Source organism: Pyrus communis, chromosome 1 (assembly GCF_963583255.1).
Source record: "Pyrus communis chromosome 1, drPyrComm1.1, whole genome shotgun sequence".
Lineage (NCBI taxonomy): Eukaryota > Viridiplantae > Streptophyta > Magnoliopsida > Rosales > Rosaceae > Pyrus > Pyrus communis.
The window spans coordinates 4,301,836-4,436,477 of NC_084803.1; the positions used below are offsets into that span (position 1 = coordinate 4,301,836).

Consider the following 134,642-nt stretch of genomic DNA (forward strand, 5'->3'; position numbering starts at 1 on the left):
AAAAAGAGCAAGGCGGATCGTGTTCATATGTCATGCTTCAATTCCTCGTGATTCATGCTGCCACTATTTTATTGTTGTGCAGGAGAAAGTAGGGTATCGGCGGAGAAATTATTGTGAATATTCCTTACACATACCGAATTAAATTCTCGAATTTTTAGTCAAAATGTTATTTGAAATTGTTATAACTCATTATTTTGATTAATGAAATTCAAAATTGATAAAAGTATTTCCTGAAATCAATCATCCTCAGTTTTACAAAGATTTCTCGCTGAATGACTAAAATAATTAATGGTAGACAATCTTAAAGACCATTTTTATCGATTTTAAATCTCAAAGATAAAAATGAAGAGTTATACCAATCTCATAGGCTATTTTAGCTAAAAAAACCTTAAATTCTCCAATGCTATGTAATTGGATGTGCATTTACACGTACTTATTTTTGCATTCTACTTTATAGTTGCTGGACCTCGAAACTTTACCAAAATGGCCCTTGGGATTATATCTAAGGGAGTTTTAACAAAAAGTCCGCGGCACTATTTATTTTAACGAAAAATCATATTTTTACAGTAAAAAATCAATCATGCTACTATTCACTTGACTCTTTATTTTGTGTTTATCATTAAAACTCAAAGTTTTCAAACCATTTACATTAGTTTTCCTTATATCTAATGGGTTTCGATCAAACATACCAAATAGTTCACTTTACAAGTACCACTGAGTAGGCCACTAGGCCCAACGTAAGGGCCCACTGACGAAACGCAAGGAAAGGATGAAAGGGTTCAGACGGTGTCTGCCGCCCTTGTAACTGTACTAAAACGCACGTCAACATATCTCAAAACGGCCCCCTTCCTAGCTTCTTCCACATGCAAACCCACGGTCACACGCTTCCAAACACCCCACCACTTTTTTCATCACATTTTCTATTTTCTTGCGCTGCACATCACTAGCAGTTCGCACCTCCAAATTCTTCAAGCTCCCCAATTGGTTGTAGAGTTTTCTCTCGAACTCACGTCAATAACGATATACATTTGTGATGAATTCGACAATTAACGTTATCGTAATTTACTGTGATACTGTTAGCGTATCATCTCAGTTTTTGTAAACTTAATCTGCTTACGAAGAAAAAAAAACTTTAAGCTTTTGACACGATAATATAAGTTTATATTGCAGATAGACTTGCCAGATCTAGTATAATCAGTAATCACATACGTCGGCAAAAATCACATGTCGCATGTTTTTTTTTTTTTTTTTTTTTTAAGAAGCATTTTGTTAACCGGGAGAATCTTGGGGATGCTTCTAAATTAATTTAATATTTTTCTTTTGAAAAATATGGAAGTCATGTTTTGTATATCTGGGTATGGTTGATTAAGTAGAAATTTAGACTTAAGCGCTCGTTTACCGGCTGCTCGCTAAACGAAACGACATCGTAGGTAAGCAGTGACTTCACCTTCCCAGTTCTCTACCCATCCACTACTCTTAGCACTTATCTTTGCATGCCCACCTACCTCTATTCTTTTTTTCGTTTTTTCTGCTTTGTTTTTACTTGTCGTTTCAACAAGTGGTTAACCGCATGATGTTCTTATAAAAATTAAATATAATTAATAATTCTTAAATAGTTGCAAAACGGCATCTACTTCGTGGGTGTCCCTGTATATGTATGGTAGCACAGCAACATCCAAATTGTAAAACATGATTTCAATGCCATTTGTCATCGTCCCTAGCCACGTAAAAATACGTGTAGAACACCAAGCACAATGTAAGATTACTAATTTCATTTGTATTAAAATATAAACTCGTTATTTATTTATATCGCAATAGACGGATTGATTATACCACGTGACGTGATTATGCTTAATAATTTCTTCCTAACTCATGGGTACGTGTTCTTCATCTTCTTCTGTGATGTCGAACCCTAAATCTCAGGTCTAGTTCTTCTTAGCCAAAAAGCAACTTATTAATGATTTTATTTTAATTATAATTAAGAGGAAACGTAGATAAACTCAAAAGGTAGGCCATGCCTCTCCGTTGAGTGTCCTTATTTCTTAATGCTGTTGCCAAAAGGCAGCAACCGGCCTGCCCTTTGAGTAGGAGGCCATATGGCAGCTCCTTGTCCCTCATAACTTAGGTGGAGTGTGAGCTTCGAGTCTCATACGCGTCCACGTAAATTTCTTAGGGGTTAAGGCATTCATTTCTTCCAAGTAACAAATACTCACACTTTTCTTAAAATTATAACATTTGTGACTAACTGTTGACGTAATTTACACTGCATCTCGAGTACAAATTATTTTCGCTCTCAGTCTAGCTTAGTGCAATATTTATTATGACATAGAAAAACGATAATTAACCCATGAGGTTAAATATTGTTCGTGGGGGGAAATGGGTAAAAAATTGTAAAGAAAAATATCTTAGTGATGAACCGACGATAGAAGCAAAAACAAGTGACTAGGTCAGCAGATATAAATAGTCGGCATAGCCACGTTTCAAGGATCCAGATGCTTCGCATATGTTCTTGTTACTTTCCAGCAAGCACGAGAGGCGACCATCCAAGAAAAGCCATCTAAATGGAGGAGTCAAATTCAAACAGATAAGAGAGTAACAAAACAATTTGTACAGCATTTTATTTAGTTCCTCGAATTTTTTTTTTATTTTTATTTACCGGATTTCAATTTCTTTGATGAATATTAGTACTGAACTCTCAGCTTTTCGAATAATCAAAAGGTCTTTCCAGAAAGGTGACCCAAAAATGATGAGATAATTATATTCCTGGTCAAACAAAAATTTGTAATAAGAACGACTGAGAATGGTGGTGAGTGTTGAGTATACGACAATATATGGGTCCTATGATGCATTTAAATTACCATATTCGGATTGGTTAAAACTTAAAAAGGATGTTGTGGCTGCAAAAACGTGTACATTAATTTAGAAAGTAGGGTATGGAATACAGATTCACTATTTTGTATTTTAGAATAGAGACCTATAAAGTTGAAACACACAAACAATAGAGTAACTAAATATAAAACGAGACGGAACTCCGTAAAAAAAGTTATTAATTACAAGATTCTTACAATTGCGATGAGCTATCTTAACAACGTATACGTAACACGTTAGCATTTTTTTTTTTTTTTTAAGGGAATGTTAAAGGGATGTAGTTAAAAAGAGTCGATTTATGAACTTACCGTCACCTCATATTTATTTGGGTAAAGTAAGAGAAATTACATCGTATGATCATGCCACGCTATCTAGTCATCCTTACTTTTAAGATCATAAAAAAACTTACAACCTATGCTTATTTCATGTATTCAGGCACCCTTCGCTCATTTATGATCCATCTTGATGAGTCTTGACCATACAACTACGTGATACAAGCGTCCAAATCAAGAAACCTCTCGTAAAGTGAACCAAAATAATGTGGTAGTAGTACAACATTTTAAGCAAATTTAGATAGCATTTATCCTTACGTTTAGCAGTTAACAAAATTTCATTTGTGTGATTGTGGAATGCTCATTAGGTCATTGAGAAATTTAATGCTAACATGATGAGATACCAATCAAAGTTTTTATGGCATTTGTGATAGGAAGGAATTATGCTTCACAAATTACAGGCTAATTAAAGTAACGTGATATAAGATTTTCTATGGTAATCAGATTCCAAAGCCCAATTAAAGACAAAGATTTCCCCAACCTTTGCAAATGGCGTGCCTAAAATTAGGCTTTGCACAAAAGACCCCACCCCCACAGTCTCTGTGCACCACTAGTTAAGCACAGTTAAACCTCCACCACACTAACGAAACACCACATGTGATTAGGCCCTTAGTCACCCCCTAACTAAGCAATGACGGTGGTGTTTTGATTGAGATTTTAAGATGCCAACTTCCAACCGGATAAACTCTCCGAAATTATCTAGTAATACAGTGTGTGAAGGGATCGAAAGCACCAGGGAAAAGTCGCTGTGCTTCCTTGAATGTGGGGATCAATACGACGTCGGCTTCTTCTGATTGGAAATTGGAAATTGGAAATTAGATTAGACTGACCGCATTTTGTTTATTTTTAATTTTAAAGTGCATTGATATTTTTACACTTAGAGGAGGTGGAGTTCGGCTAAACCACACAATGGGCAATCTAATTTGGTATCGAATTCACCATTCACGATATTCGAACCTAAAACCTCTCACTTTCAAATGAAGAGGAATATCATCAGACCCGTAGTACTGACCGCGTTTATTATCTTTTCCAATCTTATAACAGATTTTAAAATATCCAAACCTATATGATGGAAATTAAATTGTGTATAAAATTACATGCATAGTATTATGATCTGCTGACCTAAATTATATTTTTTTATCTGTAAATTTTATAAATTAAATTATGTACACTATAATCCAAGCAACTTAATGTGCAAAACTAAGACGAACAAAACCCGCAACAACATACTTAAATCTCTCAAAATACTATATGTAATCGTAGTAACACATGATAATTAGTACAACAGAAACCCTAAAACCACACGGAAAACCGGACCGCGTTTGTTTAGAAATTAGAAGATTTAGAAAGTGTCCGCCCTCTCCAGACCCTTGACTTTGAAACCGTCTTTGGTGTTTGAGCCCCAAGTCTTTTCTTTTTTTGGTGAAAGAGCCCCAAGTCTTTTGTAGTTAAAAAGTTAACCAAAAAAAAAAACTGTCCAGTGTGGGCCCACGCACCCAGAGGGTACCACTTGAACTGTTTGACCGACTTCAGTCCTCCTTGGCCACCAAGAAAACTCAACTCAACCTCCCCCCACCCAAATCTGAACGTGGTAAAGTTCCTCAAGTCTCTCTCTAATTTTCCGGGAAAAAAAAATGGGACATATGATATTTATTTAAATACGGACACTTGGTGTCACGCAACTTCCTCTTCCCCTCTCTCCCCCGTCCCTTTATATAGCCCCCCACCCCTACTTCCCACTCTCACTTCCAACTCTCAACTCTTTCAGCTCTCATTTCTCTCGCTCCTCCCATTCTCTCTCTAAAGTTTTTATCAGCAATCATCAGATGGCTCTGCAAGCTCTCAACTCGCCAACAGCCGCCGGACCCTCTCCTTTCCCATTTGAGAACGAGGCCTCCAGCCTCGGCTATGCCGAGCCGTGGACCAAACGCAAGCGTTCCAAGCGTCCACGCCTCGACACCCCTCACTCCGAGGAGGAGTATCTTGCCATCTGCCTCATCATGCTTGCCCGCGGAAACAGAGGTGGAGACCTCGCCTCTACTACCGCCACCGCCGCCACAGACACTAAAGAAACAAACTCCGCCGCCTCACACCAGATCATCACTCAATCCCCTTCTATGGAGCCCTCCACGTCAGCAGCGCCGCCGGTTAAGCTGAGCTACAAGTGCTCTGTTTGCGACAAGGTCTTCTCTTCTTACCAGGCGCTCGGAGGCCACAAGGCCAGCCACCGGAAAGGCTCTGCAGCCGGATCGGCCATCGAAGGCCCGTCCACGTCATCAACCACAACAACCTCTGCCGCCGCCGCCACTGCCACAGCTTCCGGTAGGTCCCACGAGTGCTCCATCTGCCACAAGTCTTTCCCCACCGGTCAAGCCTTGGGCGGCCACAAGCGCTGCCACTACGATGGCGGCGCCGCCGGATCCACAGCCACCACCACCGCTACCACGAGCGTTATAACTTCCTCTGAGGGAGTCGGGTCAACTTCTCACGCGGTCAGCCACGGCCACCCGCGAGAGACGTTTGACCTGAACCTGCCGGCGTTGCCCGAGTTCTCCCGCGACTTCTTCGTCTCCGGCGAGGACGAAGTGGAGAGCCCCCACCCGACGAAGAAGCCCAGGCTTCTACTGATGATGAAGCCCAAAATCGAGATTTCACAGGACCAACAAAATTAGGACGACGATTCCGGTCGACTCTGCGAATCAGCTTCTGTAGACATTAAATTAGGAATTAAATATTGGAATTAATATCCGGCGTGTAATTTCAGTTTTTTCTTTGATTTGTTTTACGGGTTTGGATTATTTTGTTATTGTATAAACATGCTGTTGAAGTAATTGGAATATTCAATTAATTCTTTTTCCAAAATTAATCAGCGATGCACATATGTTATTTAATTTATTAATTTTATGGCGTGTTATTTACGTTGTTGGATGAGTGGCGCAACCGAGTCAAAACCGGGTCGGCGTGAGTTGTGGGTGGTGGCGGAAAGGTAGAGTAGGGCGCTTGCGCTTGTGCATGTTGGTTTTGTATTTGAAGAGAAATGGCTGAGTGCGTGTTTTTGTGACGGTTTTCAAATGTGAAATATTCTGCACACATCTCACACTCTCTCGTAGTGCTCACTATCCAGCTACAGCACATGAGGTTCACGCACAAATGCACGTGCACGTCGGTTATTTATCGTTTTCTTCCAGAACAAGTTAAGGATTGCCTTATGAGTTTATGACATTCTTCCGATTTGATTTGTGTCGATTCACCCCTCAACTTAAACACTTGCTGATTTACTCTCATTACCAAATTTACTTTATTTTTGCCATTTCTTTTTTATTACCAATGCTTTTAGAGTGGATGAAATTAATTCTCAATTCGTAAGAAGATCTGCCGAATTTTGAGCTAGGGGCATGTTTTGACATATTAAATGACTCAAAATAAAATAGAACGTTCATGAGCAAATTCGAAAAAAGGTACAATATCGATCGACATTTACCAAAAAGATTTCTTTTCTTCAATGTTTTATCTAAAAGTGACTCGAACATGAGACTGAACCGTTTCATTTTTCTAATTGATAGGTATGTTAAGGTGGCGAGTGGCGAGTGGAGACTGAGGGGGAAGAGATCAACAAAGGAAAAAACTGTGGGTTGGATAAGAAGAAGGATAGAAGTTGGGGGCTTCGGATGTGGTGTTCCCGTGTGGAACTCGTGGAATAGATTTGGATGCCAGGTGGATCTTAGGACCTTACCCAGAGAAGCTTCTCTGCTTATTATATTTTTTTTCTCCCAATTTTTCAGATAATATAGAGTGACCAGTTACGGTAAAAGTCAGCAAAAATGCCACGAACCACCGCCATACCTACAGACCTTTGAGGCCGTTTAACATGTGTTAAAAATAATAAATCAACGTTGTTTTCTTTTTTTTTTGGTAATTAAAAAAAATATTTATAAATGGTAGAATGTTTCTTGTTGCAAGTGCAAATAGCAAGTGACCAAGTTGGCCACATTCATCTCTATATATTATTTATTTATTTATTTATTATGTGTATTTAGTTAGTTCCCAACTTCCCCTCTGCTGTGGCGCGATGTGGCCGCCTTATATTTACGGGTATGCCTTTGCCTAGATGCAACCAGGGCGCATCTGACTTTTTCTACGTTCAAGGCTACCAAAAGTCCTAATCCATTTGTCAACGAGTTGCCATTTCCTTGCCATGAGATATGCTTTTACATTAATATAAAAAAACATGCACATTGGTTTACAGTTAAGCGATACGTTGCTTCAATATGTAAACTAAATACAGTGAATGCATAAAAAAAGTGCAAGTTATAACTGTTTGACAGGGGTTGCATTTGTAGAGCGGTAATCTTTTATTGTCGATGAGTAGGATACGTTCCAATTCAACCATTGCTAGAGGAATGGCGCATTACGTTTTCTCAAATTCTCTCTTCCCGAAAGGGGGGAAGCATGTACAATGAATGTATCTAGATAAAGTACCGCTTGCGTAGAGCACTGGCCAAATTAAGCCAAAACTTTTTCAACCCGACTTAAATTATAGGTTACTTGAGGAACTGACCAAGGCAGATAACCGTAGCCTTGAATTGAACATGTTCTCTGCTCAACTAGGGGAAGGACCGGAAGGTGAAGAATCAAGAGTATGGGTTACATACGACAAGTAGCATTTGCGTGTAGGAGAAGAACGTATATTTAAGGAATAATGTTGTAATTATATATAATAACGTATGGCATATGCCAGTATTAAGGAATAATATACGAAGCTCCCGGTCAACTTGCTAGTCGTTAGTGAGTGTATAAAATACTACAACCGGTGGAATAAACTGTAAACCGCGTGGGATGGCAATCTTGCCAAGAGTCCACTCCCAAAGTCTTGTCAATGGCTTAGAACCGAGGGCAACTGTACACATTTGTATATCTTCCTTTTCACACTATAAATTATGCCCGGAAAGCGGTCCGATCTGATTTAGTTTACGTCTCAAACCACGACCGAACTAATATTAACACCGGCGTTTAGTTTCTTTTCCGATTTGGCCTAAAACTACAATTGTCTCGAGTAAAAGCCAAAACTTACTGTTTGGACTGTTTTAATTTGGTCGGTTTGACATCACAGGGTTTTTGGTCCACGCCGGCTCAGTTGGCACTAAAATACATATTTGGTAAGTTTTCTAACTTGTGATAGCGGGGACTGCACCGAATTATATAAAATAAAATAAAAAAGGTTAAACACTGATCTATCAACATACTCAGCAGAGGCCCCACTCCACTTGTAAAAAGCCCCAAACTCGTGTGGGTGTGATCTCTTGGTCATGCGGTGTAGAGTTCAACATCAAGAGAACATGGCCACTTCATCACGCGAGAGGGGGGGTGAATTAATAAACCGGTAGCTAACTAGTGAGCTAATTGCTAGCCCAATGATTTATTAGTTGGTCGGCTAACCTACTCGGCAACTACAGCTTCGTAGACCCCCTTTTGATGCTCTTCAATCGCAAATGGGCTTAGGATATTTAACATTGCAATTACTAGCCTACCTAATCAATAATGCTTTCAACCGTGGTGGCTGTGGAGTGGAGCTCACTAATTGTCAATGTTTCATAAACTCCAATAGTACGTATAACATACTTTTAAAATAAGACGTTACACACGACGATAAGTTGAAAAATTAATAATACTTAGTTTGTCTTTTTGAAAATAGGCATTTTTACATACCGATCAATCACAGTTTTACACGTAAAAATGAAAGAAGTCAAACAATGTATACGGTGTTGAATGTAAGTCCCATCCCATACGAGAAAATAAAAATAAGTATACAAGTCTATGTTTCCATTTCTACTACAACTAAAAACTTTTGTAATAAAATTCAATATCTAGTAATATGCGTTTAAGTCAGAACAATATAAGTGTAATCAGGAGTGGGTCAATGCCCCTATCTAAATATTTGACACACTACACTATATACTGCCCTCCCATTATTGTGAATCGAATTTTAAAAAAAAAATTCTTAAATATAAATACGGTATCGTTAAACTAACTGGTCATACATGTCAAAAGTCAGTATTTTGGTTTGGCCGCTTGATGGCTTTGATTTTTATCTTCAATACGTATTCAGATCTGGGCCGATGACCTAATTTATGACGTGTCATGGTATTAGATTCATGGGTCGTGCATGTTTATGGCAATTAAAAATCTTCTTGTTGTGATGAGGTGCTGGGTCAAATTTAGGAAAGAAAATTAGCGCAGTTCCTCCACCTAAACATGTATGTTCAAATCGCCACACAATCCATTCTTCCAAGAAGCTTCTTCGGGTCAAGTTCATTGTATTGTTTGATGACTGTAAGGGTAAACTTTTGATGTTGGACTGCGTTCTTGTTTGGTAGGCCGACCACAGCAGTATCCCAACACCATTGTATGCGGAAGTAGATATATCGTTACATTGAAAAACTATTATGTATCGTCGAAATAATTATCTCTGATACATAGTCATACGATGTTAGAGATAGAGATATGAAAAGTCCCACATGTGATAAAGAAACGCAACTGTTTTCTCAGCTAGACCAAATATACAATCATGATGACGGTATTTTAATCTAATAATACTATCTATATAAAAAAATTAGAACACATAATATTACATTATTAATTTAAGATATTTTCACAAACTCCGTACCCTATATTACGTAACCTCTCTCCCGAGCAGGACCACTTACGGAAGTGGGTTGTCACCATTTCAGCAGAGGTGGGAAAGTTCCATTGTTGCCCACATTGGATTTTTCATCTGTGAGATGACACATGGCTTCTGTATCCACCACCAAAAACGCTTGCCCACTTCTCAATTACCTCCAACAATTGAAATCCATATTTTCAATTTTTATCTTACTTTATTCTCTCTTTGGGCTGACGTGGATTTTACCATGCAAGACTAATTTTAAGCATATCCGATGTGATTTAGTTTGAATTTTGAAATTCAAACTCATTTAACGATTATAAATAAGATAGTAAATATGCACCATACAAAATAGTGGTGAACAAAAATGCTCAATCGCTGATAAGGTGAGTTTTGGGGGCACTTGATTTCTTCGCTCGAGCTATAAATTTAGAGAGTTTTAACAAAAAGCTCATGGTACTGTTCACTTTGACAAAAAATCATATTTTTACACTAAAAAGTCAATCATGATACTATTCATTTTACCATTTATTTTATCTTTATTAAAACTCAAAGTTTTCAAACCTTTTTTATTAATTTTCTTATAAATTTATTGCCGCGTGGTTTTCTTTGGGAATAGCTTTTTATGGAGGCCATTATTGTACCATATATAGCTTGACGTTTGTTAAAACTTTAAAGTGCTTTAAATTTTGGTAGATACAAGAAGATGCTTATAAAGAGATTTTTCAGTGTAACAGTCACACGAGATGATATATCATGTGTCATTACATAAATATTAAATAGTGGGATATGTGTGTCAAAAAGTTGATAACTTAAAAAATATAATTTTCCACTACTTACATAAAAACACGTGGATGTACCACCCGCATTCCCGTCACAATTAAAATTTTCTCGATGCTTATATGTGTCTTTAGTTTTCGTTTCTTGTTTATGATCATGAAACTTTTCAAACACAGTGCTTTTTTAAGATGCAATTTTTGTTTGTGATATTCATGTTGAGTTTTACATGAAATTTTTGTTTGGCCATTTGAGGGATGAGCTTAGCCTCATAATGGACTATCAAATAATGTGATTCAAATTCGTCTTTGGTGCGAATCAAATCTAAGATCTCTCATTTACAAGTGAAGATGAATATCACTAGACTGTAGTACTAAATAGTTTGTTTGGTCAATTTTATACTATTACTAAAACATCTTTTTTCAAGTATTATTAGGATTATGATTTTTATTCAAAGACAAAAACCCAGGATTATGATTGTCTAGCCCAATCCAACCCAACAGTTGGATTGGACCGCTGGTCAACTTATTTCACACATCTTAGACAAGTCAAATGGACCGACCCATTTGATTGAGATTGATCAAAGAAGTTATAAGCCCAGCCCTTTGATATTTTAGGGGTGGTCCGGGTGGATCATGGTCTATGCAGCTAAAACCCTGCAAGGCCCTGCAGGTATATTTCCGGCTAACCGATGATTTCATACGTGCTTCCTTGTTGGGGCAAAAAAAATTCGTGTCTTCTAATCTTCGAACAAGTAATCTTGCAATCACGTCCAGAAACTATGGACATAATTTTTGCTTGCCAACAATGAGGGAATGAAAGAGTATTTGCAAAAACACTATGACATTTGAGTTAGTGATTGTTTGAGATGATTGTAATAGTATTTAGAATAATCTCGTACCTTTTTTTTTTTTTTTCTCTCTCTCTCTCTCTCTCTCTCTCTCTCTCTCTCTCTCTCTCTCTCTCTCTCTCTCTCTCTCTCTCTCTAGGTTAGTCAACTGACCTTCAAAAGGCATTGAAGTTTTACATCATGTCATGTGACCAAAATGAATAAAAAAACTAAATAAAAGATTTCAAAATTTTTACATCAGAAAAAAATTGATTAATTATAAAAGTTCAGAAGTAATTGGCTAAACTAAAGTTCATAAGACCAACTTTAATGGTGGGCTAAAAGCCAAATTACCCCCCAAATTTTCCCCCCAAACCCACTCCAACCCAAGGGGAAATTTTGGGCTAAATGCTAAACCAATGCCAAATTCCCCCCAAAATTTAGCCCAGAAATCGGAGTGGACTCCACTCAATATTTATCAGAATTTAAATTTTTTTAGATTAAAATGTTCATAAAATTAATTTACGATAGTCTACATATTTATTTAAAAAAAAATTTTAATTTAACAAAAAAAAAGCCTAAATTCATTCTTTAATAATCCCCGGCTAAAATTTTAGGCTAGAATGGTTGAAGCAGAAAAGCTGTTTCTGGGCTAAAAACTAAATTTTCCAGGAAAAAAAATTTGGCTTTTAGCCCAACCATTGGAGATGGTCTAAAAGAAATTATCAACTCTTACAAATTAAGAGGAGAAATCAACGAGTACATTCATAAGTAAATTACCAATTAAATTTATTTTTATAAATAAATTAGTCACGAGGCAAAAATTGAGGGAGTAAAATATAGGAGAGTGAGTCATTGACAGTCCACTCATTGGAACTCGGAGTTCGTCTCTCTCTCTCTCTCTCTCTCTCTGCCTTCAAAGCTGCGCCGAGTCGGCAGTTCGGCACTCATCCCAACACTTGACGAACAACCTCAACAAGAATTAAAAAGCGAGTGCAATGCTAATCCAACGGCTCACGCCCTCTCAAACGCCCGGATCCAACGGTCAGAGCGTTACATATTGTCGCGGAAACACGGAGCCGCTCTGTCTCGCCCGGAGTTTGGAAAATATTCCCTCGACAAGACCCTTGTGGGCCCCCGGCCCCAAGTACACCGTCATAAACCACATACAAACTGTTAGTAATGAGTTCACACGAAAACAACTTATCAGTTTGCTATTATGCAACGTTGTAGTTAAATAATATAAAATGAATTTACACATAACATACTTTAATAGATTAGGATGTCAAGTGTCGGAGAAATCCTCTTTTTGTACACATATTTTATTCTTTTGTATTTTCGATTACCAAGGAAATGAGGTGAACTTAACTTCACAATTAGCTACCAATAAAGTGGTTAAAATTCATCTTTAACGAGAATCGAACTTAAAACCTATAATTTACGAGTAAAGAAGAATGCTAAATCGTATTACTAAGTAATTATTCTAATTCTTTGTTTAAAACACAATATATACTAAAAAGTAAGAAATAGATTAAACCTGAACAAAGATAATAATTTATATCCAACTTGTTACATAGAAAATAAAATAAAATCAGATACTACCTTTTATTTCACTTTCCTTTTCTATTTATTCAGTTCAAAGATGGAGCAAGTATTGGATAAAAACTTGGAAAAAAAGTGTATGCGGATAACATTTCCTGAACTCCGAAACTCGACCACAGTTTCCTCTCTCTCTCTCTGGTCCCTTGTTTCTGCTTCTCTAAATACCAAAACCAAGCTTCAAGTCTCACACTCTCGCTTTCTCCCCTCAACAAACCAAACAACTTTGAACTGAGAAGAGAGAGAGAGAGAGAGAGAGAGACAGAGACACAAGGATTTGATCACTAACCTTTGATTTAATCAAAATTTTGGAGGGGAGGCTTATCGGACAGTGGAGATGAGCTGCAACGGGTGCCGAGTACTCCGGAAGGGATGCAGCGCGACATGCGTACTCAGGCCGTGCCTGCACTGGATCGACTCTCCCCAAGCCCAAGGCAACGCCACCCTGTTCCTCGCCAAGTTCTTCGGCCGCAGCGATCTCCTCTCCTTCGTCTCCACCGTACCGGAAACCCAACGCCCCGGTAAACAAAAAATAAAAATAATCAATAAATTACACAATATTTTCGTAATTTTACACGATTAATTTCAACATGAATTAATCCTTATCCTTCCTTTTTCTCGATCAGCTCTGTTTCAGTCTCTGCTGTTCGAAGCGTGTGGCCGCACGGTGAACCCGGTGAACGGAGCGGTGGGGCTTCTGTCGAGCGGGAACTGGCAAGTGTGCCAGTCGGCCGTCGAGACGGTACTCTCCGGAGGCGTTTTGAGGCCGTTACCAGCGTTTACTGCGCCGAGCCTCGACGAGTCTTCGGACACGTTCAGCAGAGGCACATGCACCCCACAAAACCGCTGCTATCAGTCCGTACCGTCAGTGTCGGCGTACTATGGTGCGGGGCCAATCCAACCGTTCGAGGTGGCGGGGTTCTCTCTGAAGCCGAATCTCGCGGCGGGAGAGAGAGGAAGAGGGAGGGGAATGAGGAGCTACATAAGTGCCGCGATGGATCAGCGGCTGAGAGATACGGTGTCGTTTGATTCGGAAGAGTCGGCAATGACTACGACAACGACGAGGAGCTTTAAAAGCGGCGGCGATCTGAAGGATTGCAAGCTTCTGAACCTTTTCGTTTAAGATAATCTAAGAGAGAGAGAGAGATTTTGTTTAACTAATGAAGAATTAGTAGTAATTAGAAGTGATCAGTGAATAATGTACTCTGAGAGGAAATATGATAATCGGAGCCTATCAGTTTTGCGTTGGATATTCCGGTGAAGTTATTTCTTCTTATTTTTCTAATTTAATTTTCAGTTATTTCAATTATTTGTCTTATATTTTCGGGGTAAAGAGTTTTTGGGATGTTTTTGGGATGTGCTATTTATACATCATTTTTTATTTTTCACATCTTTTATTAATTTATATATTTTAATTTTCTTTAATAAATTCAATTCAACTGTCTCAAATTAAGAGAGTATGTATGATATAAAAAATTGATTTGGATCCTCTCCTAAGCCCAAGGAGAGAATCCTCCTATCCAAGACACGTAGGTCGTTGGATTTTCATCCAACGAATATAATTATTATAATTTTAAAAAGATATCTTGTTTGTAGCTGTTGAATAAAAATTCAACGACCCACGTGTCTTGATCAGGAGGATCCTCTCCTTAGGCTCAGGAGAGGATCCAAATCTGTAAAAAATGATATGTGAATAGGACACCTCTCTAATGGTAATGGTGGCGTGTCGTGATTGCCGTCTGGCGACGCAGGTTTCCATGGGATTGTCCTGGGCCTGGCCGTACATCTTCACCTTTGGAGCATGTGAGAATTACACAACCCCTGGCATTAGAAAAGGAATCCTCCGATTCCTTCCGCAAATTCTTATCAATCAATTAATTCAAGTTTTTAAAATTTAATTTAACGGTTAAAAATAAAGAATTTTTTTAAAAGTTATAATAATTTTAGCTGTTGGCTTAAATTTCAAAGTCCTGTTAATTGACAGTATTTGGTGGAAGAGATTTGGAGGATCTCTTTCCCTGGCATTATTACCCGTCTGATTAACTCATGCTGATGAGGACAAGTGGAAAGTTATCTTGATTTTCACATGAAGAAGACTTAACACTTTGTTGTTAGAGAAAGACTTATATGTACTCGTAATACGTCATTTTACATCGTAAATGACTATTTGAAACATACTTTTAATTTTTCACATGACATTGTATATTTAACTGATTATAAAACATAGGATGAACTGTCGATTTAGTCCCTGAATTATCACTTAAGTGAAAATTAGGTCTCTGAATTATTTTTTCAGAAAAATAGGCCCCTCAACTCATTACAAACAGCCAATTTCATCACTGCTGTTAGATTTCAAGTTTTTCCATCTAATTTTCTATTAACTTAGGTCATATGACTTGTGCATGACATAATTTGAAGGATAAAATCATCATTTCATCGCTTATGAAACACAACCAGGAGAAACATCCATCTCCTCACTTTTCCCGTTCAAATTTTCCCAAAATTTGAAATTTATAAAGCCTAATTTGCAACTTTTTAAGCTGGGAATATCATACAAACATTAAGGGCTTTCAATTTGACCATCCCAAAGCAAATTTCATGAAAATAATTTCAACTCTCAACAACAAATTTCATTAAAATAATTCCATACTATATTTTCTCTATTTTCGATCCAAAAATAAAGTCTAAGGCACCAATTCCACATAACAAAACAAGGTTAGGCAAGCAAAGCAAGTCATGAACTGCCTTTCTTAAGTCCTAGGCAGTGTTTACTTTGTCATTATCTGCCTTTTACAAAACAAGTCATTAATTATCTTTTACAAAACACAACATCTGAACATTCATGGTCTCCAAGTCCTCGCTCTTTTTGCTGCAGATTTGTACCTTCTTGGTTCTCCAGTTGGAACCGATTGGCCTTGTACCACTTGTTCACTTTCTCTCATTTCAAAATCAAACTGATTGCAAGTATACTACAAAAAAACCATACCCTTCCCCTTGTCCTTCTAGCTCTACCTTTTCCCTGCATGTAAGAATTTATTGTTTCCATTAGTTGAATATATCAATGGAAGAAATGCATGGGTTACAATATTAAATACTTACTTGTCCATTGTTGCTGCCTTCTCCTTGTTTTAGAGGACATTTGGAAAAAACCAGCGCATTCAAGTATGAAAACAATAGGACCACACAAACACCAATTTAATTCATTAGGACCACCTAATTCGACATAAGTAAAAAAACCAAATTTGATAGCATTAAAATCCCTAAAACCTAGTACAACGATGGAATCTATGCAAACACAGAAAGAGACAACATAACTTGATTTTTTATTGAACCAAATTAAGTACTCGATAAAAATTCATCTGATGAACAAAATTAAGTACACTTATTGTAACGTGGAGGCTCCCCACCATCTCTGAGTTGGAAAGAGATCTTTTTGTTCAACCAACGTTGAAAATTCGTCAAGATTTGTCTCTGTTTGAGAATTTTTTGAGCAAAAGTTTCAAAACCGCCTTAAAGTGCAATGCACCTAGATCATCAACCAATAGGCGCAAGAACAGCCGAGGAGCGAAGCAGGCGCTGTCTCTTTTCTCTCTTGAAAGAGTCCTGGTTACCTTAAAGACCAACACCATTGTATGGCCATAGAAAATGATGATTTTACCCTTATACATATGTCATGTGCAAATCACATGACCTAATTTAACAGAAAATTGAATGGAAAAACTTGAAATCTAACAGCAAGGATGAAATTGGCTGTTTGTAATGAGTTTAGAAAGCTATTTTTATGAAAAAACAATTCAAAAACCTAATTTTCACTTGAGTAATAATTCAAAGACTAAATCGGTAGTTTAGAAACCTATTTTTCTGAAACCATAAGTGGCGTATTGATGTTCTTGAACATGTAACAGAGGGCGATACTTTATGAGTAAACATGGGGAGATTACAATTATCCACCTGGAATACATGTGGCAGCGACAAGTACATATGAAACAAAGAAAAATAATGGGGGCAAAATGCTTACGTAAGGAATGACAACATATGATTTGAATTTATTAATTTGTATGCACGCGTATAATTTAATGGGATCTTTTGATATGAATCTAAAGTAACTAAAAATTGGACTTATTTTAAAAGTCAAAAGTCATTAAAAATTGAACTTATTTCAAAATGTGATCTATAAAATTGGACCTATTTCAAAATTTCCCTAATTTTTTAATTGATGTCAAACGTGCTTCCGACTTGTGAGTTTTACTAAATCAGTTAATTAGTGATCATTCGTTTCTAATTACTATTAGCATGTTGTTCGAGATAACACACAGATTTGGGAAATGCAAAAGGCCCTACGATTTGCCTAATCTGGTGCTTGTTTATAATTAAAGCATTCAACTGCCCACCTGTCCCCAGCACCAGGATTAATAAAAAGTCTTACATTCATCATAATAATTGATATGCATCTACCTGATTTTCTCTTTTTCTTGATATGCATCAAATTGGTTTTTGTGTTTTAGGCGGTGAGAAAAAATGCATTCTTTATAATAAGTTGGTTTTTTTAAGCGAAACAATAGCACTATATTAATTATTGGACAAGTGAACTGGTATTATGGCAGTTCAAAAATTCAATTGTGGTCTCTTCATATATATTTTTTTCTAAATATAAAAAACTTACAAGTTCACAATTAATTTTTTAGAGTGTAAAAAACAATACAATCCTTTTAAAAGAACAGTTCGTATGTGATTTGGAGGTTTTTCAAAACAAAATAAATGACCAGTTTAAATATAAAGTCAACTTGGCCAGTTCATGGGTTACAACGTACATTAATTGAATGTTGAGATGAAAGACACTACAACAAACAAAAGACGAGAGTGAGTCATAATCTCTTTTTTATAATAAGTTGTTAACGCATGTCAATGAGTCATAACTTGGTATTGAACTTGCTATATATATATATATATATATATATATAAATATAAATCAACTTTGCATTTGTGTGATGAATTGTTATTGGCATTCCAAAAATTTCATTCTATACTCTAAACTTTCTATATTTGGAAAGAAAAATACAATTGTGAGGAGTGTAGAATGAAAATTTTGAAGTGTCAATAACACTTCTCTTTGTGTGAGTCAAATTCTAAATCTCTATAACTGAGTAGAGAGAATATATTGCTAAGCCAACCATTCATATGTATATACTTCAACTTCATTGAACCATTCTCATCTCAAGTACAAGAGCTGAAGGGGATTTTATTTTTTATTGCAACCAGCACCATCCTAATAGCAATATTGTCCAATAATTGCTTATTTCCTATATTAAATTACAAGGAAGAAGATTCGAACACTTGACATCGAGTGTAAGGTGAATACTCTTAAACAGTCGAGTTACAAACCACTAGCGTGACGAATTGATGACAAGAGAGATTCAACCCATGTGAAGGATAAGGTTTACATGAGAAAAATACACCATTATTGTAGTGTCTTGTGTCACCGGTACAACGACATCTATAAATTTATTTCGGCTTAGGGTTATATATTAACACTAGACATGTCCTAGACATGTCATCAAAATTGTTGCGTAGGGAAGAGGGTGGAGGTATTGTGTGTGAGCGTGGCGAAGCAGGCATATATATAAATGGGATTTTAATCCAAGCATATATGAATATGGGGAGGGCCGCAACCGAAAGGAGAATCAAATCAATGGATGGATTATAGAAAGCTAGAAATGGTGCGGTGCACGTCAGCCTCCATCCACGGATACACTCCTCCTCCGTTGCAAGTGGCTTCCACGGCGTCACCAGCTTTATTTTAAAACCTAGGAAAAGGACACACATACGTAACACTGTTCGTTCCAAAAGACAACAACTTTGCTCCAATCCATTCGCTTCGCCGCGTATCACAAGATGCTGTGGGTCCCCTGCCCACACTCTCTCATTGTTTCTTTTTTTAAATTTTTTTATTTATTGTTGATATAATAGAGGTCTAGAATTTTACGTTAGCTATTGATACTCACTTGTTTAAAATATCGTACATAAATCACTCAGTACTATGATCCGGTGATATTCATCTTCGTTTAGAAGTAAGAAGTCTTAAGTTTGAAACTGGTAATATTCCTTACAATGGACTAGCAATACTATGGTTCAAATTTGTCTGGTGAGAATCGAGAGCTCTCACTTACAAGTGAAGAGGAATACCACTAGGATCTAGTACTAAGTGGCTACCCAAATCAGTAATTTAAACCCAATTTCATAAAACAAATTCCCCAAAATCAAGTGTATATAACGTAAACTTCCAGCCTAATAGAAGAATTATATTTCCTCCTAAGTAAATAATTTTCCTTCCACTCATATGGGTAAACGACAAAAGCAACTAACAACAATGTATGAATCCTTCAAAACTCAAAGTCCTGCCTGCATTGATTGTTTATTTGCATGAATCATATTTTTATCTCATAATTTGAATCTGAATTTCTACAACGCCGGAATCGGCAAGATTATTATTATTTGTCAAAATCGTCTGAATTTCTAAAACTCAAGGGTTCGGAGAAATGTATAAACTCCACGCCCCTAAAATCGTCAGAATCTAGCAATTTATTTCAAAAACTATACAATGGCAAGTATTGTAATTCGTGTCAAAATTTTGGACATGTGAATAACTGAGATGGAGGTGTTGTCTACTTAGGCCTCACATATGATGGTGTAATACTAGTAGACTTCATTCAAAACAGGCTTATGAAATTAGACTCATATAGAAAGACTCCAACATAAATAGGCTGATCAGGAGGCGGACCATATTTTGCGTGATCAGTTACACGCTGTATCTGATCACGCAAAACAAGTTACCGCTCTTGAAAGTTTTCATACCATAGATTGGAACTCACAGCTTCCTTCAAATAGTAGGAAGCCCATGGTAATCTGGGTAGATAGCAATTACAAGCAATTGTAGTTTTCTATCAACGCCACCCGCTAATAGACATATAAACTTGCAAAAGCTATTAAATTAAACAAAAATTAAAAGCATCACTGCACATATTTACACATATTTTCCTCTTCACTTATGGATAAAGCAAAGGTGTGTACATAAATTAATTTGATATTGACAAGACAAATTTCCTGCTATATATGCACGTAAGCATCTCAATTCCGCGTAGTACCTTAAACACAGCAACCGGCATAATTTAAGCACTTTCCTGCTTTCATAAGTCACCCATTTTAATCTTCTCTCTCTTGTTTTCGCTTCGGCTTCACGGATTCGAAGGTCAGATTTGTGCAAAAGGAAAAAGAATCTGATGTCGATGTTAGCTGTTTAGGCAGTCATAATACGATTTAGCGTTACACTTTCGTGAGGCTGTCAGGTACGCGTTTCCGTTGTAAAATATGTGTCCTGAGGCTACATTCCTCCACCTGATAATTAAAAAAAGAAACTTTCACGGATAAGATAAACTATGAGAAAGAGAGGACAAGAATGTTAAAAGCTATTGGAGAATAGAAATCAGCACCACTCAAATTGTACCCTTTAATGGTTAATTACACTTCTGCATCCCAAAATTACGCAAAATTTCAGGGTCATTGTATTTCTAGAAAGTAAACTGGGGTAGGAGTTTCAATAATGAATTAGGTTTCATGATTAGCTTGGGAACGGAAGTAAGATTTCGAGGTCGTAGAAGCACAAGGAATAATGCTCACAATCCGCACTATATTCTTCTATGTGATAATTTATCTCAAGTGGATATAAATGAGGACAGGAGGAATCTGAAAGGACAATGCCAATGTGCAAAATTATAAACCATACATAACTACCAGCACCGGTAATGTCAAACATTAGTGTCACATCTATCATTTTGCCTTTTCACAAAATCAACAGTACAGATTACGCAGAAGAATTTGTTCAGGCTTAACTTGTGCAAGGGTCAGGTTTATCACATAGTAACACACTGGGAAGATATTCACGTAAATTACCACTAAACTGTTGTCTAATTACTATCCATTAGATGATTTTGATATTAAAACAGAAACCAAATACGAAATTTACCTGCATGGCTGCAACTGTTGACAATAGATCTCTGCACTGACCAAGCAAAGCATGCTCCTTCGCAGTTACATTTGCAAGTTCAGCCACGAAAAAGTTCACATCCCCAACCTATTAATTACACGTGGTTTCAGACCAATGGAAAAACAAAACGTCAAACAGGAAGTTCAATAGTTTGTCAGCTAGGGCCAAATGCATTATTATTGGACATAATTACTGGTCGTTCACGCATTTTAAGGGAGGTAGGTCTAAATGCATTACGAGTAAAACATCACGGAAATCACCCCATGTTTATAAGATCTGCCCACCACTGGTACTGTAAGTGAAAACCTATGGAACCCCTTTGTTATACCCACTAGATTTGATATTGTCACGTGTCGTTCATATTCTACTCAAAAAGGCATCACCCGCAGCAGAAATTCTAAATTAAACTACATCGTTTGTATCTACATAGCAAGTCAACCATCACACTCTAGAACTCACATGTATTACGAAATAACCCATATTTGCATTCCCGGATAGGACTTTAAGTGCACAGACTTTTAGAAGGCATGAACTATGAATAAAAGTGCTAGTTATAGATTAGATGCAAAAACAAAAACAGAAGGCAAGGATTCCAATGATCAAAAAAAAAAAAAAAGGCACCTTCGATAACAATAAGCATATTGATGATGCCATCGCTTGCATCACATCAACTGCTGAAGAAATAGCATCCTTCACGTTGTAGACATCGGCCTGTAGCAATGAAGAGTCAACAAATGATAAATTGTTAGGCAATGAGCTGTCACTGTATATAAGGAACTAGCTAAAGAAGAAGTATAGGAGAGGTGCATACCCTTGCTACACCAACAACTGGAAGGCGGAGTGTGCTAGCTTTCAAAGCTTCGATGGCCCCTGACAAAGAATCAGAGTAATCCTGATCCATAAGTGACAACTCTTCCAGATATGTCATCTGCACTCATCAAGCAATAAAGGATTAAACTCAACACTCATTAAAATACAATGCCAAAATCTCTTTCTGCAAAAGCAATGCATACATTGAGGAGTACCAAATGGCCATGAAGACAGAATTCTTTCCTCTAAACAATAAGTAATTTTCAGATTTTTCAGTGCAAGCTATATCTGTGAGCGTGTGTGTAAGTGAAAAATGAGCAACAAGTGACCTTTAGGAGCAGAACTCACATGCAATGAACTGACAATCATGAATAACCAGGCCAAAGATTGATAAGAAATGAAGGCAGAATGTAGTCAGAGGTCTTACTTGCCCCTTTAGGATGGAAGTTAGCTTCAAATGTTGCCTCAGCAGATGTAACTCGATCCGTTTTTGTCTTACAGATTCACGAAGTCTTGAACTCGTTACCCATGCATTATAGAGGCTTCTCTGATGGAAGGAATTTGAGACAACTAAAGTTAGAGTTAAGAATTAAGTGGTCAAAATGGGTTACATTAACACGTATAACAAGGCAAAGAGAAGCAGTTAAACCTGAATTCATGCATCCTTCACTAATTCAGTATTTATTTGTAATACTTTAGATTCCTTTTTTAACCCAAGAAGTTTTAATAAGTGGTAACTATCCACATCCATCTACAATTCACTTTTCATCCCAAGTTAGAAAAAAAAAAAATTAAAAATTACAGAATAATATTCCTGCACAACAACGAATTCTGTTTTGATAGTCAAAACAGGAAAATAATCTCCAAGAAGAGTCCCAAATAAAGCCTATTGATAGCATACGCCAATAATAATTCAAGAGAGCCTTTTTCCACCAAAGCTGCATGTCAAACTTCAATCATCAAGCTTTTGTGCCAACAAGCTATAAAGTTAACCACCTTGAAGGTTCTCATTTATAATACACAAGTACGCATCACATGACAACTCCCATCAAATGACTTGAAATAACCCATTTTTCCTTTCTCGCAACTTACAACTTAGAACCCCTGTTTTCTGTCATTCATCCTCCCCAAGCATGTTTTAGATCAGAACACACAAAACAGAATACCTTAGATTACCTCAACTTTGACTGCAAACACAAGTCTCGTTTGAATTTACACATGAATATCCAACTTTAAACATTTGTGGGGAAAATAACAGTATCGTATGAACAAAACTAAAAGGGAGGCCATAGCATAATATTAAGAGACTAGAAACTTAATCACAACTTAAATTTACATGTAAATTCTACAACCAAGAGATGTAAAGGTGATCAATTAAGAAAAAGAAACCCAAAAGCAGTCAAAGATTCCCCTATAAAACAAAGGTCCCATAAACAAGAAAATAGTTAACAAAACAAATCTATTCGTTATTGGAACCAAGCAAATAAGCCACACATTCAGGATAAAGTCCAGAAGCTATACCTCTGCATTGGACCTCTGTGCAGCTAGGGCGGCATTAGCTCTAGCATTTACAAAACGCCACTGCAAGAGCCGGTTATGTAATAGCCTCACCACATGTGCATCAACTATCCGGTTCTCTCCAACCTTCCCTCTTCGAACATCAGCAGCAAAACTTAAAACTGAAGGCATGTTGCTCAAACTACTACTTGGAGTAGCTACCATTCCATTCCTCACCCGAGAAGGGCTCACTCCCCTCATAGGTGAAGATGGCACCAAAGACCTGCTGAGCTTACTTGGGGAAGCAGGTCGAGCAGCTCCACGAATAGGGGATAACTGCCCCCTGCTATTCACAACACCTCGAGGAGATGACACTGGACTATCCATAGATAACCTGTTGCTCTCAATCTGTTTAGGAGAACCCATATTTTTGGTTGCATTACCCTTATTAGACTCTGATTGGCGGCGCAATCTATTGTTAGTCTCTTGCCAAAACCTCGCAGGGACCACTATCCCTCTAGGCCGTGGCCCTTGTTCAACACCGCCGTAGCCATTTGCGCCACCACCACCGACATTACCAAGCTCGTGTGGTCCTGAATTAGTACTGCCGGAAGACACACTATCAGAATCGGAACAAGCCACAGGCTCAGATTGTGTAGTAGCTGAACTGCCGTCATCAACTGGCTCAGTAGCTTTCACTGAACCTAAATTGCAAGAATTCGACCTCAATCTCCCATCAACATCATCCACCATCGAGTTTTGTAATGCCCTAACCACATTGGCCCCAGATCCACTCACCCTCTTCCTCTCATCCGTGCAATCCAAGCTCCTACTCATACTATTTGGTTGCCGCAACCTCGCAGGCCACAGCTGCTGCTCTGTCGGCTTTGAATTCTCACTCTGATCCGCTCTAAACGGCGTCGTGACCTTCCTCCTCTCCGGCGTGCCTTTCCTTGTATTCGGAGACGGCGCCGGCTTCGCTTTACTAACCTGGAGGGAGTAGGACTCGCCCTGAAACGACACCGATAAGCTCCTCGTCGAAGTGAACAGTAGCTTTTGAGCCGCGGACATGCCGCCGCCGCCTGCACCACCATTCCCGATCCTCAAATCCAAAGAATTAGGGCGAGGAGTGACAACTCGCCTCCTCTCCACCGATTGCGAGCGCTTCACAGACTGCGACAACGGCGTCGCCGCCGTCGAACCGCCAGTTCTGGACGGCAACGGCGACGGACACCGCCTTGAATTTGAACAGGTTGAGGAAGAAGAAGAGGAGGAGGAGGACATGTACCGAGAAGTGACCTCCCGAGCTTTGAGGCGGCGAGGAACAGCAACGCCATTGTCGGATTCAGAAGGCAGAAGAGGCGGCCTTACGGTGCCGTTTTGAGGACGACCTCCTCCTTGGGACGCGGCTTTGGGGTTCAATGTCGTCGACACAGCAGGTACCATCGCAGAAACTCAAAATCCCATTCAAATCTCATCCTCCAAAAACCCTAACCCCTCGCAGATTAACGAAATTCCAGGGACCTAAAAGCAAAACCTCCGACTATCCCTGCGAGTCCAACAGCTCTCAGATAAAAATTTTAAAAATCGCAAAAAATGAAAAATAAATTAGGAAAACAAAGAGAGAGGGGAGAGTCAGAGGGAGGTTATGGGGAGGGGCGGCCTTCTACAAAAGTGCTTTTTTGGGGAGTGATCGGATAATTTGTAATGTGGAAGATTATACGATGATATATGACCGTTACGATTAAATCGGCAAGAGAAGAAGTTGATTAGGCGATATTTGGGAGCGTAACTGTCGTACTAGGCAGCAGGCGCACCCGTGTTTGGGTTGTGGGCTCAATTTCAATTCACTTTTAAATAAATATTTTTCTATTTTGTTTTTTTCTTCGCTTTTTTTTTTTATTGGAATGCGATATCTAAACATCTTATTTTATTTCTTATACATTTTTTAATTTTTGGCCGTTGAATTAGATGAATTGAAGAAGATCAACAGACAAAAATTATCAAAATATGTGTCAGAAGTTAAATGAGGTGTGTGGATAGCACACTCCTTTTTATTTAATGTTCTTTCGGGCGCACGCTGGTTTTAGGCAATGGGATCTTTTTTAATTGTTAATCTGAACTTTAAAATAGTAGGTTAGGACTTGACTCAGAAGTTGTTAGAGTAACATTGTCACGTATTGTTATTAATTTAATAATATTATTATTTATATACTTTTTTTTATCTTTTATGTGCTCTTGTTAATTTTTTGTTATTAATTTTCTTCAATTCATTCAATCCGATGGTCAAAAGTTGAGAATAGTGTGTGAGAAGTAAAAATGGGTGTGTGGATAACATTATTCTTAATTTAATTATTTTTGCAATATTATTTTTAGATGTGCAACACCTACATATTTTTTGGTAAGTGTAAAAGTATATTTTTAAAGTATCAATAACAGTTCTTAAAAACATACTAATATAACATATAAAATGGTAGTATCATATATCTCTATGACCGCCAAACTCAAAATATGTTGGATTTAAGTATGAAATTATGCGCACTTGGATCATCAAAGATTAGTTTTTTTTCATGTTCGTTCTTTGTTCCACAATATTTTATTGATTGTATAAGCGAGTTTAACTGTATGGTAATTTTAAGAGTCGAAAGATAGTTAATGCGATTTAAGCTTAAGAATTTATTTAAGGAGTTACATGTGGCGGCGAGTTGTGAGCTTAAGATTGCACGCCATGAGGTTGTGTGTAATTTGCGTCACCAAGAACAAAAGAGAGATACGAATGTGGAGAAGGAATATGAATCTTCGAAGAGACGTTATGCTGTTCCTTTCTTCAACACCGGTATGAAAAATTAGGTGTTTAGTTGACCAACCCATTAGAAATTCTGGATTCTATCAATTTTCTTGTCAATTACAAAATAATAATATATTTAGTAATTAATTAAATGAAGACATCGTTATTTTCAAAAAATAAAAATAAAAAAATTTGTCAAACCTATAAATTTGGCGATGAACTTTCGTATTATTTATGGCTGATGTTAATGTGAGAAAATAATTTATGACCATAAGAAAATTAATGATTTGATTTAATTTGACATCTTCTTTTCTCCCTTCTTTGTTAAAACGAATTAATTTCCCAATACTTAGCCACTCATTGAAGTTTTATTGGTTTCTAGGTGGATGTTACCTACGCTTGCTCCATTTTTTCTATTTTGCACTTCAAACTTTTTATAATGAGTAAAAAAAATTACACTTGTAAAGAGTGGAATGAGATTTTTGGAGTGATAATAACAGTTATATATATATATATATGTATATATATATATTAGAATTGATATTACTAATCTAAATTAAACTTTTGATAGAGGTAGAGTTTTAATCCGGAAGTTTTGAACTCAAATTATAGTGAATTGAAATAGAAAAAAGTTTTATCCACTAGAATGATTCACCTTTTGCTCGGTTAAATATAATGAAATTATGAAGAAGAAGGTTACCAATATGTAGTAATTGGTTTTCTAGTATGATTATTGGGTGGCTTAGCTAACTTTGAATCATTCAAAAGGGAAAAGGAGAATCACATTCCTTCATGCTTAGTAACTCCACTTTCTTTTTAAGTTAATCTTTCTCTTTTCTTTATGTCAATCTTAAGTAATTCTAAATCTTACCTTTTTAATGCAATGATATTAAAGCAAACCGACTCCCTTTCTTATTAGAATCTTAACTATTCCTCGATTGTACCCGCACCTGTATCTATCGTTTAGTGACGTGATTATCAATCATTATTCTTAAAGACTAATGTTAGGCAGATCAATTTTTTAGATCATATTTGCAAATCATGTAATGTGTCACGAATAAAAATTAAGAACGTTAATTAACACTTAAATAATAATCTAATTATTAACAACCACGTCATATAGTTTACAAAATATAGTTTAAATAGATGGTCTCCCTAGCATTATTCTTTAGGATAACATATGACGAAATCATTCATATGTTAATGATACAAGGGAGTTAAGCATAAAGACTTCGACTTTTAAAACAAACAAGTCTGCTGCAACCAACTTTTTATATAATCTCCAGGATGTTACTTGATTAATTAACAAAGTTAATATGCTATTTTCGGTTATTTAAATTATTAAAACCTTAATTTACACAGCCAAGGCATACTTAAAAAGGAAGAGGGAGGTATCTTACAAGACCTACCTTGCTTTTTCTCCCAGAATTGCATCTTATTTAAACTTGGACTTCACTGCCACTTTTATACCTAATTTAGAAGTTACTGCATTTCACTGGTGTAAATTCCAGTAACTGCTATTTTCAATTGACCTCTCTCCTTTGTCCAAGGAACTAGATCTATCACCCTTTCCTTTTTCCTCCTTTTATAATCCCTTCTCCAACACTCTATGTATGTGTTTGGATTTTTTTGTAAAAGAGACCAAATGTTGAGACCACACATATATGCAATATATATACATATGTGAGGCATGCATAAAAACATGATTAAGGATTAAGGACCACTTTTCGTGGTTGTATTCCAAGCTAATAACGTATTTGAGTGAAATAGTCAAAACATGTGAAAATTCGTAATTTATAAGAGAGATGTCATCGTGATATCACAACGGTTGATAAGTTTTCTTCCAAATTCATATAATTTTCCTTTAATGTCTTTTACGTTTGATAGGATGTTTCGTGCAGTTTTAAGTGTAGAGAGAAACTAAAAATGCAAAACAAAATAAATGTACAGGTAGAATGATGAGCAAGTAGTTGTGGGAAGCCATGCATTTATTTAGAGAGGAGAGGAAATAAATACTTGCCTAAATTCGATGAAGAAACAAAAGCTAAATCGGGTGCCCTCCATTCCATGTTGTTTTGTTGCTTAAGGACCATCCATGATTACTATTTTGTTGCCTAATCCACATCAAATCACTATTCTTTAAGGCCATCCCCACTTTCTCAACATAAAGAGGGCTAAACACTACATGATTTATGGTTATCGTCGACCATCTTTGAGAAGAAAAAAAGGCATCTTTTCTAGGCTGCTCCGTCCCCTCTGCCTCTATCTTTCCTCCACTTTGCTTTTTGTGCCTATGCCTTTTGAGGGTCCCACTTCTCTCCAAGCGAGTTGCACAAACAGATAAGAGAGACTTACATGCACCCGAGTGTATATTTTGTTGTTTTATATAACACTAATAACGTGATATGATCACATGATGGTTGTGTAGAAGCAATTTAGACAAATTAATTACATTCAAGAGATTCGCTAAACATGACATCGAAAGGTAAGTGATACATTGATAAAACCTCACTCGAGCACCAAATTTTGGGAGAAAATCATCATTTGGAAAATCAAAATGATTAACTAATTCGAGACTGAACCCCTAAGCTCTAAATGACAACCTAAAACAATTAATCATGTTATTAAATGAGATCAAAGTTGAAGAAAGTTGAATAGAAGTAAAATGTTCTAAACGCATTTGCCTTTAACTTTAAGAATGCGCAAAGCCGAACAGATAAAAAAAGAGCCACAATTATTCATTTTTTGGACTTCTACTCTTTTTTTTTTTTTGGAGTAAGCGCGATATTCAATGGACTTCTATTCAGGCTGGAATATATTTCAAGATTGGTCTACTAGTTAATTGCATGTTTGTAGTGCTTGGTTGGAATCTGTTGTGACCAAATAAAATGCATTTGAGTTTGAGTTCAGTTCTTTATTTGTTGTGTCAAAATATGAGATGGACAAAACTAGATATAATGGATTATGAATATATAATAAAGAGAAAGATCTAATCTATCCTTATACATGAATTACAAGTATTATCTTTCAAGTCTTTACCAATCTAATTTTATTCCTAAAGTTCAATTTCATTCAGTCCACCAAACGGATTCACTATATTGTTATGTGGATTTGGTTAAAGGACGAACCATATATGACAGGTCACATTATCCACGTGTGTTGATATTGTAAAGTGGCATTATATGGACTACAATCTGGCACCTGCTGGAGCCTCTATCATAACGTAAAAAGAGGATTTAGGACAAAAGATGGTGGTGCATTTGTTATTTAATTTCATATTTGCAAGATTGTTTTTTATTTATATCATCAATGTGGACAGTGATTGAATAACTTTTATCAAGTATCTAAAAATGATTAAGGGGTGCAAATTTATGACGGATTGATGCCAATTTTTTCATTATCAGCATGATGACATGACACAACCGTTTCTCGTTTTTGAACTTACATGGAACAAATTCATTGTCACGTAACGTTTTAATCTAGTAATACATTACGATGCATAGAGAAACTTGCACTTGACAATGTATTATTCAACACATGAAGATGAATTCATTATATATAAGTCCTTCTCGATTAAAGGAATCTGTCACAAACAACTAGCAACTAACGTACAAAAAACCTACTAATCTTGACCCACAATTCAGTCGCACAAAGGAAAAACAAAGAAACAATTTAGAAGGAACAAATTCCTCATTTAAAGAGACCTAACATCAATGGTTAACCAAACACTGCCATTATTTTGGAGATGCACCTACCATATGATACCGTACATACAAATTTATGCAACATAACATCAGAAACCTACCATAGGCGGATTAACGAAGTACGATATCGTCGATGAACGACAGTTTTCGGAGATCGAAAGCAAAATGACTTGGGAACTACTACTTAATCCACATCATATAATTGATTAAAGTAATTAAATGTGATTAGGTTAGGTAAACCTTCCTTCCAAAACATGAGTTACATACACACAAAGTGATAATTTTTCATGGTCCCCTTAGCTTTAATCAAGAGGATGCTTCTATCTTTAATCTTTCAACTCCCAAAGCCATAAAAAAAAAAAAAAAAAAAAAAAAAAAAAGTGTGGCAGCAGGGACAGAAATGGCTGAGGATTATTTTGCCTAACTGTTATTATTATGACCTCAATATTTTTGCAACGTGCCTGCCAATTTAACACACACATAATTCTCACCCAAATTATGTTTAAATTTTCAGCCTAATTCTTATCATTAGATAATTAATGACCCTAATTATCATTACAAGGACTAATCATTCTGTTAATTCAATCAGGGAAAAGTGAAGGTAGGAAGAAAAAATGAGTTCAACCCCACAGAAAAAAAAGAGAAAAGTACAGACGGACCCTCAAAAAGCTTGAGAGAAAAGGTCGGGGGCCCCTATGTGTATTCTATTTTCAATTAAGAGAATTTTCCTTGCAACCTTTGTCTATTTGTTTGTGCTCATTACGTGATCAGAACGATAATTACAGAATATGTATCATTTAAGATAAAATTTGACAAGAAAGATAAATAAAACGAAGTATACAACTGTTTACAACGATAAATACAACGAAATATACAACTGGATAAAAGGCTATACCTAAGAATCTCCGGTTTTGCTAACCGTAAATTAAAATGATATTATCATAATGTCAACCCTTTTACAAGAATACCTTGATCTTGAGTTCTTAAATAACTATCACACTTTACTCAACCAGCCCCACTCATATTATACAAAATTGTAAATAAAAGTTTTAGGAATGTGAAATCGTTAAAAAAGTTGGGCTCTAAAGCATGTTCCTATGTATAAAATTGCAACAAAATCAAGTCAAGTTTGCAAGCTCTAGGTTGGTCGAACGAATAACTCTTTTTTATATGTCGTTCATTTTGATACAACCGACATTTTAAATTGCCATTTGATAATCATTTTGTTTTTATTTTTCAATTTTTGTTTTCACCTTTTTTAAAACTAAAATTTTGTTTGGTTACTAAAAACTGTTTTCTTGAATTTTCATAATTTGGCCTTGAGCTTTCACATTTTTTATTTTAGTTTTCATTTTTAATTTGCAAAACTGAAAGTAGTTATCAAACAAGATTTCTATTTTTATTTATACACAAAAAAAATAAAAGCTGAAAACGAAATGGTTATCAAACGACTCCTAAATTCATCTAAACCACGAAGAGTGATTCTATCTTAAGCGCAAAGTGAAAGACACATTGCTCTAGCCAAGGCTAAGTTGAAGTGTGCATTTTTATGTGTAGTTCAGAGATAAGGTTAAAGAAATCAAACCCCACAAAGTGGTCGACTTGCATAAGAATAAGCGGCCAATTATTGTTGTTACAAGACACACAAGTAGTCTGAAAAGTGCATGAGCGTTGTACACATAATAATATGCATGGAAGGTTGTTAAAACAACTACCCAGTTGCAATTAACATCAAGATTCTAGTAATTAAGGGAGCAGGTCTAAAGCTGGCTAAGGAGTACCGCCGGGATTGGGACGAGCAGGAGGCGAAGGCTTTGGAATGTACGGGATTATAGGTGCGCCGTGCTCGATTGGACCAGGTTTGATGGAAGCTTTCGAACTCGGAGAAGGATCAATGGGTTGATAGTCATCCAGATTCACATTGCCAGCAGTACCACTCTCCTGTACTTTCAGAAACAAAGACAAATCCCAACATCACGAAGAAATCGTATTAGTAAGATGATTAAACGGGCAACAATTTGTAATTCTGACAAATGTTGGCCTCTGAGCTAGCTTGTGAATAGTGTTTGACATGAGGACTTCCGTGCAACGGGGATGTTAGTATGAACACATTACACATTACACAATGATATCCTCGTTGCACGTAAATTTCTTTTATTTGACTTTCGAATTGAGGGCGGTACGTGTTTTCTTTTTCTTTTTTTTCAAAAAGTTTGTGCATGTACCTTGAGCTTTCTGTTTCTAACAATCATTTTTGGTCCATCAGCATGGTGGTTGAAGATACTATCTGTAACAACATCAAGGAGATTGTGGTTTGATTCAAGATAAGCAAGATTACTGATGCATGCATACACAAGTTACAACCTCAAATGAGTGAGTAAACCAACTAAATTCCAAAAGCCAAAAGCCACTTTCGTTAAAAGAATAAGCAAATTCAACCCCATAAAAAACCAGACAAATCAAGGGAAACAAAGAAAGATTAAAACCTTACCAGGAAATAAGGAGCTATTTCTGCTGCTAGAGACACCGAGGAAGAAGACTAAAACTGTTGCGAGCACAAAAGGCAAAACCCAAATTCCAGAAGACTTCATAGTGTAAACTGTAAAGAAACAGCACCAAAATCACACCAAAAAACCCAAAGCACAATCTCCTCCAGAAGACACCCTAGGCTTTTAAAGCAAGTAAAATCAACGCATGAGAAATTTGGCAGCAGCGGAGTCCCTTCCCAGCTGGAAAGAGAATCGCACTCACCGAACCGGCCTTCCGTCACGCCAAAGATTTTAAGAGGAGAACGAAGTCCACTACCAGGAATTCCGGGGCTAAGAAGAAGAACCCATGCTTGCTTTTTGTACAAAATTTTATTGCTTTTTTTATTTGGGGGTTGTTTCGTGGTGGTGAGTGAGTGATAAAAGAAAGCATGTGGGTGTCATTTACTGCGTTTTCTTTTGTAATACATGCAGGAGGAGAGGTAGCAGAGCATTTAAGAGCTTCATTTACTGTGTTTGCAGAAAGCGAAAGGAAACAGTGTCGGGTGGGGGAATGAAAAGGCTTCAGTGTTCATAGGGTTGCCGTGGAAGGTGAGCTTTTTGGGCACGTCTGCCGCATTTGGCAGAGCGCCATTTACACAGTAAAAAAAAAAAGAAGTACTGTTTACTTTTAACGAAAAATCATATTTATACATTTTTCTGTTACTATTCTTTGTACTTTTAAAAATGACTTTTCATTAAAATAAATTTTTTTTTTAACCTTTCGTTAGTTTTTCTTAAAAATAACCCTTAAAACAATTATATACTTGTGATACATTTGGTAATGAAAGGTTAGCATCAAGGGGGTGTAGCTCATATGGTAGAGCGCTCGCTTCGCATGCGAGAGGCACGGGGTTCGATTCCCCGCACCTCCATCTTTTCGTTTTTTTTCTTTTTTTTTTTCTTTTTGATTCGGTTTTGTGTTTCTAATAAGAAAGCCAAACATTGCTCACTCCTAATGTTAATCGATTTTTTAATGTTATTTCATTATAATGATATATTTAGGCAGTGAGATATTCGAGCTAAATCATAATGGATGTTGATAATAAATAGTTACAAACTCGATATTTACAATAGTCAAATCTTAAGACAAACAAATGGATGGCTAAATGTTGATCGTCATCATTACCGTCGAAGCACTGCATTGACCCCTAACGAAATACCACATTGATACATCTTTTGCATTAATCAAAGATGATGTGCGGACGCCCATCATCACCATGAATTGACCATCGTATGGGCGTAACCTTGCACATTACACATCTTGTTTTAAATTCTTCACCAAGAAAATGAGACAACAGAGTATGGACTCAAACCAACATTTATCATTCGCTATTCTATTACCATCAAATCTAATGGGATAAAACCACTCCAACCCACTGGATAACAAAATTCAAATGCATCAAATAGTTTCAACAATGGCTCCGTCAACAACTAATTGTCAAACTTTATACTACATTATGGTCTTATATAAGAAAATGAAAAGGAACAGCAACAATGAAAACAATCCCACGCTCCATACTTCAGACGACTTGATGGCCGATCTGAATCGGGTGGTCTCTCCAATTAGCGGTACTGCAATGAAGATACAACACAGCATAAGTACGCGTCCAAATTCAAGACACGGACACACATACACAAATTTATAACAAGTAAGGTAGCTGTATAGAAGGATGGATAATCCTAATTATCCAAATCTCAGACATCCAAGGAAGATAAAGCAGCATTAGCTCTCAAGCCTTGCAAAAGGCGAAAGCTCTTAGGCGGCCACTGCGAATGTTCTTGAGAAACAAGCCTTATATATTTAGTCATCATTGGTAGTTGTAAGATCACAGCTTGATTTACAACATTCCGTAACAAAACCCAAGTGAAATGATTTCAAAAGATCAACAAACAGAACGCACTAGGGAAATTTTGGCAAAAATAACCTATTCCATTGAACAATGTCAGCAAGACACAAAAACAAAAACAGCTGACAACGTGAAAGTATAGGGTGATACGAGAAAGCCATAATATTCAAGAGTGATACTGGAAAGCAGATGGAACATGTTTTTAAAGTTATGAAAATGTCTGTCAAAGCAAGGAAAGCGTTTCCTATGTACCATAAGGAAAAACTAAAATAGTTGACACAAGTGAATGTAGCTTATGATAATGTTATGCGCTGATGGGAACAACTAATCAGCACGAGACCGTCAATAAGCACATGCATGAAGATCTGATACATGCTTAACATATTGAATCAACAAAACATTCGCTTAAAGAACAACTAAAAAGACAAGTTGGCACACGTAGATGTAGCTTATGATTTGCTGATGGAGAACCAATCTGCACGAGATCGTCAATCAGCACATAAATCTATAAAATTAAATTAAATTAAATAAAAAACTCATGCAGAGCACTTTCCCATGCCTCAATCACGTATATACTCACTCAAATAACGACACTAACTATCCATAAGTACAACAAGAGTCATTTCAAACATGCATCTATAGAAGAAATACAGAAGTACTTTCATCCAGGGATGCATATGTGGACATAAAAGTATGTTCAACGCACCATGTATATCCTCATGTCTAGTCAAAGGGTAAGCAGGGGTAGCTCAAACTACCATCCTAGTAATGAAATATTTAATCGGAAAAAAGACTGTGTTTGAGTAATGTGAAATGTTTGCCAAAGAGTGGATAGCTTTTCCTTGCAATAATAAGGAATAACTTGAAAGACAAGGTGGCAACAATAACTGTAGCTTATGAATTTGTTGTGTGCTAATGGAGGAAAATCTAATCAGCACAAGACCGTCCATAAGCACTGAAAAAACTAACGTAATATTAAGGAAAAAAAATGTGTGTATTTGTGATAAGTAACAGTTACCACATTCATAGTGCATATGTATTAACATCCATTGAAGAAAATATCATCCAGGGACTTATGTTTTACATAAAATTGGATTTCTATAATAGAATACACACAAAATGCGTCAAAGATTTAATGACACCAAAAACCTTGTCTGAACCCAAATCTTTTTTTTATTGTAAGGTGCTTAGGATATATATGGTAGAACTTGATAATCATATAATCAAACATAATGCAAAAGCAGGAGAACAGGAATACTGTTGGGAGGATTGTCGGGTTATGGATGATCACATCTCAATCAACTCAAAACTGATTTTCTTGGACCTAGAGATCTTTGACATGGACTCCATGATTTGGATTTAGTGTCTAAACTCCACACATGCAATATACCACTATATGTATATGTACATATGTGTGTGTACTCTGTGTGTGCGTGTGCGTGTGCGTGCGTGTATCTATTACTAGCTTTTTAGCAAGTATTCTGCTCCACAGTTAATCAAGCGAGACATGTAATTACTCACACATACACCACACGTACACTACATATGTTTTATCCACGTGTAATTCAAAATGTGAACCTAAAAACCTGTTGGTGATATATGACAAATATACGTGTTATATCGGAGATATACAGGTGATAACATATCCCGCTCCATGAACAGTGGAGCAAATCCCCTTCAAAAGGAGGTACAATATATCAATAGTTGTACAGGAAAACCCCAATGCAGGTAGACATAGACTCATTAACTGTATACTGTAGTAGTTTGGATTACTCTTATTTAAACAGCTAGCACTGCCGCAAAGGCAGAAGCCCTATACAATCAAAACAGAAACAAAAACAAAAAAAATGACTAAATAAATTGAATTCATACCTTGATGAAGCCAATCTCCTTGGCATTGCTGCGGAAGCACTGCCTGCAGCACATCAGAGCATACTTCCGGATCAACCCATGAGGGTTTCCACACACTCGGCTGTTCAAATTAACAAACAAGTTTTCCATATCACACACATTGTCCACCAAATACACTTACAAACCCAAAAATAAAATAAATCATAAAAACACTTAAAGGATTCTTGAGAGTGATTAAGCAAAAACAAACTCAAAATCTCTGGTAATTTGTAACCATAAACAATGGCATAACCAAGCTATAATTTCTACGAAGTAAATTTTCTTACATAAGCTAAATCTCGAGCAAGGAAATGGCAATTAATTGCACATTATCGGTAAAATAATTAAGAAAAAATAAGTGAGATTTGGGGATGAAGAATCATACCAAGTGCGGGAACCGGGGCCGTAGTTCTTGGGGTGAGAGTTCCATACGTTCGAGTGTCCCATCTTTGAATCTCGCTAGGGTTTTCTGCGTCGCCTCTGCAGCTGCCGGGATATGATGGCTACCTAAAACCCTAATCTTGTGACTCGCATTTGCTAAACGTTGTTATTTATACAGCACTAGGCGCAAAACGCGGCGTTTTATACATTCTTGCCGCCTCCTTGTAACGTGGCGCTTCATCCTCCAACCGGCACGTGATGTTCCATTTTTCATTTTTTATCATTTTTCATGGATTGGGTATTTGAGTAATTTCCAACCAGGCCTTCAATTGGGCTTATTCAACAAGAAATCCTTGCCCGATTGAGTAGTCCGGCACTGTTGGCCCAGTAATTGCCCGACTGTTTCTATGGGCTGAAGCAAAGTTTTTGGTCTTCTAGGCAGTAATTGCACAATTGCTTTGGCAATTTGGGCGCCAATTGTAAGGTGGAACTGCGTTTTTTTTTTTTTTTTTTTTTTTTGGGGATCAACAATATTATCTTAGAGAAAGAGGTGGACTTAGCCTTACAATAGACGATATTATCTTAGAGAGAGAGAGGTGGAATTAGCCTTATAATGGACGATCAATAATGTGGTTTAAATTTTCCTTTAGCGAGAATCGAACCTAAGACTTCTCACTTATAAGTGAAGATGAATATCATTAGACCGTAATACTAAGTGGCTAAGTGGAACTGCTCTTAGTTTGACACAATCCTTTGAGGCTTAGTTTCAATTCAATCCATATTTCATGCTTGGATTAGGCCTAAATAAGGAGAAATTCTTAAGTTTAGGATGCTCGCTCATGGCACATTACACTAGATAAACTCCTTTATTATCCTCCACCAAAATGCGTACGTCCCAAGTGTGCGTATAAAGTGAACATCTAACATGACACTTGCGGTATGACACAAGAATCTATGCTAAAATTCACTTTTTAATTTTGATTTACCTGTTTAAAACAAGATCCTCTCATTTTCAGTTAATCCGTCACTTTAAAAATCTTACAGACAATCTACCGGCCTCCTTCAAATATGCTCTTATTATTCTAATCGTTGCCTTCATTGCTTTGCACTTCTTTTATATAAATGCATGACACCTTTCAACTAGCATGATAATTGGTACCACTAAAAACTTGTAGACAAATATAACAGTCCAACACAATATACACAAACATACAATCAAGTTAAGTTTATTTAATAACAAGAAGAGAGAGTACATATATGAACCGTTGATATCTACAAAACACAGACCGGCGCCCGACCACTGACGTCATTGGAAGAAGACGAAACAGACACCAAAATATAACTTCCACCATAATTTCCAGAAAACGATTTGTGAGCTGAAACATGGTAGAATATTGACATATATATGATCCAAAAACACATCAGAAATCAGAAGGCACGGCAAACGGATGGAGCTCGTTTAATCCAATCGAGCAAATTGGAAAAACGTTTCTTCTTGGGCGTCTCTCCTCCTCCTCCTCCTCCCAATTGAATGGTCTCTGATCTGTCGTTAGGGTTGAGCATCCTCCACATCACATGCACGTCCTCGTACTCGCATGTTCTTATATCGTGTCTTAGCTTCGGTAGCCCTGTTCAAAATTCAAATCAATCTCAATTTCCACAAATGTAATCATCGAATTAATTATAATTATGCGAGATAAAGATTCTTTATGCATGACGTATGTTCTTTCTTAATTAAGAAACGCCTCGAAAAACATCGATTATAAGAAGAAATGAGGTTTTCTCAACGAAAGATGAAATGAAATCCAAATTACAAACCCGATTTGTGGATGCCGAGGTGGGTTGCGACCCGGCTCCAGATTTTCCGCATCGGGAACTTCATCTCCCGCCACCACGCCATTAGACGACTGAACGAATAATCCTAATCAGATCAACAGTATCGATAATTTTCACCACGTACTTAGGCTGACGATTAAATTTATAATTAAAGCAACTAATCACCTTATCTTCTGATTAACTCACCTTAATTTCCGACCTCTCTCCCCTCGGAGAGAAGCTTCTTGGATTCTTCAACTGCCTGCGCCTCCTATCAACGATTTTCTGATCGCCTTGTTTCTCTTCAACGTCCTCAGCTATAACCGCTTGTTTTGGCGCTCACCTAACTCAACCGTCGCGATTATGTATTCGCCAAATGTCGGTTTTTCCGTTGGGCCGTTGTCCTTTTCTGCGTCACGCTGATTGCGACGTTGATTTTCGTGGTGAAGTTTTATTGGTGGGTTAGGTTTTAGAATCGTAAGCCCATGTCATGGTAATTTTGTTCTTACGTTGTCTCTTGCCTATCTGTTTTACGTGGACTAGGTTTCAAGGGCCGTGAACTTTATCATGTTTGAAAGGCCCAAAAGTCAAACATGAATTGCCAGTGGTAAATAAGTTACAGTTAACCCATGGTAATTAAAAGTCCGGATACAGGTAACGTCTTCCCGGGAAGCATCTGCCGCGCTGATGAACCAGTCCGTCTGAACATCGAGCTTCGAGCGTAATGACAAATGAAATAAAGGAGGGCGAGAGAGAGAGGGCAATGTCCAGAGCTCGCGTTTACACAGACGTCAACGTTCAGCGCCCAAGAGATTACTGGGATTACGAATCTCACACGCTTCAATGGGGGTAATAATCTAATCTAATTGCAACAACTTTTGCAATTTAACACTAAATTAATTATTTTTAATCTTTAATTAGACATGATTATGTTAATCAGGAATGTTAGGGCTCTTAGATTATAGGTTGAGAGAAAAATCCCAATTTAAAGGGAAAATAAAAATGTTGTTTGTTCTATGTTTGCTGCATTGTTGCTACTGAAATTTCCGCGTCATTGAACTTCATTTGATAGCGAAAGTTGTTGTAGAATTACTCATGCCAGGGACCCGCTTGGGACATTCGAGCGCAAAAGAACTTTTGGTTGTCTGAAAATGCTTTTTTAGTGATTTAAAAAGCAATGCTCTTTGGATAAGTGATTTTAAAGATTATTTCTACTAATTTTCAGCATGATATTTCGAAGGTGCAATTTCCCAATTCTTATTTCTTGTTTGTTTTTCATATGCTCAGTGCACAAGATGACTATGAGGTTGTTCGGAAGGTTGGAAGAGGAAAATACAGTGAGGTCTTTGAAGGTGTGAATGTCACCAACAATGAAAAATGTGTTATCAAGATCCTTAAACCCGTCAAGAAAAAGAAGGTGCGCGAATTCTTAAGTTGAACTTGTACTTTAGGATAAACATTGCCCTACCTTTGAGTGATTTTCAGTCTTTCCGTTTTGTTTCGTTGGGGGTTTCTTCCCCAGTGGATATGCTCAAGTTGTTTTGTTCTGTATTTCCTTATCTAATTTAACTGAGATACAATAATTTGTTGGTATTCATGCAGATTAAAAGGGAGATAAAGATACTGCAGAATCTTTGTGGTGGTACAAATATTGTGAAGCTGCTTGATATTGTTAGAGATGAACATTCAAAAACTCCTAGCTTGATCTTTGAATATGTGAACAGTAAAGATTTCAAAGTGTTGTACCCCACACTGACGGATTATGACATTCGCTACTATATATATGAACTTCTAAAGGTTTTGTCATTTGATCCTTTTGCTAAACAATTAATTTTCTAACCACTTCGGTACACATGCTTTTGCTGGCAGCAATCCGTCTTTTATTTGTGTGAAAGAATGTCATGATTCTGACTTGTCCTGGTTTAGCTGCTGCAAACTTAGCTAATCAAAAGCTAGTCTCCTAATTGCAGGCATTGGATTACTGCCATTCGCAGGGCATAATGCATCGAGATGTCAAGCCTCAAAATGTTATGATCGATCATGAGCTCCGAAAACTTCGCTTGATTGATTGGGGTCTCGCTGAATTCTACCATCCTGGCAAAGAGTACCATGTCCGAGTAGCTTCAAGGTAGAATCTCTTTGATCGTTTAACTTTGGTATTGGATTATTACTTTTCTTCTAGATTCTTGAAAGACATATCTTTTCATTCTTTTGTTTCCTCTACAAGTAAGAGTGTAGAACTTGGGTTGGATCAACCCAAGATTTGGACAACTTGGGCAAAAGTCTTTCATAAGTTGAGTAAACATGGACATAATTTCTTTAACTTGAATGATAGTCAGAGGGACTGAGATAAACCAAGGATTGTGAAGAAGATGATGCCTTGTGCAGTTATTGCTCGAATAGTTATCAAACACAACTTGCAGCGAGACTAAAGTTTATTACCAACAGATTCGATGGTGTCTGATGGCAAAAGGGTTTATAGTTAATTTAATGCCAACTTACATTGTCAACGTACGAATTCTCTGTTTGCTTTGCGTAAAGTTTATAAATTTGAATGCTGTTTTATCAGGCACTATAAGGGCCCTGAACTCCTTGTGGATTTGCAAGATTATGACTATTCGTTAGACTTGTGGAGCCTTGGATGTATGTTTGCAGGAATGGTGAGGGTTTACGCTTCCCTGTTGTTACTGTGTATTCAGGTTTTCTCTAGATGCTACATTTTGTTGATCATGACGGAAACAAAGGGTTCTCTTTCCTTGCAGATCTTTCGCAAGGAACAATTCTTCTATGGTCGTGACAATCAGGACCAGCTAGCGAAAATTGCTAAGGTATTTTTGGTTTCATACTTGGCTCGAAGATCTTAGTATAGTCAATCCATAACCTATATGTCTTAGCACTTCAATTCACCAAAACTAATTTAAAAGTCGCCTCAAGATTGTTTAGTTTTCCATTTTGTCTGTAAGTTGACATACATTTACTGTTATATACTTGCAGCACTGGGGTTTCACAAACCGTCAGAAAGCATAGCATTAGAGTGTCCATATTCGTATAACTTGTTATCTTATGTAGATGAAATCTTCTTCAGGTTCTTGGAACAGACGAATTAAAAGCATATTTGAATAAATATAACCTTGTGCTTGATCCTCAGCTCGAGGCTCTTGTTGGAAGGTATACTTCTCATTCAATGATTAATCATTATGGTTGAAAGAAAAGGCATCGCTTTGTCTATCTTTTCGTCAGATGATGTTAAACATCGCGGTTGTATCACCAAATGTATACAGTAAAAAGAATTTCTCATCTTTTTATTTTTTCTGATGTCGCCTTCTTTTCGTGGATAAACAAATACTTCAAGGAGTCAAATGAACAAAAAACAGTTGTCTCTGCCATACTCACACAACATTCTTCCTTCTTTTTTATTCTGATTTAGGCATAATAAGACGCCATGGTCAAGATTTATTAATGCAGGAAATCAGCATCTGGTTTCTCCAGAGGTATTGTTCTTTTGGGTTTTTTTTTTTCCTTCTTCGTCTTCTTTTGCTTACTAGTGATTATTTGGTCCTTTTTTTCGTGATGTCCAGGCCATTGATTTTCTAGATAAGCTTCTTCGATATGATCATCAAGAAAGGCTTACAGCAAGAGAAGCAATGGTATATTATTTAAGATTAACTGCTGTTTCATTTCATTCCTTTTTGTTTTCCTTCATGCGAGTTTAACATATGTCTATATGTCTTGTTCAGATACATAATGTTAAGTAGTTTAATTCCATATTATGTTCAACCGTTAAGCACAAAACAAAATTGTCACCGTCGGGTACCTTCAAATTTTGCACATGCTCAGTGTCTATCGTCATACTTGAAAAATAATAGGTTCACGTATTCAATGTTTCAGGATCATGCATGCTTCTCCCAAGTGAGAAGTGCAGAAAATAGCTGGATACGGACACAGTAACACCAGACTCCAACTAAATCCTTTGGTAAAAAAACTTTTATCCGCTGTCTTTCCGTGTAGCCTGTGAATGATCACTGAAGGAAAATATTTACCTAACTTAGGTTGTTCATTACATTCATTATTTGAAATTTTAATGACGATATTCTTCTTTTACGAGCACATAATTGTGATGTTCACTCAAAACCTGTTTTCTTTGGTTTGCATATTTTAGATTTCGGATTATGTTGGTCCATATGCATGCTAAAACAACAATCGAAATTCCAGAAACAATCTTCAATCAATCAACAAACAAGCCCTTTTATAACATATTCCCCAAATAGTTTTCAGCTAATTAACATCCAAGAGTCTAGAAAGGATCTTTATGCAGAACCTCCACATTGAACTACACACACATTTCTACAATTTATTCTTCTCGGGTCAAGAACTTTTCATTATTGAAGATGAGGGAAACATGTGTACACATCAGATTTGGGATGTTTTGCTTCTGCATGCTCCCTGCACTTCACCTCGCTCGTGGTGCAAATAAACACTTGCATACACACCTTGCACTGCAATCATAAGTCAGTACCTCGCGTCAGAAACAACGTAAATCCTCAAACTAGAATGAAATTTCGGTGCCAATTAGCTTCATTTACTTGAACTATCATTGATTTCTTGTTTGATTCAAGCTGGCTGCCTGCGTGTCAAGAGATACACAAATCGGTTACTAACTCATATATTCCCTCTTTCTGAAGCTATATTTCAGTTTTGTGGCCTAGAATATGGGTTAGAGAACAGAAAGAAATCGAATTCTAAGATGAATTCATCACAACTTCACCTCTCTTGATTCATATAAATGGACCATATATTCACAATTTAGTTTCTGAACAAACCCCAACTAAGAAGATGGGAAGGATGATGAGTACCTTTGGCAGCATTTTTTTGCTTCTCCATGTTCCTCTGGCGAGCCATCTTCGACTTCTGTCCGTTGCCTCCTCCCATGGCTTCTCCTTCTTCTTCTTGGTCTCTGAATGATTCTAGGACAGGATTAAAGCTGCTGCTAGAATAAGAATAATGTTTTTAGTTTTAAGAATGGCCAAGAAGTTGAGATGATGAAAGGGACACATAAAGATCACTTTCATTAATTAGGTGTTGTTGGAGCCAGAAAAGAAACCACATATATCCAAGGCCTACCAAGAAACTTCCCCTCAGCCTTTAGGTCAGCTTAGTCCGTTCGCACTGAGGACTTACCTACGTTCTTGGAATGCCCACGTCCTAAAAAATAATATAATGTCATGTGTTTTTAAATTTTTACTGCTACGTTCTTAAAAACAATAAAAATGCTATGTGTTTTTAACCTTTTTATTAATATTATATTATTAATTTGAGATGTTACAATAACATCTTTAAGTGTAAGAAAGTTTTTGTTCACGCTGCGCCGACCAAACAATTTGTTTTCACCATAATCTTTAAAATGTTTCATTTAGAATCTCTTGACAAATGAATTCACCCTATCGTCTTTTTTTAGTTCAATTCACCCTATCGTTTGCCTGTAAAAAAACAATCGAATTCATACCACACGTAGTGCTATGCCACTGATGATGTATACTTGTACAGTTGGAGCTCACAACAAATTGCAGTGCCTATGTATACTTGTAGATAGATACACCGTTAGAGGTTTTAATGTGTCTGTAACACAAGTTGGTATGTTATACTTTATTATACAAGTGGAGAAATTTTTTTTCTTTGTGTGTCCGTATTCTAGGCACGCTGAAAAATCTCTCCTATATACGATAGGTTCCATGCTACCCAAGAGAGAGAATGAACTATAAATCGCTCAAGCATCCATTCAAGAGAAAGAAGGAACAATAAGTCTCTCCTATATATGGTAGGTCCCATGCCACGCAAGAGAGAGAAGGAATGATAAATTACTCAAGCATCCATTAAAGAGAGAAGGAACGATAAATCTCTCCTATATATGGTAGGTCCCATGCCACTCAAGAGAGAGAAGGAACGCAAAATCGCTCAAGCATCCATTGTAACCTCACCTCAACCATGCACATTAAATATTTTATTGCGGGTGCCCCTGCATACTCCATATATCACCATCATCACCATCACAAGCACAAACATCACCACTCATTGCCACAAGTAACATATATTTACACATAAATTAACCTTCATTTAACTAAATGAATACCTATTGACCATCTCGTCGGACACAACCCAATTTTTGGCACTTGATCACCAATTAACAAATCCTAACTCATCACTTCACAGCTTGACCCGATAGAACCCATCTCTTAGCCAGACTTTGCTCTCTCAAAAGAAGGCCCAAGTTATAAAGCCCAAGAGAGCCCCACCTTAATGATCCGATAGGCCGATTCCTTGAGTCCCAAAAGTAAAGTCGAAAAAAGTGAGAAAGACCCTGATTCTTTGAGTGAGTGGGTGCCCTCCCCCTCCTATAGGTCGAAATCCTAAGTCCACCAAGCTGACCACGACCTGTGCCGAAGATAAAAAGGCGCAGCAACAATTCACATGACTCCACCAACTGTTATTCAAACCTCCAAATACCCACCGATCGCTCAGCGCCACCGTCCCACATGCATGGGGTAGGATAAGAACGAAAACGCATCGCTAAAAAGACAAATTTGACCTCCCAAAAAGCTTAAGCTCTGCGAGAGTTTTTTTTCTTTATTTTTTATTTTTGTCAAACAATATAAATACGCATATTAAAACGTTATGGTATCTTATAGTTTTAATTTTAATTAATTTTATATTTTTTAATAATAAACAAAATTGTTATTGGTATTTGGCATTCTAAGCTTTCTATATTAAAAAAAACAAAAACACTTTTAAGAAGTGCATTTGAAATTTAAGAATGCTAATAATAATTCTCTAAATTTTTTTATGAATATGTTGTCTATATCAACAATACTATTAGTTACATGATTTTTGATGCCGTATTAATACATTTGTTAACGTCTTAGCAAACTGACAAAACAATTAATCTAAATTTTTTTTCTTACTTCACAAGAAAGACGTGTATAAGATACGAATATCAAAACAACTATATATCAAACCAATTATTAACTAAATAAGAAAGTTATAACTCGTATTATTGGTCCGAAGCGGTGCAGAGTCGTTAGAAGTAGCTTCACAAGGACTGTAAATGCATGGACAATTTGACCACGTCCAATAGGTAACGGAAACGTGTCCGTCAGAAAAAGTGAGGCGGGGGCAAAGCAGCGAAGAAAGCAATAATAAAACATCAGAATATGCTTCGCTCTGCTCTGCAAATATCCCTTTCCCTTTGCTCACCTATGAGTCCATGACTTATTACTATTAATTAACTTTTTAAAACTCATCGCCCAATCGCTTTTAATCTCCCTTTGTTTTCATCCTTCGATTTCAATTCGCTGTTTGCAGAATTTTGGACTCTAGTAATTAATCACCATGGAGCTCGTCCAGGACCTGTTTCTGACGGCGTCGCTGGCTCTGATCCTCTCGTTCCTCGTCGCCAAGCTCGTCGCCATGGCGGTTGCTGGCCGGGAATCTGAGGCGGAGTTCGGGGAGGGTGGGGATGCTGGCGGTGAAAGAGTTGGTGCGGAGGAGGTCAGCTTCGAACAGAGGAGGCTGAAAGTGGAAGGTGCTTTTCGCTGTCAGAGTCAGAGGAGCGTGGACTTTGTTGGAGAATTGAATGTCGTTCGATTCGAAGGGGAAACGGTTCATCGGGCTGAGGAGATTGCAGAGCCACTGCAGGATCGTCGAAAAGGCCGCGGATTGCCAGAGGAGGTGTTGGAGGAAGATTCGGTGGAGGTTAGATTGCCGGAGAAGTCGTCAGGGGCGGTTGGATTACCGGAGAAGTCGTCAGCAGCGGTTGGATTGCCTGAGAAGTCATCAGCGGCGGTTGAATTGCCGGAGAAGTCGTCAGCAGCGGTTGGATTGCCGGAGAAGTCGTCAGCAGCGGTTGGATCGCGGGAGAAGTCGTCGGATGGCGGGGACAAGCTGTCGGTAGAGAAAGCGATAGAGTTTGATCGCGGAAGCTCGGATAATAGCGAAGTGGAAGAAATTGGCGCGAAATCAGCAGGAAACGAAGTCGTTGCCGAACAATCGGAGGAGGTTAGGGTTGCGGATTCCGATGAAGCTGAGGAGAAGACACACGTGGCGGCCAGTGAGTTTAAATCGGGAAATTTCAGCGACGAGGATGATTGGGAAGGGATTGAGAAGAGTGAGCTGGATGACGAATATGCTGCGGCGGTGAGATCTGAGGGACACGATTGATCGGTTGGCGAATGTCGGTGGCCATGTATGTGCAGGTATCCAACGGCTCTCAACCGTTGAGAGTGTGGCAAGTGGTACTAGACTTTCTATTATCTCTCCCCCTCTGTTAATATAATTAATTTGTGTAGCTGTCCATATCTTTGTACTTGTTTTCACTTGTCTCAATGCTGGAAGATTAATGGAAATACAACCAAGATATCTAAAACACCGTTATCAACAACAACAATGACTTATCGCACTAATTAGGGGCGGAAATTCCGAAAAACAAGGATAAAATGGCAATGTGTGTGAAATGAAATATGAGAGCGTATTCATGTTGTTGTTTCTTATATTGTTGGTGATCTGCGTGACGAAATTAGTCTTACTAGCAACACACATTTCATTTGCATTGTTTCTGAAGACACATTTTTCTGTTTTTACTGTCTTGACTGATAATCCCGTTGTTATGGTTTAGATTGATTTATTCAAATGTTACTTGGGCTTGGATTGTTTAGACTTTGTAGTTTGCCATATGCTTTAAAATGCTCCAGCTAATTGCTTCTTAATATCGTTCGGATTTATCCCTTGTCTTGCTTTTCTTATCTTGTAGTTCCTAGTTCTTCATGAGTCACGCGGACTTAGCATCATTCGTACATTCGATGATAAGGAATCTTAGCATCCATTGTAGCTTTATGAACTCAACGTTACATTGAAATGACAGCATTGTTCTGCATCTTGATCTTCCTAACCGCAGGTGCTATTCTCAAAACATTTGTTGTTTCTTCCCTTCCATATACACCACCATACACGCAAGGGAGTCGTTTGCCAATAGTCCGAGAACTGCATACTGACTCTTTAACCCCTCCAATATTCTATTTGACTCCTTAACCCCTCCAAGAACAGGGTCATTTCTTAGTTCCCAGTACATATTATGTTATGCATGGATGAGATTTGTCTCTGTTACTTGGCACTGTCATTTCCTTGCGGTTGAAGTTAAATTATTGACATGTATACTTTTTACAACATTTTTAGTTGATTTTTTTTTCTTCTGCAATTTAGGCTTCGAATTATGTCATTGCTGTTGTTGGTCACACAATTGGTGGCATGTAAATTTCGTTTTTGTGCAGTCAGCATAGTTTATTCAAGTTCTGAACTGTGAGGTGTGTAGCATCTGTTCTTCCTGCCCTTCATCTTTCTCTGTTTAAGTGGAACAACACACCTTGTATACAAACCAAACTAACTTTATTACATGTAATTGCTGTATTACCGGTACAAGGGGGAAATACCTTTGAATTGCAGAAGAGAACTACGACTTATTTGTTTTTTCTTGCTTCTTGTCACCATAGCCATACTAAATTGGAGAATAGTTATTTTATCTTATTCTAGTAATATCACTGAATATTTCCATGGACCTTGTTCATCTTCTCGTCATGACCACCCACCCAGCCACCATAACCTGGGCCTGTGCCTGCCCCAATTCCGCCATCTCCTCCACTGCCATTACCAAATCCTCCGCCATTAGGAAATCCGCCACCATTACCAAATCCACCACCATTACCATCATACCCCATACCACTGTCACTATCACCACCAAAGCCCCCACCACCACCAGAGCCATAACCTCCGTAACCGTCAACTTTCAGCCCTCGAGAAGTAGTAGCCTCCTCACCATGCGAATTCTTTATCCCATGTTCCAAACCAAGTCTCTTGTCTATCAGAGCCCTCCATTGAATCCCTTCTCTGGTGGCTTCAACAGCTACATAACTAAAAAACCCCATAGCCAAGAAAATGAGGCTCCATGAAACTGCGTTGCTCCTTGCCATGACTTCTTCCTATACAATCGTACCTTCAAAAGGCAAAATATACCAAAGATTAGTATTGCAAAGGGAGAGAGAATGAGTGAGAGAGAAGAGAGCTCACCGCTGAGTTCTATGACGTTTTAGTCTTCCTCTTTACAAACTGTGAAGGGCCTTGATGGTCACTGCAGCAGAGAGGGCTTTGATCAAAGACCCTAACGAAATGAGGTAGGTTCCTTAGATTTATAAGGCGTATTGTGTATCATAGGGCATGAGTTTCTAAGAGTTGCACAGCAGATTGGCCAGAGGGGGGAGGGTACGGTTGCAGGTCTGCGTGATTACGATGACTGGTGCCAGCTTGATTCTGGTGGTGATGGCGATTTGCATGACCACAAGGCTTCAAAGTTGCTGCATTATAATTCTGCTTCTGGAACTTTATGCCAATACTTGTATTGGGCCTAGTAGTATATGGTCCATTCCTTTTCTTTCCTAGAGGTTTAAAACGAACAAGAACGGAGAATTTGGGCTTTTCTTAGAAAAAGAAACCGAGATGTATGGGCCTGAAAGATAAGAACTAAGAGGGCAATTGGGTCGGGTGAAGGCGACAAATTAGGAGGGCTTCTGTAGTGTACATGGCCAAGTACACATTTTTTTGTTAGCCGTTAGATGAATCTCAACGGCTAATATGGAACTGTAGCTCAAGTTACAAATGGGTTCTTGTGACCCAGTAGAAGAGTTACAACCTGACACCTGGAGTTCTCATTCCCCTCTCCCTTCCCCATCCCCTGGGCCCTGCTCATTTCCAATCTGAGTTTCTGACAACACCCTGGTTGGTTCCAGGAACAAAAAAAAATCCTTTCCTGGTCAAAAGCCTAAAACTCAGATTGAGATTTATGTGTTTTGAAATTGGACTTCAAATATCCACCAACATTTGAACCCTCTAAATCACCAACCTAAATTTGGGTCTGCTCGCGGCGGCTCCCACAAATGCCACCATTTCTTGCCGCCCCCACCACTGCCACCATGGGCGTGAATTGAATTCATGACACGTATTGTAGCAAAATTGTGTTTTCTGAGCTTTACATCCTGCAAATCCTTGTTGTAAGGGGAAAATTTTTTTTTCCTGTCAAAAATAAAAAGAAAAGAAAAAAGGGTTTTTTTACTCGGTTGCAAGTATAAACGAAATAATTCATCATGTCCGTCAATTTTAATCTAACGGTTATTATTCAGGTGTGTATTTAGTGATGTGCACTAGAAAAAAATCTGAATAAGTTAGATACATATTTTAAAAATCAATATCTAAACATGCAAGTGTGGGTATTGTAACCTCTTTATGCATTTGAGTTCAAATCTTTATCCACTCACTTTAGTTTAAAGTAAATTATCATTTGTATCAGGAAATAGTCAGACAAGTTTTACAGTCTCGGTAGTTTCCACACAATTTGTGTTTTAACAGGAAGCTTCCAACACTCGACCTCGTTCGCTACAGTTCATGCCATTAAATGATCAGGACGAGTACACGAGTTCTAATTCCATCAAAATTTTCCTCTCATGTCCCACGCATATAACAACTCATACAAAAAACTATTATACATGGACAAATGTCTTCGGATTTTTGTTCAAGACATTTATTTGTGTACAATAATTTCTTAATTGACAAATGTCTTGAACAAAAATCCGAAGACATTTGTCCATGTATAATAGTTTTTTGTATGAGTTGTTATCTGCGTGGGACATGAGAGGAAAATTTTGATGGAATTAATACCCGTGTACTCACCGTGACCATATAATGGTACGGACTGTAGCGAGTGAGGTCGAGCGTTGGAAACTTCCTGTTGAACGCAAGCCGACCCGGACCGACTGTATAATGCTGGAGCCGCCCACAGATAGGGTTTCTGTATGTTTCTACATGAAGATTTTATACTCATGGTCCCAATTAAAAGCTATACGTGGTCTAAAATAACAATAAGATTTTCATTTAAAAAAAGAAAAAAAAAGAAAAGGTTTGTTGAGCTAAAAGACAAAAGCAAAATAATCATGGGGTCCTGAAGCCCGATAAATTAGTCGGTTGTTTCCAGTTTGCCTCGCTGGTTAGAAGAAAACCCCAAAGAAAAAGAATGCGAACCAACGAGCTGATGGTCCCATATAATGTTTGAGGTTGAGATGCCCTAGAGCGACGGCAATCCTCCGGCAAAAGAGCATGCACTGGAGTGAGTTAATTTCAAAAATAGCATATCTCTACTAATTAATTAAATTTTTTTTGTCAATCAAAAGAGGATGAAAAGACAAATTAGTCTTCTATCACACAAAAAAATGATGGGCAATAATGTAATTTCACAAGTCCAAATTTTACTGTTTTTTATTGAAATCTCAGCTACAGATGATGTTAAAAAACCTTCAATATTAAAAATAAAAATAAAAACAAAAACAAAAAACAAATACCTCACACTCCCCCCACGTTCTCTCTCTCCTACTTTCCTTCTTATTTTCTAAAAAAATGTGTTCATGCACACAAAGTGTGTAGGCAAATGCTAGTACATAAAAGTGCAAAGGGCAACTCTCTAAAGAAAAAAGGGAGGGTTCGATAATTTGTAAGCTATGAATCTGCTTGATCGTGGTCACGAGTAAGGTGTAATTCCCAACTAACCTCCTCCAACCCCAATATGAGTGGATAACCGTGGTTTGCCATCAGTTGTCCCCCTTTTTTTTTCAAAATAAATATATGCATATATATGTGTGTGTGTGTGTGTGTGTATTACTATCAATGATGAACAAAATTACTCTCTATGCTGATAGAATTAACAAATATATGATGCTAATTATTGAAAGGGGGAGAGAGAGAGAGTTTATGAAGACTGATGGTTGTGTGTTCTAATCAGATAATAGACAATGCAACATACATAAGCGACTAATTAAGACCACCTTCTAATCTTCTAATTAATTAATTATTTGGAGTCATTGGGTGGGAGAGAAAATGACATTTCAGCAACAAATTACATAACTGTTAATTATGCATGTAGCAGTTGCTTCATGCATGCACGCATCGCCAACCAGTTTCCGGTTAGCTTTTTGCATCTAGATTATCACATGTGATTAAGCTCTTAATTACGTTTACAGAATGCACGTAGACGGTTTTAAATTACAAGGGAAATTTAGAAGAAGTCTATTAATTTAAAGTTAATTTTAGGGTTTATAGCGCAAATAATTAGCAGAAACTAGATGCCAATTGAGTGATAGAGATCCGATGGGGACAATTAGAAGCAGGTAAAAACAATGGAGGGGGCCGCAAAAGTAAGATTCCGTAAGCAACCTAGCTAGATTGGTGATTCTTTCTTTCACAACTCAATAACAAATTTCTTGCTTGTACTAAAGGAAACAGATTTTAAAAAAAAACTATTGCTTGCCTTAACATGATATATCATTGTTGAACATTATTGTAACGATCTTACGTCGGAAATAAGCAAAAGAAAAGACAATCGATAAACTAATTGTCCTCACACCGTGTTGTACTAGTAGGTGATTAAATGCAAGTTGAAATAATAATGGTGTAATTAATAATAGACCGTTGTTCTGATTATATGAAAATCGTGACAATCGTTGCTAATCGCAACTTCAAATTGATTAGCAAAGTTCACATTGCCATCACATGTTGTCAATCATTTCGGCCAAAACGGGGACTCCATCGAATGCGACATGAAATGATATAAGCTCGATTTGATACTTATGATCCAAACACATCTTCGTTGGAATCTCATAAATTTCACATAATTCTATATTGGTTTGAAACTGGAAGTTAGCTTAATTCACTAAAAAAGGTCCACAACATACTTTTTCCAATGCAATAAAGTTATTTTGTGCCTATTTTTCATTGATAAAAGGAGTATTTCCATGGGTTTGCTTTGGTATTGTGTTTATACTATCGTATTGAATGATCTCGATCCTTTAATTGCTATCCATATAATGCATATAGATCTGATTGCTAGTTGGGCCGGTTCGATGACTCTATGCGAATTAGCACTTTTAATCCTTATGATCTTGTTCTAGATCCATCATCAAACCATTAATTCATGTTTTACTACTTAAGATATACTTACAAATGCCAAATTTTACACTTTCAAACTTTCTGCTAAGCACTAAACCATATAAGGAGGAATCCAATGAGAGCTTCCACTCATGGATTATTGGTGGTAAGGTCCATTTTCCAGCTAATGGATTTAGGAGGAGGTGGTCCAATCAAGGATACAAACACATTACTTGCTTGTCTTTTACTTCCATGATTAAATTTTATATTAATAAATACCACAGTTTAAGTTAGGTTATTATGAAGTATGAACTAGTATTAGTGCATAATTCGCACAAGATAAACTAGATTAATATACGCTATCTATCTCTACCACTACCATGCAATATGCATGGTCACATTAGACGACCAATATTAATTCATTTTCAATATGCTGATGATTGCTGACATTTTCAAAAGCAAGGCTTACATGTAATGCATCAATTATCGTTTTTAAAAGTTATTTTTTAGTGGCACTAGAAGCACAAACGTTATTATACTAAATATTAGTTACTAACTGATGTTTCATTTGTTTCACTATACGGATCTACAATGAACCTTATCTATTCATATCAAATGAAAGACGACAATGTCAGTTGGTTACTAGAATTTAGCATACGATGTTGATATCTCTGGTTTTATTATCACTAGATAATCATCCTCAGCAGCCCACAATAGCCTAATTAATGTTAATGCTAATGTAAGTTGGATTTCCACTACAATTATCGGATGAAGGGATGATGATTACCTTAATGTGGAAGGGTTATCAGGATCAAAATTAGACGATAAATACCGAAAGAGCATTATACACCTAATTTGTTTGTAGGTCAATATCAGTTTTCTATGATGTCCAAAAACTCCAATTCACAATCCAAATTAAGAAGCAAAGTCGCTTGCAGCCAACCCCATTTACAATCAGAGAAACTTACATATGACTAAGACATTAAAATAATTGTATTACAAGTGTATCACACGCTATGTGTTTTAACTTGTCCTCGTACCATCCGATGATAGACTTCAGATACTGCGAACTCAGCTCATCGTCCAATTACATGTAAAATTTTCTCATGCCTAAAAGTAACGGCACAGAGACAAATTTAGTGAAAAATATCCATTCATCTGACAACGTCATTAGGTAGAGTAGGCGTATGCAGTACCTTATCCTTTAGGCTTTTATACTTTGTTCACAAGACAGTGGTAGAAATATGTGCAAAGAAAACCAGAAAATAATTGAGTCCTACTGATTAACCAAACTTAATAAAACCCAGCTTAATTAAGTATACTTAATAAGTAATGTTATTCATACCATGTTTTTGTACTACATTTTCATACCATCTTAGGTGGCATTTGATGTGGATAGCCACATCATTTGAATTAATCAGATTTTTAAATTTAGTTTACTATTTAATAAACTAATAATTAAGAAAAACTAGTTAATTAAATGATGATTGTGGTATACGAGAAGTCTTTCTCCTTCATTTCCTTGGGTTTTACAAATTTTTCAAATGATGTGGCTGTCCACATCAGATGTCACCTAATATGGTATAAAAATGTGGTATAAAAACATAATATGAATAACATTATTGATACTTAACTAGTTTTTTTTTTTTTTTTTCCAACTGTAGGTGTTTAGGCTGGCCCACTTAACAACACCAATTATGCAGGAACAAATCACTTTTCAAACCATAAGACTCAAATTTGCAATCACAAGAGTTTGTTAAAAAGAAGACAAAGCAATAACAAAAAATAAAAAAGAAAAAGGAAAATCTGATTTCATATGATTTTAATTTCCCACCATTAGTGTTCAAGCGGAGAATGTTTAAATAGAGGAGACGTATCAAACAGAATCTCTCAGTGCTACGTGAAAAGCACTTCCATTGGCACTGAAGAGCACTCCTCTCATCCCTGAAAACTCAGAAAATCTCAGAGCTTGCAGAAAACTGAAGATGAAGATATCCACTTTCATGCTTCTGCTAACGGTCATGCTTCTTGCTCTCTCTCACGTCTCCGCTATTGCGGAAGACAACGCGAGAGAGCAGCAGGTGAAAAAGACTTACATCATTCACATGGACAAGTCCGAAATGCCGGCAAGTTTTGAAGATGATCGTTTCGAATGGTATGATTCGTCTTTGAAATCCGTGTCGGATTCAGCCGACATGTTTTACGCTTACAAGACCATATTCCACGGCTTCGCCACCAGGCTAACCGCCGAGGAAGCTGGGCTGCTTGAGAAGCAGTTGGGAATTCTGTCCGTTCTGCCCGAAAGGAGGTACGAGCTGCATACAACTCGGACGCCCGAGTTTCTTGGATTGGAAAAAAGCGAAGCCCTCTTACCAGCGACGGATAAAGCGAGTGATTTGATAGTCGGACTGGTGGACACTGGCGTGTGGCCTGAGATCAAAAGCTACGATGACACAGGTCTCGCGGCGGTACCAAGTGGCTGGAAAGGGGTGTGTGAGGAGGGAACAAACTTCAACTCCTCGAGCTGCAACCGGAAACTCATTGGCGCGAGGTTTTTCTCTAAAGGGTATGAAGCTGAATTTGGACCAATCGATGTGAAAACAGAATCGAAATCACCACGAGATGATGATGGCCACGGAACTCACACCTCATCCACTGCAGCCGGCTCCGCAGTTTCAGGAGCTAGCCTCTTTGGTTATGCTTCGGGGACAGCGCGAGGGATGGCGCCACAGGCTCGAGTGGCCACATACAAGGCGTGCTGGCTTGGTGGGTGTTTCGGTTCTGATATCATAGCTGCAATGGAGAAGGCCATTGAAGACGGTGTCAATGTTTTATCTTTGTCTATCGGGGGACCACTGACTGATTATTACAAAGACACTGTTGCTATTGGAGCTTTCTCAGCCGTTGCACAGGGGATCCTTGTGTCGTGTTCAGCTGGTAATGGTGGGCCGGAAGTGGGGAGTTTGTCCAACGTTGCGCCTTGGATAACCACAGTCGGTGCTGGAACATTAGACAGGGATTTCCCGGCTTTTGTTAGCCTCGGAAGTGCAAAGAAATTCAGAGGTATATCGCTCTACAGGGGAACATCCTTACCCAGTGGATTACTTCCACTTGTATATGCTCGTGATGCAAGTAACTCCTCCAGTGGCGAGCTATGCGCTCCTGAAAGTTTGATTCCTGCAAAGGTTGCAGGGAAAATTGTGTTATGTGATCGAGGGGGACCGCCTAGGGTCCAAAAGAGTTTGGTGGTGAAACAGGCCGGTGGCTTAGGGATGATTTTGGCGAACACTGATGATTACGGAGAAGAACTTGTTGCGGATGCATATCTACTGCCTACAGCAGCAGTTGGTGCGATAGCTGGTGCTGCAATAAAAACCTATATTGCCTCCGATTCTAATCCCACAGCCACAATTGCGCTTGGAGACACGGAGTTAGGTGTGCAGCCCTCGCCTGTGGTGGCATCATTCAGCTCCAGAGGACCAAATCCAGTCACTCCCGAAATACTGAAACCAGACCTAATAGCACCGGGAGTAAATATCCTTGCTGGGTGGACTGGTGCAGTTGGACCAACCGGACTGAATGAAGATAAGAGGCGGGTCAACTTCAACATCATTTCAGGTACTTCCATGTCATGCCCGCATGTGAGTGGTTTGGCCGCCCTTGTCAAGGCTGCTCGTCCAGAATGGAGCCCTGCAGCCATCAAGTCTGCACTCATGACCACATCCTACACAGCATACAAAACTGGAGAACCCATCATAGATGTAGCAACTGGAAATCCTGCAACGCCGTTTGATTATGGTGCTGGGCATGTGGATCCGGTGGCAGCCCTCGACCCTGGCCTTGTTTATGATAATGTGGTTGAGGACTACTTCAGCTTCCTCTGCGCCTTGAATTATAGCTCAAGTCAGATCAAACTAACCACTCACAAAGACTTCACTTGTGATACAAGCAAGAAATACAGCCTCGGAGATTTTAACTACCCGTCTTTTGCTGTTCCTCTAGAAACATCTTCAGGCAAAGGGGGCGGGACAGGTGCATCAACAACTGTAAAATACACAAGGACACTGACCAATGTGGGTATCCCAGGAACATACGAGGTCTCGATATCTTCGCAGGCGCCATCAGTGAAGATTTCGGTCGAACCACAATCCCTGACTTTCAGTCAAGCATACGAGAAGAAAACATATACCGTTACTTTTGTTGCAGGTTCTTCGCCATCTGGTACAAACAGCTTTGCTCAGTTGGCATGGTCCGATGGGAAACACACAGTAGGTAGTCCAATTGCTTTCAGCTGGAAATAATTTAACAGCATTGAAGAACTGTTCAAACTCAGATGAGGGGTTTTGAGGTTCCTGCAAGAAACCCAATTGTATATTTCTTAGTAATTATGTTGTGAAATAATCCTGTACCTCTCGTATCGTAGCAATCGGCGATTGATTTTTTTTTTTTTTTTCACAGTTGAAATTAAAAGGAGAAAGAAGAACAGATGGAAAATTAATTGTACAGGAAACTGTATAAGGAATTGACACAAGGGCAATGAAAAGAATTACCAATTTGTATTCACTTACATGATATGTAACTAAAACAAGATGATCTAATCTCCCATTTTCTCACTTCTGGGCCCCTTTTTTTCCCCAAAAAGAAAGAACACCGGGGATCATATTGTAATCACCACACGTCGGTTGCAATTTCGAACACGACTTGAAACCTGCAAATGTGAATTGGACCACTTATCCACATCCCTTCATGAATGGAGCATATTAGTTCAGTCCTGTCCAAGAAACATATCTGCAAATGTGAATCAAATCCCACTTCCACTGGTGGAGGGCAATGCCACCAATGTTGCCCAAAAGCCAAAACAGTTTCTCCACTCTCCACCGGCGCCCGACCCAGCGCCAAGTCAATTACCTCCCCAACCGTTTGGCTGCGTACTGTCAATGCTGACGTCAGCCTACTTTCCCTTTTATCTTTTCTGTCGTGGGGCCCGCGAGGCCAGTCCAAATGTAGAGGGCCACAGGCACAGCAGTGATGCCGTTGGGCCGTTTGATCCTCAAGAAGCCCCAAAATTTTGAAATTAAAAAATTGAAAACCTAACATACGGAAATATTTTATTTTAAAATATCGAAAAAAAGGAGGAAAATAAAAAAAAATTGAACACTTTGTTGTGCGAAAATAGATCCATCTTCTCACGTGAATTTCATATGGAGGGAATCTCTGGCACTGTCAATTCTCATGTGCAGAACAAAGTAGAAAGATAATAACTGGAGAAAAACTCCCATATTTACCAGAAACTCGGAAGCTCTCAGACTAGCAAAGATTGAGAAGATGAGAATGTCGCTTTTCATACTTCCCGTAGCACTCGCGCTTCTGCTTCTCTCCCACATCTCCGCAAGCATAGAAGACGAGAGAGAGCAGCAAATGCAGAAGACATACATCATTCACATGGACAAGTCCAATATGCCAGCAAGTTTTAAAGATGACCATTCCCAATGGTACAGCACGTCTTTGAAGCAGGTGTCAAATTTGGCATATATGCCTTATATATACACCAATTCAGGCAACGGGGGAGCAGGTACCAATAAATACACAAGGACTCTAACCAATGTTGGTTCACCAGCAAGATACAAGGTCTCTGTGTTTATAGACCCAAAACTCGCAACGTCAGTGAAGACCTTGGTTGAACCAAAATCACCAAGTTTCAGTCAAGCAAATGAGAAGAAGACTTATACTGTGACGGTTGTTACCAGTGCCATGGCATCTGGTACAGATATTTGCCCGCCTGGTATGGTCCGATGGGAAACACATAGTGAGTACGCCCATTGCTATCAGCTGGTTTTAACTTTAGCAACATTCCTGAACCTAATTTACCTTCAGATCATGGGAGATGGCAGCTCCTCTGCTGAACCATAGTCGCTGATATGGTGCTTATAAATGTACTGCGTTGTGAAATAAAAAATCTGTGGTTTTTTTTTTCAGTTTTATATTTTTGTCCTTGTTATCACCTAGAACACATTAATTTAGTGTCTTCTGGAGATAAATATTGAGAATTATACTGAATTAGAAGTTTAAAAGAGACATACGGAAATTTAAAAAATCATCATATAACTAGAAATTCAAAGAGCTGTCTCCAATGCAATCATCATGAAATCAATCACAATGAAACATCTTGAAGTTACAATAACGAAAAAGCTAAAATATAAACTAAAACAAAGTCCAACTATCATTCTGTATCCTCTTCAGACTGACAAACAGGGAGGTAATAAGTATCGAGCTGCCAATACTTTTGTTTGACACCTTCCCGAACTTGTTTACCTAAACAATCCTTAGCGGGCAATGGAATGAACTGTGTAGAGTAACCCAAATTCTGCAGTTCTAGTGAAACCAAGTGACAGTAAACGACATGGAAGAACACATTACCTCCGCAAAGGCCATTGAAGAACGAATAGATCCCGCTGGCTTCAATAACTTGGGAAGATGCCGGTGGAACTCTCTCAAGTCTTCGTAGTACTCTCCGTAGGTGTCAAAGAAAATCCCTGCACAAATGAACTAAACAGTTCATAAATTCACAAATTGAAGCTTAAACAGCCAATTGAATTAGCTCATTTCTACTTCACCACCATCATAAGATTTAAGCTGAGGTAGCACATCCTGCCATCGACCGAATATTATGTTCACGTTATCCTTCTGTGCCCAACCGGTTTGAATCATACGCTGATAAACCTCAGGGTGAGCCTCAACGATGGTATGCGAAGCGGGGGAGTATTTCCGAATGGTTGTATCCACAATCCCCATTCCGAATCCAATATTCAACACAAGGCCACCTCCGGAACAAACCGCTTTTGCGTGTGCCTCCATTAACGGATGCTCCCGGGCCATCATCACCGCCTTACAATTCGAGTCCATCAGCTTATCCTTTCTAAAGCTCACTGTGTCTTCCAAACAATCGCCATCGCTATCCCCGTCCTTCTTCTCCCTCCTCGCAATCGTTCCGAGTACCAATTCTGCTTGAATCCCTAATATTCAACTCACATTAATCCAACACTTTCATTTCTGATTCATACGAAAATCCAAATTACATTCATTTTCTAATTTCTATGCTGAGCACGTACCGGCATTGAGGAGTATATCGTAGGCGTCCTCGTGGCCTGCCTCCATGGCGAAATCGCCTGCGGAGAGGCTGGAAGGGGATAAGGCGTTCCTGGGCGCGCCAGCTTCTAGAAGGGCAGTGACGGCATCGGCGTGGCCCAATTTGGCAGCGTGCATCAGCGGATTGAGGCCTTCGCCATCCAAGTACGTAACGTCAGCTCCGGCGAGTATTAAAGCTTTCAGCTTCTCGGTGTCGCCGTTCCTCGCCGCCTCGCATAGTTGCGCGCCTTCTTCCATGTCTGTGTCACTGTAGTGTTGGTCAAAACCGTGGTCAACATTCATAAAGGGTGCGCTCTTCTATTTGCACCCAGCATTTGTGCTCTTCTCATCCAACAAAATTTGAACGTCCAGTTTTACTCCTCAAACACTTCAAAAGGAGAGATTTTTAAGTATACTCGGAACACATAACGGTGGATCACATATAATTACACAAGTGGTGAAATTTTTTTTTTTCAAGTGTCCCACAATTTGTATAATTGTGGTGTACCAAACCATGTTCTGATCATATTAAAAAACCTCTCATTCAAAAAGACTATCGGCTAAAAATAGATAAAAAAATTAAATATCGATATTCAAGTGGGTACTTCACATATCAAAAAATAAATAAAAAAACACAAAAAATATATTATTTTCTTCTCTTTAATTCAGCAGTTAGATGTATAATCATTAGAAAATCCTTGTGCGTGTTTTATAGGCGTAAAACTGAGGGTACAATTGGAAGCTACAATTTTGCTGGGTAGAGACAGCATAAATGGTGGGTGGAAAATAAGTAGACCGTTAATAAATGTTGAGTGAAAATAAAAGCATACTCTAAATGTAGAAGAAGAAAAGGAAGAGCTACAAGGGCAGGCAGCAAACACTACACATTACAAACAACATTCCCTCCAACAAAAGATCAAAAGTAAGATACGGAGGTTCTTCAAACCAAGTACAATTATGGCCAAAATGAAGAGCACAGTGAGCTAGGCGGCAGGCAACCTCATTTACTTGACGATGCATGTGGGTATAAGGCGGAGCGGACGTTTCATACTTTAACCGTGAAAGTTTCGCTATGTTGAAAGCTTGAAGCGCATGACAAGTTGGAACATGCCGACACCATTAAATTCCTTTTTGGAAATGTCATCCTGATTATTTTGTTCATTGATTTTATTTGGTTTATTCAATAAAAAAAATCATAAATAAGCAAAAGTGTGTATTAAGAGAAAATTAATATACGAAAATCACTTCTCATCTATTTACGCTGACATTAAGTTTGTAGTATACAAATTCAACACACATTTGATTAGACATTAGGCTTAAGCAAAGCAATTTGTAGAGCTAGTAAAACACGACAATGCATTAATAGTCATAAATTAAAATCAGCATACTCAAACACGAACAACTCATCGTTGTTTTTTAAGTAGAATGAACTCAATTCAAGTCCTTATAAAATCATTCTTCAATAGCAAAAATGGGCAAGGAAAACGATTGAGAGAAAAAGGAAATAGTCAAGAAAATTGTTAAACTAGAGAAGTAGCGATCATAAAAGCCAAGGCAGTCGTCAATGGAACACAATCCACGTACGCGGTGGCGCATCGCCATCGCCATCGAATCGACCAATTTTGACCCCTCTCCAAAACTCTGAACTGCATCAAACGACATCGTCCTGGGATTTCTAGAAACCCCAATTATTCGCGGAGTTTCGCATAAACCCGCGACAGTCCTCAGCATTTTAGATAAAATACAAAAAATCGTTGTTTATATATTTTAAGCCCCCCCCCTCCCCCCCCCCCCCCCCCCCTCTCTCTCTCTCCCAACCCAAATCTTGTTTCACCTGCAAATCCAAATTGCATCGCCGAAATAACGGAATCTCTCCTCACCCAATTTCTCTTTTTACCCTCTTTGTCTATTTCTCATTTCTATTTGCTTCCACTGTCAATTTTGAACTCGAATTCATTTGGGATTTAATCATTTATCGAGCTAGGGTTCATTTGTATTTTGTTTGAATAAAACAAGATTGGCTGGTAATTTGGGGTGATTAACTAATGACGTCAGGTTTTGATCGGTGGGAGAAAGATCCATTTTTCCCCGCGGCCGAGGAAGTTCAAGAATCCGCCGACAGGTAGCATTTCTCATTGTTCGTTTCTGTTATTTATTGGGCTCCAATTTTACATAAGTCCATCAATTTGTATTTTTTTTTTCAAATAAAGTTTCAATTTTTCTACGTTTATTGCAATTTTGAATTGCATCTGTAATTTGATAGCTTCCAGCTCATTTGAATCAAATCCCATCTTTAGGCAACGTTCAGCACATTTTTTTTCGTTTTGGTCCCCAATTAATTAGAATTCATGAATTACGATTTTATCTTCTATTGTTTTCCTCCACATGTTGTCAACATTTACAATTTGTTTATAACCCATTGAGTAATCGGTGTTTATCCGCGATGTGTTTGCTTTTAAAACCGGAATTGGGGTTTTTGTCTGCACTTGTTCTTCAAATGCAATGTGCATTGAATTGAATGCTGAGGATGATAAGTTTTTGTTGTAAATGGTATGTTAATTTGTTTTTTATGTGGTTCTGAAGGATGGAATCTACACATCGAACATGGATCCACGCCAGGAAAGACGCTTCCAGGATGTGGGATCCTGAGGAACTTGGCAGGGATCTGCGAACAACTCTTGGAACTACCAAATGGCAGGTCCTCTTCTTTCTATGCTCCCTCAGCTTTGGCTGTTGCCCTTTAGGCTGAGCAACATTATGAATTGGTATTAGGCCCGTATCAGTGTAGTGAATAATTGTTTGAAATTTTGGTGGCAATGCAGTTAGAGGAGTTTGTACGAGCAGTCAGGTCAAGTTATGCGAGAAGGTCATGTGAAGACGCAAGAGACAGGCACCATCAATTCATTGTTGCCATCGAGGATCAGGTTTCCAAAATTGAAAAATCGTTAAAGGAGGCTGCCCTTTCTGAGGGCAAGGCTACTCAACCTTGGGTGCGTTTGGATGAAGGGGAGTGCAATGAACTTGCGTTTTTTCTTTCTGGGCCATCTGCATCTGAAGAGAAAGTTATTGCCAAGGGTAACGACAGGGATGTTGAAAACCCACGAATGACAGATGGAGATACGGCACCAGGTAGTTCGAAGAACTCATGTGGTTCGACTGAGCTGGGCTCCCAGAAGACTAGGGAGGAGAAGCCACATGGGCATAGGAGGACAGCTAGTGCTAGTGCTGACATTGGTGCCTTGAAGATTGCAGTTTTCGACGACGGATACGTACCAAGTACTTCTGCTATGATGGTTGAGCATCCTGTACGAAAGATTCCAAGTATGTCTGGGTTTCTTAGTTCCATGGAAACCGCATCAAAGTTGAAGTGGTCAAAGAATGGTTTTAGGAAGTGGAAGGCAGTGGACTGTCATGAAGACGCTGATGCTGCATTGTTGCCATCTACTCAGTTAACTAGGGTATGTATGCTGTACTCCTTTGATTTAATTTACTACGAGACCTTACATCCTTGGCATTGTGTTACTAATGATTAAAATTCTTGTTTTCCGTTTAGGGCATCAATGCTTGCTTTGAAAAAAATAAGAGTTGTTTGGATAGTTGCGATGAATGTTACGATAAACCATTGTATGGCTGGTACGGAGCTATTCAAAGACAACTTCAAAGGTCTCAGTACTATATGCAATATAGTTGGCCTGCCCGCGTAGCTCTTTGGATTGTTATTCTCCTTTTCTTGATTGGTAAGCTTCACAAAACCCTGCCAATGTTGAGATGCAATTTGGACATGAATGTTTGTCCGAATAGCTAAGCATATGTGTTGCTTACCCAGCTAATTCATCTTCCGAATGATTTTTTTTTTAAATGTTTGTCGTGATGAACCGAGTCTGTCTTTTTCTGTCAATTCTTGTTGACGGGTATTTTTGTATTCATGAGTTTGGCATTTTCGTTCTTTGCAGTTTTAATAGCATTGCGTGCGATCTGAGCTGTGGTAGATCACGACAGCGCAAGGAGAAATCTGTCAATCGATGGACATAGAAGTAGGAATATTGTGTTCAAATGAATACATTATTCTCACACATTGTTGAAGTGCCAAGCGGTGAGCACAACCTAGAGAACCGTCAAAGGATTCCACTTTTGTTTTGCTGTTTTCCTCCTCCAATTTTGATACCTTTGAAGGAGGGAAAACTCTCTTGTATTATAACTACAAGCAATATCAGAGAAAATCGTAAGCCGAAAGATATTCGCTATGTGCTACTGCATCTCGTAATATAATTTTTTCGTTTCTCTTTCGTGTAACTTCATGTACTGGTACTGATTCTGTAGCTTATAACATATAGAAATTTTAAGCTTACTTTCGATATGACCAACACAGTTGTGTAAGGTAGAAGCGGCGTTCATTTGGAATCGAGAGAGAGAGATATTCTAGAAACTCAAATTGAAGTATTGCATACATCAAACAATCCTCCCCTTTTTCTCTACATTAGCACCCTAAGTCGGCTTGCGTAGCGACGTTAGTTGGGTCTGCAGTTACGAGTTCAGACACGGAAATGATGAGGAAATGGCGTGACGAAGAGCCATCGCGAGGCACGAATGTCCTGGTTGCTTTTCTGTACAGCATCATCATGTTCCTTCTTGCCGAAGTCTATGCCCTGGATGTGACCCCAGATGAATGATACTGACTACCAAAGGCGGTGCCAAAGCCCCATAATGATGTACACATAATGATGCGACTGACATGGATCCGATACATTCTGAAACTATAAACGAGAGTATCCGGTTTGATTAAAAGGAAAAGGGTATACCTTACGTACACCAAGGCCCAAGAAGCTCAAAGGCGTGCCTGTAGCAAAAACATGTTGTATAACATGTCAGTATGAAAACAAATTAGTACTTGGTGGTTTCGCGGTCGATCACATATAAATAAGTATAAATAAGCATGACAATTCATTAATACTAGTTGATGGGGGCGAACAAATACTAAGCACAAAATATGATCAAGTAAACACTAGTCAATTGATAATCATCCAACTATTAGCATGCTTTTGAGGTTTGTAAACAGGGTTAACTGTGTTCAATCGGGAGATAGACACCGTTGAAATTTCTCACTCTGGATAACGGAGAAGAACCACCTACCATTCCTTTCAATTAAATTGCCCTCCCTCCAAGAAAAAATGGATTCCATTTACATCACATCAGTCTTGAACAAATGTTCACCCAACTACATATGACAGTGAAGAAGCACGTAGAGGATGAACCAAATGAAATCATCTGCTTACTGTCCCTTCACGAGTCGCTACAAAATTTCCTTTTCTTAAAGATAGGACAGAGACACCGTCAAATGACCACAAAAACACAAGATTCACGAAGATGATAAGGTGATCAGAACACCACCACCTCCTCCTCCTCATCCATACTTCAACCATTGAGAATTGGTCCTTTCAGGAGTCACAATACGCGAACTACACACTTCGAAAGTTTTTTATTCTTTTCTCAAGCACCGCAATTATATTCACTTTTGACACCATTTGCCTAGTGGCTGCACAATATGCATCTAGATGCGTACGTTGTAAACTTGTAACAATTTATAGAAATGCCCAACTAATACAAAACTATGCTACGAAAATAAGCACAAAAAACTGTTTCAATTCTTCTAATTCACAGTCCGGTTCGAATTGTTATAAAGATTAAACATTTTCACAAAGATGAATTGGAAAATGCAATCAAAATCGAACAGGGAGAAGGAACTAACCTCCGAAACCCCATCCAACGCCGAAACCGCAGCCAGCACCAAATCTTGAAGAAAACAAACTGAATTGGTCACGACCTCATCGCACATAAAGATTATAACCCAATAAGCTTCCTGAAATCGTACCGAATCCTACTCCAGCTCCATTGAAGTTGGTTAGCACCATCGCTGTTTGCAGGTCGGAACTAGAGATCAAGATTCAGCATTTACATATTCAGTGTAAATTTAAGTGAATAATAATCAAATTAATCGGGAATTTGAGTGGCCGAAGTTCATGTGAAATCAAGGAGGGACATACCTACGAGCCTCCAATAATGGCGACCGGGTCCGAGTCCGACTGCAATGAGGTGTGCTTAACACTCTCCGCTCTTCGTTTGTTTATCAAACCAGCTAAAATGAACCGCGGGCCAGTCGGCTCTCAAATGAAGCCCTTTACGGAATGGCTGTACCCCTTGCAGGCTTGGGCCAGCCCATGCATTCCTTTCAATAGAACTTACGTAATTTGTTTTTCCCGCCAAGAGGCAAAGAAATATTTGAAATTATTACAACTTTTATATAGAAGGATATTGGGTCGTGCTTATTTCCTCAATTGTGAAAGTCGTTGTCGTACTTATTTCATCAAATGTGAAAGTCGCATAATAGTATTAAAGTACAACAATCCAGTATAAAATATTACAATTTTTATATACGTCATTTATAAGAAGTACGAGTATGAAGTAGGGGTCCGTATCCCCACAAAGAGGGAGTCAACTGAACATCTCGGGCATTGGCGGGAATTTCGCCTGCTGTAAGCTTTTTCGCGGGAGGCCAAGATGCGCCGCATGCCAAATCATAAATGCATGATTTCGACTAGCTGGATAAGGCATTACATTAGGTTTCAGGGTCCTGCGTCCCTCAAAATGTTAAGAGGTTTCGTTACTCATCTTTTATGTAAGGAGAATATAGGGGAGGAAAGATAATATAAGTTCGTTTACTGCATCCCGGTCAGCATATTGAACCTATCCTAATTTTAACTATTTACTCTCACTCCACAAAAGTTAGAAACTTATGATTACTATTATTGATTGCATGATTATATAATTCTATTTTAAATCTTCATTAGCATAAGGTGTTATTTAATAACACAGATAAATAAATGTATTGAATCCTTACATGACGGCATGAGTTTAAATTCCGTTAATAGTTATTCTAATAAAATCTATCGTTTGACAAAAAAAAAAAAAAAAAAAACAAATAACACAGATAACTAGATGACAAAGATCCATGTTGGCTACAATGTGGACAAGTCTTGTAGCCCATGAACAATGTCACGAACTTGCGGCTGACGCTGGAGGGTGGGGGCTGCCGCCTTTGTCATGGCTCTTGTTAAAACGCCAAAATAGTCTCTTTATGTGCTTCACCGGCCAGACAGTCCGCCTCATACAAGGGCTAAGTTGCAACGATTTGTAATTTTGGAGATGCAGTTTGCTAATATATAGACTTCAGGGACCAATTTAATGGACATTTAACGGAAAATTACTTTTGGACTAAATTTACTAACACAGTATCACCACGAAGACTTAAATCCTAATTTTTTAACCATATGACTTATCTTCTAATTACCTTATTACCATGAGTACCGTTTATCCGATTAGGCATTTTTTATATTATTGGGAGTGGGCTTGGAGCTGGGCCTTAATCTCATCCGAACAAAATAAGATAAAGCCTCCACGGAAGTGTTAATACATGGCACAATTAATCATCTAGAGGATAAAGACATTGCAACCGCAACTCCCTGTGAGTATATGGCTCAGAAATGTTGTAAATCGAAGACTGCAAGTTAGAAATCCGATCAAAAAACTTGTGAAAGTAATTTACAATTTCTCAGAGAATTCCAAATCCAAGATCATGAGCTGGTGGTGGGCCGGAGCTGTTGGCGCTGCTAAGGCAATCACAACCACAACTCCTCCTGCATCGATCCCTTCCAATTTTTAATTTATTTTTTCCTAAATACCCTTTTTAATTCCCATTTTTGCAGAAAAAATTCGATGAAGAGGAACCGCCGCGAACTCCCCAGAGCGTGGGTCTCGTGATCGGCGTCACCGGCATAGTCGGCAACAGCCTCGCCGAGATCCTTCCCCTCTCCGACACCCCTGGCGGCCCATGGAAGGTCTACGGCGTCGCGCGCCGTCCCCGCCCCAACTGGAACGCCGACCACCCTGTCGAGTACATCCAATGCGACATCTCCGATCCCGACGATGCCAAAACCAAGCTCTCTCCGATAACCGACGTAACGCACATCTTCTACGTCACATGGACCAATCGATCCACCGAGGCAGAGAACTGCGAGGCTAACGCCGTTATGCTGCGCAACGTTCTGAATTCCGTTATACCGAACGCACCGAAGCTCCAGCACGTGTGCCTCCAGACAGGGGCCAAACACTACGTCGGGCCGTTCGAGTTGTTCGGCAAGATTCAACCTCACGAACCACCGTTTACGGAGGATCTGCCCAGATTGGACGCCCCGAATTTCTACTACACCCTTGAGGACTTACTGTTTGCGGAGGTGGCGAAGAAGGAGAACTTGACTTGGTCGGTGCACCGACCCGATGCGATATTCGGGTTTTCCCCTTACAGCATGATGAACATCATTGGCACGCTGTGCGTGTACGCCGCGATATGCAAGCACGAGGGGAGGCCACTGAAGTTTCCGGGAAGCAAAGCGGCGTGGAACTGTTACTCGGTGGCGTCGGATGCGGATCTGATAGCAGAGCAGCACATATGGGCGGCGGTGGACCCGTATGCGAAAAATGAAGCGTTTAATATCAACAACGGGGATGTGTTCAAGTGGAAGCATTTATGGAAGGTGCTGGCGGAGCAGTTTGGGATAGAGGAGTACGGGATTGATGAGGGAGGCGGGAGGCTGAGCTTGGTGGAGCTGATGAAGGGGAAGGAGAAGGTGTGGGAGGAGATAGTGAGGGAGAACGAGCTGCAGCCGACGAAGCTGGCGGAGGTGGGAGTGTGGTGGTTTGTGGATGTTTGGTTGAGCGGAGAAGGGTTGTTGTGCAGCATGAACAAGAGTAAGGAGCATGGGTTTTTGGGGTTTAGAAATTCCAGGAATTCGTTTGTTACTTGGATTGATAAGATGAAGGCTTTCAAGATTGTGCCGTGATCGACTGATTACTGTTTTGAAATAATTTTGTCCTCAATGTGGTGATGGTGGTGTTTGGGTTTTGGGGAGATTTTGTTGTGGTTTTTCTTGCTCTTGTTCTACTTGAATTCACAATAAATTATACAAAGTTACTTTGTTGTATGGAGATAGCTAAATGTGCTATCGAGCTTCATCATCTTTTTCTCCTCAAGTTTTTTAGATGGTTTTCTAGCATGTGGATTGGATAAATTAAGCGACACGTACATTTTTCGATTCGATCAGATTCATTAGTTTGTAGAGCTATTCACTCGATTGCAGATATTTCTGAAACATGTTAGAAGGACAATGGGAAAAAGGAACAAAAAAAAAAAAAAATGGAATAGTGAAAATGACTACCAATTCCAAAATTTTACCCCATTTTGTTTAGACTTTTTAGCTATAATGGTCCTTAAGATTTGTCTCTTATTAATCATTTTGTTCTCCTATGAAAAATCTTTATTTTTAAATAAGGATACAATAACAAAAATACTCTCAACTTTTTATCAAATCATTTGGCCTATTGTTTATTAAATTGAGGATATTTTTGTTATTTTGGTCCTTATTTAATATAATTTTCTATAAATGATTAAAATAATTGATGGTGAACAAACTCATGATCATTTCTATTGATTTTAAATCTCAGGAACCAAAGTTATAAATTATACTAATCTTAAAAGATCATTTTGGTTAAAAAAACCTTTTGTTTAATAAATGGAATCGCTAGTGGGTTTCTTTCCGCTCTCTTTTCTCATCACTTATTTTAAGGAAATTTTATTTAAACTCATCTAACTTATTTTTACACTCAACTTACTCTTTGCACCCATTTAATTTTTAACTAAATTATTAATATCTCTTTAAACCCAAATTTAATACCTAATATACCCCCATAAACCCAATTCAATATGTGAATTTATTTTTACACCTATTTGATTTTTAGAAGCTAGATTTGATGGGAGGAAGCTCCTCCTGTAATTTGGCAAGGAAGTGGTCTATAATTCGTACCACCAATCTGAACTTGATTTCTTTGGTCTACCCCCGTACTTATTCCATTCCACAGGACACTCCCACCAGGACTTTGCATGGGGCCGCCATGCTCCTTGATAGGCCACCCAAACAAATTAGGATCAGTGGATGCTTTTGTGGCAAGTGACTCCATGCACCTTTTTGGAATGTTGAGTTCTTCAACATAAGGGAGAATGTCATCACAAGTTTGAAATTGCTGATCGTATCGAAGTTAGATCATGGTTTTCTAATTGCAACTCATGGTTTGCCAATTCATAAATTGAAACCAAACGAACAAAAAATTCATAAATTGAGTCATATCTTGATTGGAGGATTCAAAACTTCAAAATCACCATCCATCAATAAAAAAAACATATTTTTCTCTATGAGAGCTATTAGGGTTTTAGCTATAATGAATGTAGGATAAACAAAGAGTGATCGTAGGTTATTATAATGTTTGGGTTTATTGATAAATTTGAGTTTTATTATTAATTTCATTTTGTACTTAATAGTAATTATGCAATAGGATAAAATAGAAAATTAACATTTAAAATTTAAATTGAGGTTTAAATAAAATTTCACTTTATTTTACATTTCCGAATGCTTCTGATTTTGAAGTTACCAAACACAAACGGAAGCAATCTACCATTCAAAAGCCTCATTTCTCAAAGACAAACGTAGATCTATCAATGTAGCCCAAATGGACCCAAATTCTAATCCAAATCAAACGTGATTAGTAGGAGTATTTTAGGTTCTCAATCAACTAATTTGATCACGATTATAATCACATAACCCATTAGCTTAATGAACTTTGTTGATACGGAAATCATAGTGGGTCGGTCAAAGAAGGTCAAAATAATAATTGGATTAAAACCTAAGGTCTAAACAAGAGAAGAACCAAACGTAGGCCCAATGGCCCAAAATCCTAGGCAGGGATCGATCACCCATGGCCCAATTGTCGCGGGAGGTTGGTTGATACGCCTCTGTGCGACCAACTTTACCACGTCACCTACCAACAACTTGCGTGTAAAGAAGAATGTACATCATTTTGTTGTCCGATTCGACAAATGTGATTCCATTTTATTAGTGAGACAGACGATAGGGCGGCCATGACATGCCCGCACAATCATTGATCCCGCTAGGAGAAATTTTTTATCATGAAACATTAAGTACTTACTTACGTATAAATGATGATAAATTGTATTTTTAAAATTATTAAATTTTTAACACATATATCTTATTATTTATATAATAATATATGATGTATAACTTTTGTGGCGCGGTTCCATTGAAAAATATCCTCTATAAAAGAACATTTGGACCCGCAATTTCCAGTAGGTGGTGTACTAGAGACTGACAGTTACACTCTCAGCTGGCATTCATTCCTCAGCTTTCCACCCCAAAACCATAATCCCCAGTTCTCTCATCCATCCAGTCTCTTCGTCTTCTCTCTCACCACTCCAAATCCAAATCCATGAGCTGGTGGTGGGCCGGAGCTGTTGGCGCCGCCAAGGCAATTACAATCTCAACTACTCCGTTGATCCTTTCAATTTTTCAATTTTTGCTTAATTAACGTTTTAATTTTGATTTTTGCAGAAAAAAGCCGATGAAGACGAACAGCCGCGAGCTCCCGAGAGCGTGGGACTCGTGATCGGCGTCACCGGCATAGTCGGCAATAGCCTCGCCGAAATCCTTCCTCTCTCCGACACACCCGGCGGCCCATGGAAGGTCTATGGCGTTGCGCGCCGTCCCCGCCCGAACTGGAGCGCCGACCACCCTATCGAGTACATCCAGTGCGACGTGTCTGATCCCGACGATGCTAAAACCAAGCTCTCTCCGTTAACGGACGTCACCCACGTTTTCTACGTCACGTGGTCCAGCCGATCCACCGAGGTGGAGAACTGCGAGGTTAACGGTAATATGCTGCGCAACGTTTTGGAATCCGTCATCCCGAACGCGCCCAATCTCCGCCACATCTGCCTCCAGACCGGTGGCAAACACTATCTCGGACCGTTCGAGTCGTTTGGCAAGATCCAGCCGCACGATCCGCCGTTTACGGAGGACCTGCCTCGACTGGATACCCCGAATTTCTATTACACACAGGAGGACCTTTTGTTTGCTGCGGTGGAGAAGAAAGAGGATCTGACTTGGTCGGTGCACCGGCCCGATATGATTTTCGGGTTTTCCCCTTACAGCTTGATGAATATTGTCGGCACGCTCTGCGTCTACGCCGCGATATGCAAGCACGAGGGGCTGCCGCTGAGGTTTCCGGGAAGCAAAGCTGCGTGGAATTCATACTCGGTGGCTGCGGATGCTGATCTGATAGCGGAGCACCACATATGGGCGGCGGTGGACCCGTATGCGAAAAACGAAGCGTTTAACATCAACAACGGGGATGTGTTCAAGTGGAAGCATTTCTGGAAGGTGCTGGCGGAGCAGTTTGGGATAGAGGAGTACGGGATTGATGAGCGAGGAGGGAGGCTGAGCTTGGCGGAGCGGATGAAGGGGAAGGAGGGGGTATGGGAGGAGATAGTGAGGGAAAATGAGCTGAAGGAGACGAAGCTGGAGGAGGTGGGAGTGTGGTGGTTTGTGGATGTAGTGCTGGGTGGGGAGGGTGTGCTTTCTAGCATGAACAAGAGCAAGGAGCATGGGTTTGTGGGGTTTAGAAACTCGAGGAATTCGTTTGTTACCTGGATTGATAAGATGAAATCTTTCAAGATTGTGCCTTGATCGATTCATGATTGCATCGGTGGATTGGTGATGTTGGTTGTTGGGTGCTGCTGGGTGCGGGCGAGTGTTTGTTTTGGGTTTATTGTTCATGTTCTATATGTAAGTTAGCACGTGCTGTGATTCTAGTGTTTTTAGTATGAGAGTTTCTGAATGAAATGTGCATAATATATTTACGACGGTTGTAACCCCTCTGGGGAAATTGTGTTACGATGTTATTTATGACGGTTGTATGGTGAAATTATGTTACGATATTGGAGAATGAAACGTTTTTCTTTACTGAGAATGAAGACATAATTTCCATCGGGTCTGATTGGGCTTAAAATGTAATGTTTCGACTCGGAGGAATATGAGTTTCTGGCAGATTGAGATGTGGTTAAGCAACCCCTCTGGTCTGATACCAAAGCCCCATAGTCATTTGCTCAACAAGAGAGTCCGATGTGTAAGCTAACAAAACGGAGAAGCAGACCACTACTGACTATAATTCTGGGCGGAGCTATGTTTAACCTTTTTCGTTGGAGATGGCCTAAGCACCTAACTTTAGGCCCTTGATTATACGCAACTTTTTTGTAATCGTAACTTCAATTTTTTTCATGATTAGAACAAAACAGTGAAGCACTCTCGCTAGCAACCACCGGAGTAGCGACTAAATTGAAAGTGGATCTGCAAAGAGCGGAACCGATGTGGATCCAGGGTAGCCGCAAGACGCATTCCTTTAGGGGGCGTTTGTTTGCCCTTACTAAGTTGGACTGGACTGGACTAGACTAGCTATTAGTCCAATATTGTGTTTGTTCCATACTGGGACTAACATTAATGAGACTAAAGGGGACTAGCATGGACAAAACCCTTCACTAAGAGGTCTTAGCGAGACCCCCCAATAACCATGGGACTAGCTAAGACTATCCTCTCTTTCTCGTCCTCGTTATGCTCAACGACCACTCCCGACAGACTCCTCGTCATCTCCGGTCACCTAGATCAATCATTAACTTTCCGACTCTCTTTCAGATCCATTTCACAACCAACTTTCATATAAAATATACCAAATTGAAGCTGGGAGTGACAAGATTACGATTTTACCTGAATCAAGGCCAAAATGTGGTCGAATGTGGCCAGAAAATGGCCTGGAAGTCTCGGCCTGTTTGGGCTTCTTCAAATCCATGACAGATTCGAGCATTCAAAGCTAAGATCTCGGTCTAGGGATGGTGATGAATTTTTTGGCGGTGCTAACTTCATCCAATTTAACGAGGGTTGCCCGGAAAACACATCGGGAAACCTGCAACTCGTCGGGAAAATTGGAGTCGTGAGGTTCCATTCGAACAACATATAGTTAGAGAGGGAGGGAGGACAGAGAAATAGAGACTGGAATCAATAAGGAGTTTGACCGGGAATGAGAAAGAGACATGAATTGAGAGGTCTAAGAGGAAAAAAAGAGGGAGAGGGTGGGACGATGAGAGAAGAGGAAAAGAGTGGGATGGAAATGGTAGGAAAAGATGAAAAAGATAAGATCATAATAAAATATTAATAATTTATATATTAAATAATATAATATTAGAATTTGTTATTATCCAGCTTCTTAGTCCAATACTGCACCAAACGCTTCACTAAGTTAGTCCAGTTTAGTCTAGTCTAAGCCAGTCCAGCTTAGTCCTTGAAGCTAATCCAGTCCGAGATAGTCCGGCGCAACAAACGCCCCCTTAGTTTCTTGACACAAACACGTTATTGATGTTTTCTTGGGCCAATCGTGAGTATTTAAAAACACAAGAACATTTGTTACATTATTATGTTGTTGGGTTAACCAAAAAAGTTGTTGGTAGATTAATTAGAAGCATTAGTGGAAATTAAATGATAAGTTTTTCAAAACATTAAGGGTAAATTACATTTTACCCCTTCAGGTTTGGGGTCGATTTCAATTCCTTACAACATTTTTAAAACATTTCACCTTCATACCTCAAGTACTATTTTATTTTAATATAATACATCCGTTACATTTTCCATCCATTAGTCTGTTAAGAGCTGACATGGCTGCCACATTTGTGCCACGTGGCTAAACATTTAATAAAATATTAAAATAATTATTTAAAGAAAATTAAAATAAAAAAAAATAAAAAAATAAAAAAAAAACCCAGATCTCCTTCCCTAGAATCCCCACCCGTGCCCACCCTCCCACCTCGCATCACCCTCCCCTTCCCCCATCCCCCATCACCCGCAACCATTTCCCTCCCCACTGTGCCTCCAAAAACATTCCCCATCCAAACCATCATCGCCCCCTCCCCCGCACGGCTACCGTGTGGTTTTCTATCATTTTTCCCCACCCTAAAGCCCAACAAGCAAAACCCTTTTGCCTTGGCTTTGGTAGCTGTTGTATCTTCCTTCACTTTTTCTTTTTGCAGGCATAGAGGCATATATGGACTCTTCAAAGCTTTATGTCCATCCTTCCCCGAAAGCAAATGGGAGGGCGGCGGTGATGTATGATGCCGAGTCCCTGCACTTTTCCTCCCATCAGGCGCAAACCCACCATCCTCTGCCGCAAAACCCAGAAGAGGAAGAGATAATTGATTAAAAAACACCCAGAAGACGAAAAGAGAGAAGATTGAAATTTGAAGTAGGTTTTTGGTTTTTGAAATTGTAAGGTTCTACAATTCCTTGAAACTATTGGATTCTAGGGTGGGTTAGGAGAGGCTTTGGTTTTGGATTGAGATAAAATGGGTAGGTGGGTGGCTGCATCTGTTCGAGTGGTGAGGTGGGGGTGGCTCTTGTCTTTTGGGTTGATGAAATGAATAATGGCAGTGGCTTGGGTAAGAGAGAGAGAGGTGGTGGGGTGAAAAATGGCTGTTTGGGGAGCTTGGGAGTGGATAATCGGGATAAGATTCTCGTAGTGGTTGAAGGTCGAGAACTGGAGATTTTGGATCTGGGGATTTTGGGGGGTTTGGGGTTCGAGAGAAAGAGAGTGGGGAAGGCAAACTGGGTTTCGGTTTTTTTTTTTTTTTTTGTGCTTTTTTTTTAATTAATTATTTGAAAATTTTTATTAAGTGTTTAGCCACGTGACATAAATGTGGCAGCCACGTCAGCATAAATATGGACCTCTTATTTGCCATGTCATCACTTAACGGTTTATTTAACAAATTTTCTAACAGATGTATGAAATTGAAATAAAATAGTATTTGAGGTATGAAAGTGAAATGTTTTAAAGATGTTGTAAAAAATTGAAATCGGCCCTAAATCTGAGGGGGTAAAATGTAATTTACCCAAACATTAAATACACAAGTTAAAGTAATAATGGAATACACGTGGCAGACAATGAATGAAAAAAGCAAGTAGGAAAAAATGGGAGGGGAAGGTAGCTATCGTTCCTCGTTAATCCAACAACACTAGGAACCCACATCGCACATTATTCTGAAATAAGATTTTAGATGGCTGAGTGACAATTGTTTAATCACTTCAACTATAAACCCTTATTTATAAATAAATTAAGAAAGCTCTAAACTATGGTGTTTTATCACCATCACCTTCAAAACTTGACATCTTTCCACTAACACTAGCATATGCCCCATATTTGTGTTTGAAAATAATTTTTTTTTTTTTTTTTAAATGAGAAGGAGAAAGGGGGAAAATGTGGATTAGAGAAAGGAGTTTTCTTTTTATGTTTTATTTTTCAAAATTAAGGGATGTTAGGATCACTCTTGGTGAGACTTTAAAAAAACTGTCAAATTTAGTATATGTAAATTTATATTACTGTCTATGATTTTGTTTTGTGGTAAAAGATAGAATTATCTTTCTACTTTCTTTTAGTTGACAAAAATAATTTTATTAATATGTAATTTAGATAACCATAGTTAAACTGGAACACTTCCCAACTAATAAAATTCTGAGTAACAATTATCTATGGTATAGAGTGGGACGAAATAACGTACCCAAAATGCTTTCAAAAAATAACGTGCCCAAAAATAACAAGCATCTCTTTGAATTTATAATGCAAGCTCTACAAGCTCTTCATGGCACAATCTTGTAAGCTTTCATCTTCTCAATCCAAGAAACAAACGACTTGTACGAATTCCTAAACCCTAAAAACCCATGCTCCTTGCTCTTATTCATACTATCCAACACCGCCTCCCCACCCAACACATAGTCGGCAAACCACCACACCCCCACCTCCTCCAGCTTCGTCGGCTGCAGCTCATTCTCCCTCACTATCTCCTCCCACACCCCCTCCTTTCCCTTCATTTCCTCCACCAAGCTCCGCCGCTCTCCCTCCTCGTCAAACCCGTACTCCTCAATCCCAAACTGCTCCGCCAAACCCTTCCAAAACTGCTTCCACTTAAACACATCCCCATTGTTGATATTAAACGCCTCGTTTTGGGCATTCGGGTCCACCGCCGCCCATATATGCTGCTCCGCTATTAAATCTGCATCCGAGGCCATCGCGTAACACTCCCACGCCGCCTTTGTTCCCGGGAATTTCAACGGCCGACCTTCTTTTTTACAAATCGCCGCGTAAACGCAAAGCGTCCCGATTATGTTCATCAAGCTGTGAGGAGAAAACCCGAAAATGTTGTACGGACGGTGGACCGACCACGTCAGGCCCGGTTTTTTCTCGACCTCCTCGAACAATATGTCCTCAAGCGTGTAGTAAAAATTGGGCACGTCGAGCCGCGGCAGATCCTCCGTGAAAGGCGGATCGTGGGCCGGGATCTTGCCGATGCACTCAAACGGTCCGATGTAGTGTTTGGTCCCCGTTTGGAGGCTGATGTGGCGAAGATTGGGAGCCGCTGGGATAACGACACTGAGGACGTTGCGGAACATGGCGCCGTTTGCCTCGCAGTTTTCGAGTTCGGTGGCTCTGCTAGTCCACGTCACGTAGAAGATGTGGGTGACGTCAGTTAGTCCGGAGAGCTTGGTCTGGACGTCTTCGGGGTCGGAGATGTCGCACTGGATGTAGTCGACGGGGTGGTCCGCGCTCCAATTGGGGCGCGGGCGGCGCGCGACGCCGTACACCTTCCATGGACCGCCGGGGGTGTCGTGGAGCGGGAGGATCTCGGCTAGGCTGTTGCCCACTATGCCCGTGACGCCGATTACTAGCCCCACGCTTTGGGGTTCTGACGTGTCGGCTGCTTCCGACTTTTTCTGAGCAATTCACGTTAATTAATCAATTAAATAAGATAATCAGTGAGATGATTTAATGATTTAATGAGATTAGTGGTGTTATTCTTACCTTAGTAGCAGCAACAGCTCCAGACCACCACCAGCCCATATTTTGGGTTCAAAACTTCAAATCGAAAGTCTGTAGCAGCCAACGCCGATTGTGGAAATTCCAGAGTTGTCGGATTTTTCTTCTTCTTTCTACTTCCTTTATTTTATTTTCTTATATATAAAGGAGGACAAAAGGATAGATATGTCTTGACATATGACGTAAGCTATGAGCTCTTCTCAATAAATATCTCAAATTCATGTGGTAGTCGGTGGAGTGAAGAAAAGAGAGAAATTATGTTAGTCGGTGTGTTTGCGTGCCAAAATCCTTGAATGCTTAGTGATATCCTGTACGAAAATGCTTCAGGAGTTTGAAGTCAGATGGCAGGAAATAAACATTGTGGTACTTATCCTACTGGGCTTGAAGCCCAACTAATAAAGCAAAATAGTACACTTTTAATCTATACACTAGGCCCACATTTCTTTTGCGATCTAAGGATCAGTTTCAGTGCCCAGGTTAAACTGTTCATGTGCTATGTATAGTGGCTCATCGGTTGATTGTGTTGAGAGTGTTCATCTTATTTTGAAGAAATAATAGACTTTATATGTGCTTATTAATAATGGAATCATCGTGTATTGCCAATTTATTTTATGATAAAACATCAATTTTTTTTGAACTGGATGTTGAAATCAAGTGATGGGTAGTTAAAATTTTAGTGTGACGTACACATAGTTACGTGATATTAATTGAATATCAATTGTGACATTGTGTGTGTGTGTGTGTGTGTGTGTGTGTGTGTGTTAATGAATCTAGGTTTGAATGAATTAAAAGTCGGAAGTGTTTGTTTAGCTTGCCTACCACAAAAAGTAACTAGGGTGGATATCAAATTGTAAATAGTAGAGATCTTGTCCATATTTTCTTTGCATGGTATGGGTAAAGTAGAGATCTTTTTCTTTCTACCTATTCATAAACAAGATTTCTAAATTTAAACTCAACATGCGATTTAACTGCTGCACCTAGGTGATTGTATTTTGTAATATTTGGAGTCATTTAGCTTATATATAAGTATATAACACATGGAATTCGAACCCTAACCTCCGGTTTAAGAATAAATGCTTACGCCACGTACAAAGTTCTCAATACAAACATTGGAAATGACCTTATGTTTTGTTTGAATTGGGGATTATCAAGTACCTTATGATTTAGTTTACTAGAATTTTTTATTTTTCTTAAAAAGGGAGACAACTTTTGGCAAGTCACGGTTATCCATCCCTTTTGGGGGACGGAAAGACTCACAGAGGCATTTCAGCCTCCCCCTAGCTACAAGTCTGGCTTCCTCACCAGCAGCAGGTTTCGAACCCAAAGCCTCACAATCCGTCATTTACCACTGGGTCACCAGCTCGTGGTTAGTTTACTAGAAAATTAGATAGAGAAATTTGAAATGATCAAAAGGCAATCCATTGAGAGAGATTTGCAAATCAGTATTTAAAATAAATCATTTGAAAATTCCTTATTTAGTGACTTTGTTATACGCAAGTCATGTATTATCAATCTGTCTATCTACTGTCTTATAGTGTATTTCTAATTAATTTAGCTTAAATCCTTGATGTGCCAACACACCATTGTGATAAACACATGGATTCAAGATGATAAAGTTGAGTAAGTTGATCAGAAGACAAGGCACTAAAGATAGAATTAGGTACACCTTTTTACCTTTTCATTTCGTCCTTCTCCTCATTGGAAAATTTTGTTTAATCGATATGCCTAAGTGGTCCTCTCCACCTTCGCCATATATTCTAACAGTACATACATATAAATGCAGTTCAGTACTATTCTCCGGATTAACTACCAGACACAAAGTATGTTTTAATTAGATCATCAAATTAGAAATTTTGTTGCACTTAAATTCTAATTGACCAAGAAAACGCTTAACCTAAAGATAATACTAAGCTGATCGTGAAGAATAAATTAACGTATGCAGTAGTGTATAGCTTTAAAAAGGACACAGTTTCAACTGCATAAACCCTAAATTCAACTAGAACATATCGTTAAATCTTGTGGTTATAAGTATGCATCACTACTGATTTCCAATGACCCATCACGAAAACGTACACTGATCAAATGCATCACTACTGATTTCCAATGACCCATCACAAAAATTTACACTGATCAAACCACGACCAAAGCTTACATCTTTTTCTTCCCTTCCATCTTTCTCCTACTCTCTTCCTTTGGTTGAATTAAAGGTTCTTCTAAAATGGTGGACAGACCTGAAAAAGATACAGCACAAAGGCGATTGATACTTCCACTAGATAAACCCTAAAAAGTTGCAAAGACGTACACAAACCGCACGTTAGAAAAATGAAACAATTGTAGTAAACCTAATATTTGAATTTCAAACATTTACAAGTGATCTTACATGACATAAGTATATCGTCACTGTGTCGCTTTGTGCTAATGTTATAACATACATAACGTTGTATTATTGGCACAAGACGCAACGATGGTTGTATACGCTATCTCATTCTTGTATTGGAAATTTCGAGTGCCAAATTTAATTTCACTTACCTTTCTTCTCCATCATAATTCTCCTCATTTCATCATGGTAATCTTGCTTGTCGTTGCCACTCTCGTATAAGTTAACCCTACCTTCCGACACTTGTACTTCTTTCATCGCTTGAAAGTCTTGATCATCACTTGTTGCCACTTTTGACCTGGCAGTGGCGAAGAGCCAAGTGGCGTCCATCTGTTTGCTGATCATACGTGCGGCATAGTATGGAATCTTCACCCGTTTTCTGCTCCCAGACTTGATGCAGCCATTGATGAACATCAAACAGTCCATCATGCTTTCTTTGGCCAATCCTTTCATGTCATAAGCCTGTGATCTTCTCCAAAGACTTTTGCTGTGAGAATTCACCGGACTCGACAAGCAGAGAGCTCTTGTCGAGTCTCTAATGGCGGCATCTGCTTTTCCAATAAGCAACTGACACTGTGCTCTATTGCTATAAAGCACCATTCTATCTTTTCTCAACCCTAATGGGCACATTTCTAATGCTTCAGAATACTTAATTATAGCTCCCTCTATTTCTCCCATACAAACCATATGATTTGCTTCTTGTTTCATTAAATCCACCAAAACCCTACTTTCCTCAATTTTTTCTTGAGACAAGACTCTCTCCTTCCTTCTCCTCTCTACCTTCAAATTCCAAACCTCTTCCAAACATTTTTCAATTCTTCTGTTCTTGTTCAACTTGTTTAGAAGAAGTGCTTTTGTGATTGCTTCACCTACGTTTGATCTATCTCCAAGGCTTTTGAGTTCAACCAAATCGATAAGAAATGAGGCGGCCATATTAATAACTTTGTACCTCGTATTCGGGTCTTTGAGAAGCAACAAGAGGCAGTCGATCCCCCTGTACTGCCAATCATCTGAAGACCTTGAGAGATTACACAGGCTCTCAATAACTTCCCTTGATTCAGCAATTTTTTTTCTTCCATATTTACCATAGCACAAAATCCTAACAAGTCCAACGCCAGCTGGTGAAGAGTGATTGGCTAATCCACCCCACATTCCACACAATTGTTTCAAAAAAGCCCCATTGCAAATGAGATTCAAAGACCTCTCTTCGCAAGCAAAACAATTTAAGATATAGAGAGACCAACACTGAAGCTGACTAGCCCATTCTTCTGCCTTGCGGTTCTCCATTTCAAATCCCCCAACACCTCTTGTGAGCAAATCACAATGGTATTTCTGTCTTTTTCTCCCATCTTTCACCCCCACAAAACTAACATATACCGCATCAAGACATGTAGAGGCTAATTTTATGGCTAATCTCACCACCTCTTCTTCGTACTCCGCCATGGCTTCAAATGTACTCTCGTAGCTTGCAAGGTGACCTAGCGCTCGAACCGCAACTCTTTGCTCGACCCAACTCATCTTCCCTCTGAGAAGCTCCAAAAGCGGTGGAATCACGCCTGATGCCACTGCCTTTTCAGCGAACTTAGCCTTGTTCATGGTGTAAGAACCAATGACATGAGCTGCATAGTAAGGGATGTAGATGTTTTGGTCCCTCTGAAGCCAAGCATTACTCTTGTTGTTGATGCCTTTGTGGATAAACCGTACCATGCACTCAAAGATTCCAAGGGATGGGAACTCTGGGTCTTTAGGGTGAGCCATAGCAACATTCCATAGGCTGCTCAGCACTAGAACATTTCCTTGGTCTTCCCTGTGAGGTAGTTCCTTGAAACAGGCTGATATTCGAGCTCTTCTCTTGAAGGAGTTTGGCTCTTTCATGGTACAAAAGAAGCAAAACTGCAGAGTGCAAGCCTGCTCTTTTGTAATATTGCTGAGCAGGGTTTTCTTCTCCTTTTTCTTCAGGGAATCCATGACTGAGGGCAAAGGTTGAGAATTTAGGGTTTTGGTTTTGTGGAGAGCAATAAGGGGAATTGAAGGGAAAAGGTCAAAATTGATCAAGTGGGCAGGTGTTTGTAGCTTAGTGACATTAACGGCGCATGTATTGTAATCTTTGTACTTTTGAATTATTTGTGCCTTTATTTTCGAGAAAGGTTAGTCTCCCCACATAAAGGTTGTCATAAACAAAACTTTTCTTTCATGAATGTATATACTCGTGTGTCTATCTCTTTTTATATATATATATATATATCATACATCGAGATCACACATTTAACCATTCATTACTTTGATTATGCTATAAACTAGAGTACAATAAATTTTTGACTCATTATGCAGTTACTGGATCATGTAATGAGAGAGATGGTGCGCGCATCCGTGATTGGCATGGAAGTTTCTCTTCAGTTTCTAGCTAGCTCATATAGAGGATCTGATTTCTAAGGTGGGTTTGTATTTTGTGCAATTCTTTTAATTACATGAGGCGTTTGTTCATATAATTTGTAATATTATTGGATTCAATTTGTGTTGTGGAGTGGTGTTGGGTTTTTACAAATTGCTGGCCTTGTGACAGCCACATAGGTAACAAATAAAGAAGCATGTGGAATTGTCATCTGACATTGCAAGGCAAAGTGGTCCTCATTTCGAAAGGAAGGCCTTTCAGTTATTCTTCGAATCAGGTCTCTACTTTCTTCATTAATCTGCATTATTTTTCCTGTAAAATACTAATTTGTCTTAATACAGCTAATTAAGGATCGCGTAAGCAAGATATATCATAGATCCTCAAAATCCACCAAGTGTAATTCCAACCAATAAGCACTTATTAGAACACAAACTTTCTGCTTTCAATGCACATTTGACATCATGTTGTCTGGAACCTTGATTTTCGTTTTAAGTTCCCTTGTCAACAGGTCTAATGCTACTCTACTATTAATCTTCTTCAAAAGCTACTCTAAAAACCAAAATCTAGGTCTTTCTATTCTACTTATAATAATGCAGCAAAATGTATTGTGATTACAGATGGGTTTGTTGCAAAAGGGAGTTGAGGGACCACAACCTGAAGACTTGGTATCAGTTTCCGATTTGCATGGCAAAGATACACTACCATCGTGACATCTCGTGTCATGTAAGTTGCTCTACTTCAGTCGGTTGTAACAAAAGGTCGTTCTTGTGGTCCTCCTCAACTTAACCTCATTCAAACAAATATTAAACCCATAACTAGCAAAACTTTTAGAAAACAGAATTAGTAATTTAGTACAACTGGGTGGAAGTCTCAAGAATATGCGGCTGTTACATACACAGACTATATATAGATTGGAAAACAAGAGGACATGAAAAGAGGCAATTTATTAGAGTTTAATCTTCTCTAGAAATGGTAATTAGGGTTTAAACAATACACTTCGAAGACTCGTGGGAGTAACATGACTCTCTGGTGATTGGTAACCAAGTGTTGCGATGTGCAGACATGTTTCTGGTGTTTAGTTTATTGCTTGTTCGTAGGATTGGCGTGGAGAATAGCTACATCGGTTTCTAAAGCTCATGATGATTAGAACTAATGCTTTTGTTTTCAATATCCAAAAGATGATTGGAATGCAATGGTGTAGTAGTAACCAGCAACTTCAAATCTGAGTTGCACACCTTTTTTCTTTTTCTTTTTTTTTTTGTTATAAGTGATAATTCTGTAAAATTTGTGTCCTAGTTTATTCCAGTTGGTCTTCCATGTCTTCCCCAAATTGCTATTCCTTCATTGAGTTATGTTTTGCACGCAAGTTATGAGGAACTAAGACTTTCAAGCAAATTATATGGTCCATGCAAGTTTTGTACGCATATGTATTGCATAAACTTTTATTTGTTCAACGAACGCAAAAGAAAACGAGAATACAACTTTATACAATCAACACCCAAAAAAATTGTTTGGGGGATATTGGAGGAAACTAATTTTATATTGCAAAATCAATACACTAATCACACCTTAATTCTCTTGACACGGTTCTTAGTAGAGATATTAAAAAATGAACAACTTCAAATCTTCTACAAACAAAATCCCTATATCCTCAACCACTCGTCCTGTCCCACGCCCTCCGCAACCCAGCCCAATGGCAGCTGACTCCTCAACCATTCCTCCTTGTTTGCTTCCGCATAATCACTCGAAATGAGACCCCAACCGAGTCTGAGTACAAGCTAGCGAACTTCTAGGTCAACAGCCAAAGCTCTTTGCAATCGCCCAAGTCGGTTGATTTAGTAACTCGCTTTTTGCAACTTCGTTAGTGTTAGAAATTCACAGTTCTCTCAAAAAATGCGCAAAGATCTCAAAAAAATTTGAAAATTTTAAGCAAATAAATCACTTCATATTCAATTTTTGAATAAATATTTTTGGAACATTTTTAGAGGCATCGAATACACATGACTCGTCGATGAATTCCCGAAGACAACTTGCGCTCGAAGGATGATGGTGTTCTTCTATTTTTAATATTTTTAGTTTCGTTCTTTTATTTTAATTTATTAGAACTAAGCTATGTTAAGGGTTAGTGAATGTACAGGTAAAATATGAGATAAGTCAGACATATGACACATGCATTTCAGTTGCATATGAATTTAATTTATAAGGTTGTATAGTTATGGTTCATTTAAATTAACATCTAATTGAATAAACGACTCAACAAATGTAAACATAGGACGGCATGTGTGTGTATATACAAAAACTTTCCGTAAACAATCAAGAACAGTTTGATTCATTTTTTATTCTTGTTTCTAAATTGTTTTGATTGAAATCTTAAAAAAAAAATCAAGTACATTTTCCTTGCACGTGAATACGATTTCAGGCTCTCCCTCTTTTTCGTAAATTAATATAGAGTATTGCTTTAGCTCTCATCCGGTGATCCTTTTGTCTTTATTTTTAAGTCGTGCATGAGATTCAAGTCTGTAGACTCAATTACCAATACTTAAGCAAGCTTTGATTCTTTGGACCAAACTCCAAACCTTTAGGCCTTGATCAGATAAAACCCTTACCAACTGAGGAAGAATGAAAGTGTGACTTCAACATTTGCATCTTTTTCTTTTCAGTTTTGATTTTTCGCAAATCTAACTGTAAACAGGTACAATGCAGAAGCTCCAAGTCAATCTGAAATTAAGTACAATTTTGCATCAAACCCTACAAAATACGAATTTTACATAAATAGTAACTGATCTTAAGAGGAATCCTAATCTCTATTGGTTCTAAATGAGCTCCGTTACGCAGCTCAATCATCCACCAAAAGCCCAAGTCCCGACTCCACAATGATTTTTGACTCGAGCACAACAATTTTTCAGGCACCTGAGAAAATCTACAGACAACTCACTATGTACAAGTTTGAAACTACATCGATCCATCACAGAAGTCCTGCACGCAACTCGGCTCCTATCTTACCATGCCTACCTTTGATATAAGTCAGTCCATACAATTATTCTTTCAAACATCCATCTTCCACATAAGATTACTTGCATTGCCTCCATGAGACTTCTCGAATGATGCAACTTTCGCCCGATATGCAGCTGCTCCCGCAGTGTTATTTACAGTCTGACCCTGAGGGAGCTCACAGGCTTCACTCATAGTAGCAAATCTTAGCTCAGCAGGAGGGATGAAACAGTCCATTGACAAGCCAGGGACATTGAATGCCACTTCCTCAACTGTCCAAGCTTCTTCCATCCTCGTCTTGGTGTGGCTCATTGCAGTTTCTCCAAACCTGAATAGGGTTACTACTGAACGTCCCGAGTGAGCGATCATAATCCCCTCAACAGGCTTGTAATCATCGAGGAATGAGTTGATTGTGGTCTCCCAGTAAACAGCATCACCTCCATTGTTCTGAATGCGGGTCAAATGGGAATCTTCCAAGTGTACAAGGAGCCCTGTTTTCTGGCTGAAGTAGCCAAATAAAACATGCCTAATGATCTCCGCAGGCCCTTCGCTCCTGGCTTTCAGCGTCAAAGGATCTGCAGAAAGCTTGAGGATGAAACAATCCTCGCCATTTATCTTCTTTTCACCAATGCATCTTGAGCTGGTAAACATACTAGCAGTGGTTCGTGGGTCAAGCCCCTGTATTCAATAAATAAACACAGTGATTAAATTGTGCACGGCAAAGGCAAACTGAGCCAAACAAAGCAGGACTAGCATTTACCTGAAGTGCCCGTCGCAAGGGTCTGACAGGCCCTTTTGCAGCATGTGCACCAAGCCAAGGCGTGTGCCTCCACACAAGCTTTCCATTGCAACCAGCATGAACCTTGCTGCCGCCAAGTGCAAGCTCCACATACCACATGTCTGGATGCATCTGCCACAGGACAAAACCACCCGACTCTGCTGCTTTGGAGGAATTCTTGTTCCGTACAACCCTGTTGGCCGTTTCAAACTCCGAGGCGATCATTCTCACCTTTCCCATAGCATAAGCATTGTGGATTGAGTTCTGAAGCTTCTGCCCTCCTGATGCTGCTGTAAACTGCTGCAATATATACTGAGCAGATGAAGTCTCCTGCAAAACATATAAAAAAAAAATTGTGTTTAGAGGGTTTCTGTAAAAACCGAAATGAAGAAAAAGGTCCTGTCCAGTTCGTATAAAATGATGAAATGAAATTAAGCCCCACAGCCTTAGGTTTCACATCTGCAGATATACTTGGCATCAAATACACAGATTCAACATTCCAGTTCAGTTCATATAAAATGCAGTTGAAAACTGAGAACTGCACAATGAGATCACAATTTGATGAAAATTGTAAAGGGTATGTGGTAAAAAGGAAAAGGAAAAAGTTGCACAAAGTGTGTATGAAAACGATCGCCATCAAACCGAAAGATTCTTAGCTATCCACGGTTGTATATCCCCTCATGTCCTCGTCGCGTGACACAAGGGACATACAACCGGTTGCAACGCAAATTCTTCTTTCGTTTATGATAGTGAGATCAGCATGCGTGAAATCAAGGGAACTTACGTTAGTAAACATGTGGAGAAAATATTCAAAATGTCCTACCAACTTTTATATAAAAGAATCCGGCATACATAGGAAACTACTTGATGAATCTCTTTTTTTATTTTTATTTTTCAGGAAATTGAAAGATGAATAAACAAAAAAAGGAAAAAAAATCTACAAAAACATTAATTTTCACAAAAATGAACATAAACTAAACCAAATTTATAGCTTCCAAAGTTGTCAAATTTATACTAAAATTTGGACCCTTTCAAGTTTTCAGCATTCAGAAAATCAATTTGATTGGATTTGGAGGAGTAATCAGCAAAAGTTACATGTCAAGGGAAGGACTTACAATGGGTGTGTCTTTGATGCTAAGGTGAGGCAGAGGCTCAGTGGTGCTAACGTGCACCGGGGCGAGCGGCGCACCCAGAACCCCAAGCAACAGCCGCAGATCCGACCTTTTGTAGGTGGAGCACGAAACCGAAGGCGTCCTGCACAGCTGCCCCTTCATCCAGTGGCCCCACTTCCCCTCCATCCTCGAATCTCCACCGTCCGTCCCATCCGGCCCTTCCTTCAGCGGCGACAGCGCCTCGGCGGGCCTCAAGTTCCCGGATCTCAGAATCATCAACGGCTCCGGCTGCGCCACGTGATGATTCCTCCGCCGCCTGAGCAGCCCCGACATTGGGGACCCACTCCTGGCCGGACTTTTCGCCCTCGACCTCCCCGGCGACAGCCCCCTCGTCACCTCCTCCTTCAAAGCCGAAAAAAAACCCTGCTTTCTCTCCATTTGACAGCTCTGCCCCTCACCCAAAATTCTGCAGAAGAAGTAGAAAAATGAGAGGTGTGGTTTGTGGGTTTTGCAGGGAAGAAGTGAGAGAGTGAGAAGAAAGAAGGGAGCTTTGGTGAAAGCAACTTCTGGGTTTTGATTTTTGGAGGAAATAAAAAGGGTGGTAATGATTAAACGAAGGAAAAATATTGCGCCGAGAGAGACAAGCAACAGCACACACTAGTATTACTACTACTGTGGGTGGGACTCTGGGAGCGAGCAGAGAGCTGTCTTTATTTGCATTCCCAGAATTTCCCTTCTTTGATTATGCCCTCCCTTTTTTTATTTTTCTTTTCTTTTTTGTGCTTGTCTACTAATTACTGGAGAATAGTTGTGTTTTCACTTTTGTACTTTTTTCTTTGTCTGGCGGGGGATTTCGCCAACCAGTAGGAAGGAGTGAAGAGAAGCGCGGTTGGTTAATGGCTTATTTGTCATTTTCCACTCCCCCATTTTCTTATTTGGTACCTTGTTTTTGAGAAAAACTTTTATACGTTAATGCAACACTGGAACGTTACTATAAGCCAATTACGTATTGATATATGTTAATTTATATAATTGTAACATTGTTATTGTAGAGAAAGTATTGAACAATCGGACCACGTGGTTATTTATCCATAAGCACAAAAATACCCATCCAACCTTGCCCGTAGGAGATTGGTGCCACTATTCGGCCAAACAGCCATGTGGTCTGATTGTTCAAACCAAATAATTTATTTCCGGAATGCAACATTATCAATATTCTTATAACTTTCAATATCATAAGTGCTATTGACTTAAAACACTGTCACCGTAAAATTTTCAATACATAAAATTTGTCCTTCTTATTATAAGGTTTCATAGGACCATAGCATGAGCCGCTGAAGCGTGCAGGGCTACTACAATACGACGACGCCCTGACAAATTAAAAAGTTTTCTGGTTATGGAAAACTGGAAATTTTGGGGGCAAAATCTTTCTCGTGACCAATATGATATGGCAGAGGCCGTGAGGATCTGTGACTCTGTGGGGGTTGGCGCCGTTTATCAACGGTCAAACGGCAAGTCATGTAATCTCCGATCTTTAGTTGTTGGACTGCTGCTTTATTGGCTGCTTCTTGTTGTTTGGTAAATTTAAAAACATGAAAACATGATATGTTTTTTGGAATTATAAAGTTAAAAAAAGAGAGATCATGTTGCATGTCTTAATGAGTGTGAATCGATGGCTTCTCCTATTTTAATATCAGCGTGCAAAGCTTCCTAAGCATGCTCCAAAGAACAAAATCTATATTTATTTCCGTCACGTAATATAATCAACAGAGCGTCCAAACGCTAAATCATTCTCAACTCAAAAATGATATATAAACAGGACAAATTTATGCACTCATGGAAAGAATTGTGTACCTTGTTTTTTACTTGGGAACTGAGCTTTTTACGTTTGAATGATGCCTCATGTTAGAGCACCAAACTTTCAACGACCTTGATGAAAAATAACCTGCAAAACAAGTAAATTTGGGGGGTGGTGTTGGCTACGGTTGGTCCTCCTGCGTTCAAATTGGTAAGGCTTAAACTCAAAGCAATATGTTAGAATTCCGCACCTTATCCAGTTTGCGATTAATGTTTTTTATATATAGTTTCTATAGCTTCCTTGTTGGATGAGGAGATCGTGGTATTGTAAAATTTCCTAGTTTGTAATTCCAAAAGTGAGAGGGAATAGTGATAGAGGAAAATGTTGCTTATTTGTGACCGAATAGTTACAGATTCGAGTCGCAAAAACAACATCTTAGTAAGGTAAGAGAAACACTGTGTACGATAAATGTTCTGCTTCCAATCCTTGCAAAGTGGAGAGGTTTGTGGACTTGGAGTCGCCCCTTTGTTGCTATCCGTCCAATATATGACGACATGTGATATTTTCATTAGTTTGCAACCTAATTGTCACGATTCAAACAAAATCATTTGTTTTATAATTTGCAAGCCTCAGCCTAAAGGATCGGCATGGACCTAGACACCTAACATGGAGCCGGACCTGATCAGGGTGACAGACAATTCCTTGATGGGTGTTAGATGGTTAGAGACCCCGAGAGGAAGCGTTGGTTGTTGAATTCGTGGGGACGTTTTTAATAGATTTTCTTGGCATGTGATGTGTAGATTGACATTATTAATTGATTCTGCCACTGCTAGATGCCACGACAAAAATCTTCCTGCGTGAGAGAGTTTGTTTGTCCCCTGCAATTATATGTCTTGACCAAAAACTTTGGCAAACTTCTTAGGGTTCCAAAGGGAATTAGGAGGATGAGCTAACTATAGATTTTTGCAAAATTGAAAAATTAGATCAAATTTTATACAAGTTATACGGAAGAGGAGAATTCAAACTTGATACCTCGTGTCGTGTATAAAGATGAATATTTTGTAACAACTAAGTTTCAAATTTCTGACATTGTTATGATGGTTAAACATCTTATTTATCAACAAAAGAAACTCAAGTTTAAAATGTTCCTCGTTGCTGAAGACACACTCTAAGAGCAGGAGTTTTCGTGACATTTCTTATTGTTTTGATGATTGGCAGAAAAAATATCATTAAACTAATAACTAATTTAGTAATATGATGTATAAACCAAATTTAACATCAATTAAAAGGACAAGAAATGTGGGATCTTGTTGCTTATTCAAATTTATTTTCGTAGCTCCAACTCACATATGATGGTCAACTTTATCTCGTATCATATTGGTCAATTTATTTCCCATATTTTATATTCATTGATGGAGACAATAACCGAAAATAAAATAAAGTGTCCCCCCACCCCACTTACACACTTGCACTTCCTTAGTCTGAAAGGCGAAAAAGCACCAGCTACGCTAATCACGGAAATAAGTTAGGTTTCCATTTTTCTTGTTCACGAGAAAAGTAATGGGCCCTCTCAGTCTTGCAGTCATGGACGTCGGCCCATAAATGAGAAGAGTCGGGCCCAAAAAGTTCATTTCAAAACAGGTTGTGGCTTGCCAAGGCCCAAAGTTAAAAGGCATCCAAGTCACGTGTTTTTGCAAAATATTACCGATTTGAATTTGGGACACCCTCCAATAATGTAAAGAGAAGTACCTTTAGACCAGAGCGAGTTGGTTACATTTCAATTTTCCCATAGTAAACTAATTATGCATGTTGCAGACCACCACATGCAACCATTAATGATGTTCTTATGCATCAATTGCCATAATATCATGGTTTTAAATTGCAATAATGACAGCTTTTCAACCATGTTCAAAACACGAGCACATACATCATATGTCATTATATTAGTAAAGGGACATTTGAAAAAATAAATTCTTCTTTTCACTTGTATATTAACATATTAAGTACCGCCTCATGTTTCAGACACATTGAAAAATCTCCCTTATGAGTGCCCCATTTTTTAACATCAACTCAAACTTTGATATGAAGAGCAACTTATAGAAAATGGGTTTGCCGCTATGTGGCATTCCAGTTCAGTAATACATTGTCATTGAGAGAAAAACTTGAACATAACAATTCAATATTGAACAAAAAAACAACGTAGTGAATACATTTAGTATAAATTATTCTAGTTGATATGGGTTGAGGACGACCCATTTACTTAGGACATACAATTTGGCACGTACATTTTCGGACCACCAGAGATTTTGTGGTTTTGGGTGGTCATTCATTTCACATGGAAGTGAGGCAACTATCAAAGACAGCAACATTTCACAATCAATTAATACTTTCGTTGTCCATGGTTTAGGCGGTGGTTCCCTATCCTTCGTTCATTGTATCTCAACATGTTAATCTAGTATCTTATCATTATTTAATGTACATTGTAAACGTGTTAAGTTCTTAGTTTGATTGACGTGAAAAGACACGTTAAAAGTTATCTCGCATCAAAAGAGAAAACTTCACCTAAATTATTTAAATGAGCTTGGAATTGAAATCCAATTTACGCTAAAAAAAAAAACAATATCAAACCCAATTTGAGGCTCTTTTTAAGGACTTAAAAATGTAGAATTCAAGACGATTGTCCCTCCAATTGTGATCTCGTTAACTATTAACGATATCCATAACTTGTTGGGCCCGAAGCTAAAATTCTCATGGGCTCCAGCTCCGCGGGATGCCAGTAGGCAAGAATCCCGATCAGGCCCTTGCCTGCTTCGGACCTTCCTCAATATTTTGACAACGATTTCCGTCTTGTCTTAAGGGCATGGACAACACAGCCCACACGCATTCGAAATTTAAACCGTGTTGGTGAGGAAACTGCCATTAACACATCTTTACTTGCAAGCTACAAGGTACCTTTAATCGATGGATAGTACATCATCTCACATTTGTGTCTTGTGATTCAAACTCCTATCAAGTATATGAGCAATACCAATTAAGCCTAACCAAAAAAGCTTCTTTGCTTCTTTCCAAGGAGCAGATCTTACGTCTGATAGATCATATACAAAAATTAAAAACAATCGTGTGAGACCAGCTCGTAGTAGTTTGAACAAAATACAACATTTTAGTTTGTGTTGGTCAGGGATTACCCTTAGTAACTTACTTGTCCACCATGCATGAGATTTTATTATAAAATGACTCAATACAGTCAAAAATGAAACTGCTTTATATAAGTTATATTTTGTTTTGTGCAACTTCTGATCAACATAAGTTTTAGGGAAAATTTTTAAAATGTTATATGAACTTGTACACATTTTCCAATTTGTCATATAAACTAAAATGTTAAGCAATTTGTCACACCAACTTTCTAAAATCATCAATTTGTCATCTCACTCTAACTCCGTTAAGTTTTCCATCCAAAATAAGTCATGTGCGAGACACATGACTTGTGTTCAAGATTATTTCTGTCATTTAAGATCTTTTTACAAGTTCTTTACTTTTCTTTAATAAAACTCTTAAATTTTGTGTTCGAGGGTATTCATCTGGATCGTTGTGTTCGAGTAGCATATATGCATCTACAAATCCATTTTCTGGCACCAAACCTCAACTTGTTTCTTATATTACAAAGCTCATATAAAATTTGATTTCATAGCTAGCTAAACCGAACACCCTATAAATGTTTTTGTTAAATGCAACTTAATAGAAGGAAGTAGGGTGTTAAAATGACAGAAATAATTTTTAACACAAGTCATGTGCAAGGCATATGACTTATTTTGGATGGAAAACTTAACGAAGGTAGGGTGAGATGACAAATTGATGATTTCGGAAAGTTGGTATAACAAATTGCTTAAAATTTTAGTTTATATGAAAAATGAAAAAATAAATACAAGTTCATATGACATTTCAGAAAAATTTCCTAAATTTTGTCGTAAGCCCGCAAAGTCTGCATCATGCCAGCTAAGTGATGCAACATGGAAGCTTGGAGATTCTTTATTGACATTGCCTTAAAATTGAATGGATTGGAATTTTTGTTGAAATTAAGGAAGATAAACCAAAATATGGTTTGCAATGTATTTGACTTGGTGTTTGGTGATAGGCAATGTTGAAATGACATGTCACGAAAGAAAACACGTTAAAAGTAAAAATGGCAAATGACGGGACCGACCATCCTCCTTTGGTGGTAGTGGGCATTATACACATTCACTAAAAGGCTAAAGTTTTGTGTTTTATTTCAACTTTGGACTTGGAGTTCTACGGTGTTCTAATTCTAAATCCATCTAGAATTTCTTAGTTGTCAACAAAGTGGTTGGTTTACAGTTTAGGCAACTTAGGTATTATGTGTTCGTATCAGTAAGTGTAAAAAAGGACGCCCACAAGTTCATGAGTAATCGTCTGCTAATACAAAATGCATTAATATCTCATGGTCACTTACACAGATTTGATCATACAACTCAGTGCTTATGTAAACCACTCTTTTCCCTTTACCTACAACCTTCTTTGTTATTTAGGGACTATTCGTTAACTTTTTGCAAAAAAGTTTTTCATTTCTAAGATACAAAAACAGGTGAAAAATGTGTTCGGTAGATTGTGAAAATATATTAAAAAGACAATGTTTAGCCTAAGTTTTGTAGAATATCCAATCGATGTTTTCTTTGTTTTTAAAAACAGTTTTCAAAATAATAGAAAATAAAAGATACATTATAAAACAAAGTTAAGAGTTTTAATAAAAAATAAATGACATGATTTTATCATTAATGTTGCCGCCACCACCACCACATTCTCCATCGTCTCATCATCACCGCTACCAAACATAAAGTTATATATATATATATATATATATATATATATATATTGATATTTGGTAATAGTAGTGTTTTCAATGTTTTCATTTTCTGAAATCATTCTCGAACTACACTATTAGACACATTTTCAAATCACATAAATACAAAATTATATTTGTCGTTTTTTGTTTTACAGAATAGTTTTTCAAAAATTATTTTGTAAAACGTTATTGGATAGCCCTTTAGCCATCAGTCTATTTTATTGAAAGATACAAAACGCGTTTTGTAGCTTACATAATTATTTGGCACCTGAGTCCACTTTCGTGCCAATCCAATCTAATGCCATGTTGAAAGAGGCATGGGCAAATGAAAAAACATTTAACATTGGCTTTTGGTCAACATTAAACTGACTAAATTCTTCGTTTTTGTTCTTTCCGGAGCTAGATGCACTCCTTTCCAGCTGCCTTCTCAATCCCCTTCTTCTTTTTATGAAAATTATAGTACACTCTAGAACATTGAGATTTAAAGTCTTTTTTATCCATTATGATCTCTGAGATTTAAAGTCCATAAAAGTAGTTTTTGAAGTTATTTATCGTCAATTATTTTAGTTCTTTTGTGAGAAATTTCTGTTAAATTGAGGGTATTCAAATCAACCTTACCCATGGTGGTTTCTTCAATTTAACGAAAAAAATTATCCAAAATAATTGACCGTGAACAATCTCAGTGACCACCTTAATAGATTCATTGTCTAAAATGAATCTCCTATGTATTTTATTTTTACGTTGAAGCAATGATCTCCTCTGTAAATTTGCTTGTAAACAACTATTCTCTGATATTTAATTTAAACTGCATAAATATTATACATTCCTATCCTTTTTACCTACCCCTCCTACTATAAATACCCCTCATTTCTCACATCTAAAGCACCATACACTCACAAAAAGAAGGTTTCCATTGCCCGCCAGATTTCTAATCTTTCCATCTTCAACCTCTCATCTTCTTCTTGGCAAAAATGAAGCTCGTCTTTGCAACCTTCATGCTTGTTTGCCTTGTCCTCAGCTCCTCTTTCTTTGAGGCATCAATGGCTGGTTCTCGTACGATCCTTACTTTTTTTTCAACTAGCTACTCTTTTTGTGTAATTAATTAACCATGTTTCTCTAGAGTTCATAATATTCTTCTTTCATTTTTCTTTCCTCTCTTAATTTGTTTCTAAAACTAGGAATATATGGAAAATTTGAGTTAGGTTAATTAGTCAGGATAATATGTTCGCTTTCTTACAGTTGAGTTAGAGTACTCTTCTGTAGAGTAAAGTGTAGTTTAGAATGTAACTTCGTTGAAACTAATTATGTGATATGCATATATATTGGTGTTCTAATTAACCTACCTATTTGCATGAATTTTGCAGCATTTTGTGACTCGAAGTGTGGGGTGAGATGTTCAAAAGCTGGATACAAGGAAAGGTGCTTGAAGTACTGTGGAATCTGTTGTGAGAAATGTCACTGCGTTCCATCGGGGACTTATGGGAACAAGGACGAGTGCCCTTGCTATAGGGACCTCAAAAACTCCAAGGGCGAGGACAAGTGCCCTTAATTGATTCATTTTCTTTTGTGGTCATTTGTGATGATGTTGGTATGCATTTGTGCCTGGGAGGTACCCTACAAAATATTAACGAAAGTGGATATTATTGTGTAACTTTTATATATTAATAAAGTGGAGGTTGTACCAATTTAAGGTGTATTTCATTCTTTTTAAAGAACAATGATATTTCAGTAATAATTTAGGAAGAGTGTAACAACCTTGTCATTGTAAGCAAGCACCAATAACGTTCCTAACAAATTTTAACATTAAGCCGGTTAGGACCATTTATTTATGCATTCAAGATCTAAGTTCGAGTCTCTCGCTTCAGTAATATTGTTTTTTTGTATGTAATGTTGAAATATTGTATAAAATTGATCACAACTCATATACGAAGGGATAACAACTTATATTAATGAGTTTATTTTCATAAAATGTTTCAGTTCTAAAATACAGTGTATATAATATTGTATTATTGAATGGGAACGACACAATGACGGTGAAACCTTCCATATTCATACAGAGGAGGGATATGCGGTTGGATCTCTGGTGGAGGATCGATCGAGAAGAGATTATACAATATTGGTTGAAAAAGAAAAATATTTTGTGGGAGAGGTTGACAGATAACAATTTCACATGCATACATAGTACGTCTCATCTCTTCAGAGGCCATTTGTCATGCATGAGGCCCCATCCCCGGAAAGAGATCATCTTCAGATCTCTTCTACTAAAATCATCGGATCAAGTGATCCGGACCTTTTAAATTTTATCCAACGGCTCATCTATTTTGATTTTTTAAAAACTGTGATAATTTTTTACCGTTAAATAAAATTTAAAATGTCCGGAGCACTTGATCCGATGACCTTAGTTGAAGAGATCCAGAGAAAATCTATTTCCTCCCTCCCCTACTCCGAGAGACCCAGTTGACACTCCGATTGGTATTCTGCCACGTCATATGTACTTGCAATACCCAGTTTGTAACCGACTTGTTCCCGTCAAAACAATTTCTGCTCTCACCAAGTGACATGATGCCATGGCCTCAATTCCCCGTCACGTAAATGTTACGTACTCACAAATATATAGAGACGATGTCAACAGCTATGTAATTGAAGTAACAATGAACGACGTTAAGAGTTGTTATTGAATGATCGGACCATCCAACTAATTAGATTATCTGATTCAATTTTTTTAGTCTCTCACACATTCAAGGAATTCGTAGTAATTTAGAGTGGGTGTGGCTTCAATACTACGTGTCACTTAATGCTATGAGTGTTTTACTTTTAGCGATTAGATTTGATTTCCACAACTATTCAAACCGATCTTCTATTTTCAATCTCAATAATTCAATTTCATGTATCAATTATTGTTATGTAGTACTAAGATAGTTACGTCACCTTTATCAACGAAGTGAACCAATGTCGAACCTAATTTTGTATCGGAAGTAGTTTCCACTCTCTCATATTTTCTTTCAACACTCTTTTCTTATTTTTGGAAAAAGTAATGCTAGGTAGACTAAACTTGTAAACTAAATGATTATCACTGATAGACAATAAGCACATTAATCAACACTTAAATAATAATTCAATCAACTTCTATATCATTTAGTTTGTAAAATTTTATCTACAAATTTAATGTCCCTTTCCAAAAAAAAAAAAAAAGGATTGCGGACATTACTTGCGGTCTACTTATTAGGTTCCAGTTGTTGCTTTGCAGCTAGCATTGCAACTCCCCTCGCCCCCACGAGGACGGTATCCAGCTGTGGCTGCCACTTTTAGACGTAAAACAATGTCATTGCTGGTGGGTTTTGTGTCTCACGTTTATTCCCGCCATAAGTATGTCTTTGGTACAACAAAATGATCCGTAAAGTTAATGCAATGCAACTCATATGGTTTGTGTTATGAGATGTGTGACAACACATCTTTAAGAGCGCGAACCATTTACGACATGACTTGTTAGCTATGTACAATTCTATATATTGTTTTTCCACATCCCACCCACCCTCTTTCTATGATACTTCCATCTCTCATTTCTTCAATGTATTTCTATTTACGTGAAGTGATTTTCGAACACCTCTTTTCTTCCGTTGCACATCCTTATTTATTTCTTTGACTTAAAAGTTAAATCCAAGCATTGACCATGAAAATCCATGGATTTACCGTTGAACCGAAGCCGAAAGGACAATTTATATAAGAATTAGCTGAAAGTTTGAAGAGTAATTTTATATGTACATACAAGTAAAATGAAAAATATTTTATCCAAGTTTTCTATCACCTATTTGTCTTTCCATTTTCCTATACCGAAATTCTATTGCACAGTAATTGAGTAACAGAGGGATTGCAGATCTCATCTCCTCCGAATGTTCGGCTTCAATGCCCCCCGTGTGTGTGTGTATTGGTTTCGGAGCTGCCCAATATCGGAATCTCCAGAGCCAAAGAAATTCTAACTACACTGGTACGAAGTTACTATCTAAGCGGTTGAAGCTCTTGCTCAGGAACAACGGCACTGGCACCAACAGGCTCGTACGAAACGATCTCTTGCAATCTATACTTCCTAACCAGCCATGTCCCTAATGCTAATAATCCGACAACTGAGGTAATTATAGATCCAACTACCACCGCCAAAGAGTGTTGATTCCACCACGACCTGCGATTCTCCAACAAAGTCCAATTTTAACAACGAAACAATCTTCGCGTAAAACTCTAGCAAAATTCGAAAGCTAAACAGGATAAAGAAACATGAAAGGAAACAGAAAATCAAGTACGGCAAAGACAAACGTCCATGAGGCTATCATTATGAAAACTGGATAATGAAATCAACAAAATCAAATTTCCAAAACCAGACACTTAATTTAGTGAGGAGCAATTTTAGAGAGTGAGAAAAGAAAAGGATGAGAGAAAACCAGGTGAAGTAGCATACCGCTTCTTTCGAGGCTCAGCCTTCACTTTGACCAACTGATAACTTCCAAATTTCTGGGGAAGCTGCATATGATGCTCCCTTAAGCGTAGAATTATGCCCTGCAATATTGAATAAGGATTAAGTCAACATTCTAGTCAGCAGATGGAAAAAACTCCAATTGTAAGTACATGTTATCCAGCAACGGAAGATTTATTACTGTTGCTTTTGCAGTAGAAAAGCCAGTTGCAGATTCAGCAGGGAAGATTGTCCATCTAACAACGAAATCACTTCCTGTATGGGTGTAGTTCATTAAGCGAACCTGAAGAAGAGTTAACGTTGTGGTTAGTAAAGTAATCGAAGATATACTAGCACACAGTAAGAACGAGTATTAAAGATCACCAAGGGTGGCAATCGGTTGGGCTAGAGTATGTTACCAAGATCAATTACCCCAAGCACAAGCATTTATTTGACGAAATGACAACGGTGAAATCCGCACAATTAAGAAAGACCTCTAATTTTAAATATTATGGCACTTGGGAGAAGGGGGAATAATTTTATCTTGACTCTTTAGTCACAGGTCCAGAATCATACTTGAGATAAGCACAGTCGAGCCTTGGTAAAGCAAGATGCTACATAGTTAGGGCGACCCAGACCCAACCCATGCCAATCATGCAGGACCCCCGTAAAAACAAAACAAAAAACTACTCTCAAGTCCAAGATAACATAGCTAAACTATACCTGCGAAATATCAACTTCCAGCTCATGAGCAATAGAATCTGCGAGTTCTGTGAGGTTGGGTTTCATACTGTTACTGATGCTAAGCATCATATCGAAACTTATTAGCCCTATTTGAAGTTCACCTACATATCAAACATTTGAGATGTCAACCAAAACAATTGAAAAAGTTGCATCATATCAAAACAATTGAAATTATAACTAAAAATGTTAAATTGGAGAAAAAATGAGAACCTAACATCAAAATGTCAGACTAAGAAATTGTACATCAAGCATCATAAAGGTCATTAGAACATTTGACAGAAAAACTAACTCTACCTGGAAGAAGTGTTTCAGGCAATCCACCTGGGGCAATGTTAGGAGAAATTTCTACACTCATATTCCGGCCATCAGAGGCTAAAGGTGCTGGAGGCGGGGCATTACTATAATTCAATTTCTTCCATAGTTCAGAACAATTAGTTTTCCAAAAGCCAATCTTATCGTTTTTCCGGTCATAAGTCACAAGAGTATTACGTGCAATGATTCCTGTACAATCAACAAACATATAGTAAGCTACCCCCACTTGCAGTTGTGCAAATGCTGGGACCTGTTTGGGACATATAAGGAGGAGGGCATATATTTCCAATGTGTATGCAATATGTGGTTGTACAAAAGATTTGTAAAACAATACTAAACCATCTGATATAGAGTGATTTTGCAACCACTAACCTCCTAAAAGAGTAGTATCCTCGCTATTTTCAAAAATCCCCAGGCAATAAGCACCACCAACCTTTGTATGCTGAGGAACAAGGGAACAAGCCAAACAGAGAGAAAAACAACGCATCAAAATGGGTGTGTGTATTGTGAAATAAAAGCAATAAGACACACAATGTTAGTGCAACACAACCAGAGTTATAGTGGAGAGAGAAAATGCAATGTAGAAACAAGGCAAAACAAAATTATCACACTATTCTAAACTTTTGAACCCAGTCAAGAGAGTTCTCTTAGTCTTAACAATATTATAGATTATAGATAAGACTTCGAATTATGGAAGCCAATTATACAGCCTCAGAACCATCTTAAATCAGCTGTGAAATAAAGCAGCAGAGTGTTTGGTAAACTTTTTTGTAAAAGTGCTTTTGAAAAAAAAAAAAAAAACAGTGTTTGATAAACTTTTATGTAAAACAGATGTGAAAAAAAACCGGTTTTTCAAAGATGGGTTTTGTAGCTTCTTGTTTTTGGCTTTTTTTCACCCAAAACTGTGAAAAAAAGTTGAAGCTGAATGTTTACCAAACACAAAAACAACTCCCAGCTTTTTTTTATATCAGCTTTTTTCAGAATCACCTCGGTACCAAACCAGGCCTTACTACAATAATAATTTAAAAAATACATGCTCAAGAACAGTAAATAATCAAGTTACCGGGAACAGGTAATTCTCTGGAGACAGTGATAACTTCTGCCCATTGCCAAATACCATATCAACCTGTGGAAAAACTTTTGACAGTTGTGTGACATCCCTAAAGCACAATTCCGTGTTAAACTTTCAGATAAAGAATTAAGTCAATTAGTAAATCAAGGCATGCAAACATCAAGCTATGCAAGTTTTCTACAGGAATTACCTTCCAGCTCCTGAAAAACAAATATCTTGATAACTTGGGTCAGGACCATGGATTTGCTTGAGGGACTGAATTTGCCTCTTAATCTGCACATTTGCCAACCAAAAAGATTTACCATTACTTGATGGTTAAAAGAGGGTGTCTGGTAAATAGATGACAGCAAACTGAAATACCTCCCTTAAATCATTTTCTCAGGTAAATAGTTCAATTTTTTTCCTCTTAAGTAAACAATAAATCACCTTTTCCATTTACTATTCTAGTCAGAAAAAGAAAAGGAAAAAACCCTTGACCTTTTCATAGGTATCAGGATCAGCTAGATTTTAGAAGTATTAAAACAGAGGAAGAAACTCAAAAGATGAAGACTTACAGCATCCTTAAATGCATGAAAAGCATCCTTTGGAAGGTACGCATAAGTAGTTCCACTATCCAATACAGTTCCATGATTGCCATTAAAGATCTTGGGATTTAACTTCAAAGGTTTTCCGGCCACATGTATTTTCTTCAGGTCAATGTTGTAATATGGACTGTTTCAATCCAAAAACTAGAGTATATGTGTGAGATGCACAAAATACATTCTTCATGAAAATAAGTTTGAATTTATTGGTAATATAAAAGTGTGCACCTGCGAAAGCGATCTGAGTGAGCAAATACCATATCAGGGGGAGATTTCATCCCGCCAAGAACCATGGCACCCCCTCCTACACCCATCCCTCCGTAGCATAATGAGAATGAATCACTAATAACACCCTTGTCAACAAGTTGATCCATTACACTAAGTTGACCACGACCCAACCCGATAATTCCATCAGCACGTTGACTGTAAAGATCACCAGTTTCAACATTTTCACAACCAAAAACAGCACGCTGGGGCACAAGCACACTCTCGTTACCAAATGAAATGAAGTCCTCACCAAGCACCCCACTACTAGAGCTCATCTCAGCATACCGCCGCTCATAAGTGCATTGAGCTTCTTTCTTGTCACAGTTACAATTGATACTGCACTTCACAGGTTGATATGTACTAGATAAATCAGGCTGGAACCTGGGGTCCTGCATAACAAAACCAATTTAGCTTCGATACAAATGAGTTAATTCAAATATATCCAAACATACGGAGAATCTGCAAGCAGTTAGTTAGGACTTCAACACGCAAGTTGAATAAACCCTCTACCTATGCAGAATGATTGACAAAAGGAGTAGGAAAACAGGATTTGTTCAGCTCCAAACAAAAAAAGAACTAAGAACCCATTTGGTGAAGTTCTATTTTTAATTCTGGAAATCCGAAAACAATTCTCCGATTCTTTCATGCTTTTAGCACATGGAAAAAAAAACTGAACACATTACTAGACTACAGCTAAACTAACGAATGTGATTCGCATTGTGTTACTCCCTACCTTCTTAATCTTAAGAAGCATGCTAAACTTTATACTGCATTTCAATCAAGAATAGTAAACAACAATTATCGAGCTTTTTTCGCTCCAAACAACTGAAGTCAATCCTAAACCCCACTCGAACATTTCTTGGCTGCAATTAACATTATTCGGATAGCATCCCAAACTAGAGGTATAGAAAATTGAAAAAACTAAAATATATTACTGTATGATAGACAGGCAAAACCTAATTGCAGACTTAACGACTAATAACTAGAATTAAGCACAGAAATGAAGCCGAACCTGATGAATACCACACTGTTCACAGTCAAAGCAAGGCACATAAGTCACTGTACTTCCCGTATCCACAATCAGCGCGAATTGCTGCGGCGGCGTCCCAATCCACACCCGCGTCGTGTAGTACCTGTTTCCAATTCCCAGTTCCAGAACCTTCCAATCAACACATAATTCGAAATATCAAAAGCTATAAAATTTGGGAAATTTGGGAGGAAAGTCAAACCCGTTGGCGAGAAGATCGTCGTATAGCCTCATGTGCGCGTTGGGCACCGATCTCTGGAGCCGCCGGCCGTCAGGTCGCCGGTGGTGCCAATTGGATTTGGGAGACGAGAGATGGAGAGGGAGGATCATCGGATGGCGGTGATCGTCGGAGAGTGAAGCAAACGCGCCGCAGAGGTTCAGCAGCAGGGAGTAGATGAGAAGGAAAGAGGTCCGCCGAGCCATGGCTGCTGCCTACTACGACGGAGGCGTAGAGGACTTTAGTCCTTCGTGGTCGCACGGTTCATACGCAGTGCTTCACAAATGGAATTTCTCTGGACCTGAATGTACTTTTTATATTTGGGCGGCGGAATTGGCGGCGATTTGAAGATAATTTTGGGTCAAGGTCAACGGAAAAAATTAATACCTTTGCATTGGAATGTTTGCTGGCAAATACCAGAAATCTTCTCAATTATGTTTAGACTCAATAATTTTATTCGTTTTCTCTATAAAATATTTTCTTAATAGAAAGGAAAATTTGTTGTAAGCTTATTTAACTGTTGAATGACAGAGGAAGAGGGGCGGCAAGCAGAGATAAAAAGAGAGAATTGGTGAGCGATGTGATTTCTTACCGTCTTTATTTATTGTAGTAAGAAAATGTGAACTAATTTTTCTCAAGTAATACAATACAATCAAAAACTATGTATTACTTACGGTAGTAAGAAACAAGAATTCTAACTTTTCAATTAATAAATTACAATGAGGAAAAAACTATGTATTACTTACGGTAGTAAGAAACGAGAATTCTAACTTTTCAATTAATACATTACAATCAGGAAATTATACTTTATTTATAAAAGTAAGGAAGGTCCATTTTAAGTAATACATTGCGGTCAAGAAATTATTTAAAAATATTATAAATTCTCATAATGGTTTATTAGAATTTACATAAATCACATGTTGCAACAAAAATAACATTTTCCGGACCTTCTTTGTACTACCGTCATGACTGTTGTTTTCAATTGAATTACTTAATTCATATCCAATGACAAAAAACAAAAAGAGATTCATAAGAAACTAAAAAAAATGTGAAAATCAGCTCTGAAAATAAAAACTAAATCTTTATCAAGCGATTCCTTAAAAAAATTACTGAACAATATTCCATCCAGAATTGTGAATAAACATTTCCCTATGTAAATATAAATAGCATCTGAAACTGAAACTTTTAGCAGCAAGAACACATACTATTACATTGTTTTAACTTTTTACTGTTTTACATGGATAAAAGAAAAGAAAATTACTGCAGAGTTAATTCAGAATAATTTCTTCATAGCTATTGCCTTCCCAGTTGACATGACAGAGTACAACAATCAACTGTGGGAGCGATCACAATACAAAAACCTATTCCCCCAACACAAAACAGTTGGAGGATCACTCAACTCTACATCGCTCTATGATCCCCTCTGGACAGGATTTCGATATTACAAAAACTAAAGTTAGCTCCTAACCGGCTGCAGATATCCACACGCATATATTTTCACTGTTCCAATTAACGAATCCTTGCACCCCTACCTACAAATGTGACCTGGAAATGTAGGCGGAAGAAACCCTACAAGATAGCGAAAGAGATCAATCCCTCGACGTTTCAGTTTGGGACAGAAAAATGAAACCAACGCAACAGACACCCTAGAAATGCAATTTCTTACTTGCTTGTCTATTTATGCCGCAGGCACCTGTCACGCCGAGCTAGTACCTTTCTTCCATAAGAATTGCCACGCAAGAAGTCGGAGTATAAACCAACCAGATTTAGTAGAGCTTCATGGTAGATACCCTGTTCTTGTGCAATAAATGAGATTCAAAAACCACACAATTGAAATTTAATCAAAATTGTCTAGGCTTCAAAGACAAAATGGACATATCAAAAGATAATTTCACAGCTACAGGGATCATAAGTTGATAATTTCACCCCCTCCTTTACATGGTGACCATATATGCACCCAAAAAAAGTCTAGAGACAGGGAGCTTAGCTAATTACTTTTACAAGTAAAATGAACAATACGGGCAAGTAAAAACATCCAAATGCAGTCCACCTTACTGACACTAAATTCGTATGTAATCAAAGAGAGTATATCGAATGGATTAACACAAATATACATTATTGGCCAAAAGGAGACACCATTTAACTCAAGCAACTCAATCGTTATTCCTACTGGGAAAAAAAAAAAAAAAGAAGAGCAAGTTGATACTTATTAGGACAATCACTTAAGATGATCTAACCTTAGAAACCTCGAGTGCTGTCTGGATGACAAAGTTCCCATACTGGTGAACAAGAAGCATTGACACATTTGGGTTGGTAACCAACTCAAATATAATCTGTGAAGATTGTTCTTCGCTTGACTCAGACAAGCATTTCTCCACAACGCAACTCCCGTACTTATTCAACGACATAGAAATATAACTGCCTTGAAGTTGTCTCAAAAGGTTTTGTGTGATTCGCGGGATCCTCAAACCCAGTAAATGTTGCACCACGTAGTTTCTAGGGTATCAGGAAAATAACGGAAAACATTAAGCAAAGATCCAGAGCGATATGTTAAAAAAGTTAAGGATGAAGTTTCATAGGAACAAACCCGTAGCGATCTACTGCAAGTACTGTTGCTTTCCCTATGATAGCATTAACCAGGCGTTCTCTATTTTCACCACTAGAGTGCTCAACGCACTTTTGTAGCACACAACAGCCACTTTTGTCCTTCCCAATCATAGAACAGTTAATAGCCACCACACATAGAAGACCCTGCCAAAGAAAATGTGCCAGAAAATCAAGATATCATGTCCTGTACCTAGGTAGAGTGGATTCAAGAGCTAGTTACAAAGAGCTTCTAAGATGATGTTTTAAGCAATATGGAAAGATTGGTGCTTGTTGATTACTAAATCTTGTATCTGCAAGTGACATGCATGTCCCTTACTAGTTACGGTTATGAAGAAATTTTAAAACACAAACGTTGGATGTGAAAATATGATATGGAACGCAATATGTTTTGGGAGTGGGACAAATCTTCAGGTGAAAACCGTTGATATGTGAAGTAATTATGAAAAATAAAGATCATCTATTGAACCTAACGATCTACATAACCTTCAATTACAAGACTCCGTCATGTGATTCAAGGATATAAAAGTCATGTGCTTCGCCGACATATTTAGAAATAAAAAGCCCAAAATTGTGGTTGTTCAATTAGGATTGAAGCAAGGCACCAATCGAGTCCCATCTGCAGTTAAAAACTACTTCCAAATGGATGTATCACGCCCATTGTTTGAATGAATCACAACCAATAATAGCCAATTACAAATAACATTAGGTACATGGATGATAATTTCCTGCTTTCGAAAGCTAATAAGCTAAAGTTGCATCTCTTCACAAGCTGTAAATCGGCTTAAAAATCATAACTTTAATGATCAAGAGTAAGTACTAATCATGGATTCGTGCAACCTAATGATCACGAAAGAGACATGAGCAGAACTAGCAAACATCAAGCATGTAAGACTAGCATAATAAAATACAAAGATAGTTACAAATGGCGTAAACAAGACAAGAACATTACCCTGTTGTCTTCCTCAGAAAAATTCTCTAAGCAATATTCGATCACATGTTGGCCGTTGTTGTTCTTACTCAACACAGCGGCACCAGGGCTCAGAGCTCCCATAATCAGCGACACTTGCTCTTGGTTAGTAACATACCGCAACAATTTCTGTACAGTGCGAGTCCTGTCACAAGAAAGATAGGAACAATTACCAAACAATTATTTGGTCAGCAATCTTAAAAGTTAGAACAATTACCAGCACATGTACAAACAACAACGCAACGGACTTGTAACTTAAGTGGTTAAGAGCATTTACACAGACCATACCCGCGATTGTCCAGGGCAATACAAACCAGTGACGTATGACTCTCCATTATCAACTTCGAAAGCATACGGGTCCTCTGCTCTTCATTGCAAACCTCCACAAGCTTCTGGACGACATAGTTCCCGTGAGGGTCAAGCATCAAAACGACCACATTTTCCATAACCTCCAAGAATATCAAATCAATCACATCCCTGTTCGGTGCAACATCCATTGTTTTCTGCAGAAAACGACAGCCGTACTGCTCCTTGGCCAAAGCAGCAATTTTTCCGCGCAAATCAGCCAACGACAACCGATCCAGTGTTTCACGAAACCCAGCAATGTCAGAATGCACCCAGCAATCTTGATTGGGAACAAAGCCATTCGAGCCATTAGTAATATCAGAGTCCACCCAGCAATTTTCAAGACCAAGGTTCCCAAAAACCCCATCCCCGCCCTTCTGCAAGCTCAGAGCACTCTGTAACGACTCTCCGCCGCCAAAAGGCAACGAATTTCCGCCGCTATATCCGTGATCGCTTGATGGGTAGTTCAGCGCAGACCCATTACTGTGATCGCCGCCGTCAATGCCAGAAATCCGCGGCTGCTGGCGACTGAAAGCTGACACATTTAGGCGAGAAAAGGCAGCCTCCAGGGTTTGATCAGAATGGGATTCTCCTCCAATGTGGTTCTGCGACGATGAGCTTCCGGGCACACATTCCGGCGACAAAAATTCCGGAGCCCAAAGCGACTTCGTTTCCGGGAAGCACCGAAAACCTTCCATTATCCGCCTCAACAGGGATGAAATTCCGACTCTGGAGTCTTGAGAGAGAAAAAAAGCTTCGAACTTTCGGAGGTTTTTTGAGAGAGTGGAGGATTCTGAAATTGCGATGGGGGAGAGAGGAAGATTTTTAATTGGGGGGCAATTGAAAAAAAAGGGGAAAAAGCTTGACCAGTGAGAGACTGAAATGGGAAGTGAGAGAGTTTCAATGGGGGTGTGAGTTTGCATGCAACTTATGGAAAGTTTTCATGCGAGAGAGAAAGCGTGAACAGGAAGAGAAAAAAGTGGCCATATCTCTCGCTTTCTCTCCGTGTACGCGGCGTCTGTCTGTCACCTCAAACATTGGTCCCCAAAATAAAATATTAAAAAATATTGGGGTCTCATTGACCAATAGGATCATTGTACTTTTAAGGCCTTGTACTTTCTTTCTTTGTGAATTTCATTCTTTCTGTGTTCGTTCGTTCGTTTGTTTTTTATTTTATTTTATTTTATTTTATTTTTATTTTTTTAAAATTTGTGTGCGAAAGAAGAGAAAAAAAAATGAGAGCTTTTCGAGTACGTTTGTGGGGAGGTATGAAAAGTTTGAGAGAAAAGTATTAAAAAATATTGGGGTCTCATTGACCAATAGGATCATTGTACTTTTAAGGCCTTGTACTTTCTTTCTTTGTGAATTTCATTCTTTCTGTGTTCGTTCGTTTTTTTTTTATTTTTTATTTTTTTAAATTTGTGTGCGAAAGAAGAGAAAAAAAAAGAGAGCTTTTCGAGTACGTTTGTGGGGAGGTATGAAAAGTTTGAGAGAAAAGTTGGGCTCCTTTTAACCGGTTGACAGCAAAACCTGTTGCATATAAAGTGTGAGACATAAAAGAATGGTCATCTTACAGATCTTGTGATTGTGATCGTTTGTCGTATATCATGTGATCATAAATTATTTTAAATTTTTAAATTTTAAATTAAATATAAATACTACCTAACGAAAATTGATTGCATAATGTACGATAAATGAGCACGATCGCAAAATCCATCCCTAAGAAAATGATCTGACGATGATCCTTTTCCCTTTCTAGGCTCTGCTTGAACGCATACCCTCCCCGGATGGTTGACGATCATTAGTTTATTACACCGCCTCCTTTTCACTATTTTCATTAATAAATAATAATAAAAATTATAAAAAAAAAAAAAAAAAAAACCTAGCTAGGGACTAAGCCATAACCAGCAATGACCAATTGATCAACGAAACTTATAATAAAGATATAATGAAATGTCACAAGTATAGAGCAAAGTTTGCAATTGTAAACCACATGTGACAAACATAATTATCTGCTCCAAATGAAGTTAAAGAATCTACTACATGAAATCCTTCTCAATAAATATGTATACATACAAATCGCATTTGACAAAAACGCTATAAAAGAAACAAAGTGTTCATAAACAATTTTTCCAGTCCATATATATATATATAACCGCATTAAGAGCCTTATAAAATAAAAAATGAATCACCAACATGCTTCCGGTCTTTGACTGAAGCTATACGCACATTAGTACTAGTAGTTTGTCTCACATTCTTTCTTGAAATAAGACGAAAATATAGGCCTCTCGGGGACGTTTTCTGAGTCAATTTCCAATGATAAAAGACTAGGTACGGCAGTGAGTCTTATAAGCTGTGAGTAATTGATGTTCATGTTGTTCAGACGAATTATTGCATGTACTGCTTACTTTTCAACTTGGTAGTCCAAAGACTAATGCTAGTGACAGAATGGATTCTACATATTTTTGATGTTATAGGTCTCACTTCATGTGAAAAAAATCGAGATGAAATTGGAAGTAAAAATAAAACGTTGGTGTCTCTTGTATTTATTGATTTATCACATTGATTTGTGCGATGTTATTGGTCTCTAATGCAATGATGTGTTGTGCGTATCAAGTTTGGTAATACAAAATTCAAGGCAAAAGTTGAATTATTAAGTATGAGTAAGACTAGACGCACAAACTCTTTTTTATCGTTTTTGTAAAGTGCTGAGACCTATAAAATTTTGAGATCATATAGAATCGGCAGCATATCTAGCGTCAAATCTTAACAATTTGCCTCATGTAGAATTCTTCTACGCATGTCAAATGTTGAGTTTTACAATATGGTTGTGTTTAAAGATGCAGTCCGCATACCAAGTGTCAAATTGAGACCCTCCTGCAATCGGTCTGTCGATCTACAAAACCGTTGTTTGCTGCTTAAAACTGATCATTTCATTTCAAACAATCATTCATTGGTCCTTATTTACCACACACCAAACTGCTTGCTTTCTATTGAGTTTAAAAAAGATCGACAATGTTTCCCTTTGTTTTTCGGCTTGCACGGTTGCAACCCCATCATACTATAAGTAAGAACATCCACAATTCAACCCAAATTATCAGTCAATAAAAATTTTCATGTTTTTGCATCAATGTTTAGTTTTGATTACCAAACTGTTACTGTATTGACGTTCAAGACTTTCTTCATCGTTTTATCAATTTTCTTCAGTGGTCTCATCTTTGTCACATTACCAATTGAGGAAAAACTTCATACTTGACTAGATCATACTGAATGAAAAAACTTTTTGACTAAAGGGTTAGAGGGTTAGATATTGTTAGATATTCAAAGAGACATGTCACTGATCTATTCTTAACCATCTATTACTAGATGTTGAGTTTTATTACCAAATATATAAGTGTTGTTAAAAGTATAACCATACACGTATATATTGTATTTTATTTTCTCAATTCCCTGACGTGGGACTTATATTCAACAGATAGTTGTTCTGCAACTCGGAGAGGTTATATCACCCTTGCATTTGAACCACAAGCTAAAACCTTCTTGAGGAGGGTGTAGAAGTCTTCTGAAAGAAGACTGTCTAGCATAACAAGTGAGAGGGTTAGATAGTGTCAAATATTTAGAGAGACATGTCAATGATCCACTCTTAACCACATCGATATTGTCCTACCTTAACCATCTATTACTAGGTATTGAGTTTTATCACAAAATATCTCAGTGTTATTAAAAGTAGAATTATACACGTATATTTTGTATTTTATTTTCTCAATTCTCTTATGTGGGACATATTCAATAGATATTTGTTCTGCTACTCATAGAGGTTATATCACCCTTGCGTTGGAACCACAAGCTAAAACCTTCTTGAGGAAGGTGTAGACTCTAGCCTCACCCTTGTAACATACACACTCGAATGGTCAAATACAATACAAATACGACTTCTGAGTAAACTACTGAAATTTTCTTGTGTTATGCAAAGGTTTTTTGTTTGTTGATCTAACCATATTTTAGCACGAGCACATCGTATGCATGTCGTAATCAGAACAGTTTCGTTATCATAATTATCGCATAAAAAATTATCCCGCAAAATTTGGAAATCGTTTAATCGATTATGTACGGAAGAAATAATTTAGTTTTGAAACCATTCATTAAGGTCTACAAAAGGTGATTAAATTTGTCTGCATAAAATTTATTAAACTAAACTTTTAAAAGGTCATTATATTCGCACATCAATTTACAAAAACAGTTGTCCAAACTTCACTTCCTCATTTTGTATTAACCCAGCCTCTCAGAGGAATAAGAACTTACCGGCGTCACCATGGTACATGATAAAACTGTCACCTCAAGAATAACAAAGCAATTCGTTCTAATTTCTAGAGTTTAAAAAGAGGGGAAAGCTACATCTGTTACGGTGAAGGAAATTCATCCCGAATGTTGCAACGATGCCTTGTCCGTCCTCTAAAATGGAAAAAAGAATATTATGTTCTCACTTTCGACCCGTGCAAAATGACTCTGTGTAGCTCCATTTTGCAAAGGTATTCAGTTGCCTGAATTTGTATACTCACTTTAACATATGCACCAAGGTTAGAGAACGTTATGTCGAAAGAATGCTTCAGTCCAGAAAGAGTAGATCAGAGACCTCATGCCTAACTGGCTTGCTTTGGTCTGCAGCAGCACAACTCAGAAGTTCCGTGCTTCTTGCAATCTCGTGTGGATGTTGATTCAGCTACCTGAATCTGCCAACCTCTTGGACAGTGAACTGAAAAAAGTGTAAGGAAGAACACCACTCCGTGAAACAAGATATATGATAAATGTTAGATACGCAGCCGTACCACTGCAGACCACAAGAGCAAACAGCACTCCTCTGACTTCAGAAATGATGAAATCCAACAACAGATAGCCATTGATCACCATCACCAAAACAGCCACAGTCCATGCCACTTTCTGCAACATAGATCTTGTCAATGAAACGCTTTACTTAACTAGTATCACTCCAATTTTCAGATTACAAAAAGTAAATGTTTTTTTAGCGTGCAAAATGAGCTGCTGAAAACCATAGGATTAGATGTTTTCTCTTTAGAGTCCAAAAGAAATATGAAAGCTGAATTTGTGGATTTCAGAGCGATCCAAGATCAATATCAATCATGACTACTTATTACTGAATAGATGGAGCAAAAACTATATAACGAAATGACTGTTCACTTAAAGCTATAAAGAGTATGGCCGAAAAGATAGAATAACGAAGTTAACAACATACCTCGAGAACAGGTCCAATCTTAAAGACCCCCATGACCTGCTCCTTGGACACCAAGGTAAGAAGTGGAATAAGAGCAAAAGGAATCTGAATCGACTGAAGGACATTGAGCCATTCATTCAAAACATCCAACGAAGCCTCAGATCTGTTAAAAATAATTGCTACAATTATAGTAGGCACAATTGCAAAACTCCGTGTGATCAATGCCCTCAGCCATTTCTTCAAACGGAGATTAAGGAATCCTCCCATTATAAACTGCCCAGCATACGTCCCCGTAATTGTGCTACTTTGTCCAGCCGCCAATAACCCAATACCCCAGATATAAAGAATCGGATAAAGCCCTCCTCCATACTTCTCCTGAAGAAATTGACCTGCATTTACTAGTCCTATACTGTCAGCTTGTTTTGTACCATAGAATCCCTTCGCAAAAACAGTGGTGACAAACAAATTGATCATGAAGGAGATCAAAAGTGCAATTGATGACTCAATTGAGTAGTAGTTTAGTGCCTCTTGAACCCGTCCCTTCTTGTTCGGATCAATATTTCTTGACTGTACCAGAGCAGAATGCAAAAATACATTGTGTGGCATAATGACACAACCCACAACTCCCACAGCCTGCCGAATTGTTTTCGAGCTAAGTCTTGGAACCACAATACCTGCGACGAGGAGGTAGTGGATCAACACATATCAGTACACCCCATAGTATTATAGTTTACTAATTTCAACATGTACTTTGCATAATAAAGTACAATTTTTACCCATTAAAAGTTCTTTCCCACTCGGTTTTGTGTCAACAAACATCCAGGCAAACGATAAACCCATAGTTGCTATGAGAACTGCAAACACAGCTTCCAACTTCCTCACCCCATAGTTCTCAAGAAATAAAAACATGAAACTGTTGCACAAAAGAGAAAACACAAAACCCTAGTTAACAGAATTATCCCTACATGGCCAAAACCAGCCAACTCCCATACCCATTCACCATAAAAAAAAAGATATGAACTTGTCAATTGAAACATAAATTTACCACGAAACACTAAGAAATCTTTCATATATCTGCAATTTTCACTGATAAGTAATTGAATTCTTCGAAACCATGAATCACCAACCCCTACTCATTGTAATTAAGTTGAATTTTCGTCAAAAAGTTGAGTTTTAATTGTGAGAGAATATTAAAGCCAACCAACTGGAATTTAACTCGATTCCAAATTTCCAATCCAATGCCACTTGATCAGCTCATTGTCCCAATAAATAGCATAAGTTCTTTTCAATCAATAGAAAATTAGCTACAAGATTAAAGATTCAACCAAAAGTCAAGCTGAAAAATCACTACCCCACTTAATGACCCGCTTAAGTCAACATAATTAAGCAAAGAAAACCCAAAATACAAAAACAAATCAACAAGCAATTGACAATTAGAGATAACAAAAATCCCAAATCAAGAGTTAAAACAGAGTTAAAACGAGATTAACATAAGTAATTACTAAATACCAACCAATCCAACGCCGTAATCAGAACTCCAGCCCATAGCGGCAAGAACCCATTGCTCAGAATCTGAATCGCAATGGCGCTCCCAATGACCTCCTGAATATCCGCCCCAATCAACGCCAGCTCCGCCATGAACCAGAGCACCAACCCAGCCCATTTCGGATACTCCTCCCTGCAAAGCTCCGCCAAGTGCCGACCGGTCGCGACCCCGACCCGGGCGGAGAGCAGCTGGACCAGGAGCCCCATGGCGGTGGCCCACATTAAAAGCCAGAGCAGCGAGTACCCGGCAATCGCGCCCGACTGGAGATCCCCTTCTAAATTGCCCGGATCTAGAAATGCTATGCTCATCAGAAAACCCGGACCGGTAAACAGCCACAGCTTCTTCCACGAAAAAGGCGGGACCGCCGTGGAATCGTCCTCGACGGCGTCGTCGACGATCAGGATCTTCTCCCGCGCCTCGAAGGCCACCTCCTCCTCGCCGTCGTCCCATGTCGACGACGATGACAGCGAGAGCGACTGCGGCTGCAGCAGGCGGTTAGCTTCGTCGTCGTCGACGTCATCTCGCAGCTTCAACGACTCGTCGTCGTGTTCGCGCAATTGGGCGCTCATGGTTTTTTGTTCGTTAGTCGTCAACCGAAACGGAAACGCTTCCGTACCGGCGTTTTTTAATTTAATTTAATTTAATTTTAGGGTTTTATTATTGAGTTGGGATGGACTGTTGGGGACAGTGTTGGATTTGCGGCCCGACTGTGAGACGGGTCGGATTTTGTGGCTTGTGGAGTTGACATTTTACAGTCGCTTTTTGACGTGGAAATGAGAATATTTTGTTTTTCTGGCCATTAGGAGGTTGACACGTGTAGTCATGGAAGTTTCCTTTTAACCTTTACCGTTTTGGAGCAAGCAAGGGATCAACTTAATTTTTGTTTCTTGCACCTCATGGACGACGAAGTTCACAATGATAAAATTTAAATATGAAATTTAAAGTTTATGTTTATAAAAGACATTATATAGATAAGTGATACTGATCGATAACAAACTAAATAAACCTCAGCGCCTTTAATAAAGAAGGCATTTCCCAGAGAATTAATCTTCATTATTGCACCCTCATTGGGGGTTCTTTCTTCTCAAGGAAGACAGAAGAATTTATACACAACTCTGTAAGCGATTGAATTTTTCAAAAACATGAGGCAATCACCATTCGAGTTCACTAGACAGCTTCTTCTCCATGCTCCAGTGTCTGCTGGTAAATAAACTGCACCCGAATCGCTCTCTTCCACGCAGTTTGATCCGAAAAAGAAAATCTCCGTGTGTTTATTGAACAGTAAGGCAGTGGATTTTTGCATATAAGTTAGAGTTTAATGGCACTCATTCTGTACATATACAACTATTCTCTTTCCACACCCAAAAAATAAGATCCTCTCAATCACACTAGTCACAAAACTTCACAGACCTTTGCTTCAGGGGTTGAACAATTTTCTCACTTTGTGAATCAGCCTTCTGCATATTGGACACACCTTATTCTCCCCGTCCATGATCCTGCAAGATTCATTTCGGTAAAAACCTCGAGAGCACAAGCAATACATGTGTGAAAGAAGAATACGAAAGTGAGCGGTGTATCTATATCGGTGTATATATGTACCTTTGAGCACAGTCATAGCAAGTGGCACAATGACCACAAGGAACGAAGAAGGAATTGCGCTGCTCGTCGTAACAGATTACACATAATTTTTCGTCGTATAATTCCTCCGAGGAGCTACTAGAAGCTCCTGAATCTTCATCTTCTTCATTTGTCCCGTATGTCTGTCGAAGAATCGTCTTCTGCGGCACTATAGGGTAAGTCTCGTTAACTTCTTCCACTGCTGTTTCAACTAAAGTACGATCCTCACCATCACAGGCTCCAAGGTATTTCAGTATCAGAAAAATAACCACCACAATAAACCCTGAAAGTAGGACATAAATAAATGATTGAAGCAATTACAAATTACTGAAAAAATACTGAAAGCTCAACAGGACTGAGGTCTATTTCTGATTTCGTACCTAAAATCGCAATGTAGGTTACTACGCGAGCCACGAATGAAAGCTCGATGTACCATTCACCAAGATCTCCCTGCAGCAACTTTGTTGGTTACGTTGGCACAAAATTAGTAACAATTTGAGACAATGTATGAGATCTGGCCTTACATTGTTAGGTGTTGTTAGTATGACATAGTGAGTATTGGGGAATACGAGGCTGAGCCGGCAAGACCCCTTCGTTGTTGAACAGACGTCCTTAGCTTTCGTAACATCATACATCGTTGATGAAACACTTACATTCACTAATGCAATTAGGCTCCTGGGATCTGTGTTTATGAATTCAAGGTAGTACTTGTCATCTTCCTCAATATTGTACTCAGCTTCTTTACCTGAACAAAAAACGCTTATGATGATCATTTTGCACATAAACTTTGTGATCAGTGTTTTTAGGCTACTCGAATACGTTTTTTCACTTTCTGAAATCTAATTGTGCAACAATAGTTTCAAAAATGAAGAATCTGTTACCGATTTTGGGTTCATTGAGGGCGAGGCTGTCCTGAGAACTTGTTTGTTCCGGCTGCAATATTTCGACGTTTTGTTCCCCTGTCAAAACGTGCATTACATTTGTTTTAAGATGAGTCTAAAATGTAATTAAGCTGCAAACAACAAACGATATTTTCTTACGGAAGCATGACAGTTTTCATTAAATTTGCTCACCAAATGACGTTTCCTTTTATTTAAATTTGGGTTCATAATGTAACCGAAACAGAAAATTTTGGGTTCATAGTAAAATGCTGACATGTGTATCGACACGGTGTTTGGAGATAAAATTTGACGAACAAAATTGGTCAAGAAAATAAATTGCAAATTGAAAACTTACCTTTAAGCATAACAACTTGTAGTTGATTTAAGATAGTAGCATGAGCTTCCAATTTCATGGACAAACTTGAACCCTTGTTCAACCAGAAGGAAAATCCCTGAACACAAAATTTCAACCTCTCTGGAGATCCAAATCAATAATTTGGAGGGAAAATGCAGAATTTCGGAAACATCCAAAACCCTAAAGGAAACGGTTTGATTTAAAATAAAATGTAAATTTTCAGTTCCTACCTTGCGATTATATGATCCAAGAATCAAGTAATCGTGCACGCTCCAATTTGATTGGGGGTTCAATTTAGGCTCCTCCGAGAAAGCGTAGAGAGAAACCCCTTTCCTGTCAACGTCTCTCACTTCAACATGTTTGACAAACACGGCACTAGCCTTCATCAATCGCGACGAGCTCGGCCCGAGTTCCATCCGGCGGTCGCCATAGTACCCGTATCGGAGACTCACCGAAACTGCCAAAAAAACAAGTGAAATGCTTTGTTGAGATGGAAGGGTTAGCGGAGGAAAACTGGTACTGAAGATAAAAAATTTATGTGTACATGCCACATATCCAGAGGGTCAGAGGAGTGAGGAGTCGAGCCCAAGTCTCTTGGCACCGCTGAGGCCTGGCCGGAGGCGTCGGGTGGGCCCACATCGAGCGGTACATGGCTGCGAAGAAGGATGGCGTGGTAGCAGAGAGAGGTAGGGAGAGAGGGGGAGGTGTGAGAGGAAATTGTTGTTCTGCTGGAGGAGAGGAGAGGAACCCTTGGGGGATTGGTGGGAAGAAGACCAGTAGCTTTACGTTTGGTAGTTGCCTTGGTTCTTCCATAACCTCAACTAACCGTTTTTTGAAGTGGTTGGCGCAAACTTTGAATGGCAAGTTTTATGAATGTTAGGTGTTAATTTCTGTTTGGGGCAATCTTGTACTTGTAAGTTGTAACTCGAGACATATTTCTCAGTTCTCAACGTGTGTTTAATATAGGAATCTTAAAAGTGAACACTTTTTTTATTGTTTGAAAAATAGTAGGATAATTACATTAGATTCATTTAAATCGACATTTTATATAATGAAAAATACTGATATAGCCAACGATTTTGTCGATTAATTTTTTTTATAAAGGTGGTGTAGCCGTCTATCATTTATTGAAATCTTAAGCATTGAATCTCTAGGTTCGATAATGAGCATTGAATCTCCAAAATCGATCCCCAACATCGGGTCCTCGAGCTTGGGTCCGAGCTCTAAGTTCTCGGCTCAGGATCATGACACAATGAAAAATATCTCAGCAAACTATTGAGTCTTTTCTCAGGATGCCGTCCGACGCTGGAATTGAAGGCGCTGTTTGTGTTTTTATGTAAATTGGATGTCTTTGTATGGTCTATTTAAAATTATTCAAGCAGCTGTCTTGTTCGATACCATCGCTACAATTTTGTACGCTTCCCTTGCATCTCTATCAATGCTAATCAGTGACTAAAATTCAAGATAAAGTAAGATTAACTTTTCATGAACTAATAAGATACTAAGATATTGATCTTATATTAACAAGAAAAAACAGCTCCAGCATCTCAACATATCAATGGAAACTTCGTTCTTCTTCTCCTTCTACCTTTTGCTCTTCATTTTCTTTCTTTTTATCAAAAACTATTTGCAGAAAATTAACCAAAAACTCCCACCAAGCCCTTCTCTTTGTTTCCCCATCGTAGGCCATCTCTACCTCTTCAAAAAATCCCTCCACAGAACACTTGCTGAACTCTCCAACAAACATGGACCGATCACATACCTCCGATTCGGCTCCCGCCCTGTCCTCCTCGTATCCTCACCTTCGGCGGCTGAGGAATGCTTCACTAAAAACGACATCGCTTTTGCTAACCGCCCGAAGCTGCTTGCCGGAAAACACCTCGGATACAACTACACCACCCTCGCCTGGGCCTCTTACGGCTCCCACTGGCGCAACTTGAGACGCATAGCGTCCCTAGAGTTATTGTCATCTAAGCGAGTTCAGATGCTTTCTAGCATCCGTCTCGATGAAGTCAGGTCCTTGATTTCCCGGCTCTTTCGAGGCGCGAAAGGCGGCAGCGAATTTCAGAGTTTGGACATGAAGTCGGCGTTTTTCGAGCTGACTCTTAATGTTCTGATGAGGATGGTTGCGGGAAAGCGGTGCCATGGGGAAAATGTGACGGATTTAGAGGAGATTATTGCTGAGAACTTTCGGTTGAGTGGCGCTACCAATCTTGGAGATTTTCTGCCGGTTTTGAAGTATGTGGGGGTAAGTGGCCTTGAGAAGAAATTGATGACACTCCACAAGAAAATGGAAAAATTCATGCAAGATTTGATCCAAGAGCGCAGAGAAAAGCAGAGTGGCTCTGTTTCTGAACAGAGGAGCAAGTCCATGGTGGACGTCTTGCTTGCTCTGCAAGAAACTGAACCGGAATATTATACTGATGAGATCGTAAGAGGCATGATGCAAGTAAGCTCTCTCAACAAAAAAATAAAAAAATCTTTGAAGTTCAAGAACAATTGCAGTAATTTTCTGCTTAAAGATAATGAATTGTTTAATTGGTTTGGACAAAGATAATGTCCAATATTTGTTGTGTTATAATGCATCCAAGTTGCATTAAGGACTTGCCTGCACCAGGTACGCCGTTGTAGTGCAATATTCTAAATCAATAGCACAATGTAATGTGTGTTTAACTATTGCACATGAAAGTTTGTTATTGGTTTATAATACCGTCACCGTCGCATAACCAGTGTAGTTAAGTAAGTCTCTCTCCAAGCTACAATATAAAATTTAAGACAAAAACTACTAGTGTCAGCAAGTCTTACAAGGACTTGAGTTTGAGAGAGTCTAAATAGAGATCTTCAGTTTCCTAAACTCCTAATTAGACTGCTTGACCAAAAGTCTAAATAGAGATCTTCAGTTTCCTAAACTCCTAATTAGACTGCTTGACCAAAACATGTATACACAATTGTACCCAGGTCATGTTAGCAGCAGGGACAGACACCTCATCTGGAACCATGGAATGGGCTCTATCACTTTTGCTCAACAACCCAGAAGCCCTAGCAAAAACTCAGACTGAATGGATACCCACATTGGGCAATGCAGGCTACTTGAGGAGTCCGACCTCGCCAAGCTTCCGTATCTCCACGGCATCATCAATGAAACCCTCCGGATGTACCCAGCAGGCCCTTTGCTTGCCCCACACGAGTCATCCGAGGACTGCACAGTGGGGGGTTTCCACGTTCCACGTGGCACGATGTTGCTGATGAACTTATGGGCCATACAGAACAATCCAAAGCTGTGGGCACAGCCTGGACAATTTAAACCAGAGAGGTTTGTGAATGGACAAGGGGAAAGAGATGGTTTTGTGTTGTTGCCGTTTGGGACCGGGAGGAGGGGCTGCCCTGGGGAAGGGTTAGCAATGAGGATGGTTGGACTTGCCTTAGGGTCTCTGATTCAGTGTTTTGAATGGGAGAGGATTGGGGAGGAGATGGTGGACATGACTGAAGGGCCTGGACTCACCATGCCTAAAGCTCTGCCTTTAATTGCAAAGTGTAGGCCACGCCGAAAAATGCTTGCCCTGCTTTCTCAACTCTAAATACCCAGTGGACCTTATTGGTGGTTGTTTCATATCTGTCTTCTTCATAAGCATTTGGATGGTACAGTAGATAGGGTTTTTAACGCAAATGATTCTTGCGTGGATGGTGAAATACACGACTTTGGTATCGTGCTTTACAATTCACACAGCACGTCAATGTCATCACGACTGCTAAATTTTGTTAAAGGTGTAATATTTATGCACTCATTATTACTTCTGGCACACCTTTTCAATTTTCGACCCTTTAATCGGATGAATTGAATAATATCAAATGACATAAATTAACAAAAGATGTGTGAGAAATAAAAAAATAATGTGTGGGAAGTAAAAAAATGATGTGTGGATAGCACGCACCTTTTGTTAAAAAGGATGTGTGGATAGAGCACCCCTTTTGTGTGATAATATCGCACACATCTGGAGCCTCAAGATGTCGGTTGTGCCTAGCTTCTACTAATTGTGTCTAGCTTCTACTAATCTAATGCATACATTCAAATCAACGAATTAAACAATAAGATACAAACACACACAAATAATATGACTATTTACATAATTCATATTATATTCCATTACAATTGTCATTGTCACGTGATGAATCAGTGACATAAAAGAATTTCATCATAAAGTGGGGTTGCTTGTTCGATGGCGCCATAACTAGATTTCAACATCTCTCTTCCATCTTATTTTTCAACAACTAATAAGATTTTTTTTTCCAAGTGGGGTTGCTTGTTCGATGCCATCACTAGATTTCAACATCTGTCTTGCATCTTACTTTTCAACAACTAATAAGAAATTTGACTAATTTTTCATATAATCCTTGAAATGTTAAACAATCAATATATTATAGAAAAATGAAACTTCAAACATAAGTGTTAAAAGAAATGTATGGATGGAGCACCCCTTATCTTAAGAAGTACATACAGCTTGCAGACATCAGCATATCAATGGAAACTTCGTTCTTCTTCTTCTTCTACTTTTTGCTTTTCATTTTCTTTCTTTTCCTCAAAAACTATTTGCAGAAAATTAACAAAAAACTCCCACCAAGCCCCTCTCTTTGTTTCCCAGTCATAGGCCATCTCTACCTCTTCAAAAAACCCCTCCACAGAACACTTGCCAAACTCTCCAACAAACATGGACCAATATCATATCTCCGATTCGGCTCCCGCCCGGTCCTCCTCGTATCTTCACCGTCCGCGGCTGAGGAATGCTTCACCAAAAACGACATCACTTTTGCCAACCGCCCTAAGTTCCTCGCAGGAAAACACCTCGGATACAACTACACCTCCCTCACCTGGGCCTCCTACGGCTCCCACTGGCGCAACTTGCGACGCATAACCTCCCTCGAGTTATTGTCGTCCAACCGCCTTCAGATGTTTCACGGTATCCGTGCAGATGAAGTTAGGTCATTGATTTGCCTGCTTTTCCGAGGTTCTAACGGCCGTGAATTTCAGAGTTTCGAGATGAAGTCAACGTTTTTTGAGCTGACACTTAATGTTGTGATGAGGATGATTGCCGGAAAGCGGTACTATGGCGAGCATATGGCGGATTTGGAGCAAGCAAAGCGGTTTAAACAGATCGTGACGGAAAGCTTTGAGCTTAGCGGGGTTACGAATATCGGAGATTTTGTGCCTGTTTTGAACTATTTGGGAGTAACGGGGCTTGAGAAGAAGTTGGTGATATTGCAGAAGAAAAGGGATGGATTCATGCAAGATTTGATAGAAGAACATAGAAAATTGCAGAGTGGATCTGTTTCTGAACAGAGGAGGAAGACAATGGTGGAAGTTTTGCTTTCCCTGCAAGAAACTGAACCTGAATATTATACAGATGAGATCATAAGAGGCATCATGCAAGTAAGTTCTCTTGTCCAAAATTTTTGAACTGCAGAATCAGATGCATTAAGTTTGTGCTTAAAGATAATGTTTTTTTAGTTTGTTTGGGTGAATACAATGTTCAATTAGATCTAAGAAATATAATAATAGAAATTTAGTTTTGGTCAATAAATACTGAGTAGCGCTATTCACATATATGTTTACTTCTGACGTACTTCTCTTAATTTTTAATTATCAGATCAAATAAATTGAAAAAAAAACATCAATGACAAAAAAATTACAAGAGTGTGTGAGGGAATAATGTAAAGTTTAGTGTATATTTTATTGTTTAACATCTGGATATCTCAAATTTAACTAAGGTCAATGCCCCACTTTTTATGTAGTTAAAACTTATTTTTCAAATTAAAAAATGAAAATGTCACTCTAACAGTATTTTAATACGTTACGCAATGTAGTATGTTTTAGTTTTTTTTACGTGACACTTTGTGATCATCTTGTTATAAAACAACAATGATATTGACATTCTTGTTGCGAAGAAGTCCTTCTCGCATATTAGACCGCTCCACCAAACCAGTTAGGTATATATGCTAGTTCACACTTCATAATCTGAAATAAACCTTATGGCTTAAGACTTTTTGCGCAATTCCACCCACAGGTCATGTTATCGGCAGCGACAGACACCTCATCTGGAACCATGGAATGGGCTCTATCCCTTTTGCTCAACAACCCAGAAGCCCTTGCAAAAGCCCAGGCTGAAATTGATATCCACATTGGACAAAGCTGCAGGCTTGTTGAGGAATCAGACCTTCCCAAGTTACCCTATCTCCAAGGCATCATAAACGAAACCCTCCGAATGTACCCAGCAGGCCCACTGCTAGTCCCCCACGAATCATCAGATGACTGCTCTGTGGGCGGCTTCCACGTCCCACGTGGAACCATGTTGTTGGTGAACATATGGGCCATACAACATCATCCAAAGTTGTGGGCACAACCTGACCAATTTAAGCCAGAGAGGTTCCAAAACCTGCAAGAGGCAAGAGATGGTTTTGTTTGGTTGCCATTTGGGGCGGGGAGGAGGGGCTGCCCCGGGGAAGGCTTAGCGACTCGGATAGTCGGGCTGGCTCTAGGATCATTGATTCAGTGTTTTGATTGGGAGAGAGTTGGCGAGGAAATGGTGGACATGAGTGAAGGTACTGGTCTCAGCATGCCTAGAGCTCACCCATTACTCGCAAAGTGTAGGCCACGCCCAAAAATGCTTGCCCTGCTATCTCAACTCTAAATGGGCCAATGCATGTTTTCGTACCCCGTTCTCTAATAACAACCGATATTCCAAAATATAGAAGCCATGTCCATCATGTGAAAGCTTTCTTAACCTAAATCCCCTTCTATTGGGATTTAGGTTTTGTTTTGAGTTGTCATCTTTTATTTACAATATCAGTCTTTTGTCTATGCTAAGAAAAAGAGATGATATTCTAACCAAAATCTTCGTTCACATAAAAAACAAAAGCAAAGACAATTCCATATAGAAATTAAACTTTTATTATACATATAAGAAAAAACTAAAATCACATCAAACCTTTTATAAATTCCTCCATTAATTAGCTCATGGGTTGAAATTTGAAACAATTCAGCAGAAGATTTGATCTCAGTGAAAAATATCCGTAAAAAAATCTCGAATCTCATAATATTGTGACTTATGAAACCTGCAGCCCAAAATCTCATAATATTGTATTTTTTGAATTATGAAACCTGCAACCCAAACAGCTCTCGGTGTAGTTAGCTGTTGCATTATTGTCCTTGAGATTCTAACTTTGGACGAGGATGGTTTGCTAAGTGTTAGTGGCAGAAAAATAGATACGACGAGATGATGCTGGAAGGAGGAAGAGGTCCGAAGGCTTCTTGAATAAAATGAGGCTCAAGCTATCCTGGTGCAGAGTTTTTATGGGTGTCGAGATAAATTAATATGGCACTATACTAAACATGGTCGATATTCGGTTAAAAGTGGATATGAGTTGGCACAAAGTATGGAGAGGAATGGGGAATTGGGGAGACGGGGAGATGGGGAATCAAGCACTGAAGGTGTCCGAGATAAGGTGTGGAATGATATTGTTCAGATCAGAATTGTCCTTATACACTCGTTCGATACCTCGTGTGTACGATAAAGTGAATCCTGATTGACAAGGACGACGACATGATGATCGTGAAGCTGTTCAGCTGTTGGATGATCAAATCACGGACCACCGTCTCACTGGAAATCTGCCGAAATGCCAATGAGTAAGGGTTGGCGAGGTTGGAAACGGTGGAACCGCGGAAGTAGAAGATCGGTAAGCGTGGGTGGAAGACGAAAAGAAGGCGGAGAGGAGAGGAGGCTGCCAAGTCGGATCCCCGAAAGAAGTGATGCTAGCTTTCTCCATCACGTAGACGTAGTCAGTCGTAGTCGTCCTCAGGGAATGGTGGGTTTCCACACTCTCTCTCTCGTTTTCAGCACATGCATATTTATTACTGCAACTCAGTCTTAAACCATCACTTCATAATTGTAATGGCATACTGACAACCATGCAAATACATATAAATACACAATCATACATGCAATTGCCCAGTGTACCTTTATAAAGCTAACTTTATGTTGCCTTTAACCTTAATCACTGGATACTAGCTTTTCAAGCTTCCTACATACTCATACGAAACCAACATGCTCTTTGGAACGTAAGTTAGTTGTACTAATATATATTATAAATTGAATCAACATGGAATTAATTATTTACAATAACGACAGGGAAAATAAGATAAGCCAAGCATCACCATAGGGAAAATAAGATAAGCCGCATCAGGTCCAGATGCTATCAAAATTACGTAGCAGCGCTTTCTTTACTCCCACATTTCAGTTGATTCAAAACCATCATGCACACCCATGTTTGCAACGTGGGCATCCTTATCATGCACTCCCACATTTCAATAGCCGTAAAAATGTTATACCCTAAAAGATCTCAAACCATTCACGCATTCCTCTCTTTGGAAAAGAATATTGACATGTGTTGAGTTTTAAATTCATAATTTACACAATCCAATTCCGGAAGTCTTTTCACTTTGGTGATAAACATATGTACACAAGTTGATACTACAAGGTTATACTTTATACATATATTTGTGTCTTTGCATTTGTTCATCTCAAGCTTAAGCAATGTAGGACAAATCATTCCTTATTTAAACACATAATATGTCAATTTTGCTGCATGTTTGCAGAACTCCAGATTTTTAATCCATATTGATTATTTCCCACAGCAACCAATAATGTGGCTATTCAATTCAGTTAATATATATTTACTATACATTATCATAGAGCACAGCAGGCTGAGAAATTGATTTACATGAATTTACTTTACCTATTCAAATGGAAATCAAAGGCAACAGACTTACCCATGTAAGGGTTATGTCAGGCATCAATCACATATAGAAATAACATGTATGATTCTTACTTCCATAGATGAATCAATTACATGTACTACAAACCAATATCAAGTATTTCTATTTTTCCTTTCAGTTACTCACACACATACAATTTTTGAGCAATTGATAACTTGATAATAAGAAAATTAAGGGGTTTTGGATCAGATTAAACCAAAATAGTGATAGGTTGATTCCATCAAAATTTAGATGCCAATCAGATTAAATCACTCATAAATACATCAAAATATAGTGATACTCACAATTTGGTGCGCTTGGGTGTACGCAACCTCTACACCCATCAAGAAGAGCCTTTGTCTTTCCTTTTCTTGCAGTGAATACAAATTTGGCTGTCGAAGACATGAAAAACTTGAAACAACCATTAGTGATTGTTAAATGCATGTTTATACCATACATTTGGGCAAGAGATATAAATTGTCATTGACCTTCATTGTATAGCCATCATTCAAGAATCTTATCATGCATTTATTACAAGTCTTTGGACAAGAATATGGCCTGACCTACATGAACATACCAGTTACCTTTTAGAAATAACCCAAGGGTCCCCTCACTGTGCCTCCAAAGATCATCCATCCATGTAGAGTATGGATATGAAATTGCATTCAACTGAACTCATTCCAACAATTGTGTAGATGAAAAGCTAGTGTTGAGAGGAGACCTAGATAGAGAATTAGCATCTTGGTTGTCTTTTCCTTGTTTGAACTGGATTTCATAATCAAATCCCAATAGCTTAGTTACCCACTTCTGCTGGAAATATGTATGTGTTCTTCCCTGAAGGAAGTATTTCAAACTATGGTGGTCTGTCTGTATAATGAAATGATTCCCTATCAAATATGACTGCCATTTATGAATAGCATGGATAATGGCAAGCATATCTTTTTCATAGGCAGATAATGATTGATTTCTTGGACATAAAGCCTTGCTAGTAAAAGCAATTGGTCTCCCTTCCTGTTGAAGCACTACACCAATACATGTACCAGATGCATCACTTTCGATAATGAAAAGCTTGCTGAAATTTGGTAATGCAAGTACTTGAAGAGAGAGCATGGCTTGTTTCAAGGTGTGAAAGGCTTCAGTAGCATCTTGGGTCCAAGAGAAGTTGTCTTTCTTGGTTAGAGTAGTTAAATGCCCAATGATCTTACCAAAATTAGGAATAAACTTCCTATAGTAACCTGTTAAACCCAGGAACCCTCTCAAAGCTTTAACAGATGTTGGAATAGGCCACTTAGCAATGGCTTCCAATTTGTTCGGATCTGCAGCAACACTTTCCTTGGAAACAATATATCCCAAATATTCGACTTGAAATTTGCCAAATGCAAACTTTGATTGCTTGACATATAAGTTATCCATACTCAGTGTATCAAATATTGTTTTCAAATGAGACAGATGGAGAGACCAAGAAGGACTATACACCAAAATGTCATCAAAGAATACTAGGATGAACTTCCTGAGATATGATCTAAAAATCTCATTCATAAGGCACTGAAATGTGGCGGGGGCATTGGTTAAACCAAATGGCATTACCAAAAATTCATAGTGCCCATCAAGTTGTTTTCTCAATATCATTAGGGTTCATACGAATTTTATGATAACCAACTTGCAGGTCTAATTTAGAAAAGAAGTGTGCACCAAACAATTCATCCAATAGTTCATCTATAAGAGGGATTGGAAACCTGTCTTTCACAGTGATGTCATTGAGGCCTATATAATTCATATACATACACCATGTTCCTTATTTCTTTCGTACCAATATGACTGAAGCTGAATATGGGCTATTGCTGACCCTGATAAACCTAGCCTGCAACAATTCTTTCACACATTACTCTATCTCACTTTGCTGCACTGGACCATATCGATAGGGCCTACTATTAGGTGGTTTGCTACCCTCAATTAATCAGATCATGTGATCTTGATTTCTATATAGGTGCAAACTACTTGAAGTGGCAAAGATAATGTCATATTCCTTCAAAATTTTATGCAATTGTTGAAGTTGGTATGTGGACAAATTATCCGAATTAGCAATCACCATCTGTTGGGTTTTGACTTCTTCTGTTGTTATGTGACATAAAACTGCTCTTATCATGGACTCTTGCTACAACAGTTTAGTCATTTGCAGGGCTGAAATATTTTTTAGTTGCTCAGATGGTACCTCAGGACTAGCAATGCAATAAGTCACTGCCCCTTTTTTGGAACTTCATATACAGTTTTTCAAAGTCCTAGAGAATTGGACCCAAGGTTCTCAACCATTGTACTCCAAGCACAACATCACAACCTCCCAAATGAATGGCATACAAGTCTGTGATACAATTGGAGTTTGAATCTTAACAGAAATCTAAGCCAATGTACCATGAGTCTATACCTTACCCCCATCAGCTATCTTCACATTAAAAGTATACCCTGTGTTAAGATTACCCTTCATCCGTTTTACTAAGTCAAGATCTACAAAGTTATGAGAACTCCCTGAGTCAATAAGAATGGTAACATGACAGTTCTTGATAAACCCATTAACCTTCATAATTTTAATGGTTGGTGGTACAGGTATTCCATATAATGCACAAGCTGTGATTTCTAGCTCTTCATTATCCACATCTTCACTAAACAAGAATCCGAATCTTGACCATCAATTAAAAGCAATTGTTTCTTACGATAGGTATGCCCCTTAAAATACTTCTCCTTGCAATGAAAACATAAACCATTCTTCATATAGAAATCTACCTCTTCAAGAGTTAACTTTCTCACACTAGGAGCTTTAGGTTTATTCTCAGGCATAGCATTGGAATTCAACGTTTGTAAAGGTGTACGAAAAGTGGATTGAATTGTAGAATTCTTGGAGAAAGATTTCACCTTTAAGTATGATAATTTGGCATCCAACTGTTGCGCAATGGCTAAGGTTTCTAGTACATTTTTAGGCTTCAAGATCTTGACATCGTGTCTGAGTTCTGGTTTTAAACCCCCAATAAAGCAAGACTTGAGAAGCGCTTGACTGATTTCTCTCGTTCGATTAGCTAGGTGCCAAAATTCGATTACATAGTCATTTAAGGTTCCAGTTTGTCGTAGTTTCACCAAGCTCTCATCTGTGTCTTCCAATTCCGATGGCCCAAATTCTTGACATAAAATCTTCGAGAATTCTTCCCATGATAGATAATTCTCCAAACAGTGTGCCCATTGAAACCATTGCAAGGTTTCTTCTTCCATGTGGAATGATGCGAGTTTCACCTTCTTTGAGTCTTTAATGTTAAAGAACTCAAAATAATGCTCTGCTTTGTAAATCCAACCCATTGGATCATCACCTTCAACAAATCTTGGAAAATCCATCTTCAAAAATGGCTGCCGTGCTTGATGGTTGTAATTTTACCCAAAATCTTGGCGATTGCAGTTCGAATTCATCCGTTCACAAAACGGTTGGTCGCCGAGGGTTGCTTTAGACAAATCGCCCATTGAAACAACATTGCATCGTGCAAACAAGGACTGCAATTGATGAAGAATCGAATCTTGGGTTGACTTCAGTTTCTCCTGTAATGCCTTGAATTCTGCTTGCGATGCTTGGAATTTTTCATGCAACGCCTGAAATTCCTCGATGTCACATCCTGGCCCAAGCCCCCACCACATCTTGGACTCTACTCCACCGTAGCACGATATTGTCCGTTGTGGGCCCCAACCATGCCCTCACGGTTTTGTTTTTAGGAACTCACACGAGAAATTCCCAGTGGGTCACCCATCCTGGGAATGCTCTCACCCCCAACTTGCTTAACTTCGGAGTTCCTAAGGAACCCGAAGCCAGTGAACTCCCAAAAGGCCTCGTGTTAGGTAGAGATGGGAATATACATATAAGGCTTACATGATCCACTCCCCTGGGTGATGTGGGATGTTACAATCCACCCCTCTCAGAGGCCCGACGTCCTCGTCGGCACACTTCCGGCCAGGGATTGGCTCTGATACCAAATTGTCACATCCTGGCCCAGGCCCCCACCACATCCCCGAACTCAACTCCACCGTAGTACGATATTGTCCGTTTTGGGCCCCGACCATGCCCTCACGGTTTTGTTTCTAGGAACTCACACGAGAACTTCCTAGTGAGTCACCCATCATGGGAATGCTCTCGCCCCTAACTCGCTTAACTTCGGAGTTCCTAAAGAACCCGAAGCCAGTGAGCTCCCAAAATGCCTCGTGCTAGGTAGAGATGAGAATATACATATAAGGCTTACATGATCCACTCTCCTGGGCAATGTGGGATGTTACACTCGATCTTGGATTCCAAATTAGAAACCCTAGACTCCATGGTTCTTCGCGAGGCTTGCCGAGTCATACAACTGAAAGGATTGAGGGGATCGACAATTGGCTGATACCAATTGTTAAACCCTTCTCTACTTCTTCCTAATTGCATAGAGAGTAACAACAGAAATACAACAACTTCATTAACTGCTTTTCCATCTGTTACAATTTGCTATTTATCTCTTATCTTCTAACTACTAACGACCATATACACCTGTCAACATCTTATTAAGCCACATAGCAAAATCCTATCACTATTATACTGCGCATGTCGATTATATTAATTTCAGCTGAATTTTGTAGTTGATGACATTATTTTATGGCAAAAACATGTACAGCAAGTTCTAGAGGAGGAGAAATTTTTCCAAGTGCCGGGAACACCATGACACATGGTGTTCCCTCACACATTAGGATTTAGTTTTATTTATTTATTGAAATATAAAATTGAAGGATATCCAAGATGTCAAATCCTAATGTGTGAGGGAACACCATGTGTCATGGTATTCCCGGCACTTGGAAAAATTTCTCCCAGAGGAGCATGATTCTTCTGCTACAATACTACAGGTGTTTATAAAGATTTCTAAAGTAGCATTTATTGTGTGTACATTATTTTTATAGTATTGTCCGTACTTTATACGGATTGGAGAAACTTTTATGCATATTGAGGACATCAACTTGCGATATTAGTTTTATACGTGGTACAATATTAGTGGACAACAGATTTATTCTTTGTGCAAATATATATATTATAATTTAAATAAAATAATAACATCACGTTCACGTGATGTTCTGATCCACTGAAAAGTTAGTTGCTCGGTAATTATAAGAGCATATACTTTAAGTATACATGCCGACAAGGAAATAAACTATTCATTATTTAATATGTTGAACTGTGTATATATGCAGCTACCGACTGCAATCAGAAAGACATGCCATATGGTCTACCTTTGAGTACTACATCTCGGTTGAAGTAAAGTTAAGATATTTAAAATTTTTTTTTTATGAAAGATATGATTAATGTGGGATATTATACATCTTTTCATGTGAGAATCAATTAATGGATCACACATAGAAGATCTACACATTGACAACCACGTGGAGTCAATGAGAGTAACTCTACACGTGGGGTCAAGGGACCCTACCATCATCGCGTGTGGTCAAGGAGACCCACCCATCACGTGACAATACGAGCCCGCTCCCTGACTCTGATACCTGGTAGAATTATCAAAGAGTTAGTCATATGGCTCACTTCTAACAACACCGATATTGTTCTCAATTTGGTAATTACCACTTGCACAATCCATCAGATGTGAGATTTTATCGCAAGAAGCCTCAATATTAGTTGTAATGAACTTTTAGTCTTTTACCTTGTTTGCTATCATGCTATAATAGTAATGCATGCTTGACGTTTTAGATAAAAGACTAGTTTTAATTAAGAAACGATGTAAGTAGTGGATTGCGCCTTGATGATTAGGCTTTTTATCTTTAACCCATTATCTCATGTTTAAACTCTTTGTTTTCGTTTATTATAGATTAGTGTTAGCGTAGAATGTTGTTGTATTGAAAAAAAAAATGATGGTGTGCAATGTCTCAATGTATCTACAAGGTCGTGGACTCATGGGAGCAACCACACACTTCAACCTGTTAACATATATGTATGTGTTGAAAAGTCTGGTGGGTAATGAATGTCCACAGTATATTAGTAAAAGTCTTCAGCATGAGCAAAAGTTTTCAATACCCATGCAAAGTAAAAGTTGAATATGTAAATACATAGAAATTGTATTGTCAAAGGAAGTGTCGTAAGTTTCAATATGCAGTTAATGCATCAGTTTGAAGTTGCTCTATAAATAAAGCACTCCGTATGTTTTCAAGTTACAGAAAATATAAGAAGAAGATAACGAGAGAAAAATACTAGTAACATCATCTATTTCTCTGCCTTTTATTTGTTATCCTCTTGTGCTATAGTTTTAGTGTGGCATTTTACATCTACCTTGCACCTACCATTAAAAAGATTATTCCTCTAACTTTGACATTTTTATAACAGTATGTGAATACATATTTCTTTTTTCTTTCCTGATGAAAATTTGTATTGACAAGATAAACAAGTTTTGAAAACTCGACGTATCAAGAGTCAAACACGCCTGGGCCGCACAGAGACAATTTGATCAAACTACTATGACTTAATTAGCTACATGTTAGAAATAATCTCAATTAATCACGATAGTCAACCACTTAAACAACACCACGAATAACCGCCTCCATACGTAAAAGGACTCGTAATCAAAATGATGACTTCCAATTCACGCCATTTTATATTAGAATTGACTGTCTGATTTAAAAATCTTGTTGCGGTCTTTTTAAAACGTATGCTGATTTGGACTTTTAGCATCTCAAAGGAAGATAGAAGGTTGTTCTCTTTTTTGTTTTCAATGCTTGCCAAGTCCACACTCGCTAATATTACGATAGAAAAATTAATAAAAATGATTTGAAAATTTTGAGTTTTAATAATAAAGATAAAATAAATAGTAAAGTAAATAGTATCAGGTTTGACTTTTTAGTGTAAAAATGTGATTTTTCATTAAAATGAATAATATCGTAGACTTTTCGTTAAAACTCTCATAATATGATTGCATGCACAAGAACAAATGGAAAACTGTGGAAATGGAAAAATCCATACGTTGAATTTGTTTTTGGCTCTTTGGAACTCCAAGGGTAATCTGGATTTGATCTTATACCATCAGAGGGGAAGGATACGATAGGTTGTCGGTAGACTCGGTGCGCATCAAAATTGATAGCGAATGCAAACTACCTTTTAGTTGATTATTAAATAATTTTTTTACATCAAACAGTGTTTGACATATCAAATGGAGAGAAAACTTCAAAATATGTCAAATACCATATAAATTGTCAAATTTAAACTTTTTATTTAAAATTTGACATATTTTTAAAGATATTCTGAAACTCCTTCGCAACCAGTCGGCTAGAGGTATCTTCTCCTTCTTAAAACTTCTACGATATCGATTGAAATTCGTTCATATAAACAAAGAAAAACTAATAAAAAGAGTTTGAAAATTTTGAGTTTTAACGATAATACAAAATAAATGGTAAAGTGAATAGTATCGGAATTGATTTTTTAGTGTAAAATGTAATTTTTCGTTAAAGTACATAGTACCGAAAACTTTTCATTAAAGTTTCCTATAAACAATAATCGATCTGAGAGATTAGGTCGCCCTCTCCGATCTAGACTAGGCCACACAACGAAAAGAGATGAAATTTTGGTGCAGATGCGACAAAATTTCACCGATCAATACATCTCAAAACGCTAGTTGAGTTTGGAAGATTTTCCACAATATCTACCAAAATTGCAGACATTTCACCGACATCTCATCGGAATTCAGTGCAAATATCACCTTAGCCCCTTTTGATTGTCGGAGGTATGAAAGTTCGAAATTTAGGTAATGTTAGTGATATCAAACGTGGTTGCTACCAAATTTAATAGCAACTTCAAATAGTTTTTTTTTTTTTTTTTTCTTTCGGAAATGATTAATTTGTATTGATAAGATAAAATGTACAAAAAAGAGAGATAAAACTTAACCCATGCCATAAGAGTTTTGATGAAGTCAAAAAGTTTACATCAACAATAACAATAAAAAAGATAATTTTACTGTTTTCTAATCCAAATGCCCATTCATACATGACATGATATGAATTGACATTAAACGTGATTGCTACCAAATTTAATAACAACTTCAAATTCATTTTTAGTAATTAATAAATGTTTTTTTCAGCATTTATTAATTTTTTTTGTTCTAAAAATGCTTGTTATAAGTATTAAAAATAATAATGCAATAAATCATAGTTTAAATTTGACATATCAAGCTGTGAACAAAATTTAAAAATATCAAAGTGTCAAAAATTCAAATTTAAAATTTTAGCTTTAAAATTTGACATCTCCTTTGAATTTATATATATTAGACCTATTATAACTTTTTGATTGGCCTGGATGTTATCGATTCATCCAAATTATAGTATTCATACATTTATTAATGTTAAAGCCTAATAAATAATTTAAACGAATTTGTAGCCCTCAGGCTATGTACATTCTACACGTTTTTTCAAAGCAATTATAGAGTGATTTCATTGACCGAAACCGAACAATACAAGAGTCAAGAGGGTGTCATACTGGGTATATATCTTCAATGACACCAAATGTTTTAATTGAAGAAAAATTTGCACAACTAACACATCAGAAAAACCCCTGAATTTGCATATTCTACGCGTTTGTATTGATGATAAAAGATTCCTCTTTCTAAAACTATCTAGAGTCATCTATAGCATATGAACAAGTTTTGAAGACTTGACTCGTCAAGCGCACCTAGCAAAGATAATTTGACAAAACCATGACCTTTGACTACCTCCATCACTTAATTACAAGGTTGGAAAGAATCCCAATAATCAACTGCTACTAGAGTTTAAACTCTAAACGTTATGCTTTGTAATTTTGCTATTTTTCACCATCACACCTTCGTGTTAAAGTCTGACTTTTCAATAAAATGTTATGCATAAACCATTTCCCAATACTTAACTTGTACCACCAAGTAAATTTGCACATCCAATGTTTCCGTTCTCTCCTTTTAATACATAATTTTGCATACATCATTTGACGAACAAGGTTTAAGATTCAGCGCATCAAATCATTTGAACCCAGTCAAGCACGTCTAGCAAAGACAAATCGTCAAAATAAAGATCCATCTTCTTCATTCAATGAAATCCCACTTGACTAAATAGGCAGTGATTAAGAAAATAATCCTTCCCCATACTATAGGCCTTGACTAATGGGGCTTGTTTCACGGTTCGTAAGTCGTCCATCTGTTTTCATGCATTTCAATAAATATTTTCACCATAATTATGAATAGCAATTAAACCCATATGGAAATATGTGTGTGTGTGTGTGTGTGTGTGTGATTGTTTGATAAAAATAAAATAATAGGCAGATCCTTTTCGTACAGAAAAATCCTTTGTACAATCAATTATTGGGATGTGATATTCTCACACCCTTTTTTACTTCTTCCACATTTTTTTAGTTTTCAACCGTCAGATCGGATAAATTGAAGAAGATCAACGGACATAAATTAACAAAGGGTGTGTGAGAAGTAAAAAGTGATGTGTGGATAGCACACCCCTCAATTATTTTGCATCAAATAGTAATTTTTTATTTAAAAAACAATTAATATTCTTTTGTTTTGTAGGTAAATTTTGTAAATAAATTATTACATACATTAGGTATTTTTTATTTATTATTATATTAGTGTGTAAAAATTATTTATCTATATTTATATGTAATATATAGGTTAGTTAATTTTGAATATGACAGCATTTATTTTGTAGGTAAACTAAAATACTGCTTAATTATTTGAAGAAATTAGATTATTTATCTATATTTATATGTAATATATAGGTTAGTTAATTTTGAATATGACAGCATTTATTTTGTAGGTAAACTAAAATACTGCTTAATTATTTGAAGAAATTAGAATCTCCTGTATTTTTTTTATACGTGTTTAAATCAAACATTGATTTTTTTTTTTTTTTTTTTATGATTTGTTTAAGAGATTTTGA

At 38.2% G+C, this 134,642-nt stretch overlaps 21 protein-coding genes, 2 long non-coding RNA genes, 2 other non-coding genes and 2 pseudogenes across 26 annotated transcripts; 11 read left to right on the plus strand and 16 right to left on the minus strand.

Annotated features, from left to right (window-relative positions):
* The first annotated feature begins 4,941 nt into the window (after positions 1 to 4,941).
* Positions 4,942 to 6,066, plus strand: LOC137743658 (zinc finger protein ZAT10-like). Its single transcript, XM_068483592.1, has one exon. It carries the CDS (start codon positions 5,027 to 5,029, stop codon positions 5,870 to 5,872), a length of 846 nt encoding a protein of 281 aa, XP_068339693.1. The 5' UTR covers positions 4,942 to 5,026; the 3' UTR covers positions 5,873 to 6,066.
* Positions 6,067 to 13,309: 7,243 nt separating this feature from the next.
* On the plus strand, positions 13,310 to 14,348 carry LOC137747956 (LOB domain-containing protein 37-like). Its single transcript, XM_068488078.1, has 2 exons — positions 13,310 to 13,587; positions 13,693 to 14,348. The coding sequence occupies exons 1-2, from the start codon at positions 13,404 to 13,406 to the stop codon at positions 14,187 to 14,189; spliced, it is 681 nt and encodes a 226-aa protein (XP_068344179.1). The 5' UTR covers positions 13,310 to 13,403; the 3' UTR covers positions 14,190 to 14,348.
* Positions 14,349 to 20,032: 5,684 nt separating this feature from the next.
* Positions 20,033 to 25,223, minus strand: LOC137747961 (QWRF motif-containing protein 2-like). Its single transcript, XM_068488083.1, has 6 exons — positions 23,439 to 25,223; positions 22,345 to 22,464; positions 21,919 to 22,035; positions 21,729 to 21,818; positions 21,087 to 21,194; positions 20,033 to 20,458 (listed from the first exon to the last, which is right to left on the minus strand). The coding sequence occupies exons 1-6, from the start codon at positions 24,858 to 24,860 to the stop codon at positions 20,387 to 20,389; spliced, it is 1,929 nt and encodes a 642-aa protein (XP_068344184.1). The 5' UTR covers positions 24,861 to 25,223; the 3' UTR covers positions 20,033 to 20,386.
* Positions 25,224 to 31,476: 6,253 nt separating this feature from the next.
* On the minus strand, positions 31,477 to 32,784 carry LOC137728807 (uncharacterized). The gene is made up of 4 exons (XM_068467582.1): positions 32,658 to 32,784; positions 32,398 to 32,505; positions 32,132 to 32,193; positions 31,477 to 31,847 (listed from the first exon to the last, which is right to left on the minus strand). The coding sequence occupies exons 2-4, from the start codon at positions 32,495 to 32,497 to the stop codon at positions 31,677 to 31,679; spliced, it is 333 nt and encodes a 110-aa protein (XP_068323683.1). The 5' UTR covers positions 32,498 to 32,505; positions 32,658 to 32,784; the 3' UTR covers positions 31,477 to 31,676.
* Positions 32,785 to 33,233: 449 nt separating this feature from the next.
* On the plus strand, positions 33,234 to 33,306 carry TRNAA-CGC (transfer RNA alanine (anticodon CGC)). Its single transcript has one exon. It is a non-coding gene; the product is annotated as a tRNA-Ala (tRNA).
* Positions 33,307 to 33,811: 505 nt separating this feature from the next.
* LOC137707861 (small ribosomal subunit protein uS14z/uS14y/uS14x-like) lies at positions 33,812 to 36,707 on the minus strand. Its single transcript, XM_068446795.1, has 3 exons — positions 36,557 to 36,707; positions 36,154 to 36,253; positions 33,812 to 34,006 (listed from the first exon to the last, which is right to left on the minus strand). Exons 1-3 carry the CDS (start codon positions 36,616 to 36,618, stop codon positions 33,998 to 34,000), a joined length of 171 nt encoding a protein of 56 aa, XP_068302896.1. The 5' UTR covers positions 36,619 to 36,707; the 3' UTR covers positions 33,812 to 33,997.
* On the minus strand, positions 34,126 to 34,251 carry LOC137720517 (small nucleolar RNA SNORD14). Its single transcript, XR_011066531.1, has one exon. It is a non-coding gene; the product is annotated as a small nucleolar RNA SNORD14 (small nucleolar RNA).
* A 2,252-nt stretch (positions 36,708 to 38,959) lies between the features above and the next one.
* On the plus strand, positions 38,960 to 42,468 carry LOC137713887 (casein kinase II subunit alpha-2-like). The gene is made up of 10 exons (XM_068453240.1): positions 38,960 to 39,216; positions 39,655 to 39,784; positions 39,970 to 40,164; positions 40,338 to 40,495; positions 40,937 to 41,027; positions 41,130 to 41,195; positions 41,453 to 41,535; positions 41,795 to 41,858; positions 41,946 to 42,014; positions 42,256 to 42,468. Exons 1-10 carry the CDS (start codon positions 39,092 to 39,094, stop codon positions 42,313 to 42,315), a joined length of 1,041 nt encoding a protein of 346 aa, XP_068309341.1. The 5' UTR covers positions 38,960 to 39,091; the 3' UTR covers positions 42,316 to 42,468.
* Positions 42,469 to 42,660: 192 nt separating this feature from the next.
* Positions 42,661 to 43,429, minus strand: LOC137720037 (uncharacterized protein At2g23090-like). The gene is made up of 3 exons (XM_068459038.1): positions 43,221 to 43,429; positions 42,951 to 42,991; positions 42,661 to 42,863 (listed from the first exon to the last, which is right to left on the minus strand). Exons 1-3 carry the CDS (start codon positions 43,294 to 43,296, stop codon positions 42,747 to 42,749), a joined length of 234 nt encoding a protein of 77 aa, XP_068315139.1. The 5' UTR covers positions 43,297 to 43,429; the 3' UTR covers positions 42,661 to 42,746.
* A 2,109-nt stretch (positions 43,430 to 45,538) lies between these two features.
* On the plus strand, positions 45,539 to 46,892 carry LOC137740728 (acyl-CoA-binding domain-containing protein 3-like). The gene has a single exon (XM_068480550.1). It carries the CDS (start codon positions 45,751 to 45,753, stop codon positions 46,576 to 46,578), a length of 828 nt encoding a protein of 275 aa, XP_068336651.1. The 5' UTR covers positions 45,539 to 45,750; the 3' UTR covers positions 46,579 to 46,892.
* Positions 46,893 to 47,948: 1,056 nt separating this feature from the next.
* LOC137713752 (glycine-rich cell wall structural protein 2-like) lies at positions 47,949 to 48,380 on the minus strand. Its single transcript, XM_068453104.1, has one exon. The coding sequence runs from the start codon at positions 48,378 to 48,380 to the stop codon at positions 47,949 to 47,951; it is 432 nt and encodes a 143-aa protein (XP_068309205.1).
* A 5,743-nt stretch (positions 48,381 to 54,123) lies between these two features.
* Positions 54,124 to 56,955, plus strand: LOC137736455 (subtilisin-like protease SBT1.7). Its single transcript, XM_068475724.1, has one exon. The coding sequence runs from the start codon at positions 54,360 to 54,362 to the stop codon at positions 56,673 to 56,675; it is 2,316 nt and encodes a 771-aa protein (XP_068331825.1). The 5' UTR covers positions 54,124 to 54,359; the 3' UTR covers positions 56,676 to 56,955.
* Positions 56,956 to 58,501: 1,546 nt separating this feature from the next.
* Positions 58,502 to 59,768, minus strand: LOC137729199 (protein arginine N-methyltransferase 2-like; annotated as a pseudogene).
* Positions 59,769 to 61,516: 1,748 nt separating this feature from the next.
* LOC137746751 (uncharacterized) lies at positions 61,517 to 63,854 on the plus strand. The gene is made up of 5 exons (XM_068486763.1): positions 61,517 to 61,621; positions 62,083 to 62,197; positions 62,322 to 62,957; positions 63,053 to 63,236; positions 63,453 to 63,854. Exons 1-5 carry the CDS (start codon positions 61,545 to 61,547, stop codon positions 63,476 to 63,478), a joined length of 1,038 nt encoding a protein of 345 aa, XP_068342864.1. The 5' UTR covers positions 61,517 to 61,544; the 3' UTR covers positions 63,479 to 63,854.
* On the minus strand, positions 63,758 to 65,676 carry LOC137746761 (uncharacterized). Its single transcript, XR_011069907.1, has 4 exons — positions 65,541 to 65,676; positions 65,246 to 65,427; positions 64,299 to 64,336; positions 63,758 to 64,226 (listed from the first exon to the last, which is right to left on the minus strand). It is a non-coding gene; the product is annotated as an uncharacterized lncRNA (long non-coding RNA).
* A 1,315-nt stretch (positions 65,677 to 66,991) lies between these two features.
* On the plus strand, positions 66,992 to 68,538 carry LOC137732297 (3-oxo-Delta(4,5)-steroid 5-beta-reductase-like). The gene is made up of 2 exons (XM_068471608.1): positions 66,992 to 67,168; positions 67,260 to 68,538. The coding sequence occupies exons 1-2, from the start codon at positions 67,130 to 67,132 to the stop codon at positions 68,391 to 68,393; spliced, it is 1,173 nt and encodes a 390-aa protein (XP_068327709.1). The 5' UTR covers positions 66,992 to 67,129; the 3' UTR covers positions 68,394 to 68,538.
* Positions 68,539 to 70,718: 2,180 nt separating this feature from the next.
* LOC137732287 (3-oxo-Delta(4,5)-steroid 5-beta-reductase-like) lies at positions 70,719 to 72,415 on the plus strand. Its single transcript, XM_068471597.1, has 2 exons — positions 70,719 to 70,926; positions 71,010 to 72,415. The coding sequence occupies exons 1-2, from the start codon at positions 70,888 to 70,890 to the stop codon at positions 72,141 to 72,143; spliced, it is 1,173 nt and encodes a 390-aa protein (XP_068327698.1). The 5' UTR covers positions 70,719 to 70,887; the 3' UTR covers positions 72,144 to 72,415.
* A 3,580-nt stretch (positions 72,416 to 75,995) lies between these two features.
* On the minus strand, positions 75,996 to 77,553 carry LOC137739393 (3-oxo-Delta(4,5)-steroid 5-beta-reductase-like). Its single transcript, XM_068478966.1, has 2 exons — positions 77,350 to 77,553; positions 75,996 to 77,261 (listed from the first exon to the last, which is right to left on the minus strand). The coding sequence occupies exons 1-2, from the start codon at positions 77,386 to 77,388 to the stop codon at positions 76,131 to 76,133; spliced, it is 1,170 nt and encodes a 389-aa protein (XP_068335067.1). The 5' UTR covers positions 77,389 to 77,553; the 3' UTR covers positions 75,996 to 76,130.
* Positions 77,554 to 79,512: 1,959 nt separating this feature from the next.
* On the minus strand, positions 79,513 to 81,616 carry LOC137714048 (uncharacterized). Its single transcript, XM_068453368.1, has 2 exons — positions 79,894 to 81,616; positions 79,513 to 79,595 (listed from the first exon to the last, which is right to left on the minus strand). The coding sequence occupies exons 1-2, from the start codon at positions 81,614 to 81,616 to the stop codon at positions 79,513 to 79,515; spliced, it is 1,806 nt and encodes a 601-aa protein (XP_068309469.1).
* A 3,108-nt stretch (positions 81,617 to 84,724) lies between these two features.
* Positions 84,725 to 87,935, minus strand: LOC137735909 (uncharacterized). Its single transcript, XM_068475264.1, has 3 exons — positions 87,018 to 87,935; positions 85,885 to 86,232; positions 84,725 to 85,802 (listed from the first exon to the last, which is right to left on the minus strand). Exons 1-3 carry the CDS (start codon positions 87,450 to 87,452, stop codon positions 85,179 to 85,181), a joined length of 1,407 nt encoding a protein of 468 aa, XP_068331365.1. The 5' UTR covers positions 87,453 to 87,935; the 3' UTR covers positions 84,725 to 85,178.
* Positions 87,936 to 97,362: 9,427 nt separating this feature from the next.
* LOC137735580 (aspartic proteinase 36-like) lies at positions 97,363 to 102,734 on the minus strand. The gene is made up of 12 exons (XM_068475015.1): positions 102,320 to 102,734; positions 102,103 to 102,223; positions 101,052 to 101,479; positions 100,797 to 100,953; positions 100,433 to 100,515; positions 100,234 to 100,330; positions 99,543 to 99,612; positions 99,153 to 99,359; positions 98,838 to 98,959; positions 98,317 to 98,418; positions 98,121 to 98,218; positions 97,363 to 97,847 (listed from the first exon to the last, which is right to left on the minus strand). Exons 1-12 carry the CDS (start codon positions 102,538 to 102,540, stop codon positions 97,667 to 97,669), a joined length of 1,887 nt encoding a protein of 628 aa, XP_068331116.1. The 5' UTR covers positions 102,541 to 102,734; the 3' UTR covers positions 97,363 to 97,666.
* An 818-nt stretch (positions 102,735 to 103,552) lies between these two features.
* On the minus strand, positions 103,553 to 104,814 carry LOC137731017 (uncharacterized). Its single transcript, XR_011068234.1, has 3 exons — positions 104,572 to 104,814; positions 104,001 to 104,125; positions 103,553 to 103,903 (listed from the first exon to the last, which is right to left on the minus strand). It is a non-coding gene; the product is annotated as an uncharacterized lncRNA (long non-coding RNA).
* A 79-nt stretch (positions 104,815 to 104,893) lies between these two features.
* On the minus strand, positions 104,894 to 106,951 carry LOC137714147 (pumilio homolog 11-like). Its single transcript, XM_068453429.1, has 3 exons — positions 106,197 to 106,951; positions 105,891 to 106,053; positions 104,894 to 105,085 (listed from the first exon to the last, which is right to left on the minus strand). Exons 1-3 carry the CDS (start codon positions 106,949 to 106,951, stop codon positions 104,894 to 104,896), a joined length of 1,110 nt encoding a protein of 369 aa, XP_068309530.1.
* Positions 106,952 to 110,412: 3,461 nt separating this feature from the next.
* Positions 110,413 to 113,641, minus strand: LOC137746788 (metal transporter Nramp2-like). The gene is made up of 4 exons (XM_068486797.1): positions 112,997 to 113,641; positions 112,260 to 112,396; positions 111,505 to 112,157; positions 110,413 to 111,191 (listed from the first exon to the last, which is right to left on the minus strand). The coding sequence occupies exons 1-4, from the start codon at positions 113,596 to 113,598 to the stop codon at positions 110,970 to 110,972; spliced, it is 1,614 nt and encodes a 537-aa protein (XP_068342898.1). The 5' UTR covers positions 113,599 to 113,641; the 3' UTR covers positions 110,413 to 110,969.
* A 429-nt stretch (positions 113,642 to 114,070) lies between these two features.
* On the minus strand, positions 114,071 to 116,650 carry LOC137708026 (E3 ubiquitin-protein ligase APD2-like). 2 transcript variants are annotated; one of them, XM_068446991.1, is made up of 8 exons: positions 116,431 to 116,650; positions 116,113 to 116,339; positions 115,883 to 115,979; positions 115,528 to 115,605; positions 115,171 to 115,391; positions 115,027 to 115,096; positions 114,629 to 114,929; positions 114,071 to 114,525 (listed from the first exon to the last, which is right to left on the minus strand). In XM_068446991.1, exons 1-8 carry the CDS (start codon positions 116,531 to 116,533, stop codon positions 114,447 to 114,449), a joined length of 1,176 nt encoding a protein of 391 aa, XP_068303092.1. In that variant the 5' UTR covers positions 116,534 to 116,650; the 3' UTR covers positions 114,071 to 114,446. The 2 variants fall into 2 exon arrangements, with proteins under 2 accessions (XP_068303092.1, XP_068303100.1); XM_068446999.1 differs by having other exon boundaries at positions 116,427 to 116,584.
* A 765-nt stretch (positions 116,651 to 117,415) lies between these two features.
* Positions 117,416 to 119,667, plus strand: LOC137719283 (cytochrome P450 81Q32-like; annotated as a pseudogene).
* Positions 119,668 to 120,325: 658 nt separating this feature from the next.
* On the plus strand, positions 120,326 to 122,641 carry LOC137709155 (cytochrome P450 81Q32-like). Its single transcript, XM_068448274.1, has 2 exons — positions 120,326 to 121,307; positions 121,942 to 122,641. The coding sequence occupies exons 1-2, from the start codon at positions 120,339 to 120,341 to the stop codon at positions 122,563 to 122,565; spliced, it is 1,593 nt and encodes a 530-aa protein (XP_068304375.1). The 5' UTR covers positions 120,326 to 120,338; the 3' UTR covers positions 122,566 to 122,641.
* The last annotated feature ends 12,001 nt before the right edge of the window (positions 122,642 to 134,642 follow it).

What these genes read in the sequence shown, in the direction of transcription:
- LOC137735909 (XM_068475264.1), bottom strand. Translation starts at nt 87,452, where the DNA reads ATGGAGAGAAAGCAGGGTTTTTTTTCGGCTTTGAAGGAGGAGGTGACG. An exon ending in GCATCAAAGACACACCCATT is followed by an intron (nt 86,233 to 87,017) that starts GTAAGTCCTTCC and finishes TATGTTTTGCAG; the next exon opens with GAGACTTCATCTGCTCAGTA. An exon ending in CCTTGCGACGGGCACTTCAG is followed by an intron (nt 85,803 to 85,884) that starts GTAAATGCTAGT and finishes TATTGAATACAG; the next exon opens with GGGCTTGACCCACGAACCAC.
- LOC137746751 (XM_068486763.1), top strand. Translation starts at nt 61,545, where the DNA reads ATGACGTCAGGTTTTGATCGGTGGGAGAAAGATCCATTTTTCCCCGCG. An exon ending in TTGGAACTACCAAATGGCAG is followed by an intron (nt 62,198 to 62,321) that starts GTCCTCTTCTTT and finishes GTGGCAATGCAG; the next exon opens with TTAGAGGAGTTTGTACGAGC. An exon ending in TATTCTCCTTTTCTTGATTG is followed by an intron (nt 63,237 to 63,452) that starts GTAAGCTTCACA and finishes CGTTCTTTGCAG; the next exon opens with TTTTAATAGCATTGCGTGCG.
- LOC137732287 (XM_068471597.1), top strand. Translation starts at nt 70,888, where the DNA reads ATGAGCTGGTGGTGGGCCGGAGCTGTTGGCGCCGCCAAG. An exon ending in GAGCTGTTGGCGCCGCCAAG is followed by an intron (nt 70,927 to 71,009) that starts GCAATTACAATC and finishes TGATTTTTGCAG; the next exon opens with AAAAAAGCCGATGAAGACGA.
- LOC137736455 (XM_068475724.1), top strand. Translation starts at nt 54,360, where the DNA reads ATGAAGATATCCACTTTCATGCTTCTGCTAACGGTCATGCTTCTTGCT.
- LOC137707861 (XM_068446795.1), bottom strand. Translation starts at nt 36,618, where the DNA reads ATGGGACACTCGAACGTATGGAACTCTCACCCCAAGAACTACGGCCCC. An exon ending in GGCCCCGGTTCCCGCACTTG is followed by an intron (nt 36,254 to 36,556) that starts GTATGATTCTTC and finishes TAATTTGAACAG; the next exon opens with CCGAGTGTGTGGAAACCCTC.
- LOC137740728 (XM_068480550.1), top strand. Translation starts at nt 45,751, where the DNA reads ATGGAGCTCGTCCAGGACCTGTTTCTGACGGCGTCGCTGGCTCTGATC.
- LOC137714147 (XM_068453429.1), bottom strand. Translation starts at nt 106,951, where the DNA reads ATGGAAGGTTTTCGGTGCTTCCCGGAAACGAAGTCGCTTTGGGCTCCG. An exon ending in ATTGCCCTGGACAATCGCGG is followed by an intron (nt 106,054 to 106,196) that starts GTATGGTCTGTG and finishes TTCTTGTGACAG; the next exon opens with GACTCGCACTGTACAGAAAT. An exon ending in TTTCTGAGGAAGACAACAGG is followed by an intron (nt 105,086 to 105,890) that starts GTAATGTTCTTG and finishes TTTCTTTGGCAG; the next exon opens with GGTCTTCTATGTGTGGTGGC.
- LOC137720037 (XM_068459038.1), bottom strand. Translation starts at nt 43,296, where the DNA reads ATGGGAGGAGGCAACGGACAGAAGTCGAAGATGGCTCGCCAGAGGAAC. An exon ending in GCAAAAAAATGCTGCCAAAG is followed by an intron (nt 42,992 to 43,220) that starts GTACTCATCATC and finishes CTTGACACGCAG; the next exon opens with GCAGCCAGCTTGAATCAAAC. An exon ending in AGAAATCAATGATAGTTCAA is followed by an intron (nt 42,864 to 42,950) that starts GTAAATGAAGCT and finishes TTATGATTGCAG; the next exon opens with TGCAAGGTGTGTATGCAAGT.
- LOC137732297 (XM_068471608.1), top strand. Translation starts at nt 67,130, where the DNA reads ATGAGCTGGTGGTGGGCCGGAGCTGTTGGCGCTGCTAAG. An exon ending in GAGCTGTTGGCGCTGCTAAG is followed by an intron (nt 67,169 to 67,259) that starts GCAATCACAACC and finishes CCATTTTTGCAG; the next exon opens with AAAAAATTCGATGAAGAGGA.
- LOC137743658 (XM_068483592.1), top strand. Translation starts at nt 5,027, where the DNA reads ATGGCTCTGCAAGCTCTCAACTCGCCAACAGCCGCCGGACCCTCTCCT.
- LOC137746788 (XM_068486797.1), bottom strand. Translation starts at nt 113,598, where the DNA reads ATGAGCGCCCAATTGCGCGAACACGACGACGAGTCGTTGAAGCTGCGA. An exon ending in TGGGAAAGAACTTTTAATGG is followed by an intron (nt 112,158 to 112,259) that starts GTAAAAATTGTA and finishes TCCTCGTCGCAG; the next exon opens with GTATTGTGGTTCCAAGACTT. An exon ending in AGATTGGACCTGTTCTCGAG is followed by an intron (nt 111,192 to 111,504) that starts GTATGTTGTTAA and finishes TCTATGTTGCAG; the next exon opens with AAAGTGGCATGGACTGTGGC.
- LOC137735580 (XM_068475015.1), bottom strand. Translation starts at nt 102,540, where the DNA reads ATGGCTCGGCGGACCTCTTTCCTTCTCATCTACTCCCTGCTGCTGAAC. An exon ending in CACTCAGATCGCTTTCGCAG is followed by an intron (nt 100,954 to 101,051) that starts GTGCACACTTTT and finishes GGATTGAAACAG; the next exon opens with TCCATATTACAACATTGACC. An exon ending in TGTTTTTCAGGAGCTGGAAG is followed by an intron (nt 100,331 to 100,432) that starts GTAATTCCTGTA and finishes ATTGTGCTTTAG; the next exon opens with GGATGTCACACAACTGTCAA.
- LOC137713887 (XM_068453240.1), top strand. Translation starts at nt 39,092, where the DNA reads ATGACAAATGAAATAAAGGAGGGCGAGAGAGAGAGGGCAATGTCCAGA. An exon ending in AACCCGTCAAGAAAAAGAAG is followed by an intron (nt 39,785 to 39,969) that starts GTGCGCGAATTC and finishes GTATTCATGCAG; the next exon opens with ATTAAAAGGGAGATAAAGAT. An exon ending in CATGTCCGAGTAGCTTCAAG is followed by an intron (nt 40,496 to 40,936) that starts GTAGAATCTCTT and finishes CTGTTTTATCAG; the next exon opens with GCACTATAAGGGCCCTGAAC.
- LOC137713752 (XM_068453104.1), bottom strand. Translation starts at nt 48,380, where the DNA reads ATGGCAAGGAGCAACGCAGTTTCATGGAGCCTCATTTTCTTGGCTATG.
- LOC137747961 (XM_068488083.1), bottom strand. Translation starts at nt 24,860, where the DNA reads ATGGTACCTGCTGTGTCGACGACATTGAACCCCAAAGCCGCGTCCCAA. An exon ending in CACAGAGGTCCAATGCAGAG is followed by an intron (nt 22,465 to 23,438) that starts GTATAGCTTCTG and finishes TCCTTCCATCAG; the next exon opens with AGAAGCCTCTATAATGCATG. An exon ending in CAGTTGTTGGTGTAGCAAGG is followed by an intron (nt 21,819 to 21,918) that starts GTATGCACCTCT and finishes TCATTGCTACAG; the next exon opens with GCCGATGTCTACAACGTGAA.
- LOC137709155 (XM_068448274.1), top strand. Translation starts at nt 120,339, where the DNA reads ATGTATGGATGGAGCACCCCTTATCTTAAGAAGTACATACAGCTTGCA. An exon ending in TCATAAGAGGCATCATGCAA is followed by an intron (nt 121,308 to 121,941) that starts GTAAGTTCTCTT and finishes TTCCACCCACAG; the next exon opens with GTCATGTTATCGGCAGCGAC.
- LOC137747956 (XM_068488078.1), top strand. Translation starts at nt 13,404, where the DNA reads ATGAGCTGCAACGGGTGCCGAGTACTCCGGAAGGGATGCAGCGCGACA. An exon ending in ACCGGAAACCCAACGCCCCG is followed by an intron (nt 13,588 to 13,692) that starts GTAAACAAAAAA and finishes TTTCTCGATCAG; the next exon opens with CTCTGTTTCAGTCTCTGCTG.
- LOC137714048 (XM_068453368.1), bottom strand. Translation starts at nt 81,616, where the DNA reads ATGAAAGAGCCAAACTCCTTCAAGAGAAGAGCTCGAATATCAGCCTGT. An exon ending in AATTATGATGGAGAAGAAAG is followed by an intron (nt 79,596 to 79,893) that starts GTAAGTGAAATT and finishes TATCTTTTTCAG; the next exon opens with GTCTGTCCACCATTTTAGAA.
- LOC137739393 (XM_068478966.1), bottom strand. Translation starts at nt 77,388, where the DNA reads ATGGGCTGGTGGTGGTCTGGAGCTGTTGCTGCTACTAAG. An exon ending in GAGCTGTTGCTGCTACTAAG is followed by an intron (nt 77,262 to 77,349) that starts GTAAGAATAACA and finishes TGAATTGCTCAG; the next exon opens with AAAAAGTCGGAAGCAGCCGA.
- LOC137708026 (XM_068446991.1), bottom strand. Translation starts at nt 116,533, where the DNA reads ATGTACCGCTCGATGTGGGCCCACCCGACGCCTCCGGCCAGGCCTCAG. An exon ending in ACAAGTTGTTATGCTTAAAG is followed by an intron (nt 115,606 to 115,882) that starts GTAAGTTTTCAA and finishes ACGTTTTGACAG; the next exon opens with GGGAACAAAACGTCGAAATA. An exon ending in AACCTACATTGCGATTTTAG is followed by an intron (nt 114,930 to 115,026) that starts GTACGAAATCAG and finishes TCCTACTTTCAG; the next exon opens with GGTTTATTGTGGTGGTTATT.
- LOC137728807 (XM_068467582.1), bottom strand. Translation starts at nt 32,497, where the DNA reads ATGAAGTCTTCTGGAATTTGGGTTTTGCCTTTTGTGCTCGCAACAGTT. An exon ending in AAATAGCTCCTTATTTCCTG is followed by an intron (nt 32,194 to 32,397) that starts GTAAGGTTTTAA and finishes ATGTTGTTACAG; the next exon opens with ATAGTATCTTCAACCACCAT. An exon ending in TTAGAAACAGAAAGCTCAAG is followed by an intron (nt 31,848 to 32,131) that starts GTACATGCACAA and finishes CTGAAAGTACAG; the next exon opens with GAGAGTGGTACTGCTGGCAA.